Source organism: Cryptomeria japonica, chromosome 1, assembly GCF_030272615.1.
Source record: "Cryptomeria japonica chromosome 1, Sugi_1.0, whole genome shotgun sequence".
Lineage (NCBI taxonomy): Eukaryota > Viridiplantae > Streptophyta > Pinopsida > Cupressales > Cupressaceae > Cryptomeria > Cryptomeria japonica.
Genome location: NC_081405.1, coordinates 231,040,614 through 231,184,792, shown reverse-complemented (window position 1 = coordinate 231,184,792; position 144,179 = coordinate 231,040,614).

The window sequence follows — 144,179 nt, the reverse complement described above, 5'->3', positions numbered from 1 at the left end:
ATTATCCTAAAAGTTCCACCACCTTTGTCCTTACACTTATAATTGAAACACCATCAACTACCCCTTTCCAACCTCAATAGAGATTTATTTTTGTTCACTTGTGATTGTGTGAGATCAATTGACAAGGGTTTTGAAGAGTTTTTTAACTGGGGTTTAAATGATTCTAAACTACAACATGTCAAATATGTTTATTCATCTAATATTTCAATCATGTCATCTTCAAACACTTGAATTCTTGCAAGTTTTCTTGAACTACCTTCAAACCCTTTAAGAAAAAAACTATGCAACTCCCTAAAAAACTAAGATTTCTTTTCTTTACCCAATCAATCATACCATCATCATGTAGACTAGAACTTTAAATTTGGTGCTTTATACTAAACCCACTCAATGAAAGAGAATACTTGTTATTAAGACATAATTAAGCAAAAGGATAGTGCTTACAATAATGCATATACTATCTCTTTCATATTTGAGAATTCTAGTAATTAAAACCACCCTTCAAGACAATAATATAACAATTATCATAGGGTAAAATTGTAGAGAATCTTCATAGATGGAAAGAGAAAAAAATGACAAACTGTTTCAATGCTTCAAACAATGAACCTAACATCTACTAGCAACATTATACGATGAAGCTTCAAATAATGATTCAATCTCATATATTATGCACAAACAAGAAATGAAACTTGAGTAACATAAGAGATCCTATACTTTCTTTTAATTTTATAATTTTTCTACAACTATTATAAATGTATCTTGTCTAATAAATAGACAAAGATCATCCCCCGAAATGTATATAACATTAAAATCTATGAGCATCTCCTCTTAATAGTAATAGATTTTTAAAGATCAAATAGACCTGACACTCTATTTATCTTTCACATGCATGGTTCTTCCTAGGTAAGAAATGATGACCTTAAGGCCCCTTTCAATTATTTTCATAACCTAGTAGCCCTCAATGCTATGTCGTAAGTGTCTTAACGACCATAGCAGCCTACAAAAGCTATGCAGTGCAACACACATAATAGAAAATCTAAGAGCATTTACCTAGTCAATAAAACTTGGACTTTTCATCACCAACTGGCCTCCAAAGTAGGGACGTGACCTTTCAACACTTTGTCATGTTTAGAACTTTGACATATAATTAGACTTTAGTCAAAAGTGAAACAAAAAACCTGAATAGGCCAAAAATGCTTTGTACAACATGATCAACCTCTTAAAGACTGTAATTTGACCACATAGTAATTTTCCTACTCATGAAATTTATGTGAGAGTCTATGATAGATTCTAATGAAGTAACAAGGGTAGATTAATGTAAAAAATTTCAACTTTTCAATTAATTTGATTGAATTTCTCTTTTATTGTATTTAATTTTTAATAACAATATTTTTTGCATCTTAAGAGGATGTTGAAGAATCATTGGGTTTTTTTTCTAAGGTTGTTCTTCACCATGATTTGCATGAATTTGTAAACTAGGCTTTTCATGAGGGATTTTTAATTCCTAAAAATTAAGCAAAATTGAATTAAAAAAGTTCTTAAATTGTTACTTAATTCAATTTTCATTCTAAAAACTATGAAAACCTACCTCCTCAGCCCCACATATGTTAGGAAAACCTTTTGATAGTGACTTGATCAGTTCCATAATGTTTGTGCACTTTTATTTCTCTTGATTTGTTTGTGCACGAGTGAGAGACCAAGTTCAGATTAGTTTGGGATCTATGTAGTTTTTTTTTTCCTTATGTTTGAAATAAAGTGATCATGTTACAATGCACTTGCATTATATCCTAGATGGACCAAAAAGTGGCTGTAGACACATTAAAATCAATCATCTTTCTACACATGTACTCATAGCCATTATATAATTGAACTTAGATAAATAATTACTTTCTTATTGTTAAAAATAATAAAAAACAATAGATATTATTTTGATTTTATTCTTCTTGGATTATGTAATTATTTACTTTTTACTTCTTACTAAATTATCACATATAATTTACACTAATTATTTACATCTATTTTGATATCTTTTATGTGAAAAAGTAGTACCATGTGTTCTCATCCCTTTAAGAGCCTATAGATGTCCAAATAATTATAACCCATAATTTTAACTATGCTAAATGAGCACAATATAAATTATGTTTTGAAGGCTATGCATAGCAGTGATAATTTTGACAAATGGAATATAGTTGTGGTGGGTGTGTTTGAATGGAGTACAATATCTATTGTTCCAAGGAGGAAGATGTGGAATAATAGGCTTGTGCCTATGTACCATACATGTGGGTGTTACTATTTGTATTTTGTTTCTCTTTTTTCACTATTAAAATCATATATCCTTCAAGCTTGAACTTTTGTTTATATTTTCATTTGAACATCAAATTGACATAAACTTTATTTAGTATAAAAATGAAATAGATAACCCTACTTTAACCATCTTTTATGAACAATGGTTTATATCAAATTGTGTGCACTTCTTGAGTAAATATTATTTCTTTTTAAAAAAATTTACAATTTTTTTTTAATGCCTTAGTTTAAAGTTTCATATTTCAGGTCATGATAGTAAAATTCAAATATTTATGTATTTTTTTTAATCTTAGTAGAATTTTTCATATTATCTTTAGCAATAATTGTTTCTATCATTTCTAGAATTAGTCAAATAATAATTTGCTTTTATTTAATTTTTTTGATATTTAAAAATAGTCTTAGATTAAGGTGTAGTTGCTAACTTTCTCGGATGTTATATATTTGAGAAGGTTCCATTTTAGTTGAATGGTAGGAAAATAATTTAGTAAAGTAATTATCATCAAGATCTTAATAGGTAACCTTCAATAAGGAGTTTTATAAAGTGTGTAATTATTGTATAAGAATATATTTTAAACATGTGAAATATTTATTCTAGACTATGGTCACCAAATCATTATATGTTTTCTCTAATGTTTGATATAAACCAAATGATTGCATAAAATAATATCGAAGATATATTACAACTTACATTTAATCAACATAATGGTCCATCTCATTGTTTATAAAACTATAAGATCAATGGTAGGAACTTATTACATTAGTGAAGTTAATGGTGCTTAGAGCCATCTTCCAAGCTTAACAATTTAAGAGGTGTATTTGTATGAACATACACAGGAACACCATTTCATAGATCAGAAGAAGTGGATAATTATCCAACCAATTATGATCTAAAGGAATCTTCAAAGAACCACATATTTAATTATTTATCACAATAGCTTAAATATTTTCAATAAGATTAGAGTATGGTTTTTTCCCAAATAAAATTCTTAAGAATGACATTCTTTCTTTTTATACAAATGAAATTGATATTTCCATATAATTTGTCTTGCTTGTACCATCAACATCAATGTTCATATTATTTCTATAATCAATAGTCTTGAGAAATTTTGGGAGAAAAGGATTGTATTTTTATATGATGTTAATGTTTTATTTGTTTGGACAAACAAGTTGCATAGAATGTGTGATCTCAAACAATTCATTATGGTTACAAAAACATGATATTTTATTTAATAATATACTATTTAATATGTATGTACAATAAAATAGATGAACTTGTGTTTTATATGGAGGAGCCTTGGACTCCTATTATTTTAGTATGATTGTTCATATTTTTTATATTAATAATCTATGTCAAATCAAACTAAAACAAGAAACTAAATAATTAAAAATAACTTCATCATATATTTATTAATATTTTATTTTTAAACAATAATAACTCTACATTTTATATATAAATTATAATATAACAAATACTCTCACAACTATAGAATATACTTAATTGGACAAACAAACTGTATGGAATATGTAACCTTAAACTATTCATTTTGATGATAAAAACAAAATATTTTATTTAATATGTAATATTTATGTAGATTGACTCAACTTCTAATATTCATAATACATATTTGTATATTAATAACATATTAAATTATACTAAAACAACAAACTAATAATAATAAAAAAATATTTCATTATACTTCAGAAACTTTATTATATTAATATATATCAGGCTTAATGCCTTTTGCCTAAAAAAAAGAATATTTCATTATATATTTATTAATATCTTTTAAAATAATAATAACAATATATTCTCCTAATAAATTATAATATAAGCTTTTAACTCTTAAATCTTTTCCCTTATAGTTTAATAAAAATATATTAACTATTTTATAGATACGTCATTTTTCAACTATAAGATTCAGTCAAAACAATCTTTTAGGAGGCTTGAAATAAACAACTTCGACTCTTCTTGGGCCGCCACGTGGAAGTTTTGTGTCCATTCTTACAAGCGTGCATTTATTCTCCTTTGAAGTCAACAACATGCTCGAAAATTCCACACGAATACGTTCATATGACTGAAACTTGTCTCCACGGCCCCAACTTTGTGACGTAATATGACCGCCCGCCAACCACTTTTCCTTTTGTTTAGGTATTATGTGTTTAATTCTACATTTTATTTTATTTTTCTAGATTTTTTATTATTATATTATTTTAAGGCAAAATTTGTGTATTCATGTTTTGTTTTTTGGGTTGTGTTTGTATTTTGTGGAAGGTATTTTGATGTAAATATATTGACAAATGACTTTATTTTGTATAAAGCTAAGGTCAAATTTACCTATTCAATGGACACGTTCTTATATACTTGTCTCTTTGTATATATGTTTCCACATTTTTATACGTTTGCTTTATCCACTTAATTATTATGTCCACACACAAAATCCATTATGATTTGATCATTTTCATATATTGTGACTAGTTTGTGGTTGTAAGCATGTCATCATGCAACATAGACTTGTTCTTGTCTAAATTCAAATTTGGTACTCTCATCTTGTGCTTTCTTGCAGAATGTCAACAAAGGACAACTCTGTGTGATGTGTTGTTTTGTCCTTATATTTAGAAACATTCAATGTGTTCATTCTAATCACTAGAGAATTAAAAAACCATTTACATATTGTTCAAATTACACATTTTAATTTGAGCACTAAAAGTTATCTAAATCTCAGAAAGTATTTTTTGACATACATGCACAACTAAAGATTATTGATTTCAATCATCCATATCCATTTTTGTTGGTTGACCTAGGAGAAGATGTCTCCTTTATGTGAAATTACAATGGGGATTGCACTTGCAATCAGGCCAACTGCCTAGAGCTCACTGCTCATCACAAAAAGAAGTCTCATTGACTTACAAAACATCGGACTACAATTCGGAAAGAATGAACTATTAAAGTATCATCTCCTAATGCTTGATACAATTCCGGTTAAGCACAAATGTCTGCCCTACAATACAAAAACCTTCACCAAATGATATATCACTTGTTCGCACATAAACCTTCCTCTGATAATGCAGACATAACCATCGATCCCATCGATTGATCGATATCCAAATTACATGAATAAGTCACCTATTAATACAGATCATCAACCTTACTGAGAAGGTCAGCTAAACCCTAAACACATAAACCCATAATAACAAAAATTACATTACATGGTATCACCGGACCAATATTATGATTTACATTACATAGCATGGACCTAAATCAAGTAACCAAACAATTTCATCCGTTGAAAATTCCGCCAAGACCAAAATCCAACACGCTTCACCAACCGATAAAAACCCTTAGTGAAGTAACACAGAAAGTCTAATCGAATCCAAATAGGACCACCATAACAGCACACCAACCGATGCAAAGTCACCAAACACTCAGAATATGATCAAGAAGCACCTTCAGCATGATAGAAACTAATTCCATAAGCCAGACCAAAATCATCTGACCAAAACATCAAATATCACTTACCGGTAAAGCTAACTGGTACCAGGAAATACCAACCGGGAACATAAGCAATAGTTACCGAAGCACCAAAACATGAACCAACAGAATATGGCAAACAAATAGTCATCCAGAGTAAGCATCCAAAACCGATTCCAGAGATCTGATCATACCGGATTAGAATCATAGCCAAAACCAAGATGATCACCAAGACTAACCGAGATAGCCTCCAACTGGTATACAGTGTTGTCATCAATGACAACACTTAACCAAATCCAGCATATTGCCAACAAGTTTGACCCCCAAAAGACCCACCTAAAGTTTACCTATGGGTCAAACTTGATTTGACCATACCAAGGGCTCCCTAACCAAGTTACCTTTTGGGAAAACTAACTGAGGTTTGAAAAATGGATAGGTTTTCACATTTCCCTCTCAAGGAAATGTCACATGCCAACTCACAACACATTACAAGTGTCAAGTGACACCATAAAATACAACACATCAACATACACTGTACATGCCCTTTGAAGGTGAAATAAATTAAAATATAACAAATTGAACACACACACATGCATTCACTTATACGAAAATAAACACATTACAAATGAGGTATTGTCTCTCCAAATAGACAAATCTTGGCTTCACAATCGCACATACGTTTGGCCCTAGTTCTCCCATGTATTTCCATGGCCACATGGATTAATATCCTACACATCTCAATCCACACATCAGTAGGTCCAAAACAATATGCATACATATATGAAGGAAATACACTTTTAAACACGTAGCATCCAATTTCACATTATATCATGAATTGATCTCCTAATCAAAGAACAATAAAGATAGAATCCAATTACTTTTCCTAAATGGAAAATGGGGCCAAAATCTATGAGGAGACCGGCTCTGCAAAAACCATTGGATGTTAATGGAGGAGCAGAAGGTTTTGCAGGGAGTCTGAAAGGGAGGATTTTCACAGAAGAAGTCGAGATAGTGGTGGATCTCACGGATGAGATAGAGGAAGATAGTCAATTCTGGGAAAAACAAGTGGTGATCACAAGGATTATCAGCCTTAATTGGTCGAGGAAAAATATCAGACTATGGGTAGAAGAGAAGTGGGGTGATCGGGGCGTAATCAAATTCATCTCGAAAGGATTTTTCGTGGTGCTTTTTGAAAACCACTCGGAAAGAGAGCGCATCCTTAACCAGGAGAATTGGTTTGCAGATAAGCACACGGTTTATCTGCAACCTTGGACACCAAATTTTAATCCCATCCCTCTGGCAATTTATTCATGCCCAAAATGGGTCAACCTTTATAATCTGCCAATCGAATATTAGGGTGAGGTCTATCTAGAGAAGATTGGCAGGATGCTTGGGATGGTGCTGGAGATAGCCTTTGATGATGAGGACGATCTGTGTAAAATTGCTAGAATAAGGATAGTGCCAGTCAGGTGTATTCCAGAGTATATCACATTACATTCTTCAAATGGTGCATGGAGGCAACAGTTAGAAGTTGAAAAAGAGATCCATCTTTGTCCCAGATGTGGTAGCAATTTTCATGGAGCAGCGGATTGCAGAATGTTCGTTAGAAAGGCTAGGAATCCTTTCAGGATATCTGCGCAATTATGGAGGAAGAAGTTGGAGAAAATGGTTACGGATTCAGTTGTAGAGATTCAAGAAGTTAGATCTCCTCTACAACAACAAATGACAAGATCTTTATCATCAACGAAAGCCAGAGAAGATCCACAGTCAGAGACCAGGAATGCAGACGTTCCCATTTGCTTAGTAGAGGGAGGGGAGTCCTCCAAACAGGAAGCCTTGGGAACCAAGGAAGGAAATGATGATCAGTCTTCTCCTAGAATTAACAACTTTTCCAAAGGTTTATCAGATACGGAATTTGAATTGGATAAGGACTTTGAAGAGGAAATATATCAAGAGGATGTCTTGGAGAATGTAGACCCGAGATGTAAAAGTCAATCAACTAACATCCTTCTTGGTAAAGCTAAAGGATTCAGAGGTAGAAGAAGCAACCGTCAAAATAGGGAAGACAATGCTAAAGAGAAGGGCATTGTTAATGTATTTGATTTCATGAGGAAAGCTACGGGAGAAGGGCTCTCCCTTGGCAAGAAATGAAGATCATTACATGGAATGTCAGGGGTCTATCGGCTCCTGACAAAAGACGCTTGGTTAAATGACCGTTTTATAGATGTAATTGTGACATAATTGCCATTTAGGAAACAAAGCTTAATACAGAGAAGGCAAATAGTTTTATTAAGTCTTGCAAAGTTTGGGAAGGTGTCTTTCAAGAAGCCAATGGAGCCGCTGGCAGGTTGGGTGTTATTTGGAATCCTTCCTTGGTCAAAGTAACGCTAATAGAGAAAGTTGAACATTGGATGTTATGCATCATTTACAATTTGAAGGAGACTATGGAATTCCCTTTAATTAATGTTTATGGACCAGCCAAAACTCAAGAGAAGTCTCAGGTTTGGCATATCCTTAAAAAAAAAAAATTTGACATGGGGAATGACAAGATAGTAGTGGTTGGCAATTTTAATGCCTTGCTTGATTTAGATGAGAAAAAGGGAGGCTTGAGAATGTCAAACAAGGTCATGGAAGACTTTAATGAATTTGTCGCACAGAATCAATTGATGGATGTGGTCCCAAAGAATGGGCTCTTCACATGGACTAACTGAAGAGCAAATTTTGCACACATCTTAGAGAGATTGGACAGACATCTCATTGTAGAATCATGGCAGGAGTCGTCATTTCAGGTAAAGGTATCCATTCTTCCAATTTCTCTTCATATCATTTTCCTGTGGAGCTTAACTTGAGTGAGGCTCCAATCAAAGGAAGCATTAGCTTCAAATTCCTGAGCATGTGGTGGAGAGACGGTGAGCTCATTTCACATCTTGAGTAATGGTGGAAAGAAAGTAATATTTTCAAGGAAACCCCGAGCTATAGCTTTGTGAAAAGATTAAAAATTTTAAAAGATAAGATTAAAGTATGGAATAAAGATTCTTTCAAAAATATCTTTGCAGAAAGAAATAGAATAGAGGAGGAATTAACTCAATTAAACTTGGTCACTCTAATCTCTGGGATGTCTAATGATGTGTATCACAAAGAAGTATCTCTCAAGCAGGAATTGGTAGAAATTCTTCTTATAGAAGAATTTTTTTGGCGCAATAAATCCAGGGAGCTCTGGATCAAAGAGGGTGACGTGAATACCAAATTCTTCCACGCTTCGGTAAAATCTAATAGGAATAAGAATAGAATTGGTGCGATCACATATCAGGAAGGCAAGTGGCATTCTTCACCTGAAGCCTTTGAGGAGGTAGCGGTGAAATTTTTCAAGAACCTACTAGGTGATGTTAACGAGCACAAATCTTCTCAACCCCATTCGATGGCGGATATTATTACTAAAGTGATCTCAGAGGAGGACAACAAATTGCTTTACTATCCATTCACTTTAGAGGAAGCTAAAAAGGCAGTCTTCGATCTGCATCCAAACAAAGCTTTGAGCCCAAACGGGTTCATCATGGAGTTTTTCCAAAAATGCTAGGGGTTTATGGGGAATGACATTCTCTGAATTTTGGAAGATTTTAGAAAATAGGGGAAGTTTGTTAAGGAGATCAATCACACAAACATAGCTTTGATTCCTAAAAAGAAGGACTGCTCTTCCATTATGGATTTCAGGCCCATCTCTTTATGTAATTCTTTATATAAAATCCTTTCCAAGGCAATGGTAAACATGCTTAAACCGATCCTAATGAAAATAATTTCACCGGAACAGCACAAATTCACCCCGGGGCGCAAAATTATGGACAACATTATTATGGCAACAGAAACTATACATTCAATGCATTCCTCCAAATATTAAGGTATGATTATTAAATTAGATGTGGCTAAGGCATATGATCGAGTTATGTGGAGCTTCCTATCTGAGGTTCTTAGGAAATTTGGATTTGATAAAAGATGGTTGATATGTATAGAGCATTGTATTTCATCCATAAACTTTTCAATATTAGTTAATGGATCTGCATGCACCTTCTTCCAAGCTACTAATGGACTTCGGCAAGGAGACCCTTTGTCGCCCTTCTTGTTTGTTCTTATGGTAGAAGTGCTCGGTAGGCAGATTAAAAGAAAAGTCGATCAAGGTCTATGGAAAGGCTTCTCTATTCACGAAAGTTTGAAACCAATCTCCCATTCACAATTTGCGGATGACACTATTCTCTTCGGCTCAGCAACGGAAATAGAAGCTCAAGTCATCAAGAGTGTGCTAGAAGACTACGAAAAGGATTTGGGGCATTGTATGAATTGTTGGATATTGTTGGCATATGATAAACCGACATGTTGATATGATGATAATATATGTTGTCAATGATTTCAATAGGTTCAAGTGAACCAATATGAAGAGGTATGAGGAGATGTAGTGAACCGGTGTCAGGGTTTCACTAAGTGTGACTACTGGTTAGCAATCTCAGCTCTAGGGTTATCGGTTTGGTGATCCAGCTTGTGTGATGCAATTGGTGATACTCTGTGATGAGTTAGCTAAGAGATATGAGTGAGATCGAGGTGCCACATCAACCTTGTGCGCGTGAAGGATTTCCTTGAGGATCTTGCATGAGAAGATCGACTACGTTTGAAGTCTACCTCAGGAATGATCATTCTTCTTGGCGGTATAAGAAGAGAGCATGATGGGTTACTGATTCCCATGTGCGGTAAAGAATGAACGATGCAGATTGTCTTGTGATCTGTTTGAAATCGTAATACTCTATGCAATGTGTTTGGACGGTCAGGATTGGATCGCCTGTGTTGTAAACCTAAGATGCTTAGGGTTTAGGGTTTATGCTACCGACCTAACTGTTGTCTATAAGGTTGATGATGTTTGTTATTGTAAAGTTGTTGGAAAAAGTTGTGTGTGTGTATCCAAGTGATGAGATACTTTCCAGACCAGTAAGTGGAGAACTGCAGAGTGTGATTGCAGAGTAGAGGAACTAAAAAGGATCTGCCTTGGCATGTAGTGTTGTTATCAGATTAGAAGTTTTACCTGTTGTCTTCTAACCATTTCAACAGTTGGAAAATCCCTTTATCGGGTAGCTTTAACAGGTTTATTGTAAAACCTTTAACCAGGTGACTCAAGATCATTGAGTTCTTCAAATCCTCTAGCGAGGTAACCTTTAACAGGGTTTCAACATTTAACAAGGTATATAGCCATCCCTTAATCGGGTGATCTCTAACAGGATCAGTTCCTAACAGAACCTTATTGTAAAGTCTTTAACTGGACTAGGCTCCTAACAAAGCGAGCTTTAAAAGAGTTCAAAAACAAGCTTGTGGGTATTCATTCCCACCGTGGTTTTTCCCATTTGGGTTTCCACATGAAAAATTTATGTGTTATGTGTTATGCATTTTTCATGTGATGTGTATGTATTATTTGGTTGAAAGATTATGCATGCAGAGTTATTAGGTTATGATATTACTGGTATACCACATGCATATGTTTATGGGTGAAGTTGTTATCAAGTATTGAATGTAGTTGAAGTGTTCAGACTTATCAGTTTATGATGTCTAATGTCTTACTGTGTTTAACCGGTATTGCCATGGTTAAGTTCAGTAATGATGACAATCAGTTGGTATTGTTTTAACTTGATAAGTTGTGGAGAAAGTTTTTGTCTGTACTGATTCACACCCCCCCCCCTCTCAGTACCAGTTAGGGTATATGTTGTTCATCATTATTCATCATGAATAAGCAAAAATCAAGGATATATTTCCTCAATACTAACAAGAGGATTTAGGCAAAGATAGAAGGATTGTTGCAATTTGGACAAGGTAGTTTCCTAATTAAATACCTTGGGGTACCTTTGTTTGTAGGTAAATTGGATAACAGACTATGAGAAGAAGTGGTCAATAAGTGTAAAGACAAATCAGCTTTATGGAAGAACAAATGACTCTCGCAGGCAGGGCGGATTCAGATGATAAAATCAGTTTTATATGTAGTTCCTATCTACTACATGTCATGTTACAGAGCGTCTTGCAAGGCTTTGTCGGCATTGAATGGTATGCTTAAAAAGTTTATTTGGGAAGGATAGAAAGAGGAAAAAAATATCCTATTGATCAATTGGGAAACTGCTTGCATGCTTAAGGATGAAGGTGGGGTAGGTCTTAGGAAAATGAATTTACAGAACTTGGCTCTGGGTGCGAAACTTGCATGGAAGATGTATAATTTTCCCCAAAAAGGCTGGTGCAAGTTGATGGCTATTAAATACTTGGACTCGAATGAGCCAAAAAGAATATTCACTATGGCCAATTCAATTGGAGGATCACTGATTTGGAAGTTCATTTGGGAAAGCAAGAGGATCATAACGGATCATCTTACATGGAAGATAGGTGATGGGTGCAAAGCAAAGTTCTGGAGGGACTCTTGGAATGGAGAAAAAACACTGGTAGACGAGATTGACAATCAAGACTGGATAAATGAAATGGAGGCAAGTATGGGAGTTTTCGTGACAGATTATATCCAAGAGAATTATCGTCCAAATTCTCCAATAATTTGGAAAAGGGTTGGTGAAATGCAGAATGTAAATAGTGTAAAGGTGGCTAACATTCTCAATAGCAAAAAAAATTATTTTTTATTTGAAAAAGACTCCCTTATATGGAATGCTAGTAAGTCAAGTAATTATAAGGTTAGTTTGGGATATGAACTACAAAGAAAGAGACATAAGGACTACAATTGGCTTATCGTTCTAGGTTGGGACAAATGGGTGTTACCCAAAGTGGGGGCCTTCCTATGGATTGCATTGCATGGAAGAATCCTCTCAAGTGACAGACTGAAATCAATAGGCATAGCGGGGCCCAATAGATGTTGCCTTTGCAAAAATGAGGAAGAAACCGCAGAACATTTGTTGTACAATTGCACTTACTCAAGGAAGTGTTGGGATTGGCTGCAGATGAAGCTTCAAAACTATATGGTATACAACAATATGTTCAAAGACTTTATCTCTGCTTAGCCGACGGGGGGCAAGTTCTCAAAATGGGGAAGCTTGTGGGTTACTAGCCCATCTTTGGTTGTCTGGCACATGTGGAAAGAGAGAAACAAAATAATATTCAGGGAGGAAGAGATGGAGATCAATCTTCTTATTAATAAAATCCAAGTGGCAGTAGAAGAAACTATTAATGGTAAGATCTACAGAAGTAGATTTAAATATTATTCTAAATGGGATAAGGAGATGGAGAAAATATGGAAGCTTAAACAAAGAAGTAGTCATCTCCAAGGAGTGAAACTAGTGGAGCGAAAGAAGGTTAAGTGGACACCTCCCCCACCCAAGTGGAAAAAAAAGAATTTTGATGGAGCCAGTAAAGGAAATCAAGGATTATCTGGTTATGGCATGGTTTTTAGAGATGAGAAGGGTAGATTAGTAGGGGCAATATGTGATAAAGTGGGAATAGCCACTAATAACATTGTGTAAATCACTGCTCTAGAGGAAGGCTTGAATTGGGCAACTTCTAATGGAATTACGAAGGTGGTGATAGAGGGGGATTCAAAAGTCATATTAAGCGGGATAGTCAAAAAAGGATTCACAAATTGGCGATTAAACGCTTGGATTCAAAGGATATATAGTTTACTTCAAAAGTTAATGGACTACCATCTTCAACATACCTTTCGCGAAGGTAATCAAGTGGCGGATTTTCTTGCTAACCAAGGGATCGAAAAGACTTTGCCAATAGTCTTGTCGTCTACAAATGCAGGGAATAGAGATCTTCAGCATATCTTGTATGAGGACAGAGTTCATTTTTAAAAGGTGGGGATAGGGTGAAAACAATTCCAACTTTTTTTTTAGGATAAGAGAGATACGCTCTTATCAGCTTTATTCACGTGGGCGTGGCACTAGCTTCTACGGAGTTCCTAAACTGGTTTTGAAATCTGGTGGGAAAAAAGAGGACTAGATTGGAAAGGGGAATGGTTGATTCTATAAATCTTAGGTTTATTTATTGCAAAGCTAAGATAGAGCTTAGACAGAGCGGAGCAAACATCTTTGAGAAGAAATAATGGTGCACAGGTTTGGATTAAGTTGTCTCTGTCGTGAGGAGTCTTTGGAAGCCCAGTGCGAATGTCTATTTGATATTGACATTGAAGGCCAAAATGCCATCCAAGGATTGCTTGAGGACACATTTAGCGAAGAGAGGAACTAGTGCAATGGTTACATTTATGAAATTATTTCGTGCCTAATGGTTGATGTTCTGCCATCGAAGGAAGCATGCATGTAGAAATTGGTGGGATTTGTGAGGGAAGAAGATGTGGAAGCTATGGGGGGTGCGGTTTTGGAGGTAGAAGAGGAATGGGCCAGCATACTAGGCCCTTATTTCAACCCCGTAGCTATCCTATCAGAAGCAGAGTGTTTGGACCTAGAGGATGAAGCTCAGCTAGCTGCAGAAGCTCTCAAGCTCAGGAAGGAAGAGTTTCTGGTAAAAGCGTGGGAGGTCTTCAGGGCTGGGGTCATGAATGCCGATATGGGCCCGTTTAGGAGGATGATGCAGAAAGAAGACGAATGGCTCTCGGAAGGGAGCATTGATAAGGTGGTGACTATAGGCATGCGGGTGGCCACCATTTTAAGGCTAATGTAGTTTTCTTTTATGTAGTTTTTTTTTGTTCGATCAGTCGAATATTATATGTAAACCTCTCTTTTTTTGATAGATATAGGGCGCTATCCCCACCTTGATAGCACTTGATTAAAAAAAAAAATTGCTTTTCCTAACAATCCATATGTGACCATTTACTCAATTGCAACATCATTGAAATCATATAAAGCAATCATCAATTAGGCATGCATACATGAATCATAACATCATCAACATAACTACTGAAATCAAACATGATATGGGATATATCATATCCAATGATATCAAATCATCTGTCAAATAGTCTCTAAATCCATAGTGCATCAGAGTAATGTATCAAATGATAAGTCCATAGTGAAAATAAAGAAGTGTTATGATGGGCTCGGGGTAGGGCCTCACACCCTCCCCCCCTAGGGATGAAATTCCTCCTAGAGTTCATCCAAAAGATGGGGATACTGAGATCTCATATGTTCTACGTCCTCCCATGATGATGTAACCTCGTCATAACAATCCCACTGGACCCTAACATGGTCCAGCTCTCAGCCTCAAAGAGACATCGTCCAGCGAGCCAAAATGTGAATGGGCTCCAATGCTAGCTGCCTGTCTGACTCCACCTGCAAGGCATCCCAATCTAAATAATGAGAATCATCATAAATATATTTCATCAGTACAGACACATGAAACATATCATGGATGCGTGCAGGGTAGGTGGAAAACCTAGACGATAAGCAGCTTGTCCTATCCTCTCTAGGATCTCAAATGCTCCAATAAAGTAATGTGCGAGCTTAGAACCCTTTCCATGATGGATTGGACTCTTATGTGGTTGCACCCTCAAGAAAACTCTATCTTCAACCATGTAGCTATGATCTATCCTCCTCGCATATGCATACTTCTTTTGTCTATCCTGAGCCTCTCTAAGGCATTGTCTAATCAAATCCACTTGTTGATCCATATCTCAAACTAACTCTGGACCAATGGCTACTCTATCCTCAATACGGTCCCAACTCAAAGTTGTCCTGGACAGTCTATCATACAATGCCAGATATGGTGGCATCCCCAAGGAAGTGTGATTCCCATTCACTAGTACATTCGGGGCTGATTTTCGACGGTAGATCGTCGGAATTGCGACTACTTTTCATCGAACTGCTGACAAAAGGAGTCGTCGAAAACTCATCGTCTGATGAAGGTACTCCTCCTATCTAGTCTGATGATCCATGACATACATACAAAGCATATCCTCCAATACCCGGTTCACCCTCTTTGTCTATCCATCTATTTTCGGATGATAGGTTGTGTTAAAGTTGAGTTTGGTACCCAATGTTGCCTGTAATGCCTTCCAAAAGAAAGAATTAAAGAAGGAATCCCTATCTGAAATGATCCTATGTGGAATACCATGAAGTCTGACAATATCCTGCAAGAACACCTGTGCCACTGTTGGTGTTGTAAAAGTAGTTTGGACAGGTGAGAAGTGAGCCACTTTGGTCAACTTATCAACTGTAACCATGATGGCATGATGACAACGAGATTACATAGGAAGACCAATGATGAAATCCATTGAAATTGTCTCACTTCCACTCTGGTATCTCATGAGACTGGAGTAATCCACCTGGATGGTGGTGCTCCGCCTTAGCTCTTTGGAACTCAAAGCATTAGGCTACTAACTATGCAATGTGTTGTTGCATACCCAGCCAGTGATACAACTATCTCAAATCTGCATGCATCTTCTTAACCCTGAGATGTGCTACATAGGGTTCTCTATGAGCCTTAGTCGTAATGAAATCATGCAATTTCCCAAAAGAAGGTACATAAATGCACCCTCTATGATGTAGTATTCAATCAAACTCCACTGAATAATCTGCATATTTTCCTTCTAGGGTCCTCTAAGATTGCACTACCCAAAACACCTCTAAATACCACTCATCCTCAGGCAAGTGTTGCAATATGCGATCTCTCAAATCTGTATCTGTGGACATAGAGTATAACACATGGCGTCTCCTACTCAATGCATTTGCAACTACGTTCTCCTTCCCCTTGATGTAGTGAACATTCAAATCATACTCACAAGAACTCCATCCATCTCCTCTGACAAGCATTAAGGTTAGGATAAGTAAATATGTACTACAAGCTTTGATGATTAGAATGAAGCTCAAAGCAATGTCCTAAAAGAAAGTGTCTCCATTTCACTAGTGTGTGCACCACTGCTGCAAGCTCAAGGCCATGAGTAGGGTAGTTAAAATTGCGAGTCTTAAGTTTCCTAGACTCATATGCAATAGTTTGACCACCCTACATAAGTACTGCTCCTAAACCATCCAAGGAAGTATCTGTGCATACCACAAAATTAGTTGAGGGATCCAGCACAACAAGAATAGGTGGGCTCGTGAGTGCCTTTTTGAGTTCCTGAAAGGCCCTCTCGCACTTTTTTGTCAACTCAAACTTCTTTCCCTTTCACTAAAGGGATGTAATAGGGTGTGCAACCCTGGAGAACCCCTCAATGAAGCATCTATAATACCCTGCTAGGCCCATGAATCTCTTGACCTCTATCACTGGTTGGCACTGGCCAATCCATGATAGCTCTAATCTTTGATGGGTCAAATGAGATCCCATCACCTGATATGACATGTCCTAAATATTGGACCTCTATACGAAAGAAGGCACACTTAGACAAGTTGTCATACAACTGATTCTCTCTCAAACACTGCAATACCTGACGCAAGTGCTCCTCATGCTCTTCCTCATTCTGAGAATATATCAATATATCATCAAGGAACACAATCACAAATCTATCAAGGAAGGTGCGGAATACCCCATTCATGAGACTCATGAATACTGTTGGAGCATTCATAAGTCCAAAAGGTACTAATGTGAACTCATAGTGACCATATCTAGTTTGGAAAGCGGTTTTGTGAATATCACTTTCCACCATCCTCAACTGATGGTACCCTGACTTTAGATCTATCTTTGAAGATACTTTGGCACCCTGTAACTGATCAAATAAATCATCGATCCTAGGTAATGGATACCAGTTCTTAATGGTAACTTTGTTTAACTGTTGGTAGTCCATACATAACCGTAGGGATCCGTCGTTCGTTACGAAGATGACTAGTGCGCCCCAAGGGGAGACGCTAGGATGGATATGCCCTTTTTCTAAAAGTTCCTCAAGCTAAATCTTGAGCTCACTAAGATCATTAGTGGTAATCCTATATGGTTCTCTCGAGATTGGCTCAGCTCCTCGTACAAGATCTATTTGAAAATCAATCTCTCTACGAGGTGGCATACCAGGTAGCTCGAAAGGAAACACCTCTAAAAATTCCTTAAGAATAGGATGATCATCAAGTGAGGGTTCCTTCTCATCCTCTTCTTCCCTATCACTAATAGTGATGGCAAATAACTGACATCCCTTTTGCATGCTTTGTTTAAGCTGCATAGAGGAGATCATATGAAGGGATATGGGTCTCTGAACTCCTGAAATCACTGTGGAAGTATCATGATCATCTACACACTTGATCTTCTTCTGTCGACAATCCATCTTGGCTTTGTGGGCATATAGCCAATCCATGCCAAGAACAATTTCATAAGATCCTAGTGGTGTAACTCGAAGGTCTGCTATGGTGGTAACACTCCCAATCTGAAGCTAGCAATCCCTAACCATTGATTCAATGAACACTCTAGCTCCCGATGCTAACTCAACCTCCCAACTGACCTCCTTCCTAGTTGCCACTAGCCCATAATGCTCCACAACCAATGGAGAAATAAAATAATTAGTAGCTCCTTAATCAAATAAGATAGTATCACTTCTACCTCTGATCATTCTTGTGGCCTCTATAACTATGGCTTGATGCTCAGCTTGGCGGTTATCAACCGCTGCGAAAACTTTGTGGGACTTACCCATGTCCCCAACTGTAGGCTTTGAACTGTCATGCACTGAATACCTACCATATATCCCTGTAAGCACTCTCTTTCCATGTGCCCCATGGCTCCACAAGTAAAGAAAGAAGCACGTGCTTGAATCTGAACACCCTATGGCCTAGAATACTAATGTCCTCATGTGCTACTAGATCCATGAAAACCACCCCTCGTGGACTGCTGAGTCTATGTCAGAGGTGTGTATGGAACCTATGGTCGTTAATCACATCTAGGACCCTATGTATACCACTGTTTGGACTTAAATTCCTGATGTCCCTATGGATTCTTATGCCTTTGAGTCTGTTGAGACTATTGCTAAGGGTGAGGGGGTCTGTAGGACCCCAAAGAATGTCTATGATTGCCATTCCAATGGGGTTTCTGAAACCCTGATGACTTTGGTGAAGGGTTTTAATTGTTAAACTGATCTTGTGTATCCTATGGATTACCCTGAATCTCCTCTCCTAATAAATCCTTCTCCACGGCAACACAAAGGCTCCGTGGAGCTACCATACGTACGGGTCCTGCTATCCCAACATTCAGTCCTCTGATAAAATGATTAACTAGCAATTTCTCATCCTTCATGTAATCCACATAAGGTAGTAGCTCAAAGAACTTTCTCTCATATTGTGACACTATGAGTCCCTTCTGTTGAAGGTCATGGAACTCATCAATCTAGTGCTGCCTAAAGTACTCTAACAAGTATCTATCTCTAAACCTCTCCGAGAAGGTACTCCAAGTGAGTGTGTCAACTACTATGTCATTCTTATATTCATCTTGCCTCCACCATATGGAAGCTGACCCTCTCAGAAGATGTATAGCAGATCGTGCTTTCAGATTTCTCTCATAGGGATGCAATCCAAAGCACCTCTCTAAGCTCAAAATCCATGACTCAGCTTCTACCCCATCGGTATATCCTACAAATGAAGGTGGTTGTAGGCATAGTATCTCTCTGATCTAATCTCCCAGATCACGGGGTGCTCTCTCTACAACCATTGGTGCTATAATTGGTGGTGGCTCTAGTAGATGAACTGACTTTGGCTCATGCTCAGCCTGTCCCTCTACATGGCTAGGAGGTCTTGGACTCCTACTCCGTACTCTAGTTGTTGATCTATGACCCTCTAAAACCTGTTGTTCTACCTGGTGACCTGCTAGAGGTAGTCTATCTTGGACTATCCCTATCAGTGTAGTACCCCTCCTCAGTTGAACTTATTAGACTCATATTTTGTTGGGAAATGCACACTCCAATAAGACATTGTAGGTGATTGAAGGGTCTTGTCATTGATGGCAACCTTACAATCCTATGACATCGGCAAGGCAATCCACCGGCACTAGCAAAGTCAGATTCTACATCGACACACAGACCACCGACACCGACAATGAAAGGAAGCATACCGGCACAGAAGCCAACAGGAATTTTGTTTGTAATTTATTTTGTTTATTATTGTAAAATCATTGTAAGTCGACTTGGCAAATTGTAAAATGACTCATATATATAAGAGATCATTGTAGAACAATTAAGTAAGTATGGAGGAATGTAATTAGGCGAAATAAGGCAGACCTATTATGCGAATTATAGGTTAAGGTTTTATGTATGAAGCAGAGCTATAAATCGGTACTGGATCTGGCATAGTAGATGCTATTTTGAAGTAGTACAAGACATTGGATTTATATAATCCATTTTGTAAGTCAGTGAGACTTCCCATTTTGTAATTGAGCATTGAGCTCTAGGCACTTGGCCTTCCTACATGTGCAGGCCCCTCTTGTAGCAGTAATATTCTCTTGTTGGCCAGTAAGTGAATATTGTGGGTCACAAATCCCACCAAGGTTTTTCCCACTCTAGTTTTCCTCGTTAAACTACTGTGTTATGGTGTGTTTCTCATGTGGTTGTTGTTAGCTCTATTTATTGCATTATTTCTTGTTTACTAGCATACAGTATTAATAAGCTTTACATGTTTTAAGTCAAGAAAATATTATAACCGGTTAGATACCGATTCACCCCCCCCCCCCCTCTCAGCATCTATGGGAATCCTAACAATTGGTATCAGAGCTTGGTCCTCTATTTTCAGAAGCCTAACAACTTGAGGAAGATCTTGACACCGGTAGAGATGGAAAACTTGATGAAGCAATTAGAAGGAGCTCTCTCAAACTATGATGCAGAAAAATTGAAAAATATCAAACTTGAAGATGATCTAAAAGCTGCACAGGATATTATTCAAGCACTTCAATAAACAAGAGAAGAGAACTTTGTAAAAAGATGCAAAATGAGAATGATGAAAAGGAAACTCTTAGTGATCTAATGAATAAGTTGAAACAAGAAAACATGACAACAAAGAATGAGATGCAAGATATGACTATGAGATTTTGTAAATAAATTGAAGATAGAAAGAAGAATGAAGAAGACTTGACTAGAAGACTGAATGAAGCTGCAAATGAAAACACAAGACTTAGTTATGAAAATGATATGTTGAAGACAGATCTGATGCATGCACAGAATGACTCAAATGAACTCATGAGACAAAAAGGTATCTTGGAAGGAGAACTGGCTGCAGTAAATCAACATAAAGAAAAATTCAAGAAAAGCTCAGTAGAACTTGGTGACTTGTTGAATAATCAGAAACATAATGGTGACACTAATGGTCTTGGCTTTGAAACTGGTGAAAGCTCTGGTACTGCAAACACACAAGATCATGGCAAATCGGTAAGACAACCTACTACTTATAAATTTAATGGCAAATGCTTTAACTGTAACAAGTATGGTCATAGAGAAAATCAATGTAGATCTAGAAATTATCAGAATACCAATACACCCACTGGTCAATGTTCAAAATGCAACAAAGTTGGTCATAATTCTGAAAATTGCAGAATGAATGTAAGATGTTATGTTTGTGGAAGATCTGGACACTTATCTAATCAATGCAGAACACAAACCGGCATAGGTTATGGAAAAGCTATTCGGAAAAATAATGTGACTTGTTATGCCTGTAGCAAGATTGGACATATTGCAAAATTTTGTAGAAGCATGTCCTCACTGGTAAACAACAATGGTGCTAGTTTGAAAGGTAAAGAAAAGGTTGAAGAGGTAAAGCAAGAATTATCAAAACAATGGGTCAGGAAATCAGAACTAAATGTTGATAGGAATACTCCTCCACTGGCAGAACACAGTAACACTCCACTGACAGAACAGAGTAACATTCCACTGGCAGGAGAGTCTTCATCTAACTGAAGAAAATTTCTTTGAGGGTTTGGCAATCAAATGTGAAACATGCTATTATTCCCTCGGTTGATGGTGAGAAGTTGAAATTACTTCTATACCGGCAAATAAGTTAAGTGATTACTTAACCGACAAGCATTAAATGTGGTGGTTGGAAAAATTAACATTATAAATTAATGTTTTTGGCTCCATTCTACTTCACCGAGCATTCAAACATTTGAAGAGTGCAAAAATTACAAGCAAAGACATTTCAAGAAAAGTAGCAAAGCAATTCAACAATCAATCATTCCTAAGGCAGAGAAAGGTATTTATAATCATGGCATCTTCTTTTGTACCTGAATTCATAGCAAACCCTACTATAGTCAAAGTAATCAAACGCCCTAGGCCCGTATTTCAGTTAGTTCCTGAAATTGCCAAGAAGGATGATAATGTTGGTGCATTTTCTCAAATTCCCAAAGGAGTAGTTTTTGCAGAAGACCCTAGAATGTACATTCATTATCACATAGAAGAATTAGGTGATGAGGAAATTAAGAACATGTATAAGACTGTAATTTGTGATGATTCTGGTAATGTGAAACCTGAACACAAAATAGTCAAAACCCTAGGATTCACTGAAATCCTCAGTATTCCAGAATTCCCTAAGGATGTTATAAGGATAGTTTTAAGCAGGGTTTATAGTGAATTTTTTTGGTTAGACTCAGTTCACAAAATTACTAAAAAGGCAGTAAAAGATGTAACAAGGTTACCCTCCATCGGTAACAGACCCGATAAGACAAAGAAGGTCTCAAATAACCTAGTAATGAACCTAACAGGTGCAACATCTGACAAGAGATATTTAAGAGTAAATGATGTGACTGACATCAATGTCAGATTCATTAGCATGATTTTAGGGTATAAAACAACACATGCAAACAGGTTAAATTCAGTTTCTATCTTATGCATAAAGAGTGCTTATGATATGATCAAGGATAATGCAAAAATAGATGTGTGTGAATGGTTGAAGGATGAACTGATTGATAATCTTGGGAAGATCAAGAAAGACAAAAAGGGGACATTTAGATTTGGTAACCTACTTGTCTGTTTAATGCTGCACATAACAAAATAGGTGTCTGGTATTGGCAACAAAAATCTAGGTTTTGACATATTGGTAGGCAAACAATTATCTGATTTACTGTACAACATGGGTGAAAACAGAGAAAAGAATATAAATGAGTACTTTCGGGCATAAAAGGCTCAGATGAATACTAGAGTCAGACTTTCACAAGCAATTGTAGATAAGTATAAGGATGAAATATGCTTTGTTATTAAGAAGGATGAGATTTGGATGGAGGCAGTTGTCCCAAGAACCATTTGGGTTACTGAAATGGGTTATGAAATTGATGACAACATAATTCAAACATATGCAAAAGCCCTTCTGGAAGCAAATAAGGAACCAAAAGAAGAGGTATTTGGTAGTGTTGAGACTATTGAGAATCAAATTCAATCAAAGAAAAGACTAAAGAAGGTAGAAGCAACAATAAGAAGAGGATCTAGGCAAGCAAAGGCTATCAAATAATATGTACTTAAACAAACCGGTATCACTGAAGATGAGTTACAAGCACAACAGCCAGAAACTCGCCTTTCACCGGTAGCAACTTCTTCGAAAAGTGACATGCCAGCTACATTTAAAAGAGTTGTGAGGAAAAGAGAACCTTCACCGGTATCCACACCTTTGCCTAGAAGAACCAGACAAAAACAATAGGCAGTAAGGCCCCCGGCTAAGAAGACAACTCCAAAGAAGAAAAAGTTAACACCAAAGAAAAAGACTCAACAAAACATTGCTCCAATTGACAAACTACTAGATGAAATAACAGAGGATGGACAGCTGAAAAACATCAACAAATTATATGATACATTATCAATTGATGACAAGGAGAAAGTTGAAAACAGTGTAATTCTACACTTGGATATCTATAAGAAATTTTTGATGCAAGTTGTAGATGAATTACTGATAGAACTGTTTAAGAGACTTGAAGCTAGAAGGCAAGTTGTTGTAGAGCTTGACAAGAAAATAAAAATTGAGAAACTACTTGTTGTTTATCCTGTTAACTCACCAAAGGAGATAGATGATATGATCTCAGAGGCTAACCAGACAGTATTCTCAACTGCACACCAGCATGTAGCACTTATGGTTGGTAGAGTAAATGAGGTTGCAGAGGAAACTGCTAATGCATGGGACATATTCCTTGTTGAGAAAGAAAAGCAAGATGAGTATATAAATCCTAAACCTATCAAAGTATATCAGAAAGATAAGGATAAGGGTAAAGGCAAGGTTGGTGGACCTCCGAGCATAAAAATAAAAGACAACTTATCCCCACTGCCTTTGAATACTCCATCGGTAGTTACAACTCGAAGTCAACCGGCTAATGAGAGTATGGAGATACCACAAGAGGACACAAATCCAAACTCTGAGGTGTTATACACAGTTGACATTGATACTCAAAAAGTTAACATTGTGGTAGATAAGGACACAACTAGAAAGACAAATATGGCTAGTGAGGCACTGGTAACAGATAACACAGAAGGTAAACCGGTAGATGGTAACACAGAACAACAAGCAGAGCAAAAGGCTCCATCACAACAATGGGTTCACACAGAGTCAGTACCACTGACATCAGCTGAGCAATACAAACCTTTGCTTAAGGAAATGGTAACACAAACTGACCTACCAGAGGTCACCACAAGCAAGGATATTGCTCCCACAGGTGGGATATAGAGTGTTGGCACTTCAACTGTAGGATTCAAATCAACTAATGTAACAGAAGTTCTTTTGGACTCCTTAAAGAAAATAATAGATTGTAGCTCACAAGCATACAAGGCTATAGATGATACAATTCCAATTCTGAAGATGATAGCTCCAAAATATAATGTAGATAATAAAGATTCTTTGAGTCAACTTGACACTTTGTCTAAGTATATTACTGAAAACACTGTGATAGTTGAACAAATAAAAGAGGAAGCATTCAAGGAGAGATTAGAGAAGGAAAAATACAAATTCTTTGAGGAAGAAATAAAGAAGTGTACAAGGCAGTTTGACACACTTCTACCGGAATTATGTAGCACATTAAAGGAATTCAAAACTTTGTATAGAGATACTTGTAAGACTAACTTTTTGACAGTTGATATAGACAAGAAGATCAGCAAGATACAGGAGGAAATAAATCAACTAGCTGACAATTTCATTAACTCATCTGATTCATTATTAGTTTTTGAGCAGAAGATAACAAGTTTTGAGGAAGAACTATTAAAGCTGAAAAGAGAAAAGGAAAGAATAAAAGGTAAGTCTAAGGATCTTAAATGGAGACTAAGTCCACAACTGGACTACCTCGCCACCTTAAGGAAAGAAATATCTAATGCCCTGGTTCAAGGACATAAAACACTGGTACAACAAATGCAACACCTCACCAGTACATTTCAGAGGACAGAGGCCGCAATAAAAGACAACAAAAAGTTCATTGAGAGCTTGAATCTGGTTTTGGTAGATCTTTTTCAGATTGTAACCAACCGGTTACAAGGATGAAGTAGAAAACAAGACTCTATTGACACTTTGACAACCTTTGTCATTGATGCCAAAGGGTGAGTAGTGGTATGAGAAAAGTCCAATAACTTAGGGATCATCTACTCAAGGGGAGCACACATTTTTGGTAACAATTTTTGGACTTCAATTTTTGGATACACTTCTGAATTTTTCTCATGAGTGTTGCCATCAATGCCAAAGGGGGAGATTGTTGGCAAATGCACACTCCAATGAGACATTGTAGGTGATTGAAGGTTTTGTCATTGATGGAAACCTTACAATCCTATGACACCAGCAAGGCAATCCACCAGCACCAGCAAAGTCAGATTCTACACTGGCACATAGACCACCAGTACCGGCAGTGAAAGGAAGCATACCGACACAGAAGCCGATAGGAATTTCGTTTGTAATTTTATTTTTTATTATTGTAAAATCATTGCAAGTCGACTTGGCAAATTGTAAAATGACTCATATATATAAGAGATCATTGTAGAACAATTAAGTATGGAGGAATGTAATTAGGTGAAATAAGGCAGACCTATTATGCAAATTATAGGTTAAGGGTTTATGTATGAAGCAGAGCTATAAACCAGTACTAGATCTAACATAGTAGATGCTATTTTGAAGCAGTACAAGACATTGGATTTATATAATCCATTTTGTAAGTCAGTGAGACTTCCCATTTTGTAATTGAGTAGTGAGCTCTAGGCACTTGGCCTTCCTGCATGTGCAGGCCCCTCTTGTAGCAGTAATATTCTCTTATTGGCTAGTAAGTGAATATTGTGGGTCACAAATCCCACCAAGGTTTTTCCCACACCGAGTTTCCTCGTTAAACTATTGTGTTATGGTGTGTTTCTCATGTGGTTGTTGTTATCTTTGTTTATTGCATTATTTCTTGTTTACCGGTATATAGTATTAATATGCTTTATATGTTTTAAGTCAAGAAAATATTATAACCGGTTAGATACCGATTCACCCCCCCCCCCCCCCCCCCCCACCTCTCAGTATCTGTGGGAATCCTAACATATTTTATTATTGTTACTTTCAGTGGATACATTACCATTATGTGTTATTTAGACTTATATGACTTTATTTCATGCTTTATCTGAATATGAGATGCATACTTTATTTTCAGTATTTCAGTACTTGTGAATGGTGATAATTTATGGATTAGTGTTATGTACTGATATTTTACTGTATCTATGCAATGTGTAACTATATGTTGCATGTCTGCGAGTGTATTGGATGCAAGGGGACAATTTTCCTTCTCTCAATCCGGCGAGACAGGGAACGTCGCGATTCTCCTTCATCAGTGTGCATGCCTTGTTTTCTATATTGTATATATGCATGTGTGGTTCGGTGATGCAGGATATTGCAGGTACAAATATCGGGTAGGTACGGGGTATCGTCTCCACCTGGCTCCACAGGTCTGAGCGTGCCTTATATTTGTCCGATGGAAGTGGAGGAGGTAGTAGTTGACCCTATTTTACCCTATTACACTCTTGTGAGTGTCGTCAGTTGGTCATCCTGTCAGTTTGTTCGGCCTTCATATTTTGTCGTTTGACTTTTTTGAGTCTTTGCTTGGGGTTTGCTCAGTTTGTGTGTGTAGTGGATTTAATTAATTAATTAAATTTATGGAGTTATCTCATAGTTGGTATTTTTGAATTATGTATTTTATGCATTGAGATTTTAAATTTAATTGATTAAAAGAAATTATTAAATTAGGTTGCAAGTTGCATTGTATTAGAAATATATCTTATTTAAATTTTAGTGAAAAATAAATTAGATTAATTTCATTTATTGTTTCCTAGAATTTTAAATAATAAATGAATAAAAGAATAAATTAGAATTAAGTATTGCTTTATTTTCTTTTTTAGAGAATTAATTATTTAGCATGAGAAAAGAAAAACAAAAAAAAGCTAGGGATTATGATTTTTGCATATTCATTTTAATTATCTTTTTGGTGGGAGTTAGAAAATAAAATAAAATAATTTTTTTTTATTAATAATAAAATATTAGGTTTTCAAAAATAATGTGCAAACCTAAAAGTTTAGGTTAAATGGTTTTATATCTTTTTCTTTTTGGGAGTTCACGGGAAGGAGGCGGCTGTGCATGAAAGGAATTTTTGAAATTTTTTGGAGGCCTCTTCTGGTTGTTTTTAAAGAAAATATTTTATTTCTTCCCTCATTCGGAATGATGTGTGTTTTAGAAAAGAAAAATATCGATGTTTAGAATGCGTGCAGTAGTTTTGGAATGAAGATTATGAAAGTTATTGAAAAATTTCAGTCTCTCTGTGTTAAAATAAATTTTCAAATTTAAAACCCCTTTCTGGTTATTCCCTGTTTTGGGCTAAAATCCTTTCTTGAAAATTATTTTTAGTTTTTGGAAAGAAGCTATTTCCATGGGTGTTTATAGATTTAAAGATTTTGAGGAATTTGGAAAAGTTATTCTGGCAAAATTTTGCCAAGATTTTTACTGTGCATAAAAGTTGCAAGTTTTGGGAGAAATGGGATTTGCCAAAGAAAATGTCCTCTTGTTTTGGTATTTGTTTCGATATTTTGCACTGTATTGGGGTTTTTCTCTTCCTTGTACTATCTTAGAGATTTTTATCCAAAGATTTGATTAACTCTGTTATTGGCTATGGTTGTTCTTTAAATATTTGTGCATCTATGTGAAAATTGATTTTAGTCTCTATGGAAATTGTTTATTTTTAAACCTCTGTGAAAATTGATTTATACATTCTGTGGAAATTGGTTTTTATATTCTCTGTTGTAAAATTTTCTTTTTAAAAAAAAAAAAAAGAAGAGGGCTTTGTAAATTGGAGATCTAAGTGTTTTATTAAAATTTAATTTAAATTTTCAGAAAATATATATAAAAAAAAAAATTATCAAGAGGGGGGTTGGTAGTTGCTACCGATGGTAGCAATAGTACCGGTGGTAGCAGTACTACCTGTGGTGGTACCTGCTATCGTGTGGTAGTAGTGCTACCATGGGGTAGCATAAGTGCCATGCCAAAAAGTTAACTCACCCCTGTGTTTATGCATGCCTCCTGTACAATTCATGATTCGGTTTCTTTTATTTATTGAATATATATATATATATATATATATATATATATATATATATATATATATATATATATATATATATATATATATATATATATATATATATATGTTTTAGGAAAAGGCATCTTATTAATTGGGAATTATCAAATATTCTGCAAATAGTTATGTTTAATAAATAATTATTTCAGAAATTAGTTTATCTTTAGAAAAGCATATAATTAGATTCCTGATTAATCATGGCAATATGTTAGGGGTTTATTTCAATGTGATAAATTTAGCTTTTGTACAAATGGCAACTTGGAATTCCTTTATGATAGAGTGTATTATCTTATTTTCTGAAATAACTTAAATTGCAAGTTAATTATGCTTTTGGTTGTTTTATGAAAAGATTGCTTGTTTTAGAATCTTAATGTTAACGATATTTTCAGTCAAGCATTATTTCGTTGCAATTTTGATTAAGTTGTTGTCATGTCATATATGGATATACCCCTTGGTCAGATGTTGTTGTGTAAACCTGTCGATGTGAGCCATAGTGTGTTCTATTCCTTATGGTCAATCTTGGTTTATTGATAGTGTACCTTGCACTTGAAATTTGGTTAGGATTAGTTATGGCTGTCAGTTTTGCCATAGTGTTCTCATAGAAAGAGACCTTTCTTGTTAGTGTCCTATGAGAGAGAGTGGCTTTTGAGCGGGGGCCACACCCAAAGTGGATGGCAGGATAACCCCTTGAAAGTCAGTTAAGAAGAGATAACCTAATAATTGATTAGGGGGTGGGTAGCTAAAATATTAATTAAGATAATGTGCCTCACACATGGTTGAGTGCTTGTATAGGCTCAGGATGTGGTGAGAAGGCCTGGAATGGCAAACCTACCACCTTGTCTTCACAAAAGGATTGGTAGGGTCCACATGATGCTTAGATGGAGCCGGGGGTTCGGGAGAGGTTACCAGGATAACCCAGGATGGGGGCCGAGACCTATGGAGGCCTACCTAGGGTAACCACCTTAAGCCATGCGATGACACTCTCTCCTTAGAGTCACTAGTGTTTAGGAGTTGAGTCACATGGATGTTTGTGGATTCATGTAGTTATGTCATACTTGTCTTATTTTCCTTGCTTGAGGGTCTTCTACTATCTCCCAGCACGGTGGGGTGGTTCCCTTTCAGAATCACATGGTCGGGTGGTAGTGCCACTTCCCATCGGATGTTCTAGATTGTATCTTTAGGCGAGGAAAGGCTTCGCTGGTGTTTTGTGGTTCTTGGTTCATGTACCAGCTCTTGTTCATGATCATTGTTCAATTGAGACCATGTGGTCATTGTATCAAACAATTTTGTAATCTTGTAATCCGTGGTATTATTGGAAACCATGTATTTATGGATATTATAATATCTGATCATTGGAATGTATGTTAATTCAATTGGTTTAAATCTTATGTATAAATGAATTATGGGTAGATAAATGCATTTGATTACTTTAATTATTTCATTATGGAATTTAGATGTATGCGTAGGGTTTATCTTAAGCATTTGATTTTCCTAATTAGATGAATAATTGGATTAACTGTGGTGGTAATATAATTTGTGAAGTAATATTCATTGGTAACCCTTAGGAAATCTTATGTTAGACTTCCACTATGTTATTAAATGTGCTATTGTTATAATTAATGCACTTAAACTTAAATTATTTTTTTTAAATCACCCTTTAGTTGCCTAGTTGTGTTGTTTTCCTTAAGGGTTTTTGGCAGGGCATTACATTTGGTATCAGAGCCCAAGTTTCAACACTGGGTACTCTGGGTTTGTAGTGAGCCCATTCAACTTGACCTTTTTACTTAGGTCTTAATGTTTGTGTTTCCCTTGTTTTATTCCTTGTCGTAGATCTGAACCGTTTCTTCTTTTGTAGTGCTAGGTCATGGCTAGGGAAGCTAGGGGAGGTGGCCATACGGGTGGTCACAATAGAGGTAGAGGTGGAGGATGGGGCCATGGTTCTAACCATCATAGTCCTTCACCACTACCCACGCATGTGAGTGTCAAGCCAGAATAGTCAGCTCATCAAGATTCACAACATGCAGAAGAGCAGGTTCTCGAAAGGGAAGAGTTGAGACAGATGTTTCATGAGGTTCTTGGTAGGTTACGCCTTAGGCCTGAGGTTGATCCATCTATTCATGTTCAGGCTGAGGAGTCGCATCAGCCAATTTCAATGGAGAGAGAGAGGGAGAGATCACCTAGGAGGAGGGAGATCCCAGCTGACCGAGATCCATCTTCCTTGGGTCACATAAAGGACTTGATGAGGTCCAACCCTCCCTTATTTGATGGAAGGGTACAGGTCTCAAGGCAGAGACCTGACTTATCGGTCTAGATCAGTGTTTCACTATGTTCCCATACAGTAGCAACACCAAGGTGAGATGTGCTATTATGCATCTCAACAGTTTTTCTTCGATCTGGTGGAGGTTAGAGGAGGAGAAGATCGGTGTGTGAATTAACACCGTAACATGGGAGTTATTTCTGGAGAGATTCAGGGCATGATTTATCTCACCCCAGTGGAGGCAGACTCGGGATGATGAGTTCTACATTCTGCGTCAGTATGGTTTGTCAGTGGATCAGTTTGAGCACAGGTTCTATGAGCTCAAACAATATGTCAGAATTGGTAACGATGAGGCTATGCTTGTCCAACACTTCTTGAGGGGTTTGAATGACCGCATCAGTGGAGGAGTGAGGGTGTTTGAGCCAGCTATAGTTGAGATATCCATTGCAAAAGAAAGATTAGTTGAGCAGAACCTTAGCCGTACGCTAGGTGGTCAGACAGGTGTGCAGATAGGGAGTGCACCTTTCAGTGGAAACAAAGCTCGTGGGAATCAGTCCTAGTCAGTGACACCATTTAGGACTCTTTAGGGACTCGCTAAGGGTGGACAACAGTAGTAGCAACAACCATTGAGGCCAAAACAGTTCCAAGGCCAGCAGGGTGGCAACTCTCAGTATAGGAAGAACAGGAACTTGCAGAGGAGCAGACAGGGCCCTTTAGGGCAGTCCTCGCAGAGTGCATCTCACGCCCCTAGCCGAAGAAGTTTCCAGCAGTCTAGTGGGCCATCAGGTAGTAGAGGACCAAGTAGGGGAGCTTGCTTCTCTTGTGGATAGTTTGGTCACATAACCGCGCAGTGCCCTTAGTGTTCCCACCATACAAGTAGTCAAAGGCCAGCAGCATCAAAGCCTACAATGGGAGATGCAGGTAGATCCCATAGAGTTTTTGCAGCGGTGGATGACCGCCAGGCTGATCATCAGGGTACAGTTATTGAGGCAACAGGTGTGTTGTGTGTAATTCCTATCTCTATACTTTTGGATTCCGGTGCTTCAGATTCTTTCATGTCTTTGTCCATTGTGGAGAGGTACGGACTCGCATTTGCTAAGTAGGTGGATAGGTGGCAAGTAGAGTTGGTTACAGGTGTTCATGTTTTTGTAGATGCTTTTATTCCCAGTTGTGAGTTGGACCTAGGATCCCTTGTTACTTCAGTTGACCTTCGAGCCATTCCTTTGGGTTCTTATGGAGTTGTGTTGGGGATGTATTGGCTTTCATCTCATAGTGCTCGTGTGGACTGTCACAAGAAGACAGTGGAGTGTTTAGATGACCTTGGCAGGGAAGTGGAGATTGTGGGAGTTCAAAGACTGATATCCCTATGTATGATTTCTGCTATGCAACTTAAGCGGTGCATGCGTAGAGGGTGTCAGCTTTTTACAATTACTCTTGAGGATGTGGATGAAAAAGAGAGTCGAGAAATCACTCTAGATGGTCACCCTATTCTTCGAGAGTATGCTGATGTGTTTCCATTGGATATTCCTGGTATGCCTCCAAAGAAAGACATAGATTTTCACATAGACTTGGTTCCTGGTGCAGAACCTATTTCGAGAGATCCATATTAGATGACTACTCAGGAGTTGAGTGAGTTGAAGTTGCAGCTAGAAGAATTGTTGGCCAAGGGGTTCATTCGTCCTAGTGTTTCCCCTTGGGGTGCGCCTGTTATCTTTGTTAAGAAGAAGGATGGTTCTCTTCGGTTATGCATTGACTACTGACAACTGAATAAGGTAACCATTCAAAATCGATATCCATTGCCTCATATAGATGATCTTTTTTATTAGGTTAAGGGGGCCAAGGTGTTCTCTAAGATTGACCTGAAATTTGGATACCATCAGTTGTGCATTCATGATGCACATATTCATAAGATAGCGTTTCGTACTCGTTATGGGCACTATGAGTTCACAATGGTGCCATTTGGGTTGATGAATGCGCCTTCAGTTTTCATGAGCCTCGTGGATGGGGTTTTTTGCACCTACCTTGATCGTTTCTTCATTGTATTCTTGGATGACATTCCGATTTATTCTAGATCTATGGAAGAGCATGAGGGTCACTTACGTCAGGTAATGCAGTGCTTGAGGAAGAATCAACTTTATGCCAATTTGGCGAAGTGTGACTTCTTCCAGACTGAGGTGAACTATCTTGGTCATGTGGTTTCAGGAGAAGGTGTATTTATGGATCCTTCAAAGATCCAAGCCATTATTGATTGGCCAGTGCCAACCAATGTTTCAGAAGTTCGGAGCTTTATGGGTTTGGTCGGATACTACCATCACTTTGTTCAAGACTTTTCCCGAATAGGACACCCGATTACTTCTCTTCAGAGGAAAGGGAAGAAGTTTGTTTGGTCAGAGCAGTGTGAGTTAGATTTTCATACCTTGAAGGAACTCCTTGTCAGTGCTATGATTTTGGCAATTCCTGATCCATCTAGATATTTTATGGTATGCACAGATGCCTCTTTAGAAGGTATAGGTGGCGTGCTTATACAGGATGGACGTGTGGTTTCTTATAAGTCTTGCAAACTCAAGAACCACAAGTTGAACTATCCAGTTCATGATTTGGAGTTGGCAGCTGTAATGCATGCTTTGGTTAGATGGTGACATTTTCTGTTAAGACATCAGTTTGAGCTGCATAGTGATCACCGCAGTTTGCAGTATATCTTCATGTAGCCGAACTTGAATGCTCAACATCAGAGATGGATGGAATTCCTCTAAGAATATGATTTTGAGGTTCGTTATATTTAGGGGAAAGGGAACGTGGTGGCAGATTCTTTGAGTCGTAGATGGCATGAAGTTTCAACATTGTCCCTTGGAGTAGACTTGAGAGGGAGGATTCTTGGAGTTCTTCCTTAGGATTCTTGGTATCAAGATGTTAGAGCCATGATAGAATCCGAAAGGCCTTTAGAGGGTAGCTTTTCTGGATATAACCTTGAGGCAGATGGACTTCTTCGTCACCTTGGACGGATCTATGTACCTCCTTTGGAGGGTCTTCTCATTTTGATCATGAGTGAGGCCCATCGTGCACCTTATTCAGCACATCCAAGTGTTAAGAAGATGCATGCAGATCTTAGGTAGATTTATCATTGAGCTGGTATGAAACATGACATTGCTGATTGTGTGGAAAAGTGTTTAGAGTGTCAGTGGGTGAAGGTGGAGCATCACCACCCGGCAGGGCTTTTACAGCCTAATTTGGTACCGGATTGGAAATGGGATATCATTTACATAGATTTTATTGTTGGGTTGCCTGTCTCTTCACGTCGTCATGATGCTATCATGGTCATTGTTGACCGATTGACAAAGGTTTCTCACTTTGTTCCTATTCGAGCTTCTTATACGACAGAAGTGATGGCACGAGTCTTCTTAGAGGATGTGGTGAGATTGCATGGGATCCTAAGGCGGATCATTTCTGATAGAGATCCCATCTTTATGTCAACTTTGTGGACTTCACTTCAGCATGCATTGGCAATCCAGTTGAACTTTAGTTCATCTTATCACCTAGAGACAGATGGTCAGACAAAGCGAGTGAATCGGGTTTTAGAGGACATGCTTCACATGTATGTTATGGACCAACAGTCATGCTGGGAGGATTATATCTATCTAGTGGAGTTTTCTTATAACAATGGATATCACAGCTCCATAGGTATGTCCCCCTTCTAGGCATTGTATGGTCATCCTTGCCGTACTCCTTTGAGTTGGGATCGGCTAGAGGATAGGGTGCTTATAGGACCAGATATTCTTCGAGAGATGGAGCAGTAGGTTGAGCGGATTCATGAGCATTTGGTAGCTGCATAGGATAGGTAGAAGAAGTATGCAGATGCTCATAGGATAGATCGTCAGTTTTCAGTTGGTGACCATGTGTTCTTGAGAGTGCATCCACAGAAGAGTCTGATCCATTATGGAAAGGGTTCTAAGTTGGCACCTCGATTTGTTGGCCCTTTTGAGATCCTGGAGAGGATAGGACCTATTGCCTACTGTCTTACCTTGCCACCGAGTCTATCCCGCATCCATGATGTCTTTCATGTTTTAGTTCTTCAACCTTGTCATCCTGATGTGACACATGTTCTTGATTGGAACTCTTTGCAGGTCAAGGACGGGCATCTTTCTATGGAACCCGTCTACATTCTTTAGCATCAGGATTTGACCCTCAGGGGTCATACCATCAACTAGGTAAGGGTCCTATGGGACCCAAAAGATGAGACCTCGCCGACTTGGGAGGATGCGGCGAAGATGAGAGAGCTCTATTCTTATCTGTTTTAGGCTTCCAGGAGTAAGCCTAGTTTTGGGGGGAAGAATGTAGTACCCCTCCTCGGTTGAACTTATTAGACTCATATTTTACTATTGTTACTTTTAGTGGATACATTACGATTATGTGTTATTCAGACTTATATGACTTTAATTCATGCTTTATCTGAATATGAGATGCATACTTTATTTTCAGGATTTCAGTACTTGTGAATGGTGATAATTAATGAATTAGTGTTATGTACTGACACTTTACTTTATCTATGCAATATGTAATTATATGTTGCATCTTTGCGAGTGTATTAGATGCAAGGGGACGGTTTTCCTTCACTCACTCCAGTGAGATAGGGAACGTCATGATTCTCCTTTATTGGTGTGCATGCCATGTTTTCTATATTGTATATATGCATGTGCAGTTCGGTGATGCAGGATATTGCAGGTACAAGTACTAGGTAGGTACGGGGTATCGTCTCCAACTGGCTCCACAGGTCTGAGTGTGCCTTATATTTGTCTGATGGAAGTGGAGGAGGTAGTAGTTGAGCCTATTTTACCCTGTTACACTCTTGTGAGTGTCATCAGTTGGTCATCCTGTCAGTTTGTTCGGCCTTCGTATTTTATCGTTTGACTTTTCCGAGTCTTTGCTTGGGGTTTGCTTAGTTTGCGTGTGTAGTGGATTTAATTAATTAATTAATTAATTAAATATATGGAGTTATCTCATAGTTGGTATTTTTGAATTATATATTTTATGCATTGAGATTTTAAATTTAATTGATTAAAAGAAATTAGTAAATTAGGTTGCAAGTTGCATTGTATTAGAAATATATCTTATTTAAATTTTAGTGAAAAATAAATTAGATTAATTTCATTTATTGTTTCCTAGAATTTTAAATAATAAAAGAATAAATTAGAATTAAGTATTGCTTTATTTTCTTTTTTAGAAAATTAATTATTTAGCGTGAGAAAAGAAAAACAAAAAAAACCTAGGGATTATGATTTTTGCATATTCATTTTAATTATCTTTTTGGTGGGAGTTAGAAAATAAAATAAAATAAAATTTCTTTTATTAATAATAAAATATTAGGTTTTGAAAAATAATGTGCAAACCTAAAAGTTTAGGTTAAATGGTTTAATATCTTTTTCTTTTTGGGAGTTCACGGGAAGGAGGTGGCTGTGCATGAAAGGAATTTTAAAAAATTTATGGAGGCTTGTTCTTGAGAAGGTGAAGATTTTGGAGTTGTTGGGAAGGAGGCTTGAGTTTCAGAATTGGAAGCTTGTTGAAGGATAGGATCTCTCCAACAAAGTTCTTCCAGGAAAGTTATACAGGTTGGGTGACCTCTTCTAGTTGTTTTTAAAGAAAATATTTTATTTCTTCCCTCATTCTGAATGATGTGTTTTAGAAAAGAAAAATATTGATGTTTAGAATGCGTGCAGTAGTTTTGGAATGAAGATTATGAAAGTTATTGAAAAATTTCAGTCTCTGTGTGTGAAATTTTTTTTTTACATTTAAAACCCCTTTCTGGTTATTTCCTGTTTTGGGCTAAAATCCCTTCTTGAAAATTATTTTTAGTTTTTGGAAAGAAGTTATTTCCATGGGTGTTTATAGATTTAAAGATTTTGAGGAATTTGGAAAATTTATTCTGGCAAAATTTTGCCAAGATTTTTACTGTGCATAAAAGTTGCAAGTTTTGGGAGAAATAGGATTTTCCAAAGAAAATGTCCTCTTGTTTTGGTATTTGTTTCGATATTTTGCACTGTATTGGGGTTTTTCTCTTCCCTATACTATCTCAGAGATTTTTATCCAGAGATTTGATTATCTTTGTTATTGGCTATGGTTGTTCTTTAAATATTTGTGCATCTTTGTGAAAATTGATTTTAATCTCTATGCAAATTATTTTTTTTAAACCTCAGTGAAAATTGATTTATACATTCTGTGGAAATTGGTTTTTATATTCTCTGTTGTAAAATTTTCTTTTTTTTTTTAAAAAAAAAGGGGGCTTTGTAAATTGGAGATCTAAGTGTTTTATTAAAATTTGATTTAAATTTTCAAAAAAAAAATTAAAAAAAAAATAAAAAATATATATATATATATCAAGGGGGGGGGTCGGTAGTTGCTATTGACGGTAGCAAAGCTACCGAATGGTAGCAACACTACCAGCGGTAGTACCTACTACCGTGTGGTAGTAGTGCTACCATGGGGTAGCATAAGTGTCATGCCAAAAAGTTAACTCGTCCCTGTGTTTATGTGTGCCTCCTGTAATATATATATATATATATATATATATATATATATATATATATATATATATATATATATATATATATATATATATATATATATATATATATATATATATACATCTTATTAATTGAGAATTATCGAATATTTTGCAAATAGTTATGTTTAATATATAATTATTTCAGAAATTAGTTTATCTTCAGAAAAACATATAATTAGATTCCTGATTAATCATGGCAATATGTTAGGGGTTTATTTCAATGTGATAAATTTAGCTTTTGTACAAATGGCAACTTGGAATTCCTTTTTGATAGAGTGTATTATCTTATTTTTTGAAATAACTTAAATTGCAAGTTAATTATGCTTTTGGTTGTTTTATGAAAAGATTGCTTGTTTTAGAATCTTAATGTTAACGATATTTTCAGTCAAGCATTATTTCGTTGCAATTTTGATTAAGTTGTCGTCATGTCATATATGGATATACCCCTTGGTCAGATGTTGTTGTGTAAACCTGTCGATGTGAGCCATAGTGTGTTCTATTCCTTATGGTCAATCCTGGTTTATTGATAGTGTACCTTTCACTTGAAATTTGGTCAGGATAAGTTATGGCTGTCAATTTTGCCATAGTGTTCTCGTAGAGAGAGACCTTTCCTGTTAGTGTCCTATGAGAGAGAGTGGCTTTTGAGCTGGGACCGTGCCCAAAGTGGATGGCAGGATAACCCCTCGAAAGTTAGTTAAGAAGAGATAACCTAATAATTGATTAGGGGGTGGGTAGCTAAAATATTAATTAAGATAATGTGCCTCACACATGGTTGAGGGCTTGTATAGGCTCAGGATGTGGTGAGAAGGCCCTGAATGGAAAACCCACCACCTTGTCTTTGCGAAAGGATTGGTAGGGTCCACACGATGCTTAGATGGATCCAGGGGTTTGGGAGAGGTTACTAGGATAACCTAGGATGGGGGCCGGGACCTATGGAGGCCTACCTAGGGTAACCACCTTAAGCCATTCGATGATATTCTCTCCTTAGAGTCACTAGTGTTTAGGATTTGAGTCACATGGATGTTTGTGGAGTCATGTAGTTCTATCGTACTTGTCTTATTTTGTTTGCTTGAGTGTCTTCTACTATCTCCCACCATGGTGGGGTGGTTCCCTTTCAGAATCACATGGTCGGGTGGTAGTGCCACTTCCTATCGGATGTTATGGATTGTATCTTTAGGCGAGGAAAGGCTTCACTGGTGTTTCGTCGATCTTGGTTCATGTACCAACTCTTGTTCGTGATCATTGTACAGTTGAGACCATGTGGTCATTGTATCAAACAATTACATAACCTTGACATTGTAACCTTGTAATCCGTGGTATTATTAGAAACCATGTATTTATGGATATTGTAATATCTGATCATTGGAATGTATGTTAATTCAGTTGGTTTAAATCTTATGTATAAATGAATTATGGGTAAATAAATGCATTTGATTACTTTAATTCTTTCATTATGGAATTTAGATGTATGCGTAGGGTTTATCTTAAGCATTTGATTTTCCTAATTAGATGAACAATTGGATTAACCATGGTGTTAATATAATTTGTGAAGTAATCTTCGTTGGTAACCCTTAGGAAATCTTGTGTTAGACTTCTGATGTGTTATTAAATGTGCTATTGTTATAGTTAATGCACTTAAACTTTAAAAAAAATAAAAATATTTCATCCTTTTGTTGCCTAGTTGTGTTGTTTTCCTTAAGGGTTTCTGACGTGGCATTACAATCAGGTTCTACAGTGCACTCAATAAGTCTTGGTTTGGGTCTAGAGGTTGTTTAGGTTGAGCTTCTTGATTCCCTTCAGGAACCGACACTTTCTGCCCAACGCCCTCACGTGCCATGCAAGAATGTCTAGGACCCCTTCCGCATCTGCGAGCTTGTCGTGTAACCAGAGGCATCCTACATGTGCAATTAAAATTTTTAAGTGAAACGTAATGGAAAAGGGTTCCTAGTGTTGAAAACCCTACTCCGATACCAAAATGTAATGCCCAAACCTTAGGGCAAAAATAAAATATAATTTATTTATTTATTTAAAAAGGCTTAATTACTTGTGTTTACATAAAGTGAAGATGTGGTTGCTCACTTAGTTTCACTACCTTGATTATTCTAGTGTCAACTTAATGTGATCTTCAATGTGAACGACTAAATGCTTTATTGAAATTCTAATTAAAATGGCAATATGCAATGTACATTGAATATGGGGGGTAAATTTAACCCCTTAAGCCATTTCTCTACATTACACTCAATAGGGCATAGTTCTTTGAAATAAATTAAAGATACCATCCCTAGAGTTCACAATGATACTTTAATTTGGTCAATTAAATTATTTATTAATTCACAACTAAGTCATTGAAATAGCTCCATTCAATTAAAATATAACTTTCCAAAGCATTATAATCCAATTGCCTTGAAATAACTATTTAAGTCCATTTTCATTTAGAGTTAATTAAAATAACTCAAATAATACCATTATAACTTTATTGCTAAATGTATTCCTTAATTGCAAATTTTCCAACTTCATCATATTAATTTAATATAAATTATTTATATTAATATTAATTTATTAACCCAAGGTGTCCATTTATAACTGCTATCAAATGTCTGTGTGTGTGTGTGTGTGTGTGTATATATATATATATATACCCAAAGGGATGAATAGAATACATCCCTTTTATTCATTTTAAAAAAACTATATACAAATATATATTTATATATGTATTTATTTACATACCCCTTGTGTATGTAAATAAATACACATAAATATAATACCAAATAATTCACTTGAGAACCCCATTTTATAATATTATTAGGGCTCCTCTTTATTTTAAATAGAACCCCTTTTATTTCATTATGCCCTAACATATGTTAGGGTTTCTATTTTTTTTTGTAGGGGAGTTTGAAATTTTTCTTGAGGGCGAAATGGTGCCATTGTTACAGGGTCGATGGGGTTAACAATGCAATGCAGGGCGTTGGTGGGAGCGCCACCATGGTGGGTCACAGCCACCTGGGTGGGATGTGGCCCACGCAGGTAGGTCGTGGCCCACCTGTGTGGGTCGTGGCTCACACAGGTGGGTAGCAGCTCACGCAGGTGGGTCGCAGCCCACACGTCGCCCCCATGAACCCATTTTTCTTTATTGTTTATGTTTTTTTTTATTTGAAAAAATGGTTTATATATATATATATATATATATATGTAAGTATATATATGTTGAAATATATATATATATGTGTGTGTGTGTGTGTGTGTGTGTGTGTGTGTGTGCTGAAATATATAAACATGCTCAGATTTTTTTGATGGGGATATAAAACAGGTTTATATATATATATATATATATATATATATATATCTTCTTTATAACACATTCAAATATACATTTAGTGGAATATTCATTTCAATCTGGTTTCATTTCCAGACTAGCTAGTTGTGGCTTTATAAATGGAGAAATGTATTTATATGTGTGTGTGTGTGTGTGTGTTCTTTAGAACACATTCAAATAGTGGAATATTTATTTCAATCTGGTTTTATTTCCAGACTAGCTAGTTGCAGGTTTATTTGATGAGGTTATAAATCAGGTTTTCCAGCTTTGTTAAAATGTAGGGTTGGTATATCTATATATATATATATATATACATACATATATGTATATTTATGTATATGTATATATATGTATATGTACATATACATGTACATTATACATATATGTATGTATATGTATATGTATATGTATATATATGTATATGTATATGTGTATGTATACATATACACATATACATATACATATACATATATGTATGTATATGTATATATGTGTACATATATACATATACATACATATATGTATATATATATATATATATATATATTCTTTAGAACACATTCAAATATACATTTAGTGGAATATTCATTTCAATCTGGTTTTATTTCTAGACTAGCTAGTTGCAAGTTTATAAATGGAGAAATATATATATATATATATATATATATATATATATATTCTTATGTATATATGTATCTATGTCCATAAGGTATATAAAATGCTTATGTGACATTTAAATCTGAGTTCTTTTGGATATCACATAAGAAGATTTTAAATCATTTTGTTGGCATGATTGGCATAACTGATGCATATAGAGAGTGATGACTGAACCAGTAAAAGACTGTTTGTGATGACATTGTGATGAAGAGATTGAGATTGCATGATGGATGACTTTGATCAGTTATTTGTGTTGTCATTGATAGCAACTAATGTTTATTCATGTCTACTGATGATTACTTATGTCGCATTGTGTCATCTAAATCTTTTTGGTCTATCAGAAAGAGATTACCAGTAAAGAATTAAGAAACTGGGAATTAGGACTTTAACCGGTAAACGAGGAAATATTTTGTTTGTATCTGATGGTTGGTCATGATTGAGGCTTTATGGTTTTGAATGTGAGTTTTCATCATTGTAACATGTATCTGACTAGAACCGCATCATGTTGTGACAACCGGAAGTTATGTTTATAATTTATGTTGAGTTTTTGCCAAGGTTTAAGAAGGGTTTTAGGACTGGTAAAGAATTCTCTTAACTAGTAATGATTTTTGGTTTGTTGGTGATCTACATCAAGTTCACATGTTGGTGATGACATGGCACAACCCACATGAAGTGTTTGAATTATGCTTTGGCATGATCACGATGGAATTTATTAGGAATATGCAAAGTGCTTAGCAAAATGTGCTAAGGGTTTGACTTTGTATCGGATCAAGTTGTTGTGATGAGTTACGATCACTCAACGGTTGTTATTGATGTGTAATTGATTGCAATGATCCATATGGTGATCTGTAATGTTGTAAAGATCTGTGATGATCAATGTTGTAAGTCTTAGGGTTTTGTTGCTGACCTAGTTATAAAAGTTATTTATGTCAGTATAGTTGATGTTTGTTGTGTCGGTGATTTTGAGGAGTGTGTGAAGCCAAACCAAAGTGTGAGAAGATCTGCCAAATTTTTATAGATTTAGAGTTTAATTGGATTTGATCAAGAAAGAAGTTGAGTGTTATACACATATCATTCAATGTTGTTCCCTATCAGTTGCAGTAGATAAAATCCCTTAACCGAGTAGGTCCTGACATGCCTCACATTGTAAATCCCCTAACAGGGTGACTCAACATCTGAGTTCTAAATCCTCTTCCAAGGTTGATCCTAACAGATCAAAGCTCCTAACAGGTTTGAGGTAAATCCCTTAACCGGGTGACTCCTAATAGTGTCTGCTCCTAACAGGGCATATTTGTAATCTCTTAACCGGGCTAGGCTCCTAAGAGGGTGCATTCTGAAAGAGTGCAAAATTCTTGTGGGTACCAATTCCCATTGTGGTTTTTCCCTATTTGGGTTTCCACATGAAAATCATGGTGTTCATATAGTGAATGTTTTTGATGTGATGTTATGCTTTACTTTCAGTTTATGCATGGTTAATGAACACTTAATGTGCAACATTGATATATCAGTTTAGCAAATGTTTATCAGCAGATACCGGTACTAGTAAATGACTCTAGTGTTGGTCTATGTTTGATTTGGTGAAAGTTTTATGAGTCTAATTTTCTGATTTCAAATTATTGATAATACTGATTCAGCCCCCCCTCTCGGTATTAACTGGATCCTCTAAGATTAACAATTGGTATTAGAGAATTGGTCCTCTATGTGCAAAAAGCCTAACAGCTTGAGGGAAAGCCTATGAAAGATGATGAAGAAGGAGGGTCCCAAGTTTACCAAGGACAACTATCAGATATGGAGTGATCGGATGAATATCTACATTAAAGGAATGGGTTCACAATATTGGAATCATGTGGTAACCAAGTATGTTTCTCCTACTACCAGCCCCTTGACACTGGATGAACCTAAAGAACAACAAGAAAAGATTCAGGCCCTTGAAGCAATTGTAAGTACTTTTTTTTACTCTAAGTATATAGATGTTCATGGATTAGAGACTGCAAATGAGGTATGGAAGAAATTAAAATTAATTTATGGAGGAGATGAACATGTACAAAGGGAAAAGGAAGAAAGTTTAAGAGGCAAATTTGATGATATCAAAATGGTTGATGGTGATAACATAGCACAATATGGTCAAAGGATTAAGGAAGTTGTAGGTGGTATAAAGAGTGTCGGAGGTAAGATTGAAGGTGATGTTGTTGTTAGTAAAATGCTTAGAACTCTTTTACCACAATATTCTATCAGAGTTTCCACCATTCAAGAACTGAGATCTATTTCTAAAGATAAAGTCACTGTTGATTCTCTAATTGGAAAGTTAATTGCATTTGAGCTAAACAGTTTTGATAATAGTGTTTCTAAACCTTCTAAATCTGCTTTTAAGGCTTTTGTAACCGATACATCTGTGAGGAAAGGAAAGAACACTTGTCATAATCATGACTGCAGGTCTATTCATGGCACTAGCAGAGATGATGGCGATGAAGAAGATAATCTGATGGAACCAGGCCTGGAATTTGACGGTCACCCCTGTTTGTCATATGATTTTTTTATGATAGTTTAGTCATTCTAATGCCTTTGTTTTTACGTTTTTGAAAAAATGTTAAGTATCATTTTTTAAAAAAAATTGTGAATAGTTTAATATAAATTCTTTAAGCTTCACAGAATTGAAGTTTGAGTAAAATTCAATTGCGGTGAAAATAAATAATTCCATGCAAAAGAAATGTAAAAATTTAAAAAACAATGATAAATTAGTAATGCACTAAAAATATCTTAAATTTACTTGTAAGTTTCTGAATTTACACCAAAAAATCTTGTTTATTATAAAAATAGAAACTATTTTAGATTTTTTTGTTACAATATTTTAAAAAATTAGAAATGATTATATCTTATAATTTCAATTGTTATAAGTTTCTATATTGATATTTAAGACAATCTTATAAAAAATATTAAAAAATAAATTTACAAAGTTTCTAAATTTATATAAGAAAAAAATATACTAAAAATTCATATAAAAATAATATAAAATTAGAAACAATTATATCTTAATCCTACCATTTCTTAATATTTTAAATAAATTTATATATTTATAATAAATGTTGTAAAATAACATATATCAATATATATTACCTATTATATTTTTTTATGACTTATTAATAATTTTAAGTGTCATATATATGGTTTTTCAAAAAAATAGCATGTCGATACATACGGTCCACTAATTTTATTAGTTGTAATATATGGTCTAAAAGTGCAAAAACGGTCAGATAACCTGTCAAATTTCAGGCCTGGATGGAACTAGAGGCATTATTGGCTAAGAGATTCCCTAGAGGTACTGACAAGTATAAAGGTAAATTACCCTTGAAGTGTTTCTCTTATAGTAAAATTGGACACATAGCTGCTAACTGCCCTAACACTGATAAGAAAGAGAAGTTTAGGAAATTCAAAGGAAAAGCCAAGAAATATTGTTAAGTTGCAGTGTATGAAGGTGTGACCGATGATGAATAGGAAGAAGATGACAATGAGGAGATAGTGTTTGTTGCTGTGAAGGAGGATTTGACTGATGATGTAGTACCCCTCCTCGATCAGCCTCTTTTTATATGTTTTGATTTACTTCGGTGACTGTTCAGTGGAACATTATTGTATATTGATTCAGATTTTATGCAATGTTATTTCATGCCTTATCTAGATGTATGGTGTATGCTTTTATGTAGTATCTCAATGCTTATGTTTAATGTTATTTTATGGATCATTATTATGGACTGACACTTTTACCTTATATTGTGATGCGTTATTTATATGTTGTGTGGTTGCTAGTGTATTGGGATGTGAGGGGATGATTTTCCTTCACTCACTCCGGTGAGATAGGGAACGTCACGATTCTCCTTCATCGATGTGTGTGTTGTGTCTGTATATATATGAATATTTGTCTATATGCACGTATGGATTCTTTTGGTGCAGGACATTGCAGGTACTAGTACCGGGTAGGTACAGGGTATCAACTCCACCTGGTTTCACAAGTTTGAGCATGCCTTATATGTCCGATGGGAGTGGAGGAGATAGTTGTTGTACCTTAACTTGACCCGCAGTTACACTCGTGTGAGTGTTGTCAATTGGTTGTCTTTCCCGTCTGGCTGGTATGCGAGTCATAGTGTTTTGGTTTGGTCATTGGTGAGTCATGATTTGATCATCCTTTGTTTTGTGTGCTTCTGTTTATTTTAATGGTTATTTAATTAAATGGATGATGTTATCTTATGTTGGCATAATTAGTTAATTATCATGCCCTATGATTATTTATTTAATTTAATTAATGATTTGCTAGATTAAATGGTTAAATGGCTTATTTCATTGTGTAAAGTTGCATTAGTATATTTTGTGGAAGGAAATAAATAATTGCCTAGCCATTTAAATGATATATGCTTATGTTGAAAGAAAGTATTTTTGGAAAATAGAAAATAAAATAAAAAGCTTTTCTTTTTACCTTTCTATTTAACTTTTTCATTTTAATTGTTGGAAAAGAATGGTTTTTTGGATAAAGGTAAATCTGATTGTTTTTAATTTTTAAATATTTAAATCTGATTGGTTGGGAAAATTTTAACCTAGAAATTTTAGGTTAAAACATATTTTTCAATCTATTCCTAAATATCATAGGAAGGAGAAGAAGAGAATTGGTGGTGAGAAATTTTGGAAAACTTACTGGAGAAGCTAGAAATTCAACCTGGTTTGCAAGCTTGGAAATTCTTCATCTCTTTGCTTGCTATTGCTTCAAGGTTGGAGGATTTCTTCTTGTGTTGAAATTTGATTTTTGAATAGTTCAGTTTCTTCCTGTATGTTTAAAAATGCAAATCTGCCTATATATTCTTGTGGAATGTATGGATTGGAAGAAAGAATGCCTGATATTGTGGATTTTGTGAAGCTCTTATCATATGTTTGAATAAAAGAAAGAAATGGTTCATTTCCCTATTTTCCGGTTGTTATGTGTTCATGTAAATCAACTTCTGGAAATACCTCTTCTATTTGGAAAGAATGAACTAGATTTAGCTTGGTGTGTGCTTTCTAGTATCTTGTTGCCCAAGATTTGGGGTTCTTGTGGGGTTTTATTTCACAATTTGCCTTATTGGTAAATATCCATTTGAAATTTGGATTTGGCACTATGTATGTCTGTGCCCATGAAATGATCCGGGAATGAATTGTTTTCATGTTTCAATGATTTTGGGCATATGGATTTTTAATTTTTGGATGGCATGTATTTTATTTGCTTATTGTTGACTTTACCTTACCCTCGTGATGGGCTAGTCCCACCACATGGGTCAGTAGTGTCTATTGCCCGTAGGTAGTAGTACTACCGGTCAGTAGGACTGCTACTGGTCGGTAGCGGCTGCTACCAGCGGTAGCAGTACTACTAGTCAGTAGGACTACTACCGGTTGGTAGCAGTGCTACCAGATGGTAGCGTTTGCTACCAGTCGGCAGCAGCGCTACTGGTCAGTAGGCCTGCTACTGGATGGCAGCAGTACTACCAGATGGTAGTAGTACTATCGGTAGGTACTGCCTGTGGCCTCGACAGTGACACTGTTGCGGGTTGGTCTCGACCCCCGCGTAACCTTGTACCCTTACCAGTACAAACTGGTTTATGCATTGAAGTTAATTTTTATAAAATAGAATATATTTTAGAGTGGTTTTAGTGTTAAATGAAATGGTTATTTTTCATGTGATTTTTATTATGTGGTTTAATAAATTTATCTATGGAACTCAAGGCATGAATTAGGAATTCAAATTGGTTAATTTGGACATATTCTAGAAATGAATTAAGTGCTTGTTGGAGATTCATGTTTTTATTCAGATGAGTATTTGATGTGAATTTGATCCTTGATGGAATATTAATTTGGAAATTGAGTGAGGTGTGAATGTCATGAAAGGGTGTTTTATTTAATTTTCAATCAATGATGTTGCAAGTGCTTATGATGCTGATTTTCTCAAATATTGTCTAAGTGCAGACTTAGTGAATTAGTTGTCCTTACAAGTGTATATTTTGTTATTTCTGGTCTATGGTTTAGTCTTCCTATGGTGTCGTATTTGGTATCTTTGACCAAGTGATATATGTTGCCTTCGTTGTCTTAACCATGTAGTGTCCTCGCCTTATGGTTAGCCAAGAGTCAGTATGTCCTTGTTTGACCACTTGTTTCTGAAAGTAGTGTAATGGTTGTCTGCTTTTCCATAGGGTCCTTGGGTAGTGACCTTGTCTATTTAGTGTCATTTGATAGAGTGGCTTTCGAGCAAGGGTTGCACCCAAAGTGGTAGGCATTACGACCCAGCAAAAGTTAGATAATAAATGATAATCTAATTAATTGATTAGGTGTGTAGTTCATAACATTAATAAGATATTGTACCTTGCGCATAGGTTAGTGCTTGTATTGAGGCTCATAATGTAGTGAGAAGGATTGGAATGGAAAACAGACCACCTTGTCTTCACGAAAGGCTGGAAGGGTCCACATGAGACTTAGTTGGAGCCGAAGGTTTATGAGAGGTTACCAGGACAAAGAGCTAGAACCTATGAGGGCCTACCGAGGTAACCATCAAGCTATGTGATGACACTCTCTCTTTAGGTTCACTTGTGTGTGTACGATGTCGGTTCACTTGTGTTTGTGTTATCAAGTCACTTTTGTATTTGTGATGTTGAGTCACTTGGATTATTGTGGAGTCTCTTCATGTTGTCATGGATTTGTATTGTTTTATTGACCATGTCATGCTTTTGCTTGCTTGAGGGTCCTCATCTATCTCCTAGCACAGTGGGGTGATTCCATTTGAGGAATTACATGGTCTGGTGGTAGTGCCACTTCCCATTGGATGTTCTTGTTCATATCTTCATGCGAGGATTGGCTTTGCAGGTGCTTTTGTGGTTCGTGTCTCATGCATAATCTCATGTTGGAGATTATTATTCTTTGGAGACCTATGTGGTCATTGTATCATGATCTTTTCTAACCTTGTAATTGGTTAAGTTGTATCTTTATATGTATATTGAGAAGCTATGTATTGGAAGAGCAATGTAATCCTATGTATGGGACATTTTATCAATTTCCTTTATGATATGTGTAAATTCTTATTGAAGTGGAATTATATTGTATCCTTTCAATATTTCAATGGTGTAATCTATTATTGCATATGGCTTCTTTTGAGCATTGAGTTAATGATGAATTATTGGATTAACCTTAATTGTGGAATTTATCTTTTGGTTTTAATTCTTCATTGGTAACCCTTAAGGAATTCTTGTGTTAGTCTTCCGCTTGTGTTATCGTGCATGTTGTGTAAATGCACTTATGATGTATATACTTTAAAAAAAAAAATTGTTTCACCCTTGTTGTGGGTTTTCCTTCGAGGTTCCTGGCAAGGCATTACATTTGGTATCAGAGCCCATGTTTCAACACTGGGTACTTTGGGTTTGTAGTGAGCCCATTTGCCTTAACCTTTTGTGTAGGTCTTGTGGTGTGACTTCCTTGATTCTTTCCTTGCCTTGATCTGAACCTTTTTCTCTTGTGAAGTGTTAGGTCATGGCTAGGAAAGCCAAGGGAGGTGGTCATGTTGGTGGTCGTACCAGAGGCAGAGGAGGAGGATGGGGTCGAGGTTCCAACTGCCATAGTCCTTCCCCACCACCCACTCATGCGATTGTGGATAGAGATCCATTGATTCATTAGGAGGGACTGCGTTCAGGAGAGAAGGTTCTCGAAAGGGAAGAGCTTTGGCAGATGTTTCAAAAGGTGCTATCTAGACTAGGCCCCAAACCTGAGGTGGATCAGCCCATCCATGCCCAGGTAGTGGAGTCCCATCAACAGATTCCCGAGAGAGAGAGAGAGACAGATAGATAGACAGAGAGACAGAGACGGTGAGAGACAGAGATAGAGACAGATACAGAGACAGAGACAGAGACAGAGACAGAGACAAAGACAGAGAGAGAGAGAGAGAGAGAGAGAGAGAGAGAGAGAGAGAGAGAGAGAGAGAGAGAGAGAGATCTCCTATAAGGAAAGAGGTCCCAATGGACCAGGATCCAGCTATCATGGGGCACATGAGGGACTTGATGAGGTCCAACCCTCCTTTCTTTGACGATAAAGGTACCGGTCTCAAGGCAGAGACTTGGCTTATCAGTTTAGATTGGTGTTTCACCATGTATCCATATGGTAGAAACACCAAGGTGAGATGTGCTATCATGCATCTCGAGAGCTTTGCATCTATCTAGTGGAGGTTAGAGGAGGAGAGGATCGGTGCGAACATTAACACCGTATCTTGGGAGATATTTTTGGAGAGATTCAGGGCATGATTTCTCTCACCCCAGTTGAGGCAGTCGCGTGCAGACGAGTTCTATGCTCTGCACCAGTTTGGGTTGTTAGTAGATTAGTTTGAGCATAGGTTCTATGAGTTCAAATAGTATGTCAGGATCAGAAATGATGAGGCTATGCTTGTGCAACACTTCTTGAGGGGTCTTAATGACTGCATCAGTGGAGGACTAAGAGTTTTTGAGCCTGCTTTAGTAGAGGTAGTCATCACGAAAGCCAGGCTGGTGGAGCAAAACCTTAGTTGTGCTCATGGCGGCCAGTCTGGAGTTCAGATTGTGAGTGATCCTTTCAGTGGGTCTAGAGGGAGAGGGAATCAATCCCAGACTGCTGCACCTCATAGGGGTCCTCAAGCACCTGCTAAGGGTGGTTAGCAGTAGTAGCAACCACCGAGCCCGAAGCAGTCTCAGAGATAGCAAGGTGGCAACTCTCATGTTCAGAAGAGTGGGTTCTGGAAGAAGGGTAGACAGACCTTTCCAGGGCAGTCTTCTCAAGGAGCATCTCAGGCCCCTAGTGGGGAGAGCTTTCAGTAGTTCAATGGGTTGTCTGGAAGTAGAGGACCTGGTAGTGGAGCTTACTTCACTTGAGGTCAGTTTGGCCATAAGGCTACTCAGTGCCCTCAGCGTCCTCACTAGATGAGTAGCCACAAGCCAACCGCATCAGAGCCAATAGTGGGGGATGCAGGTAGATCCCATAGAGTATTTGCAGTGGTGGATGACCGCCAGGCTGAGCATCAGAGTACCGTGATTGAGACCACAGGTGTGTTGTGTGGTATTTCTATCTCTGTACTTTTTGATTTCGGTACTTCAAATTCTTTTATTTCTTCACCCATTGTGGAGCAGTGCGGGTTCATGTTTGCTAAGCAGGTGGATAGGTGGTAAGTAGAGTTGGCTACCGGTGTGCAAGTGTTTGTAGATGCCTACGTTCCCAGTTGTGAGTTGGACCTAGGACCCTTTGTCACTTCAGTTGACCTTCGAGTCATTCCTTTGGGGTCCTATGGAGTTGTGTTGGGGATGGATTGGTTATCATCTTACAGTGCTCGTGTAGACTATCGTCTGAAGATAGTAGAGTGTTTAGATGAACATGGTAGGAGAGTGGGGATCGTTGGAGTTTAGCGATCAATATCCTTACGTATGATTTCTACTATGCAACTTAGGCGGTGCATGCACCAAGGGTGTCAAGTTTTTGTAGTTTCTCTTGAGGATGTGGATGAAGAAGAGAGTAGATAAATCACTCTTGATGGTCACCCTATTCTTCAAGAGTATGCTAATGTGTTTCCTTTGGATATTCTCGGTATGCCTCCGAAGTGAGACATAGACTTTCACATTGACCTGGTTCCTGGTGCAGAACCTATTTCGAGAGCACCATATCGGATGACTACTCAGGAGTTGAGTGAGTTGAAGTTGTACGTTGAGGATTTGTTGGCCAAGGGGTTCATTCATCCTAGTGTTTCTCCTTGGGGTGTGTCGGTTATCTTCGTTAAGAAGAAGTATGGTTCTCTTTGGTTATGCATTGATTATCGACAGTTGAATAAGGTAACCATCTGGAATCGATATCCATTGCCTCAGATTGACGATCTTTTTGATCAAGTTAAGGGAGCTAAGGTGTTCTTGAAGATAGATCTGAAATATGGGTATCATCAGTTGTGCATTCATGATGTAGACATTCATAGGATGACATTTTGTACGTGTTATGGTCACTATGAGTTCACAGTGGTGCCATTTGGGTTGACGAATGCGCCTTCAGTATTCATGAGTCTTATGAATGGGGTTTTTTGCACCTACCTTGACTAATTTGTCCTTGTGGTCTTGGATGACATATTGATTTATTCTAGATCTATGGAAGAGCATGAGGGTCACTTGCGTCAGGTATTGCAATGCTTGAGGGAGAATCAACTTTTTGCGAATTTGGCGAAGTGTGATTTCTTCCAGTCAGAGGTGAGCTATCTTGGCCATATAGTTTTGGGAGAAGGTATATCCATGAATCCTTCTAAGATCCAAGCCATTGTTGATTGGCCAATGACAACCAATGTTTCTGAAGTTCAAAGTTTCATGGGTTTGGCCGGATATTACCGTCACTTTGTTCAGAGTTTTTGTTGGATAGGCCATCCGATTACTTCTCTTCAGAGGAAAGGGAAGAGGTTTGTTTGGTCAAAGCAATGTGAATTAGATTTTCGTACCTTGAAGGAACTTCTTGTTAGTGCTCTAATTTTGGTAGTTCCTGACCCATTCCAGAGATTTCATGGTATGCACAAATGCCTCTTTAGAAGGTATAGGTGCAGTGCTTATGCAGGATGAACGTGTGGTTGCCTATGAGTCTCGTAAAATAAAGGATCATGAGTTGAACTATCTAGTTCATGACTTGGAGTTGGCAGATATAGTGCATGCGTTGATTCATTGGAGACATTTCCTATTGGGGCGTCTGTTTGAGTTGCATAGTGATCACCTCAGTTTGCAGTATATTTTCACGCAGCCAAACTTGAATGCCCGACAGTGAAGATGGGTGGAATTCCTCTGCGAGTATGATTTTGAGGTTCGTTATATTTAGGGGAAAGAGAATGTAGTAGCAAATTCTTTGAGTCATAGGGGGCATGAAGTCGCAGCATTGTCCCTTGGTGTGGACTTGAGTGAGAGAAATCTTGGAGTTCTTCCTAAGGACACCTGATATCAGGATGTTAGAGTTGTGGCGGAGTCTGGAGGACCATTGGAGGGTATATATTCTGGATATACTCTTGAGTCAGGTGGTCTTCTTTGACATCTTGGATGAATCTATGTACCTCCTTTGGAGGGTCTTCACATTTTGATCATGAGTGAGGCCCATCGTGCACCTTATTCGACACACCCTGGTATCAAGAAGATGCACGCATATCTTAAATAGATATATCATTGGGCTGGTATGAAACATGACATTGTTGATTTTGTGTTGAAGTGCTTAGAATGTCAGTGGGTGAAGGCGGAGCATCAACACCCTGTAGGGCTTTTACAGCCTAATTTGATACCGGATTGGAAATGGGATATTATTTCCATGGATTTCACTGTGGGGTTTCCTGTTTCCTCACGTTGTCATGATGCCATCATGGTCATTGTTGATAGATTGACCAAAGTTGCTCATTTTGTTCCTATTCGATCTTCTTATACAACAACAGTGGTGGCACGAGTCTTCTTGGAAGATGTGGTGAGGTTGCATGGGATCCCAAGGCGGATCATTTTTGATAGAGACCCTGTCTTTACTTCAGCCTTGTGGACCTCACTTCAGCATTCTTTGGGAACCCAGTTGAACTTCAGTTCATCTTATCACCCAGAGACCGATGGTCAGACTGAGCATGTGAATCAGGTTTTGGAGGACATGCTTTGCATGTATGTTATGGACCAACAAATGCACTGGGAGGAATTTCTTTGCCTTGTGGAGTTTTCTTATAACAATGGATATCATAGCTCTATAGGTATGTCTCCCTTCCATGCTTTGTATGGTCGTCCTTGTCATACTCCTTTGAGTTGGGATCGGTTGGAGGATAGGGTGCGTTTAGGCCCAAATTTTCTTCATGATATGGAGTAGTAGGTTGAGCAGATTTGTGGGAATTTGGTTGCTACTCAGGATAACAAAAAGAATTGTGTCGATGCCCATAGAGTAGATCATCAGTTTTCTATTAGCAACCATGCTTTTTTGAGAGTGCATCCACGGAAGAGTCCAATTCGTTAAGGAAAGGGTTCTAAGTTGGTGCCTCATTTTGTAGGCCCTTTTGAGATCCTTGAGAGGATAGGACCTGTTGCCTACCATCTTGCTTTGTTGTCGAGTCTATCTCACATCCATGATGTCTTTCATGTTTCTGTTCTTCGACCTTATCATCCTGATGTGACACATGTTCTTTATTGGAACTCTTTGCAGGTCGAGGACGAGAAGCTTTCTACAGAACTCGTGCACATTCTTAAGCGTCGGGATTTGACCCTTAGGGTTCATACCATCGAGCAGGTAAGGGTCCTATGGGACCAAAGTGATGAGACCTCAGCAACTTGGGAAGTTGTAGTGAAGATGAGAGAGATGCATTCTTATCTATTTTAGGCTTCCAGGAGTAAGCCTAAGCTTGGGGGGGGAGGATGTAGTACCCCTCCTCAATCAACCTCTTTTTGTATATTTTGATTTACTTCAGTGACTGTTTAGTGGAACATTATTGTATATTGATTCATATTTTATGAGATGTTATTTCATGCTTTATCTGGATGTATGGTGTATGCTTTTATGCAATATCTTAGTGCTTATGTTTAATGTTATTTTATGGATCATTATCATGGACTGACACTTTTACCTTATATTGTGATGTGTTATTTATATGTTGCATGGTTGCTAGTGTATTGGGATGTGAGGGGATGATTTTCCTTCACTCACTCCAGTGAGACAAGGAACGTCACGATTCTCTTACATCGATGTGTGTGTCATTTCTGTATATATATATATATGAATATTTTTCTATATGTATGTATGGATTCTTTTGGTGTAGGACATTGCAGGTACTAGTACCATGTAAGTATGAGGTATCAACTCCACCTGGTTTCACAGGTCTGAGCATGCCCTATATGTCCGATGGGAGTGGAGGAGATGGTTTTTGTACCCTAACTTGACCCATAGTTACACTCGTGTCAGTGTTGTTAGTTGGTTGTCTTTCCCATCTAGCTGGTATGCGAGTCATAGTGCTTTGGTTTGGTCATTGGTGAGTCATGATTTGATCATCCTTTGTTTTGCATGCTTTCGTTTATTTAAATGGTTATTTAATTAAATGCATGATGCTATCCTATGTTGGTGTAATTAGTTCATTATTATGCCCTGTGATTATTGATTTAATTTAATTAATGATTTGCTAGATTAAATGGTTAAATGACTTATTGCATTGTGTAAAGTTGCATTAATATATTTTGTGGAAGGAAATGAATAATTGCCTAGCCATTTAAATGATACATGCTTATGTTGAAAGAAAGTACTTTTAGAAAATAGAAAATAAAATAAAAAGCTTTCTTTTTTACCTTTTCTATTTAACTTTTTCATTTTAATTGCTGGAAAAGAATGGTTTTTTGGATAAAGGTAAACCTGATTGTTTTTACTTTTTAAATATTTAAATCTGATTGGTTGGGAAACTTATAACCTAGAAAGTTTAGTTTAAAACATATTTTTCAATTTATTCCTAAAATTCACAGGAAGGAGAAGAAGAGAATTGGTGGTGAGAAATTATGGAAAAATTCCTGGAGGAGCTGGAAATTCGATCTGGTTTGTAAGACTGGAAATTCTTCATCTATTTGCTTTCTGTTGCTTCAAGGTTGGAGGATTTCTTTTTGTGTTGAAATTTGATTTTTGAATATTTTAGTTTCTTCCTGTGTGTTTAAAAATACAAATTTGCCTACAGATTCTTGTGGAACATATGGATTGGAAGAAAGAATGCTTGATATTGTTGATTTTGTGAAGCTCTTATCATATGTTTGCATAAAAGAAAGAAATGGTTCATTTCTCTATTTGTCGATTGTTATGTCTTCATGTAAATCAACTTCTGGAAATACCTCTTCTATTTGGAAAGAATAAACTAGATTTAGCTTGTTGTGTGCTTTCTAGTATCTTGTTGCCCAAGATTTGTGGTTCTTGTGGGGCTTTATTTCACCATTTGCCTTATTGATAAATATCCATTTGAAATTTGGATTTGGCACTGTGTATGTGTGTGCTCGTGAAATGATCCGGGAATGAATCATTTTCACATTTAAACAATTTTGGGCGTATGGATTTTTAATTTTTGGATGGCATGTATTTTATTTGCTTATCGTTGACTTTACCTTACCCCTGTGGCAGGCTAGTCCCACCACGCAAGTCGGTAGTGTCTGCTGCCCGCAGGTAGCAGTACTACTGGTCAGTAGGATTGTTACCATTCAGTAGCAGTACTACCAATCAGTAGAACTACTACCGGTTGGTAGCAGTGCTATTGGTCGATAGCGGCTGCTACTAGCAGTAACAGCACTACCGATCGGTAGGACTGCTACCGGTTGGTAGCAGTGCTACCGGACAATAGCATCTGCTACCGGTTGGTAGGCCTACTACCAGATGGCAGTAGTACTACTAGCAGGTAGTGCCTGCGGCCTCGGTAGCGGCACTGCTGCGGGTTGGTCTTGACCTCCACATAACCTTGTACCCTTACCGGTACAAACCGATTTATGCAATTAAGTTAATTTTTATAAAATGGAATATATTTTAGAGTGGTTTCAGTGTTAAATGGAATGGTGATTTTTCATGTGATTTTTATTATGTGGTTTAATAAATTTATCTATGGAAATCAAGGCATGAATTAGGAATTCAAATTGGTTAATTTGGATATATTTTGGAAATGAATTAAGTGCTTGTTGGAGATTCATATTTTTATTTAGATGAGTATTTGATGTGAATTTGATCCTTTATGGAATATTGATTTGGAAATTGAATGAGGTGTTTTATTTAATTTTCAATCAATGATGTTGCAAATACTTATGATTTTGATTTTCTCAAATATTGTCTGAGTGCGGACTTAGTGAATTAGTTGTCCTTGCAAGTGTATATTGTGTTATTTTTGGTCTATGGTTCAATTGTCTTGTGGTGGCGTATTTGGTACCTTTGAACAAGTGATATATGTTGGCTTCGTTGTCTTAACCATGTAGTCTCCTCGCCTTATGGTTAGCCAAGAGTTAGTATGTCCTTGTTTGACCACTTGTTTCTGAAAGTGGTGTAATGGCTGTCTACTTTACCATAGGGTCCTCGGGGAGTGACCTTGTCTGTTTAGTGTCCTTTGAGAGAGTGGCTTTCGAGCAAGGGTTGCACCCAAAGTGGTAGGCATTATGACCCATTGAAAGTCAGATTATAAGTGATAATATAATTAATTGATTAGGTAGGTAGTTCATAACATTAATAAGATATTGTACCTCGTGCATAGGTGAGTGCTTGTATTGAGGCTCATAATGTAGTGAGAAGGCCTGGAATGGAAAACATTAATAAGACTTAGTTGGAGCCAGAGCTTCGGGAGAGGTTACCAGGACAGAGAGCCGGGACCTATGAGGGTCTACTGAGGTAACCATCAAGCTATGTGATGACACTCTCTCTTTAGGTTCACCGGTGTGTGTGCGATGTTGGTTCACTTGTGTTTGTGTTATCGAGTCACTTGTGTATTTGTGATGTTGAGTCACCTAGATTATTGTGGAGTCTCTTTGTGTTGTCATGGAGTCGTATTGTTTTATCGACCATGTCATTCTTTCTCTTTCTTGAGGGTCCTCATCTATCTCCTAGCATGATGGGGTGATTCCATTTTGGTAATTACATGGTCGGGTGGTAGTGCCACTTCCCATCGGATGTCCTTGTTCGTATCTTCATGCGAGGATTATCTTTGCAGGTGCTTTTGTGGTTCGTGGCTCATGCATAATCTCATGTTGGATATTATTATTCTTTGGAGACCTATGTGGTCATTGTATCATGATCTCTTCTAACCTTGTAATTGGTTAAGTTGTATCTTTATATGTATATTGAGAAGCTATGTATTGGAAGAGCATTGTAATCCTATGTACGGGACATTTTTATTAGTTTCCTTTATGATGTGTAAATGCTTATTGAAGTGGAATTATATTTGTATGTAGGAAAAGCGGTTCGATGAAATCCAAAATGTGAAAATATTTCAAGGACTTGCCCACACACCCACGGGAATCTTGGTGCAAGTTATGGAGTCATGAGGAATGACTCAACTTCCCAAGGAGTGCTCCATGGTTCTCTATCTCACAAGGTCCCTCAAGCCAATGCCTTTGCTCTCAGATCATTGAGCAAAGTAACTTAGGGATGCTTTGATTGAATTTAGTATGAATGCATCCTATTTATGCATGATTTTAGTGAATGAACTAAACTAGATGATAAGATGACAAGGTTAGTAAAAATACTTTCCTAACATGATATACTAGCTATATGATTTAATCTAATGATGATAGAAATACTCTAAAATGCTTATTATATTAATTTATATTACAAAGAGAGGCTAAAATGCTTGTTAAAATTAAGTATAAGTATGATGCTAAAGACTTGGATTCTGAAATGGAGGAATAAGAGCTCTATTTATAGGGAAAATAGGGCAATGGATGGTCAGGATTGAAGAATCTAATCAAGGGTCGGGATTGAAAGCTATAAATCCATGTTTGCAATTATCACCAATGAAATGGTGACAATTGTCAACATAAGACTGCTTGAGAGGGGAGGTTAGAAGCATTAAATTCTTGAGAAGACATGAAGGTTACCTTAGAAGGTAAAGGTTATCCATTGGATAAAGCTTTTACCCAAAGGATAAACTATTGTGCAAAGGTTAAGGGGATAACCATGGTCAAAGCAATGAATGCTTGATGAGACCCTTGGGTTAGATGAGGGTTAAGTTAGGCAAAAAGTCTCTACCCATGCCACTAAGGGTTAGTTAACCATTAATGGTTTGAAGACTTTGGGGACAAATTTGTAAGAGTCCTTCCAAATTTGGGGGTTTTCAACAAGTTAGCTTGTTGAAGGCATAAAGGCTTTAATGCCTTTGGAAAACTTTACTCCAAATTTGAGAAGTGACCTCCTTAAATTTAGGGAAAGGGGATAATTGATGAGTTTAGGTTAATTGATTAGGATTAGAGGTATTCTAGAAGAATTTAGGAAGAGGGTTAGGAGGCAAGTGGATGAGGGATAATGGGATTTAATTAAAATAAATTGATTTATTTTAATTTGGTTGCAAGTTGGGGATTTAAATAAATTAGATTTATTTAATTGGGGTGAACTATTTAATTAAGTGTAAATTTAATGAAAAAGTAGAGAGAAGGTATTTAATTAAATACAATGATTTATTCAATTAAATGATATAAAGGGCTTAAGTGATTTTAAATAAATAAATTGAATAATTTATTTAATTAAATAGAAGAATGTGGTTGATTTAATTAAATTAGATATAACTAAATAGAGGAATGAGAATAAAATGAACATTAAATATTCATTTAGGAATATGGTCATTTTTATACATCTACATTTTGCCCCTCTTTGAAGTGACGTGTGTGCACATGTTGATTCAAAGAAAAATGATAGGTCATCATGATTTGGTTATGATCAGTGTGATGTCATGTTGAGATGTTCATGTTGTGCCCCAGATTTGGTAAATGATGTTTCTCGGGAGATGAATCAAAATTTTGAAACTTTGATTTGGGTTGATAAATTTGATTGCATTTTAAAATTTTGTCTATGTTGAATGCGTTAATTTTATTCATCTCCCTATAATTATGTTTGTTGGTGTTAGAAGAGAGCTCACGAGCAATTTACGTTCTCGACCATGCAACCCTAATTTCCGTTTAACCTATAAAAAGGTAAAAAGTGATTTATTTTGTCTCATTTGTGCTTGTTGACTTTGGATAAAGTGACACTTGGAGAAAAAGACAAAATGTCGATTCCCTTTGCTTCTCATCGATTTGAGCACATTCAAAGGTATCGGAAGCCCGCCACGTATGGACCACCGATAAGTCATCATTTTTTACCCCTTTTTGATTTTGGTTTTGCCATTTTTAGTTGGGTATTTTATTTTTTGTCGCAGAATTTCACGGTTTAGCACGTCTGGTAGAAACCATAGCGCATACGAAACAAAATGTAGCGCGTAGCGTCCTAGGAACTATGGTAGCGTCCAGGTAGGTTAGGTTGGCGCAGAGGGGGTTAGGATGGCGCATAGACATAGTTTAGTGTAGCGGGTGCACAGGGTAATGCATAGGGGGAAGTGGGTAGTGCATCACTTAGACCTGGCACTTAGGATTAGCCGGGGGTCGCATGGGTAGGTTAGGGTAGTGCATAGATATGACCTAGTGCATCGGGGTAGGTTTGCGGCGCAACTCCAGATTAGGATAGCGCATAGGGGGTTTTAGCACTTAGGGTGTGTTGGGTGGTGCACCGATAGATCAAGGTAGCACGTAGGTTCATTTTAGCACTTAGGGTGCATTTGGTAGCGCATGGAGATTGTTGGATAGCGCACGTAGAGCAGTATAACGCATGGATAAAAAAATTTAGCGCATGGGCAAAAAAATTTGGGGAAAGTAGGATTTTGGTGAGGGTTATGAGATGAAGAAAGATAGGTAGGTAATTGCCATTTTTGTTGGGATGGGTGTGATAGTTAGTCTGCGTGTCTGTTGTCATTTGTTTTGATACTTTGTCTGATATGAGTTCTGATATGGTGTTTTTGATATGGATTTTTGGAGATAACTTGATTTGATTTGCAATGTTTCAAATTCATGTTGATCTTATGTTGATATTGATATGATATGATGTGAATTTGATATGAATTTGTGATGTGATATGAACTTGATTTAATATGTATTGTTTCAAGTTGATATAAATGTAGGACTTGAGTTGTTTTTCAAGTTGATATGGTTGTGGAACTTGAGTTGTGTTACAAGTTGATATGTTTGTGGAACGTGAGTTGTGTTACAAGTTGATATGATTGTGGAACTTGAGTTGTGTTACAAGTTGATATGATTGTGAAACTTGAGTTGTGTTACAAGTTGATATGATTGTAAAACTTGAGTTGTGTTACAAGTTGATATGATTGTGAAACTTGAGTTGTGTTACAAGTTGATGGATATAATATGGATATGGATTTGATATGATGTGGAACTTGATTAGATTTTCAATGTTTCAAGTTGATATGAATTGGATTTTGATATGAATTGATATGATGAGGAAACTGATATTGGACATGTTTTGTTTGTGACAGGAGCAACTTGGGGTTGTTCAATCACGAGAGCGATTTCTGAGACCGTGGTCGTTGATACCATGATTGACATAGGTAGACAGGGATGTTATTGAGAGGTCTGGACTATCCTCTTTGTTAGAGATGCCCCGATATATTATTAATCGGGGTTTATTGATAGCTTTGGCTAAGAGGTGGCATGGTGACACCAACACCTTCCATTTGGTGAGAGGTCAGATCACAGTGACACCTAAGGATTGCTACTGGATTCTACAGATTCCCATGGTAGGTGCACTTTTACCCTATGAGTAGACTGAGGAGGGCGGGACAGAGGTACTTCATCAAATTTTGCATGATGATCATATTTGCGGGTATGAGATCCCATGGCAGGAGTTTATTGATTTGGATTATGCTCCTCTACCATCATTGTTGGCAGGATTCATAGGTGGCTTTTTATGTCCCAACCGTAGGTCAAAGGGACTGGTAGTAGGATGGGGGTTGGTTTTGGAGGACATGGTGACACAGGGTTGCCGATTTGCATGGGGGTCGGCTATGTTGGCCCACCTATATAGGGATCTGCATTAGGTGGTTTACTTGGGATACAACAGTCTATCAGCGAGCTCACGCTGCTACAGGTATGGGCATGGGAGCATATTCCCTCCATGAGGCCACTGGTAGATAGAGATAGGCCTGCTGGATGTGCCTATGCCTATGGATATAGAGGGATAGTTGTCCAACATAAGCTAGGAAAAATAGAACATTGGAGGCGAGTACTAGATGATATTGATATGGTTGTCTAGAGACTGTATATAGATTGCAAGGTGTGGGCCGAGGATGGGATGAAGATGTCATATGTCTACATGTCCCGATTTTTGATAGGGCGGATGCCCTTTGTTATTGAGAGATTCTTGCACAGCTGAGTGTTGCGGCAGTATGGTCGACAATAGGGGATACCATAGGGAGCATGCTTGTATGCTCGACAGAGGTAGGATGTACCAGAGTGGGGACCCACTATTGATAGCGCAATGGAAGTTGAGGAGTTCTTTCACCTAGCTAGCCAGATATGGGACTATGCTTACGGGATAGTGGATGCAGGGATGACCGATGAGTTCGCAACACTCTTTGCGGCTCATGCAGTTGCCAGGATATTGGATCTAGTGGAGATGATTCTCGCTTTTGATGATGAGGAGGATGAGCAGCCCGAGAGGCTAGGGAGATGGGGAGAGGAAGGAGAGGATCTGGATGAGGGAGGTGGGGATGGTGGAGGTGATGATAGTGGAGATGGTGGAGGAGGTGGCTGAGGTCGGTGTGGGGATAGGGGGAGAGTTGATCGGGGGAGGAGAGAGGATAGAGGGAGAGTTGGTGGAGGAGGTAGGATACGGGTGGAGAGAGTAGTGCGGCGGGCTACGGAGGATATAGGGAAAGGAGGTTTGGATATTGGAGCTGGGGGTGAGGAGCGGATAGGAGAGGTGATAGCAGTGGTGGGAGGGACAGATGAGTTTAGACGGCCAACCCAAAGGAGGAGGTCAGATGTTTTACCCCCACCAACGTTGAGGATAGGGAGAGGGATGGAGGGTCCCACTACACAAGTACCCCTCCAGATTCGGATTCTGACTCACCGAGAGGACACTCAGAATAGGTCCTTACAATTATCAGTATAGCATCTTCAGACACAGCTACTGGTGCATCAGCGGTAGATTACACAACTGACCACTGAGTGGGATATAATTTTTGAGCGGTTGGGTCGAGTTGAGGCTCGAGTAGAGACTTTTAACAAAGCGGTTGCAGGTGGCTCGATGAGAGATACCCTGAGGGAGTTGTCTTATATAGCCAAGGAGGCTGAGTATTATTAGAGGCATTAACAGGATGTGGTGCCCCAGGAGCACAAAGTTCCAAGTTTCACAGCAACGAGATCTAGTCAATCTAGGTAGACGAGATTGAGAAGAGAGAGCAGAGGCATGACAGGGCCTACTCGTCAGGATCCACTTGGGGATCCTTGTGCTGGGACATCTATTGTGAGACCGTCACCCTCAGAAGATAGTCATATCTAAGAGATGTTGTCTCCTTTGTATTTTGATCATTTTGTTGTATTATGGGACAGACATGACATATTTTGTATATTTGATCATTTTTGAGATATATATATATATATATATATATATATATATATATATATGACATCATTTTCCTCGATCCTCATGTGATGTTTTATGGATGATGCTTTTTATATGATTTTGATGTTTCTATGATAATGATGCAATGCTTAGATGCATGTGATTTAATATGTGATAATGCATGATGTTGTGAGATGTATCTTGAAAATGAGATGTATGATATGATGTGTTGTGAGATGTATCTTGAAAATGAGATGTATGATATGATGTGTTGTGAGATGTATCTTGAAAATGAGATGTATGATAATGATATGTTGTGAGATGTATCTTGAAAATGAGATGTATGATAATAATATGCTATGAGATGTATCTTGAAAATGAGATGTATGATAATGATATGATGTGAGATGTATCTTGAAAATGAGATGTATGATAATGATATGTTGTGTGCAACTAATTGTGAAATGATATGCAACTAATTGTGAAATGATATGCAACTAATTATGAAATGATATGCAAATAATTGTAAAATGATATGCAATTGATTGAGCATCCTCATTTTTCTGTTTGTCATTCCTGTATAGTCACATATTTTTGTTTTCTTTGTAGTTATCATCATTGAGCATTGATTTGTTGGGATATGTTGAAAATTTATACAAGCATAATGTTATAATTGAACCATAATGACCTGAGAAAAATTTACATGATTTTTGATTTTGCAAGATAGCACAAGTGTCAAGGTATAATTGAACCAGGACGACCTAAGTGCAACTTGCATATAAATGGACAAGATTAAACCATTTGTATGCACAAAGTGGAATCATGTCTTCAGTGATATGCTTTGAATCACATCTCAAGACAAGTATTTGCACAGTACAAGTGATCGCCTCACAGATAGAAAACTAAAAAAATATTGGAGTTCCCATGACTTTCTCTAGCTTGATGCATCGTTGAGAAAATTTAGAGGATCCAATAGTGTCAAAAAGTTCAAGTGTAAAACTAGTCAAAACTTCATGCCAGATGCAAACATTTGATACTTTAGAAAATCATCCATCATGTGTTGTGAATCTTTTTAAGTGATCAATGTTTGTTCTCGTGATTGTTGATTTGTTGTTGGACAGGATGCTCTGAGTTTGCTGGAATTTTGATCAATGTTGCCCCTAGCTTATTTTACCTCCTGTTGTGGATATGGACAGTGATTACCAAGCCATGGTAGATGACAAAATGGTATTTGGATTGACAATGACAGTGACTATGCTAAGTATGTCCTGAAGAAATGGTATTTTGATAGAGTGTCAGGCGATGGCCGATATTGCGTGACTGTGGATATAAAAGTTCGAGACTATAGATAGACAGAGGAGCCATCCTCTCACAATAGAGCCTATTGTCAGGTTTTCACTAGTTGTTTTTATTGTACCTTTTTATTTGCTTTTTCCTGATTTTTGATTGGTTTTTATATTTTTTATTTTTTTCGACTTGTTCATGCATTAGACTGCTCAAGTGTAGTATTTTTTCAAATGGATGTTGTTAGGTGGTTCGTCAAGCACATCTCCTTCTGAAGTTGTTAGCTGATAAGTGCCTGCTCCATAGGATGATATGATAACATAGGGACCTAACCAGTTAGGTTCAAATTTCCCCTTCATTTCCCGATCCTGTTGATTTTTGGGATTTTCTTTGAGGACTAGGTCACCAATTTTAAAAATCCTAGGGATGACTTTGTGATTATAGCTTCGACACATGCGTTGTTGATATGCTTTGAGGTGAGTATAGGCATTTTGGCATTTTTCATCTAGAAGTTATAGCTCTTATAGTCGGTTTACTCGATACTCTTCATCTGAAATAAGGCCTTTCAAAGATACTCTAAGAGATGGAATCTCTACCTCCAGGGGTAAAATTGCTTATGATCCATACACCAATGAATATGGCATAGCTCCCATAGGTGTGCGGATGCTAGTTTTTTATGCCCAAAGTGTTGGATTGAGTTACACGTGCCAATCTTTTCCTGCATCATTTACTGTTTTCTTTAGGATTTTCAATATTGTTTTGTTGGATGCTTTGGCCTGACCATTCCCCTGTGGGTAGTAATGTGTAGAGAAAAGATGTTGGATTTTGAATTTTTCACATAGTTCTCGCACATCTTGGTTCTTGAAAGGTCATCCATTATCTATGATGATGAAACTTGGAATGACATTTCTGCAGATTAGATAATTAAGAATAAAAGAGGCAATTTGTTTACCAGTCACTATAGTCATGGGGACTTCTTCAATCCATTTGGTAAAATATTTTGTTGCAGTAATAATGAACTTGTGTCCATTTGAAGATGAAGGATGAATTTTTTTGACTAAGTCCAGTCCCCACTGGCAAAAGGGCCAGGATGTTGTGAATGGCTGTGGTTCCTGTGTTGGTGCATGTATAAGATTGCCATGGATTTGGCATTTAGGACACTTCTTTGCAAAATGGTAAGAATATTTTTCTATTGTCGGCCAGTAATATCTCATTCTTAGAAGTTTTTTAGCAAGAGTAGGACCACTTAAATGTGTGCCACAGATACCTTCGTGAAGCTCTTGTAAAGCAGAGTCAAATTCATTATGATCAAGGTAACAAAGAAGAGTAACATCTAGACCTCAACGGTACAGAGTATCAACATTGAGCGTATAATAGGAGGCTTGCCGGATAAAGTTGCATTTTTGGTTTTGAGATAGGTCAATAGGTAGGGTATTGTTTTTAAGATAGTCGTATATTATTCCATATAACGGAGAGTCAAAACTAGTCAAGGCATAGATAACATGGGATTCAGAATGATCATAGGCTAGGGAGAATAGTTGCTCTACTAGAAACTCGTAATGACGTTGTTGCTCTGGAATCTGTAGCAGTGAAGCGATAGTAGCCATGGCATCAGCTGCTCTGTTGTCTAACCTTGGTATTTTCTCAAAGGTGATGTGTACAAAATTTTGCTTGAAATCATCCACCATTCGTTTGTATGGTAGCATCTTGTCATCTTTCGTCTGATGGTTATTGTTGATCTTATTGATGACTAGTTGTGAATCTCCACTTTTAATTCTATGATTCTCCATTATACGACCATTTTGATCCCTGTAACCAGTGCCTCATATTCAGCAATGTTATTTGTGCATGGAAACATGAACCTATATGATCTTGGTATGGTGTGCCCATCAGGAGTGATGAACAAAATTCCAACACATGAGCCATGTTGAGTATAGGAACCATCAAAGTAGAGGGTCCATTTCTTTGTGTTTATAGTAAGAACATCCCTATCTGGAAACTCAATCTCCATCGGTTGTTTATCTGGTAATGGTGCATTTGCCAACTGATCGGTGATCACTTTTCCTTTGATAGTTCGTCGCTCTTTGTAGTGGATATCAAATTCAATAAGAATCATTACCCATTTAGCCAATCTACCAGTGAGAGCTGCTTTGCTGAGTAAGTATTTTAGAGGATCAATTTTTGCTACAAGCTTGATTGTATGCGCTAGCATGTAGTATCAAAACTTTTGAGAAGAAAATACCACTGTTAGGAAAGCCTTCTCAATGAATGTATAATTGAGCTCATATCCATTCAAAGTTCTACTAATGTAATAGATAGTGCGTTCCTTTCCTTCTTGATTTTCTTGTGCTAACAGTGCCCCCAATGATATGTTTGTTGTTGATATGTAGAGAATAAGTGGATTGCCTACTATCGATGGTACTAGAACTGGCGAGTTCATTAGATATTGCTTGATTTGGTAGAATGATTCTATGTATTTAGCCTCCCATCTGAATGGTACATTCTTATGTAGCAAATGATTGAATGGTAGACTTTTATCTGCTAGTTGAGCGATGAAATGCCTGATTGACTGGAGTCATCCTTGCAAGGATCTGAGTTGACTGATATTCTTAGGTGGTGGCATCTCCATGATGGCTTGTACCTTTGTTGGATCAACTTTAATGCCCTTTTCTGAGACTATGTAGCCTAGTAACTTGCCTGATGTAGCCTTGAAGACACACTTCTTAGGGTTGAGCCTGACTTAAAAATTTTCCAATTTGTCAAAAATATTTTCTAAGATGCTTAGATGTTCTGCGTGGGTAAATGATTTAGCTAGTAAATCATCCACATAGTCCTCCATGAAGGAATGCATCATGTCATGAAAGATTGTTGTCATTGCCCGTTATTAAGTTGCCCCAGCATTCTTTAAGCCAAATGGCATGACATTCCAACAGTATGTTCCCCAAGGATAGGTAAATGTTGTTCTATCTTGATCCTCTAGGGCTATCTTGATTTGATTATAGCCCGAAAAACCGTCCATTAGTGATAGTATTGCATGGCCTACTATGAGGTCTACAATTATGTTGATATTGGGAAAAGGAAAGTCATCCTTTGGACAAGCGTTGTTGACATCTCTAAAATCAGTGCATATCCTGATACTACCATCTGGTTTTGAAACTGGCATGATGTTGGAAATCCATTCAACATAGTCGATAGATCGAATAAATCTGACGTCTAATAGTTTATTTAGCTCAGCTTTGACCATGAGTGCTACATGTGGATTCATCTTTCTCAATTTTTGCTTGACTGGCTTAGCTCCTGGAGCAATGGACAAGTGATGCATGATTAACTATGGATCAATCCTGGGCATATCTGCATATGACCAAGCAAAGTTGATCTGCTTTTATTTGAAAAATTGGACAAACTCTGATCTTTCTTCTTCTGTCAAAGATTTTGCTAGATGTATGTTTTTGGCTACTATTGTTGTACCAATGTTGATTGATTGAGTAGGCTCAATCAATATGGGTGATCGCTCCTGATAGTGTTCAGGTAGAGTGTCAAGTCTCCCATCTTTAGGTGCCTTAAAAAGGTTTTCACGTGCAGATGCATCCTTTATTTTTACTTTTTTGTGATCTATTGCTGCCATTGACTGGTTTTCAGCAATAGATCCTTTATTTCCATCATTTTTATGACTGAGAGACTTGGCACTCCCCTGATTGCAGATGTCGTTACTTTGTTCATTGGTAGAGTCTATTTCTGGGTTGACGGTACACAAGTAATGGATAATGAAATCATCATTTGGGAAAATTGGTATGTCATGATTTTCAGGTTCATCCCAGTCTATGAGGTTAGGAAAGATAAGTGGTAAAGAGTCATTGGGTGGGTCAAGTTCAGCTACTGTAAGTGTTAGGATGGAGGTATCATCGTGGTTGGCTGGGATTTTAAATAAGTTAATGATTTTGTTGAGGTCTTAATGGTATCATCTTCTATGTAGTTTTGCTCATAATGTCGTTGCTCATTTTCCTTGGCATCATAGATATTCTGTGGACCAAATTCAAGTAGTCTAGGTTTTGTGCCTTGTTCTTCTTGAGAAATGGGTGTATGACTGTCAATTGTAGTAGTATCTTCAGTAACATTGGAACAGCTGCCCCATTCATATTCATTTGAATCAGTCTCAAAGGTATTATCCCAGATTCTGGCAGTGTTGTGGACTGGTATGTTGTAGGGTGAAAACAGGTCTTTGATGATTGATACGAGTCTGATAGTTTTCTCTGATTCTGTATCAGATCCTACTTCTACTCTTTGCATTTGCTCATATACTGTCTCTCCTTGGGGAGGAATGATGTTATCAGGAGGTGATTCTTCTTTGTTTGACATTTTTTCTTGAACATGATGAACTTCTGCAGTAGGTGCTTCCTTCTTTTGATTGATGGACTTCTCTTTATGTTCCTTTCTTTCTTGGTATTCATGTTCCTTGCATTTTATCTCTGTTGATTCAATTAGTGCCTCCTACCATGACTCCTCCTTGTATTTCTTCTTTGCCTTCCACTGAGGTTTTTGGTATTTGCTTGGTGTCTTCTTTGGTGGTAGAGTGTGTTCATAGCCCAATCCTGTTTTTTCCTTACAAAATTGTGAAGGAGGATCTAATGGTTCTGTGACGCCTTCCCGACACTTGCCAATAGGTCCTTTGCCATTGTATCCCATTTGTTGCATGATCAAGTAGCTTTTTCCATACAATTGTGTTGGTATAGCTACTTCCATATTAGTTTCTTTGTCTTCTTCCTCATCCTTGTATAGCCAACTAAGGATGTCATTTTCTTCTAATTCATGTGCTAGTGTGCCGAGTTGGATAAATTTGCCATCAAACTTGGTGATGGGTTGTGTTGGTTGATGTGTTGATTTTGTAGGTAATCCATGAGATTTAGGTGATGCTGGTAATTTGGCTAAACACAAAGGTTCCAAAGAGTATTCTCCCATGCCTTGCTCTTTGATTTTCATTTTCTGCTTGAAATCCATAGATAGTGATTTAGAATTTTCTTGTTGAAGATCTGGTGCTGAGGAACTTTATTTTTCTCTATTATGTGGACCCAAACTATCTTGGGCTCCCCCCATAGCATTAGAATGTTGAAACGGGTTATGATTGGCTGATATAGAAATCTCTTGTCCATTGTAGGGGAACTTAACACACTGGTGATAAGTAGAAGGTATTACTTGCATTTCATGTATCCAAGGTCGACCCAATAAGATGTTATATGTGAGGTCTATGTCTAAGACTTGGCACATAGTATCCCTTTGTATTGGTCCTACTTGAATTGGCAACATTACTATTCCTTTGGATGATCTTTCTTCATAATCATATGCTTTGATAGTGATCTTTTTGCGTGGACCAATAGATTGCTCAGAGAAGCCTAATGCATGGATAAGTTTCAAGGTACAGATATTGAGTCCAGCTCCCCCATCTATTAATACTCTTTTGACTCAATGTTTGTAGACCAAGACTTCAATGTGGAGTGGAGTATTGTGTGGATGGCTCAATGGGATATTATCATGCTCAGAAAAGGTAAGGTTATGAGGCCCTATCATGTGAGCCACCATGGCTTGGAATTTGTCAGCATCCAGATCTTGAGGTACATTTGTTTCCAATAGTGCTTGTTCCAAGATGTCTTTGTGTTTTGGTGAAAGTTTCAGCAACTCCAGTATAGATATTTGAGCAGGAGTTTTGCACAGCTGACTAACTAGATCATATTGAATTTTGGGTATGATGTTTGTTGTTGACGTATGTCCCTTCAAGACATATTTGTGAGCTCTAGTGGTTACATTGACGGATTCATGTTCACGCTTGGCTTTGATTGTAATGATGTTTACTTGATTGTCCTCAACTGATATATGATTGATGGTGTTATTGTATATGTGATTGATACGAGCTCCATGTGTATCGTTTGAGGTTGAAGCTCCATCCTTGTTGTAGTTTGGAAGAGGATTCTTAAAGGCTCTATGGTCACCATTTATCTTGAGACCATCGACTGTTAAATCGCCTCTATCAATCATGTCTTGAACAATGTTCTTTAGTCTCATGCAATAATTTGTTTGATGTCCTTTGTTGTGATGAAAATCACAAAAGTGTGAGTCATTCCACCAGGGTGGTTTGATTTATGGTTCAAAGTTGTTGATTGCAGGTAAGGAGATAATTTTGTTTGCCAGGTGTTCTCTGAATGCTAACTCCAATGATTGCCCTAATGGTGTGTAGATGCGTTTTGGAAAGTTGTTGGTGTTACCTTGTGAGTTTGTATTAGGTCCTCGATTGGTGTTATTGTCTTGGGTATTGTTGGTATTGTGAAGATGATCTTGATTGGTAGCTGGTGCATAAGTGTTAGTACCATGGTTAGCACCTTTTTTATTTTTGGTCGCTTGAGGATTACCTGATAAAGCTAACACTGGTTGTTTGGACTTCGTATCATTTGGATCGTTTCCTCCATTTCCAGTGTTTTGTTTCGGGTCCAGAACCTGGATTTGTCTAAGTTGTTGTTGCTTTGGTTATTGTAATTAGAGTTGGATGAATTCATCCCTTCTTTGAATAATTTCAATGTTCCTTTCTTGACACAGGCCTCTTCTACTTGGATTCCATTCTCAATCAATTTAGCAAAAGATGGTATGCATTGGAGTTTGAGTATGTATCTCATCTCGCTATTTAAATTGTCAATGAAAATTTCCATCTTTTCCTTCTCAGGCACATCTCGAGGATACCTTGAGACCATTCATCTCCAACGTTGAAGGAACACCATGAATGTTTCATTGTTCTTTTGTTTGGTATTGCAGACATCTAGCATGCTGATGGCATGTTGAATGTTGTAGGAATATTGCATAATGAATTTGTTGACTAACTCATCAAAGGATCTGACATGAGGTGTGATTTTGGATAACCATTCCATTGTTTTCCCTCCCAAGCTTCTTGGGAATAATCTCATTAAATAAGTGTCATCATGGGAAAATTATAGGCTCATGGTGCAGAATTCCCAGACATGATCGCGGGGATCTCTTTTTCCATTGTATTTGTCAAATTTGGGAATGTCTGAATTTGGGGGAAAAGGTATCATGTTTGACCTCCTGTCAAAAGGATAAGGACAAATTTCATTCAAGAAATACCGTACTGTTGATCCTTGTTGCATGTCTTGAATCTATTTTTGCAGCATTTGTATTTGTTGTGTAAGAGCAACCAAGGGTGCATTTGTTTTCCGAGAGAAGAGTTCTTCCCTCGCATTGTTCCTACTTTGGAATGGTGTGTGTAGAGCTATGTTTTGCTTAGGTAAATTTTGCTCAGGTAAGTTTTTCTTAGGTGTGTTTTGCTCAGGTATGTTTTGTTCATGGTCACATGCTTCCTCCTTTCTTTGTCATTCTTTATAAGCATAATGTTGAGACCTTGTTCTAAATATGGCAGTATCGAAGTCTTCAGGGAGTTTAACTCCTTTTCTTGTGAGCATGAGAAGGTAGTTTTCTTTGTCGGTTTCCATGAGTTTTTCCACAATTTTTTGAAATGAAGCGCTTTCTTGACACTCTTGGAGGAGTTTCTCGGAAATTTATGTGTCTTCTAGATTTGGATATTCGAAAGGATTTGATAATATTTGATCCATGCATCTAGTAGAAACTGTGGTTGTGTTTTGTTTTGTTTGTTTCGTTGAGAGCGAGTAACAGTGGGCATCTAGTAGAAACTTTCTGTGACAAAGGGAACAAACTCCTCTTTGATTTTTTACTCAAGGGTTGGTGGTTCAAATCGCAATATATTGTAAGTGATGCACACTTCGGGGAAGAAAGCCGAATTGATCTTTCCTCCTTGATTTAGGCGTTGACTGAATGCTGATTTTTGATAGAATGCTCTACTCCTCAATGGTTCCTTGTCAAATTCATTTGTTTTGTCTTGAAGATACAAGCGCATATGATAGAGGAATGTTCAATGAGATTTGAAGAGTTGGCGATTGATGTATAAAAATTTATTCCTTTTGACAAGTTTCAGAGAATTGGGTTGTTGTTTCCTCAACTTAGTGTTATGATAAATACTCTTTCTTATCAGAATATGAGGATTAGTCATGCACAAGCGATCAATGGTTTCCTTTCATTTGTTTCGGATTCAAGATATCTTGTTTGGAAACTTAAGTTTTACTTTATCAAATGAAGGTTTAGATTCCCCCTCATGACAAAGTGTGTCAAATGATATGGAATAAGAGCTTTCCCAATATGGAAACTCGATTTGACAACTTGGAGTTTAAAACAAGTATGTTTTTAGATAAAATTCCGTTTGATTGAAGGACCTTTTGATACGTGTGATGGTGTTTTATGATTTTGATAGGAGAGATGTGTTTTATCCCTTGACTAGTTTTTGGATTTGGACAACCTTTGTTTTACGGAAAACTTGCTTTTGGAGTAGTTTTGATACCTTGATTTGATTTTCTGTTTGATGGAGTTCAAGATGAGGAAAGAAGGCTTCCTAAACTATTTAGAAACCAAATGCGCTACTGAATTTCCGCAATGTGCTAGAGAATAAAATCCATGCATTAAGCTGCCCTCTTGACGTGCTAACAGGATTTTTTGAGTTTGTTTTATTTTGAAAGGTTTATGCGCTAATATGGGCTTCTAAAGCGCTAACTATTGACTTTAATGCGCTAATGTTTGGTCTCAACGCGCTAAGTTGTTGCTTCAACGTGCTAGAATGTTTTCAGAAAGCACAGAGTTTCAATCTGTTAATGTTTTGGATTGATTATACACTAAAGTTAAGAAGAAATGCGCTATTTTGAAGTTTGTAAGCGCTAAAATGTGGTTCCAAAGTGCTAAGATGTTGCTCTTACATGCTACACTACCCTGATATGTTTGACTTGGTGGTTTTCTTGTGATTTTTGAATTTTTCCTCAACTATGGTAGATGATTTTCTGAAGTAAAAAATGAATGCATAGCACAAAAGAGATAACCATTTTGCCTAGTCTAAATAATGAATGTATGTTCTACGAGGATGTGTTCAAATCCCTAGTGTTTCAACAGGTTTGGATATAGAAAATATAAATCAATTAGACTCTTTATTCAAAGGTCAACGACAATACCATAGCTCACTAGTCTCAATACTCCATCAGCTCAAATAGCCTTGTCACCCCCTAGGGGACGCCCATTTTTTTGCCTTTTGCCAGAAATTAACCCAAAGTAAATTGCTTCACAATTGAGTAGTTATCTTGGGAGATATATGGTGAGTAATCTTGGGGGCGGACTCTTCCCCACCCTTGCACTATGATACTGCAAATGTTTGGATACTGACTCGGCTCAAGGTTTCTATCTCTAAGGTTCGTAATCAGGCTTCCTATTCGGTTGTGAGTGATAAACTCCCTCAGGAGGCTTCCCAACCTTTAGAACAAAGGCTTTACATATCGTAAAGATACTGGGAGAAGGCTAATCATTGCATGCAACCATTGAAAAGGACTTTCGTCACCACAGTGGGCACCAGAAATGTATGTGGGAAAAGCGGTTTGATGAAATCCAAAATGTGAAAATATTTCAAGGACTTTCCCACACATCCACGGGACTCTTGGTGCAAGTTATGGAGTCATGAGGAATGACTCAACTTCCCAATGAGTGTTCTATGGTTCTCTATCTCACAAGGTCCCTCAAGCCAATGCCTTTTCTCTCAGATCATTGAGCAAAGTGACTTAGGGATGACGAATGCAAGAATGAGGGATGCTTTGATTGAATTTAGTATGAATGCATCCTATTTATGCATGATTTTAGTGAATGAACTAAACTAGATGATAAGATGACAAGGTTAGTAAAAATACTATCCTAACATGATATACTAGCTATATGATTTAATCTAATGATGATAGAAATACTCTAAAATGCTTATTAGATTAATTTCTATTACAAAGAGAGGCTAAAATTCTTGTTAAAATTAAGTATAAGTATGATGCTAAAGACTTGGATTCTGAAATGGAGGAATGAGAGCTCTATTTATAGGGAAAATAGGGCAATGGATGGTAAAGATTGAAGAATCTAATCAAGGGTCAGGAGTGAAAGCTATCAATCCATGTTTGAAATTCTCACCAATGAAATGGTGACAATTGTCAACATAAGACTGCTTTAGAGGAGAGGTAAGAAGAATTAAATTCTTGAGAAGACATGAAGGTTACCTTAGAAAGTAAAGGTTAAGGTTAGGTTAAGGTTATCCATTGGATAAAGCTTTTACCCAAAGGATAAACTCTTGTGCAAAGGTTAAGGGGATATCCATGGTCAAAGCAATGAATGCTTGATGAGACCCTTGGGTTAGATGAGGGTTAAGTTAGGCAAAAAGTCTCTAATCATGCCACTAAGGGTTAGTTAACCATTAATGGTTTGAAGACTTTGGGGACAAATTTGAAAGAGTCCTTCCAAATTTGGGGGTTTTCAACAAGTTAGCTTGTTGAAGGCATAAAGGCTTTAATGCCTTTGGAAGACTTTACTCCAAATTTGAGAAGTGGCCTCCTCAAATTTAGGGAAAGGGGATAATTGATGAGTTTGGGTTGATTGATTAGGATTAGAGGTATTCTAGAAGAATTTAGGAAGAGGATTAGGAGCAAGTGGGAGATGTAGGAAAATGCAAGTGGATGAGGGATAATGGGATTTAATTAAAATAAATTGATTTATTTTAATTTGGTTGCAAGTTGGGGATTTAAATAAATTAGATTTATTTAATTGGGGTGAACTATTTAATTAAATGTAAATTTAATTTAAAAGTAGAGAGAAGGGATTTAATTAAATACAATGATTTATTCAATTAAATGATATAAAGGCCTTAAGTGATTTTAAATAAATAAATTGAATAATTTATTTAATTAAATAGAAGAATGTGGGTGATTTAATTAAATTAGATTTAACTAAATAGAGGAATGAGAATAAAATGAACATTAAATATTCATTTAGGAATATGGTCATTTTTATACGTCTACAATATTATATCCTTTCAATGGTGTAATCTGTTATTGCATATGGCTTCTTGTGAACATTGAGTTAATGATGAATTATTGGATTAACCTTAATTGTGGAATTTATCTTTTGGTTTCAATTCTTCGTTGGTAACCCTTAAGGAATTTTGGTGTTAGTCTTTCACTTGTGTTATCATGCATGTTGTGTAAATGCACTTATGATGTTTATACTTTAAAAAAAAATGTTTCATCCTTGTTGTGGGTTTTCCTTCAGGGTTCCTGGTGGGGCATTATAGATGAGAAGGCATTGGTGTCTCACATGGATAGAAGTGATGAATGGATAATAGATAATGGTTGCTCACACCATATGACCGGTGACAAAAGTAAGTTCTTATCCCTTGAAGAGTTTGATGGAAGTGTTGTAAGGTTTGGTAATAATTCTCCCTGCACTGTTAAAGGTAAAGGATCAATTTCATTAAATGGGAAGAGTAATGTATATGATGTCTTTTGGGTTGATGGACTAAAACATAACCTCTTGAGTGTTGGATAGCTTAATGATAAGGGATATCTACTTGAATTCAAAAGTGGAGTGTGCAAGATTCTTGGAAATAATGGAGAATTGATTGCTACTGGAAAGTAGACTAGAGGTAATCTATTTCATCTGAATACTAATGTGAATGATTGTTTGGTGGAAAAGATTGAAGATAGTTGGTTGTGGCACAAGAGATTTTGTCATGTGAATTTTAAAAATTTGATTAAAGTTAGTAATTCAAGTATTGTGAGAGGTTTGCCCCATCTTGTGAAACCGGACAATGTGTTATGCAAGGACTCTCAAATGGGTAAGATGACCTTTGTATCTTTTAAGAGTAAGTCTTTCTCTTCAGAGAATATTCTTGATTTGGTTCATACTGATATTTGTGGTCCTATGAGGACTAAGAGCTATTTTGGTGATAAGTATTTTATGATCTTTACTGATGATTTTTCCAAGATGATGTGGGTAACTTTTATGAGAGAAAAGTTTGAGGCATTCAGTAAATTTAAAAAATTTAAAGCTTTAGTTGAGAAAGATATCGGGAAGAATCTAAAATGCTCTAACCGGGGAGGTGAATTTACTTCTAATTAGTTTGTGAAGTTTTGTGATAAACAGGTAATTAAGAGGCAGATGTCAGCTCTAAGAACTCCACAACAGAATGGGATAGCAGAGAGAATGAATAGAATAGTTATTGAAGCTGCTAGAACCATGATCATTCAAGGTGAAGCACCAAAGATGTTTTGGAGAGAAGCAGTTATCATCGTTGTTTATACTTTGAACCAAGTTCTTGTCAAAAAAGGTAACAACAAAACACAATATGAATTATGGCATGGAAGGACTCCTAGTGTAAGTTATTTCAAAAAAATTGGGAGTAAATGTTTTATTAAGAGAGATGATTACACTGAAAAGTTTGATGCTAAGTGTGATGAAGGTATTTTTCTTGGTTACTCTACAAAGAGTAAGGCATTTAGATGTTATAACAAGAGAAATAAGAAGATCATTAAGAGTGCCAATGTGAAGATAAATGAACTCTCTGAGAAAACTAGTGATACCACCAGATCTAAGCCTGAGAAAGATGAAGAAAGACTTGTGTTTATAGAACTGGAGGTGTTGAATGATGATGAGCAAAATATTGCAGAAATAGGTGCTCAACCGGTAAATGTAGAGAGAGATGAAGAACATGAAGAAGGAAGCACAACACCGAAACCGGTTATTCCAAGGTATGTCAGGCTAAATCACTCCAAAGAACAAATAATTGGAGATAAAAATGTTGGTGAACAAATAAGAAGGAAAATCAGAGAAAATTCATGTCTGATTTCTTGTATTGAGCCTAAAACAGTAAGGGAGGCATTAACGGATGATGATTGGATTAATGCAATGAATGAGGAATTGGATCAAATAGAGAAGAACAAAACATGGACACTTGTCCCTAGACTAGAAGACAAGAATGTGATTGGCACTAAATGGGTCTTCAGAAATAAGTTAAATGAAGAAGGCAAGGTTGTGAGAAATAAAGCAAGGTTGGTTTGCAAAGGCTATGCACAAGAAGAAGGAGAAGATTATTGTGAAACCTTTGCACCGGTGGCAATATTGGAAGGAGTAAGAATGTCACTTTCTTATGTTGCATTTAAAGGATTTAAAGTCTATCAGATGGATGTTAAATCAACTTTTCTTAATGGCATCCTTGAGGAAGAAGTGTACATAAAATAACCAAATGGATTTTCTTTGTCTAAGGATAAAGATATGGCTTGCAAATTACATAAGGCATTGTATGGATTGAAGCAGGCACCAAAAGCATGGTTTGAAAGATTGCATGCACACCTAATCAAGATAGGATTCTAGTGTACCAGTGAGGACAATAACATATATCTAAAGACTGTCATAACCCTCTTTTTTAATCTTGATTGGACTTCTTGTTGTTGTTGTTGTTGTTGTTGTTGTTGTTGTTGTTATCATCATCTTTATTATTATTAATCTTATGAGTAATGTTAGTTAGAGATGAAAAAATGAATAAGTATGGAATTATTTTAAATAGAAGAATTAATAAGTGGTGACTCGCATGTGAGGTCATAAATTGTTTGGGAATTTATTTATTCTCTCAATATTCTAAATTGAGCACATGGTGTAGGAGAAATAAGAACATTCTAGAAGGGAATTTCAAATTCAAAATGCATGGTCAAATGTAACCGCCACTATGACAAGTTGTAAGGAATATGTCTTGCATGAAATAGTTTCAAATTCAAAATTTAATATGCATGTAACCCCCACTTTTGCATGGAAAAAAAGAATATGTTAATCAATTAATTCCTTCAGTAGTGGGAAAATGACTCCCTTTCTATATAATGGATTTTAATTTTCAAAATAGTAGTTCATGGTTTCTAGATGAAAAGTATTATGGAATTCTTCATGTTAGTAGTAGGATTTTGAAAACACTTTGTAAAGTAGAAGATAGGATTTTTTTAAGTCTCTCGGAGGAGATTCTATCAAGCCACAAGGAAGTGTAGAAAAGGATTAGTTGAGAGATTGAAGTTGATTCCTACAACAAGTTCTTCGTCCAATCCAGGTTCCCCCTTTTCCATTCACTTGTTGCATGTATGATTCTTGTAATCTTAAAAAGAAATCTCTTTTTAATCTCTTTTAGTTTATTTATTTATTTATTATTTGAAATCTTCCTTTTTAAAATAAATTATCTCTCAATTATTTCGATAGAATAATAAGAGAAATCATTTTTCCTATCCTTTTTAGTTTCCATGTAGGAAAATATTTGATATTAGTTTTTTTTCTAAATATGCAAATCTCATTTAAATCTTTTTCAAACAGAAAATAAATGATCTAATTTTTAGAAATAAAATAATATAAGTAAATCCCTTTGTTTTATTAAAAATAAATCAAGATAGAAAGAGGAAAAAAAATCATGTGCTTTTTCCCCTGTGTGAAATCTTTCCTCAAAATATGCTTTGTATAATTTATCTTCTGAGAAATCTTACTCTAGGTGAAAACTTTACCTAACTGTAAACTATTTGTTTGAGAAATATTTTCTCATTATGAAAACTTTATCTCTTTATCTCAATATTTAGTCTCAGGATAAATTATCTCTCTGTGCATTTCATTGGTCAGAGTAATTTATTTTCCTGTGTTTATTCATCTCCTCCCAGAATAATTTACCTTAGTCTTTTTTTCTCTTATGAATTTATTTATATCTAGGGGGATAAATTATTTCTCTGTGCTTTTCATTTCTCTAAATATTTTTTATTCATGTGTTTATTCTCCTCCCAGAATAATTTACTCCATATGTTTGCTTGACTCTCAGCATATTATTCTCCTCTGTTAAATTACCTCTTAGATTTATTTAACCTCTACATTTAAACAAAATGAATTAAATAGTAGATTATTTATATATATATTTGTCTCTGTGTTTATTTCTTTGGAAAATTTGTCTTCGAAAGGTATAATTTGTGAAAAGCTATCTCTCTGTGAAATTTTTGAAATTTTTTTATTCCCAAAGCATATCCTATTCTTATGAATAGATGCCTACTTTGTTTGGGTAGATGCCTATCCCGGATTGGATAGATGAAACTTCCTATCTCGTATGGACAGATCCCTAGCCCGTATGGTTAGATGTCTAACCCGTGTGGTTAGATGCCTAGTCCCATATGGATAGATGCCCGTCTCAGTTGGATGGATGCCTATCTCGTTTGGATAGATGTACCTGAGTATGTGATTGAATCAAAAATAAATAAGAATAAGAAATCAATATTTTTATATATTAGAAAAAAAAAATCAGTTGAGTTTTTGGATTAAGTTCAAGTGGGTTATTACATGTGGTATCAGAGCGAAGGTTCAAGTCTAGGCCTTGAGCTCACTTCAACTTATGCAATCTTGAAGAGTATCTTGGAAGTAGTTGGAAGTAATAGAGGTGAATCGATTGAATAATAAATTTGAATTTTAAGGAAGACCTAGATGGTAAGGAAAATGGAAGAGGAAATCCTACCACCAAAAGGAGTCAAAGAGAAGTTAGCAATGATGGAAATGATCCACAAATAGGATAACTTATCTAGCAAGGATTAATGAAGCAATGAATGATCCTCCTATGAATCGAGGAAATAACAGTGGAGCTATTCAGAGTTTTCGAAAGATGCCAGTACCAATTGCGCAACAAAGAGATTGATCAATGTGAAGTATAATGGAATCAATATGATGCTACATGGGAAGATATGAATGAGATGCAATAGATGTTTTAATTAAAATTCTTTTAAAGTTATATTTACTGCATCGGAACGATGCATAATTTAAGGGGGGAAGTATGTCATAACCCTCTTTTTTTATCTTGATTGGACTTCTTGTTGTTGTTGTTGTTGTTGTTGTTGTTGTTGTTGTTGTTGTTGTTGTTGTTATCATCTTTATTATTATTAATCCTATGAGTAATGTTAGTTAGAGATGAAAAATTGAAGTATAGAATTATTTTAAATAGAAGAATTAATAAGTGGTGACTTGCATGTGAGGTCATAAATTGTTTGGGAAATTATTTATTCTCTCAATATTCTAAATTGAGCACATGGTGTAGGAGAAATAAGAACATTCTAGAAGGGAATTTCAAATTCAAAATGCATGGTCAAATGTAACCGCCACTATGACAAGTTGTAAGGAATATGTCTTGCATGAAATAGTTTCAAATTCAAAATTTAATATGCATGTAACCCCCACTTTTGCATGGAAAAAAAGAATATAAGAATCAATTAATTCCTTCAGTAGTGGGAAAATGACTCCCTTTGTATATAATGGATTTCAATTTTCAAAATAGTACTTCATGGTTTTTGGATGAAAAGTATTATGGAATTCTTCATGTTAGTAGTAGGATTTTGAGAACACTTTGTAAGGTAGAAGGTAGGATTTTTTTAAAGTCTCTCAGAGGAGATTCTATCAAGCCACAAGGAAGTGTAGAAAAGGATTAGCTAAGAGATTGAAGTCGATTCCTACAACAAGTTCTTCGTCCAATCCAGGTTCCCCCTTTTCCATTCACTTGTTGCATGTACGAATCTTGTAATCTTCAAAAGAAATCTCTTTTTAATCTCTTTTAGTTTATTTATTTATTTATTATTTGAAATCTTCCTTTTTAAAATAAATTATCTCTCAATTATTTCGATAGAATAATAAGAGAAATCATTTTTCCTATCCTTTTTAGTTTCCATGTAGGAAAATATTTGATATTAGTTTTTTTTCTAAATATGCAAATCTCATTTAAATCTTTTTCAAACAGAAAATAAATGATCTAATTTTTAGGAATAAAATAATATAAGTAAATCCCTTTGTTTTATTAAAAAGAAATCAAGATAGAAAAAGGGAAAAAAATCAAGTGCTTTTTCCCCTGTGTGAAATCTTTCCTCAAAATATGCTTTGTATAATTTATCTTCTGAGAAATCTTTCTCTAGGTGAAAACTTTACCTACCTATAAACTATTTGTTTGAGAAATATTTTCTCATTATGAAAACTTTATCTCTTTATCTCAAATGGATTTTTCTGAGAAATATTTAGTCTCAAGATAAAGTATCTCTCTATGCATTTCATTGGTCAGAGTAATTTATTTTCCTGTGTTTATTCATCTCCTCCTAGAATAATTTACCTTAGTCTTTTTTGCTCTTATAAATTTATTTATATCTAGGGGGATAAATTATTTCTCTGTGCTTTTCATTTCTCTGAATGTTTTTTATTCATGTGTTTATTCTCCTCCCAGAATAATTTACTTCATATGTTTGCTTGACTCTCAGCATATTATTCTCCTCTGTTAAATTACCTCTCAGATTTATTTAACCTCTACATTTAAACAAAATGAATTAAATAGAAGATTATTTATATATATATTTGTCTCTGTGTTTATTTCTCTGGAAAATTTATCTTCAAAAAGTATAATTTGTGAAAAGCTATCTCTCTGTGAAATTTTTGAAATTTTTTTATTCCCAGAGCATATCCTATTCTTATGAATAGATGCCTACTTTGTTTGGGTAGATGCCTATCCCAGATTGGATTGATGAAACCTCATATCCCGTATGGTTAGATGCCTAACCCATATGGTTAGATGCCTAACCCGTTTGGTTAGATGCCTAGTCTCGTATGGATAGATGCCTAACCCATATGGTTAGATGCCCATCTCGGTTGGATGGATTCCTATCTCGTTTGGATAGATGTACCTGAGTATGTGATTGAATAAAAAATAAATAAGAATAAGAAATCTATATTTTTATATATTAGAAATAAAAAATCAATTGAGTTTTTGGATTAAGTTCAAGTGGGTTATTACAAAGACTGATGGAGACAAAGTATTGATAGCTGAAGTATTTGTGGATGACATAATTTTTTGTGGTAATGATGATTTATGCATGGATTTTTTTGAGGAGATGAAGAAAGAATTTGAGATGTCTCTTATTGGTGAAATCAATTTTTTCATTGGGTTGCAGGTCCAGCAATTGGATGGTGGAATATTTATCTGTCAGAGTAAGTATGTTAAAGAGGTGTTGAAAATATTTGGCATGGAGGATCTTAAACCAGTTTGTACTCCAATGGTGACAGGCTGCAAGTTGTCTAAACAAGATGATTCACCATTTGTTGATGAGAAAGAATACAGGTCTATGATTGGTAAGTTGCATTATGTATTTTATAGAAGACCTGATATTGCACATGTTGTTCGATTGGTTGCTAGATTTCAAAAGGATCCCAAGGAGACTCACTTGGTACTAGTGAAAGGATATTCTGGTACCTAAAAGGCACAATAGATTATGGCTTATGGTGTCCTTATAAAGGAGGTTTTTCTTTGAATGTGTTTACTGATGCTGATTGATTGGGTAGGCAATGTTGATGACCAGAAAAAGAACTACCGGTGGAGCTTTTATTCTTGGAGGCAGATTGGTTGCTTGGACAAGTAAGAAGAAAACCTGTGTTTCTCGGTCAACAGTAGAGGTAGAGTATGTTGCAGCATCAATGAGTTGCACACAGGCAATCTAGATGAGACATGTGCTTGAAGGATTCAAATTTGATATGTCTGAACCGGTAACTATTTACTGTGACAATACTAGTGCAAGTAATGTTTCAAAAAATCTTGTGTTACATGCAAGAACAAAGCACATAGAATTTAAATATTATTTTCTAACGGAAAGAGTATAGGAAAAACAAGTCAGAATGGAGTATGCGACAAGCAAAGAGAAGCTAGCAGATATTTTCACTAAACCATTGCCAAATAAAACCTTTGAGTATCTCAGAGGTAAATTAGGGGTCGGACCCCTACATAAGAAGAACTAGGATGCAAGAGATGCGTCAATCCAGTAGGATTAATGACTATTTTTCACTTTGGATTGATGAGATGCAGGCTACTCCGCAGGGGGGAGCAACGTAGATGAGTTTGTAGACATGTTGAAGTCAGCAGAAACAGGTTTGATGAAAGGTGATTCTTATGCACCTTTGACATTTTTGTGAAAGGGGGAGAAGAAATATGATCATTCATGGGAGAAGGAATGAAGGTAAAGTGTAATCGATAGATGCCCGATAGATGAGGTACAATAGAGAAGAGAAGAGTTGCAAAGAAGGTCCAAAATAGAGTAGAGCAACATGAGTTGAGTACGCTGATGTTTAGTGTTGCCATAAATGCCAAAGGGGGATATTGTTGGCATGATAGGCATAACTGATGCAGATGGAGAATGATGACTAAACCGGTAAAAGATTGTTTGTGATGACAATGTGATGAAGAGATTTAGATTGCATGATGGATGACTTTGATCAGTTATTTGTGTTGTCATTGATGGAAACTAATGTTTATTCATGTCTACTGATGATTACTTATGTTGTATTGTGTCATATAAATCTTTTTGGTTTATCAGAAAGAGCTTACTGGTAAAAAATTAATAAACTGGGAATTAGGACCTTAACCGATAAACGGGGAAATATTTTGATTGTATATGGTGGTTGGTGATGATTGAGGCTTTGTGGTTTTGAATGTGAGTTTTAATCATTGTAGCATGTTTTTGATCGAAACTGCATCATGTTGTGACAACTGGAAGTTATGTTTATAATTTATGTTGAGTTTTTGCCAAGGTTTAAGAAGGGTTTAAGGACCGGTACATAATTCTCTTAACCAGTAACGATTTTTGGTTTGGTGGTGATCTACATCATGTTCACATGTTGGTGATGGTGTGGCACAACCCATGTGAAATGTTTGAATTATGTTTGGCTCGATCAAGATGGAATTTCTTAGGAATATGCAAAGTGCTTAGCGAAATGTGCTAAGGGTTTGACTTTGTATCAGATCGAGTTGTTGTGATGAGTTATGATCACTCAATGATTGATATTGATTTTTAATTGATTGCAATGATCCATATGACAATTTGTAATGAGTTATAGAGATCTGTGATTATCTATATTGTAAGTCTTAGGGTTTTTTTGTCAACCTAGTTGTAATAGTTATTTATGTCGGTATAGTTGATATTTGTTGTACTGGTGATTTTGAGGAGTGTGTGAAGCCGAACCAGAGTGTGAGAAGATCTACAAGAGTGTTTCAGACTTAGAGCTTAATTGGATCTAATAAATCAAAGCAGTTGAGTGCTATACACAGATCATTCAATGTTCTTTCCTAACAGTGGCAATAGATAAAATCCCTTAACCGGGCAGGTCCTGACATACCTCACATTGTAAATCCCCTAACAGGGTGACTCAACATCTGAGTTCTAAATCCTCTTGCAAGGTTGATCCTAATAGATCAAAACTCCTAACAAGGCTAAGATAAATCCCTTAATCGAGTGACTTCTAACAGGGTCTGCTCCTAACATGGCATATTTGTAAGCTCTTAACTAGGCTAGGCTCCTAACAGGGCACTTTCTGAAAGAGTGCAGAATTCTTCTGGGTACCAATTCCCACCATGGTTTTTACCTATTTGGGTTTCCACGTGAAAATAATGGTGTTCATAAGGTGAATGTTTTTGATGTGATGTTATGCTTTACTTTTAGTTTATGCATGGTTAATGAACACTTAATGTGCAACATTGATATATCAATTTAGCAGATGTTTATCAGCAAATACCACTACTAGTAAATGACTCTAGTGTTGGTCTATGTTTGATTTGGTAAAAAATTTATGAGTCTAAGTTTCTAATTTCAAATTATTGATAATACTAATTCACCCCCCTCTCAGTATTATCCGGATCCTCTAAGATTAACACATTTACAGTTGTATAAGAGAGTAGATTTAAATTCATTTCTTTTACTAGTTTAAGGTCCATTAGATCTTTTTGATGTTGGTACAAAGTGTAAAATAAAGAGATATGAAAGGAGAATGGGAAAGAGAGGAGGACTTCCTACTATGGAGATCCTTCCTCCTTTCAAGCCCCCCCAAAAATAAAATAGAGATCTTGAATACTAAGTTCTCACATAATTTCCTTTTGTTCCTAATGTTTTGTTTAAAACTAATATTCTTTTATTTCAATTTCTGACTAAGTATCATGGAATGTAAAACATGAAATTATAAAGAATCTTTTCCTGTTATTGTAATATCATTTCTCTTAATCTTGGATTAAATCTAACTACTATATCATTTTCCAAAGCAAGCTGTTTTTTGACATTGTTACAAATGTAAAAGCAGAAAATAGAAGGAAACTCCTTTATTTTTCTTTGTAAGAATAATCTTTATAGGAATGAAAACTAACTATAAGTTTATAACACAATGTAAATAATGCAATACTAGTTTAGGAAATTGCATAGTTTCATTGATTTCCACATTAACCTAAATATAAAAATTAACAACTCAATACCATTTAAAAAGGTAAATCTGTTTCCAGCTTTGTATTCTTATCAAATAAATATTACAACAAACTTAACTGCACATTTATTGTCTCTCTTTCTTTGCTACTAAGTAAATAAAATTAATGGAACAAATACATTCTCTTCACATAATTCTTTTTTTGAAACCTCAATAGTAGGAAAATGAAATACATAGGTTTCTTTTCCTTTTACAAACTTTTTTCATATTTCACTAATCACAAAAAAAGAAGCATAATCTGAAACAACCATGAAGATGCAACTTGATAACACTCTTCAATCAACCACATAGGTAAATCTTTTTCTTCCATCTTCTACAACCAATATGCAGACCTACAAATAAAAGAACTCTTTTGGTTGTGACCATGGAGGCTCACCTCCCAACCTAGGCCTACAAGAGGCCACCCCCGAGCTTGGGAGAACTATGTACCAAATAGGTTACAAACAAACTTTAACAAACATACAATTTTCAGGATACATAGAGGAAACATTCAACACAAAAACTCCCAACCCAAGCTTAACACATAGTCATAAAATGACATTTTCAAAGAGGGGTGAAGGTGGACTAGGCATGGGGAGATCTGCAAGTATATTACAAAAATTGTAGCCATCACAAGGCCAAAAACCTCCTTCCAAACTTGGTCTCTCATGACCAAAAAAATTCTTTATGACCCCCCTAAGGCTTTCAAGCCCAATCCTTCCCTTATGACCCCCAATTAAAAAAAAAAAAAATGCAGCAAGGATCCCAAATTTTTGTTTCCCTCTCTTTCCAGAAGAGAGACTCTACACCATATGATTGTCATATTTTCTTCACCCCAAGACTACTCTTCCCTCTCAAGGGTGAGTTTGGTCTTGACTCCCATAACAACATTCATATGAAAGCATACTACAATATGCAACAACTCAACCAAAAATATCAATAACACAAAAACTCAAGTCACAAACAAATGCATTTAAAACATGCAGATTTTCAAATAAAGCACCAAGAATATGCATTTAAATCCTAAGGGTGACAATACACCAACCTCAACTCATGCAAATGGAATGTGCTATGCATATTTGATGAAGAGCTTCCAACCCAAGCCAACAAGATTCCAACCAGCTACAAGTTTTTTCCTTTCAAATTTAAAATCTTTCAACAACTCTTGATCTCCAAGATTGAAGAGTGGGTGATGAATTCTAAGTTTGAATTTTTCTCCTAAGTAGACTCTTCTCACACTTTCCATCTTCCTTGGAAAAGGATGGTGAGAGCTCATAGGCTGGTCTTCCCAACCCTCTTACAAGGTTTCTAAAAGAGGAAACTGAAAAGGTAGGTGTAAGGTAGGGAAGTGCATTCCAACACAAGAATAGAAGGTTGTCTTACCAAAACTCAATCTTCTAAAAGCTGATTTTCATCCATCTATAAAAGGTCACTTTTGAAGTGACTTGGCAATCACATGTGAGTGGTTCTATGCCCAAAAGTTCTCTTACCCATATGTGTATCAAATGGGCCTTCAAAAAATGACTTAACCTCAACTATAGGAATAAGTTTGACCCCCCAAAAACCCACCTAAAGTTTACCTACGGGTCAAATTTGATTTGACCATACCAAGGGCTCCCTAACCAAGTTGCCTTTTGGGAAAACTAAATGAGGTTTGAAAAATGCATAGGTTTTCACATTTCCCTCTCAAGGACATGTCACATGCCAACTCACAACACATTACAAGTGTCAAGTGACACCATAAAATATAACACATCAACATACATTGTACATGTCCTTTGAAGGTGAAATAAATTAAAATGTAACAAATTGAACACACACACATGTATTCACTTATACGCAAATAAACACATTACAAATGAGGTATTGTCTCTCCAAATAGACAAACCTTGGCTTCACAATCACACATAGGTTTTGCCCTAGTTAGCCCGTGTATTTACATGGCCACATGGATTAATATCCTGCACATCTCAATCCACACATCAGTAGGTCCAAATATGCATACATATATAAAGGAAATACACATTTAAACACATAGCATCCAATTTCACATCATATAATGAATTGATCTCCTAATCAAAGAACAATTAAGATAGAATCCAATTACTTTTCCTAACAATCCATATGTGACCATTTATTCAATTGCAACATCATTGAAATCATATAAAGAAATCATCAATTAGGCATGCATACATGAATCATAGCATCATCAACATAAGTACTAAAATCAAACATAATATGGGATATATCATATCCAATGATATCAAATCATCTGTCAAATAGTCTCTAAATCTGTAGTGCATCAAAGTAATGTATCAAATCATAAGTCCATAGTGAAAATAAAGAAGTGCTATGACGGGCTCGGGGTAGGGCCTCACATGTGGATTAAGGATACCACTTTATCCTCTCTTAATGATCTCCTGCGTATAAAAAAAGCCCTAACCAAATGTAATGGTAAATTTATGTTTCATTATATTGACTTGAACAATGATTAGCCTAGAAAGAAAGTAAATGGAGTGTAGTTAAACAACATCCCTCCCAATGAGGTGCCTTGCAGGAATTATAATGATAATGTTGTGGTTACTCTTTACCATCATCTAAGATATTGGTCCTTTATCACTCTAGGGAGAAATGATGAAATAATCTTGAAGGCCATTCCCTCTGGTACTTACTTTGTGAAATTGGCCTACAATTTAATAGAAAATATCTTAGAATCCATTCAATTGGCAACTAGTTTGGATTTTTAAGTTAATCCCTAAAATCAATTGTTTCTAGTGGATTAGTATCCATCATAACATCTTAACTATTGATAACTTCAATAGGAGGGGGTTCATGTTTGTTAATAGATGCTCTCTCTACTATGAGGATGTTGAAAGTATTGAACATATTCTTTTTCACTACCCCTTTGCCTAGGATCTATGTGTTTATGGTAAAAATGGAAACAAAAATATTGAAAGACTAAATGAATTCAACCACAAAAACCCTAGCCTAACAAAAAAAAATATCCACCATAACATATGAAGATTACCTAAGACAATGTAAATCAACAAAATCACAAAGATTATACTATCACATGTCCAATAGGGTTTGAATCTCCATTCTTCCTATCTCCATTGATCTTGCTTGATATATTTGCTCTCAGATTTTATGTGCACACAAGAGCTCAACAAAGAATGGAAATGTGGTTGATAACTAGATCACATATGAAAGTTCGAATGCTAGAATGCTTGGGAGAAATTTATAATGAAAGAAGCATCCTCTTATATAGAAGACACTTTAGGAAATAGAGGGATAAGATTGAGAGGATTAAAGGGTAGGTAGAGGAAATAAGAAAATAATGAGAGGGTAGGTAGTGTACGAATTAAGAGATGAATGACATGTGTCATAGGTAGAAAAGGTTAATGAATTAATTAAATAAATAAAGATTTATTTAATTAATATAAGAAGTGAGATCAATTAAATAAATAAAAGTATTTATTTAATTTAGGAAAAAGGCAATTTAAATAAATAAATGTATTTATTTAAATAAGGAAAGGCTAGAAGAGGAAACATGAATTAATTAAATAAATAAAGATTTATTTAATTAATAGAAGAATTAGGCTTAAAATAATTAAATAAATAAAATATTTATTTAATTAAACAGGACAATTTTAGGTGTCTGCATTTTGCCCCTCTTTGAGACAATGCAACTTGTCACGTTGTTTTAAAGAAGATAAGATGAACTGATACAAAGTTGCCCCAAGATGAGAATGATATGCCCCCTTGAGAGATTGCATGAAAATGTCTAAAAAGATCGCAGACAATCTCTCGATAAGAAAGAAAGGCTAGAAATGAGTGACAAGATAGGATAGAGTGACAGAGTCATGGGGTAAAGAAGACTGACGTGGGAGACTAGAGCTAGGGTAGTCTATAAGATAGACTATAAGGGAAAACATCCTCATTGTCATCCACACATCTAAGAGATCCGAGTGCAGAAAGAGCAGAGAGCAGTCAGCAGTGTAGCGTCGTAAATTGTACGCACTTGCTAAAGCAGTACAATTTCACACCTAGTTTAGCACCCGCCTTGGTGCAGTTTGCATTTTGCATTGCATTTCTCCTTTAGCACTTAATTAATCAAATTTATTAAGTCTAAGGTCCTATTTCATCGTCCTCCACATCATAAAGGTGGGCCCTTTCATTAAAGTGTGCCCCTTTCATTTTATTCCTCCAATACATCATTTAATCAAAAACCCTAATTAGGCCCTATTTTGAACTTGGGGGCTTGATTTTGGGGGTCAAAACATCTCAAAATCACCTGTAACTTTGGGATTCTCTCTAAAATCATCATATCTAATGCCCCTGAAAATTTGCTGAAAAGTTGCTGGGACCATGGCGCCCGGAGTGCACACGGTCCCGGACATTTTTCTCGAAATTTTAGGAGCACGATCCAATCATAAAATAAAGCTTAACCCCAAGAAATTGGCTGGATATTCAATCTCTAGGTCGGCCAAAAGTTGGAATTAAGACCTAGGGTTTCGTATATAAGACCTCTCTTTCTTCATTTGAAGGGATCCAAATTTGGTTTTCAGGAACCTTCTATGCAACGAAAGAGCAGATCTTTGAAGACTTCAACAACATTCAACATCCACCCATCAAGCATCCATCAATTTCATTCATCTATTTAGGGCTTTGAAGGCATTGAAGAGCAATAAGGGATCACCGACTAAAGATTGGCTTGTACCCCTCCCTTGGGGTTGGGTATGATTTCATGTTGTTTTCATGTCTTTGCATAAGTCTCATTATATCACTTGTATTCATGCTTTAGATCTCTTTACATCTTGATTTGGAGCATTTACATTATCATTTACAAGCAATTAGGGTTTACTTTCTAGGTTGCTCTAGTTTGCTTACTTGCATTTTAGATCTTGCACACACACAAGGTCTGCACACACACTACTTTTACAATACAACTTGGCTATTCGTGGAGGTGGAAATCACCAAAGTGGGGGTTTGACTAAGGCAAAACCCTATATAGTCACCCAAACACCTTTTCAGATATAAGTGCAGATTTTGGGATTCAGACGACGCCGCAAGTTGCAGATCCGAAAGAAGCAGACGGAGACTGAACCATACACCAAGTTTCAGAGCAGAAGACCAGGACAGGGGCGTGGGGCACCCTGGTCCTGCCAGGACAGGGGCGCTGGGTGCCTTGGTCCTCCTGACAGACAACAATTTTTAGCATTTTCGACAGTTTTCCAGGTTGCAAAGTGGCAGTTTCAGGTGCAGTTTCAGGAACAGAATTAGGACAGTGGCGCCCACACCCCCATCCCGAACATTTTCACTTAGATTTTGACTCTGGGTATGCATTTGCATTCTTGTCTTGTCCTTGCATTTGCAGCTTTCCATTGTTTAAGTTCAATTCTGCAATCTTGTTATTAGTTCATACTTGCATTTTGGGGTTAGGAATTGAACTTGCATAATCTTACCTTTCAATTACAACAAAGGAATAGAAACCCTAATAGGTAGCCCATGGCTCTCTCTTTCACCAAAAAGAAGTAGCCAATTGTGTGATATCTCTAGGCTCTTTCGTATTCCGCAATGTGTGTCAAAAGGTAGGATTAGGACATGTTGGCCTAGTCTCGCTTTTTCCCCTACACATTTTGGTGAACCCGACGTGAATCGAATTATTTCTTTCTCTCGCATTGCATTTGTTAGATCTAGATCTAGATTTAGTGTGTTTCATTTAAGTTTCATTTTCAAAAAAAAAAGAAGAGATAAAAAAAAACAGAGTGTGTTTCTTTGTTTCTTTGCATTGTGTGTCTAAGTTTTATGCAACTTTCATTTCAAAATGTCGGATTTTTATTTGCAAGATGTTCATATTTATGATGATGTATGCAATTATGCCGATTATGACTATAGCCAAGATGAATTAGATGAAGCTTTAGATGAGTTTTTGAATCCTAAAGAGGCCAAACCTTCATTTTACCAAAAACTCATAAACCTTGTTACTATGCCATTTCGTTGTGATGAGAAAGATAAGTTGAATGATTCCTCTCAAGGGTACATTCCTATCAACTCTTCCACTAAATCTAGTAACATGGTTGTTTTCAATAATCCCCTCTATGAGGAGATGTCTCCTTTTGAATCAAAAGATAAACCTTTTAATAGATATGATCATGCTTTGTTGGATGATGCTCTTGATGACTTTGTGGCTTTATCGAAATCTCTAAACAAGAACAAAACTTCTAAATTAGTTAACATGATAAACCTGAATGAGCATAATAAGCCTCTCTTTGAAGTTCAAGGTGCTTGTCCTTCTCCCACCTTTCAAGTTCCTAAATCACCTCTCCTTATTGTCCAAGGGGGGTATGATTCCTTTCTTACTCCGAATAAACCTATCATCACTGTGCAAGGAAGAAAGTGTAATGCCCCTACCCTAGTCGGACTTGTAATACCCATTTGACCTTTGTTGACTTCCTATGTGGCATTCTTGAATGGTAGGTTAACCGTGATGCAATGTGTAGTTTAGATAATATAAATAATTGTGCATACTTATTATTGTGCTTTTGCATCGATTCTTGTGTAAATGTAATTGTTTCCTAACTCTTGTGATAAATCTCGAGCTAACGCCTTCATTGAAAATGTATATGTATATGTATGCTTGCTTGAATTCATGGGTGCAGGAGATTGTAGGTACAACACTGCCTAGGGCGAGGTTCATCTCCTTTGGGATTTGCAAGGTTGAGTATGCTTCCTTCATCCTTAGAATTCAGATTTGGTGGTCATTAAACTCTCGTCTTGCCTTAGCCATGGTCAAGTGAGCATCGTGTGTGGATTCATGGGGCTTTCTTTTCATTGGATTGCGTGTCGTGTGATTTGGTGGACTTCCTCGATTTGTGTGCCTTGCGCGGGGTAAGTGGAGTTTGTTACCCTAAGTATTTAATTCAATTTAATGAGTAGAAGTACGCACTAGTATTTTGGAAATTTAAAATAGGTAGTTCTTTTATATGAATAATCGTTAATTTAAAAAGAGATCGCTTTAATTATAATTGTAGCAAGCTTAAAGCATTTTAATTGAAATAATGTGTTCATTTATGCATTAAAAGTTGAGAAATTAGAATAAATAAGACTCTTGCATTATATTAGTCATTTATTTAAAAAGGTCGTTTTATTATGTTATAGCGAGTTAATTTAATAGCTAATTTTAAAATAACGAATTTAATGAGTTATGCGTTTTAGAAAGGAAAGATTTAAAGTCATTTGGGAAATAGAAATAAATTCATCATTTTCACATTTTGGAATAGAAAGGATAAATTTTATTATTAAAATTATTATTCTTTTTACTTGCAAAATTGATATAGTATAAAGGATTGACTTTTGAAGTTTAAATTAATTTAAATATCTCACCCTTGCTAACAGTTCAAAATATAAATGTAGGCCTAAATTGATATTGAGAGATTAAAATTAGAATTAAATAAGAAATAGAGGCATTTTAATTTTAATTAGAATAAAACAAGTTAGATTTATTGAGCAGTGGAAAATAATGGTTTCCATTTTCATGTTTCTTTTATTTTAAAAATAAAAATGCCTAAATTCGAAATTGAAAATTAGGGCAAAAATAGGGTTTCTCATTTAACCTAGTTTTGAAATGTTTTGGGGGGGTTCTTTGTTTTTGGGGGGAACTTTTTGGAAATGGAGGGGGAAAAATGTTGGAGAAAATGGAGTTCTCTTGCTTGGAGTTGCAGGTGGAGCTCTTCATCAAAACTCTTCCCGGAATGCGTTTAAAGGTAGGATTCGAATGCACCGTTTTTGTTCCTTTTAAAATTGTGGGTATATCTCCGAAATTTGTCTTGAAGATTTCTTGCTCCAAAACCTCCATGATTGTTGTTTAAACCTAGGATTCAGTTTTGAAAACATGGGTAGTTCTTGGATCAAATTCTTGTTTGTTAATAGATTTTGTGGTTTTAAACTTGATGAGGAAATAATCTTCCCATAATGAAGATTTTGGAAAAATCTGGAAAATGAATGGGTCTGTAAAAAAAAAAAAAAATGATGGGAGATTTCGTTATTTATATATATATATATATATATATCTTTTTTTTTTTTGAAGATTTTTAATGATTAAATCCGACTGTAAGTCGGATCATATATTAACCAAAAAAATAAAAAATAAAAAAAATTAGGGTTTCGGGGGGGGAGCCGAAGCTCAACCTGCCCCTCCCCCGCGGCGCTGTTGTGGCTCGCAGTCTACCTGCGACCATGGGCCGCAGGGAACCCCACGTCCACAATGTGGGCCATAGGGAACCCCGCGTCCACACTGTGGGCCACAGGGAGACCTGTGACCACAGTGTGGCTCACAGGGACCTACGTCCACGCTGTGGGCCGCAGGGAACCTGCGTCCACAGTGTGGCTTCGCAGGAACCTGCGTCCACGCTGTGGGCCGCAGGGACCTGCATGCAGGTTCCACCCACTCCCGAGATGGGAGGTGGGGCCCGTAGGTAGGTTTAGAATAAAATAAAATAAAAATTGTTTTATGATATTTTTTTTTATATATAATTTGTTTTAAACAAAACAAAAATATATTATAATATATGCCATGGGGTATGTATAAAAGGATTTTGTAGTATATTTGTAGAAAGGTTTTTTTTATTTGAAATTAGTTTTTAATTCGCTAAATATTGTTTATATATATATATATATATATATATATATATTAAACACGAAGTCTGTGTATATATGAATTTGTTGATTTATTTAAGAAAATAAAAATTCATTAGTCATGTATTGTTAAATTTATATTGGTTACATTTAATTTTGGAACCAAATCTAATAGGGAAGTATCCTTGGAGAAGAGATCAAATATTGTCTGTATTTGAGTCCTTTGAAATAAAACACCATTGCTAAGGTTATGAAATATATTTTAATAAGATGTTGTATTTCTTTTAAATAAGCTTGTCTTTCGATTTGAATGATTAGGATCTTCCGAGAATTTTAGAAATGGAAACTAAAGTATAGGAGAGTATGAAATTTGAATCTAAATTATCTCTGTATATTTTGTTATTACTTCATCGACATGCTAGTAGAATGAATGGAATTTTGACAATGTATCAATTTGGAAAGTTATAAGTTTAAGTTTTGTATTTGCTTTGTTAAAGTGATGGCAAACCTTGATGTATTTGTTTGGACCCTGTCGTGTTGTCATTGGGACACCTGTTAAGTCTTAGGTCTCTAAATAGGGTACTGTTGGGCAATGGACATTGTACTTCCTTTTTGCATGCTCTGTTGGTTCTGCCTCTACGTGGAAGTCAATTAGGATTTGGGGATCAAAGTGATCATTTGTAAATTGGTTGTGTTCACCTAAGAGGCAAGGATGTAAAAGACTTATAAATTATGTATTCCTAACGATATAATACCAAAGGGGTCTTGCAGTTGAGCAGACCCGGAGATGTAGCCCTTTAGGGGTGAACTCCGAGATCATATCTGTGTTATGCGATGTTTTAGCTTCCTATGTTTCATGCTTTAAATTATCATGGATGGTTGTTATCTTGTATAAGTGTATGATGGAAAAAACTAACGAATTTAATTCTAAGTGCATAAAATTATTCATCTTGGCAAATGTAGTAATCAGGTTCATGGAAGATTGTAATTAAGATTATGGAAAAAGTATTTTGATAATGTTAATTAAAAGTAGTATTAGTGGAAAGAATCTTGTTGGGTTACATTATTGGATTAACTTGTTATTAAGCATATAAATTGATCGAATGTGAATGGAAACCAAGTTGGAATTAATGTTTTAAATTCTAAGTTGAAATTTAAAGGATGAACCTCATATTGATATTTACCTTTTTATCTTAGTAATGCCATGTTAATTATGATTCACTATATTGGATAAAGTTGTTTAGTTATTTATGCTTTAATCTTAACAAATAATCCTACCATAAACAACTTGGAAATTGGGTTAACTCAACTATTTATCCATAATTGTAACCTTAATAAAGGAATCTCTTATGATTGTTAATATTGAACTAAAAGGGAAGTATTTGTATAGTTGTTTATATCTCCATCTTAGTAAATGTATCTTTCATATTAACTTCATTTAACTAAAAGGAGTGACATGCAATAAGATGGTTATATTCTAATCCTAAAGAAAGAATGTCACTATGAACTTATATTTTAATCCTGTAATGATGAATATCATCTTGCTAACTATATTTTAATTTAAAGGATGAACTCATGTGTCCTAATACATTTCCACTTTAATAAGTTGAGCTCCTTCTATTTGCATTATTAAAACTTCAATGAATGAACTCTATGGCTACTTGCATTCTATCCTCCATAAAGAACTACAACTCATTAGTTGGCTATGCATGAAATCAAATGAAGGGACCTCACTCTATTAATGGGAGTTTAATCCTTAATGAACGAATTCTTCTTATTAACCATACTTTTAATATTCAAGAAAGACATCAATGTGGGTGATTATCTTAAAACCAAATGAATGAACTTCGTTATTTAAATCGCATTAAACCTTAAGGGAGGCCTCTTAAATTAATTAGGTGTTAATGTGCATTGAGTAAATAACCTCACGATGACCTCCTAACCACCCAAAGTAAATGAATGCTTTCTAAAATTATAAGATGTCAAATCATTGAACATATATATAATCATGTCATATGCATTATCTCGTAATTAAGATATCCAGCTTAATTGGATCATTTGCCGCAAGTTGAGTTAGGTGATTGGTTATGTAATCACGTTGGGAAACTCCTTAGGTTCAGTTAGTCTTCCGCTGTGTTATCTAAGTTTTTAGATAACTCCAAATTATCTTAATGTTGTAACTTTTCATTAACGCTCTTAATTATTATTTTAAAAAAAAATATTTACACTCTATTCGAGTGTTTTTAACTTAAACCCTTAGGGGTTTCCTAGCGGGGCATTACAGAAAGCCTATAAGTCCTTATAGTTATGCCAAGAAATTAACTAGAGAGAGTTATCATGCGGTTGCCCATACTTATCATACTAGAAATAATAGGCAGCCTAATCCTCCTCCTGTTACTCCAGTTTCTCTTCCTAATCCTCAACCAATGCTTCCGCAAGCTCCACATATTTCACAAGTTCTTAGTAAGGAATATGATCTCATAGAACAACTTAAAGCTACCCCTGCTAAGATATCCCTTTGGGATTTGATTCAAACTTCTTCTGCTCATCACAGAATGTTACAAGATGCTTTGAAAGATTTGAATGTTCCTCCACCGAATACATCTAGTAATATAGTGTCTTTGGTTAACTCTGTGATGAATCCTAAAGCTCATATTGTGTTTACTCAAGATGAGTTGCCTACTAGTGAAATTCAACATCAATATGATCCCTTGATGATTGTGGTTATCATAAATGATACTGCTATAAGATGAACACTAGTAGATAATGGCTCTGGTCTTAATGTGTGTAGCATTAATCTCTTGCATAAGATGAATGTGGACACATCCCTAATTGAGCTTGACTCTCGTCCTATTCGAGGCTTTGATAATGTGGCTAAGACTTCATTAGGTATTATCACCTTACCCCTCACAGTGGGGCCTGTTACTTTGCCTACTCCTATCCATGTTATGTCGGGAAATCTAACATACAACTTGCTATTGGGGAGACCTTGGATTCATAGTATGCAAGCTATCCCCTCTACATTGCATAGACAAGTTAAATTTATTTATAACAATAAGACATATACCTTGATAGGTGATACTAACTTCCAAGCTTGTTTACAGACATCTACTTCCAAAGGGGGTTCTTCTAAGCCTTCCTCGTCTAGTGATGACTCTTTAAACAAGATACCTATCGATGAATCCTCGCTCTCTGATGATCAAAATTCTTTGGATGAGTCTGGAGCTCCTGCAGAAGATTCTTCTCGACTTGAATCTACACATAAGAAGGATTTTGATCCTGAGAAGGTTCTCGCAGAAGACGATTGGGGATCTCTTGATTTTAATCCCACCTTTGTAGGTGAATATAAGGTTCCTTCTAGAGAGCTTAAAGCTAAAAAGAAGGAAGAAGCTAAAAATCAATCAACGCTACCTGAGCCTATGAGCAATAACTTCGTGGCTGCTTCTCAGACTTCTTCTCCTCACACTTCTAATTCTGAAGGGTTTGATTCTTTGTCTTATGAAAAACCACCTTCTCTTTCTGAAATGGCTGATCGTTATGATCGTGGTTTTCGTATTCTAGCTAAGCATGGGTATAATGGAAATGGCTGTGGCGCTCACGAACAAGGAATAAAGGTTCCTCTAGAGAATAATCTTTATGATTATGCCTTTGGACTTGGTTATAATCCCTGCAAGTGCACTAAAGCTTCTAAAAGACCATGTATTAGTGTTAATGTTATTTCTACATCTCTACCAATGAGTAACCCTGAGTATATTGATCCTTCGTGTGCCTGTGCTTTGGATGTTTTTCCTACAGATGATGCTTTAGCTGAGTTTTTAGGAGCATATGATACTCTTCCTCGTTATCATCACAATAGGGGATTCCCTTATTGTTTGAACACTGAAGCCTATTTTGGAAAAGAGACTGATAACGATGAGATTGTGAAAGAATTTCCTCAGTTAAAGGATACTCCTCAACAAAGTAATCTTCTTATAAGCGACACCATTGATGTTAAGATGGATTCTGGCAATGAAAAAAAAGTTATTAAAATTGGAAAATGTTTGGACGAAGAGGAACAAAAACAATATGAAGATTTATTGCGTGAATTCCCTGAGATCTTTGCTTGGACATATTCTGACAAGCCTGGTATAGATCCTAAGATTGTCACTCATAATATTGTCTTAAATCCTGATGCTAAGCCTGTGAAACAAAAGATTCAAAAAATGAATCCTAAGGTAGCTTTGCTTGTTAAGGCTGAGATTGAAAAATTATTGGAGGCTGGATTTATCCGCCCTATTGATTATTCCCCATGGATTTCAAATATTATCATTGTGGCTAAATCAGATAATAAAATAAGAATGTGTACTGACTTTTGAGATTTAAATAAAGCTTCTTTTAAAGATGATTTTCCCCTCCCAAACATTGACATGATAGTTGATTCTACAGCAGGACATGCTCTGCTATCCTTCATGGATGGTTTTTCAGGATACAATCAAATTTTCATTAATCCTCAAGATCAATTCAAAACTGCTTTCACCACTCCTTGGGGTACGTTTTGTTGGGTAATGATGCCTTTCGGACTTAAAAATGTCGGCACAACTTATCAGCGAGCGATGACCCTTATCTTTCATGATTACATGCATAAGATTTTAGAAGATTATGTTGATGATATTTTAGCCAAATCCATTCTCCGTATAGATCATATTAAGATCCTTCGTCAAATATTTGAAAGGATTCGTAAATATCACATGCGCTTGAATCCCCGAAAATGTGTTTTTGGTGTGGATAGTGGAAAACTCTTAGGATTCATAGTTTTGCATCATGGGATTGAGGTGGATACTAAGAAAATAGATGCTATTGTCAACATGCCACCTCCTAGAAATGTGTCTCAACTCAAAAGCTTACAAGGAAAGATTCAAGCTATTCGTAGGTTTGTATCTCAACTTGCAGATCGTACTTTTCCTTTTACTCAACTTCTCAAAAAGAATATCACCTTTCAATGGAATGAAGATTGTCAGCAAGCATTTGAAGATTTAAAAGTGTATTTGGCTAATCCTCCTATCCTTCAACCTGTCGAACCTTCTAAACCCTTTCTTCTTTATACAGCTGCTTCCTCTCATGCTCTCGCAGCATTATTGGCACAACATGATAAAGATGGTAAGGAGTGTCCGGTTTATTATATAAGTCATACCTTACTCGATTATGAGACCCGATATTCTGCGATAGAAAGACAATGCTTGGCCTTGGTGTTTGAGACTCAGAAATTGAGACATTATCTTTTAAATTCAGAAGTCCACGTCATGGTAAAGTTTGATCTGTTGAAGCATCTTTTCTCTAAAACTGATTTATCAGGACACCTAGCTAAGTGGGTTATGATGTTAACTGAATTTGACCTTAAATTTGTTTCACAAAGAGCAATTAAAGGGCAAGCGTTGACCGATCACCTAGTGGAGGCCCCTTCACCTTTCTCCTTCCCTAACCCTGAGTCTTTTCCTGACGACTTCATTCTTTGTACAGAGAAAGATGAAACTTGGGAGTTATACTTTGATGGCTCTAAGTGTCATACGGGATCGGGGGCAGGTGTTGTTCTGATTTCTCCTACAAAGAAGTCCATTCCCTTATCTTATCGTCTCAATTTCCTATGTACCAATAACATTGCTGAGTATGAGGCTCTTATAGCAGAAATAAAGGCAGCCTTGGCTTTGAATGTAAAACACGTACATATTTTTGGAGATTCTCAACTGATTATAAGACAAGTAACAGGACTGTATCAAGCAAAACAAGACAAATTATCACAATATAAAGACCTTGCTATCTCTTTGTTACAAAAATTTGATTCTTACACCATGGAACCTGTTCCTCGAAAAGATAATCGACATGCGGACGCAATGGAATGTGTGGCTTCTCTGGTATCTTTAGAGGACCCTGTGGTTGATCTTAAATTTGTTATTCACAACCTTATTTCTCCAGCTATTGTAGATGATTCTAGCTTGGTGACATGTTGTGACTTTATAGACTCAGATGAATGGTATTCGCATATCGTAAGATACTTGACCGATGGTACCTTTCCTGATTCCGCCAATAGGAACACTAGGGCTAGAATTCGCAAGCTGTCCGCTAGATATATCATTCTTTCTAATGTTCTTTACCGAAGGGGTTATAACGGTCTTCTCCTTCGTTGGCTTAACAAATCGGAAATCCCTATTGCTCTTGAAGAGGCGCATTCAGGTGCCTGTGGGGGGCATTTTGGAGGCAAATCCTTGGTTCAAAGGTTGCTTTGTATGGGATATTATTGGCAAACTATGCAGCCGGATTCTTTTTCATTTGTTAAGAAATGTCATCAATGTCAACAACACAATAATTTGATTCATGCTCCTGCCCAAGAACTTCGTTCTCATGTAGCTTCTTGGCCTTTCTCTGCATGGGGGCTGGATCTTATCGGTAAAATATCTCCTCCTTCATCTCAAGGACATACTTTCATTATAACCGCAACAGATTACTTTACAAAATGGGTAGAAGCTATTCCCCTTCGCTCTACTACTGCTGAAGTGATTTGTCGATTTCTTCTAGAAAACATTATTTCTCGATTTGGGATACCTTCCACTATAATCTCCGATAATGGGACATCATTTAAGAACAAGGAAGTGAAGAAATTCCTCGAGAAGTATCATATCAAACATCGATTTTCTACACCATACTACCCTCAATCAAATGGTCAAGCCGAATCATCCAATAAGATAATTGAACAAATTCTTCGTAAAACTGTGAATAAGCATGGTAAGGATTGGAGTACTCAGCTAATCTATGCTCTTTGGGTCTACCGGATGAGTGTATGAATTGCTACAGGAACCACCCCTTATAATCTTGTTTATGGTGCTGATGCTATTATGCCTTTAGAATTAGAGATTCCATCACTTAGAGTTTCTCTCAAAGGTATAGTAGATGATGACGCTTATAGAGAACAAAGACTTCAACAGCTTGAGATGCTTGATGAACAGCGTATAAATGTTCTTGAGCATATTCAAGCGTATCACAAAACTCTACAACGAAGCTATAATGATAAGGTTATTCAACGTTCCTTCTCAGTGGGTGACTTAGTTCTCTATGAGAATCAGTGCAATGTGAATGCCTTACCTGAAGAAAAGGGAAAATTTAGTCCTAATTGGCTTGGACCGTATATCGTTATTGAAGATTATGGATCAGGTGCTTATAAAATAGTAGGTGTAGACGATACGCCCCTTAAAGAACCTATAAATGCTATGCACTTGCGTAGATACTATGCTTAATTCCTCATTCCTTATCTTTTATTTCATGTATCTTCTTTTCACTTCTTCAAAATTGGATAATATGTTAGCATATCTGTGTTAGAGCAAATAGAATTAAATGATGTTTTGTTTAATCTATATTGCTTCGTTCCTGACAAGTGTGTTTCTTTACTTTATGGTTTGTCCTGAATTCATTTATGTAAATTGTAAAAGATTTACATTTTCATTATGATGGCATATTATACAATGTCTTTATGTGTTAAGTAGAGTTGTATCATGTTACTTATATGATTCTTAGGCTTAACACATATTTCTTCTCTATCATCAATGTAGTACTTGATTAAATATTTTATTTTTTCAGTCACACATGTATCAATTTAATCATGGAGCATTGAGAAATCAATCACATGGAAATTAAATTCAAAACATACATATACATCTACCAAATCTATTAACTTTAATCAAAATACACATTGTTTTAGGCATTAAAGATAACACGTTTGAGACAAAGAAGCATATATATATATATATATGTGTGTGTGTGTGTGTGTGTGTGTGTGTGTGTGGGTGTGGATCAATATACAAAGGTAGGTCACTATACATCCAAAATGTGACCTACCCTACATCATAAGATCATCTCCTCTCCCTAGGGCTGGTGGCTGGAGAGTGATGACTAGATGCTCCCTCCTGATCCGGCCGTGCAGGTGGACCCATAGGTGTATAGCGTGATATAGATCATGAGTGACTCCGAGAGGAACTCCTATGATCCCTATCCATAAGGATCACGCGATACGAGGTAGCCTCGGCCTGAGCTGCTGCTATATCACGCTGTGCCCACTGAAGGTCCTCTGATAGAGCTCGCTCTCTCTCCCTCCATATATCCACCTATACTCAAAATGGGGAAAACAAGTCATCATGCCGACCTGCATTCCCTTGAGGTCTATAGGCAACCTGTGAGGAGCTAGGGATCTGTGCTGTCATGGAAATATCTGTCACTTCTTGCTGGATCAGAGAGCGCCACTCCTGCACATTAGCTGTAGCAGTAGAATAGATTGTGTATTAGTACCATTTTATATCATCAAAACATTAATCAATCAATATAAACCTACTATACCTGGATCTCCCTCGTGCCAGTAGGGATCGTGATATGGTAGCATCTGTGACTGGGAACTACTAGGCTCCCCACGCTTGACTGATCTATGCACGATGGGTACAAGTCTCCGTATCGCCTCGTGTTCCCCCTTTTGGGGAATAAGAGGAGGATCCAAGGCTATGGTATCATCTCCTGAATGGTGGGGAGCTGCATCTGACTCCTCCTCATCATCTCTATCCTCCTCCTCCTCGTCATCCTCATCCTCATCTGCATCCTCGTTCTCCTCATCATCATCTCTATCTGTGTCATCCTCCTCTCCTTCCTCCTCCTCCTCCTCGGCACTAGGCTGATCTCTTATGGGTGGATCAGGATCTCCTGCCTCCTCATGACCCTCTCCCTCCTTTGGCTCCTCCGATCTGGATCCCTAATCCTCATCTCGGTCTCCATGTCTCCATGGACCTGGATGGCCTGTCGGGTGATCTGGTGGAAAGATAGGCCCCGGGTATGTCCTCACAAACCATGAGAGATACTTGCGCTGTGCTCCAGGATCTGCAGCATAATCAGTGATCGCATCCTGGTCAGACCCCTCTATATCTGTGATCTCGATATCATCTATCGTAGGTCTCACTACTACTCTGGGTCTGGGAAGGACTCGTGAGTGTCGAGTGTAGATGGGTACATCGGCTGGAACACACTGCTCTAGCCCAAACTGCCTCCGTACTCGGTCAAAGTAGAATGGTACTATGATATGTGGATATCGTCCTCTTAGTAGGCAGTTCCTCTGTAAGCATGCTAACTGTCTCTCCATCCCATCCCATCTGTGCATCCGCAGATATGGTCTCCATACAGTCACCTCAGTTGTCAATCTGTCAAATGTCACTCTCCAATACAGTAGATCCCCAAATCTCCACTCGCTGGTAAGTGGATAAGAAAATACCCTAGGTCGCTCACTAGCCACACTCATCGGATAGCCGATAGGCCTGGTGCATGTAAAGTGCTCAAATATCCACACTTGCAGAAGTGTGCATGTCATCAAGCTGCAACCCTGTCCGAAAACATACTCCTCGAGGTCGTGATAGAGATGTGCAAGCATACTCCGACCCCAGGCGTATACTCTCCTATGTCTCTCCATAGCCCTGATGCACCATGTGAGACCCCCATGCATGTGTGTACCTCACCCATTAGGGCAGACGGCTAGTGCAATGATGGCAATCATAAGACGTCTCATGAGGGGCACCTCTCCTATAGGATGTAAGAGCCAGCTGACCATGATGCGACCTCTCGTCTCACTCGGCATGACTCTCCCTATGCAGTATACCTGCTCCCTCTGATGATCCTCTGCTGACCGATCGGTCGCATATGTCACAGTAGCTCCTTTGATCAGTAGGCGAAGTATGCGGTACACATCCTCAAGTGTCACTGTCATCTCCCCTACTGGAAGCTGGAATGTGCATGTGTCAGGATCCCATCACTCCATGAGTGCCATCAGCATCGCAGGATGAAATCGAATGGCCGACATAAGAATCATAGACCACAAACCTACTATAGACAATGTATCTCTCTCTGCTTGAGGCAGCCGGGGAATCTGATCTCGCAAACTACAAAGAATCTACCCTGCCGTATGCTCTCTCATGTATGGGAGACCCTGCAATACAAAAACATCAGTGTAATCAGTAATCAATCATCAAAATCATCTATGCCAAATACACAAACTGACGAACATCGAAAGTTGACCCTTGCCAAGTCCTGATTGGGACCATGGCGCCTTTAGGGGACCATGGCGCCCTGAGGGGACCATGGCGCCCTGAAAGGACCATGGCGCCCCACAGGGACCATGGCACCCTGAAAGGACCATGGCACCCTGGGTGGGACCCAGGGTCAGATTCCAGGGCTCGCATTCGATCACAGAAAATCAAAGTCAACAGAAATGCAGAAAGTCAAAGTTCAGTCAACTCACCTCGTCCAGTGGCTCGTCGTCGATCACGGCCTGTCGCATGATCTCAATCCTCGTGGGATGCTCCGGTCATCGTGAAGGCATGATGATGGCTATGTGGGCTCCACTACAATGAACAATACTCATAATCAACAAAGTGACAAATGCAATAGTCACTTTCAAGGTATATACTTTCATTCCTTTACCTTTACTTTCAAAACCCTAATTTTCCTCTATCACTCATTTCATCATAACTTGAGTTTGGGAGAAGCGATTTTCGAACCGTTTGTTGCGTAGGAATCATATTTTCATTCCCTTACTCCCTGGATGTTCCAAAATGTGCTCTGATGAAGCCTTTGTAGTGAACATCTCTCATCAATAATCGCTCACACAATTTGTTGTAAGTAAACATGCTACCCTGTTTCACCTCCCTAATAAGCAAGCTGAAACAGGGGGGGCGTATAGCTACTCACAAATTTCATCACTTTCTTAGTAAGTATTAGGTGATTTTGTGATCTAACATGTGTTTTGTAGGGTGTGGTTCCTAACTGTGTACTGCAGATACCGCTGGGGGCTTTGTTTGACGAACTTATGGATATATCCTTTTTCAAATAATGTTTACTTTCCTATACTTTAGCTTGCATATGCACGTAGTACTCATATGACCGCTAAAGTGGGGGCTAAATGCAGCGTCATAAATTGTACGCACTTGCTAAAGCAGTACAATTTCACACCTAGTTTAGCACCCGCCTTGGCGTAGTTTGCATTTTGCATTGCATTTCTCCTTTAGCACTTAATTAATCAAATTTATTAAGTCTAAGGTCCTATTTCATCATCCTCCACATCATAAAGGTGGGCCCTTTCATTAAAGTGTGCCCCTTTCATTTTATTCCTCCAATACATCATTTAATCAAAAACCCTAATTAGGCCCTATTTTGAACTTGGGGGCTTGATTTTGGGGGTCAAAACATCTCGAAATCACCTGTAACTTCGGGATTCTCTCTAAAATCATCATATCTGACGGCCCTAAAAATTTGGTGAAAAGTTGCCAAGACCATGGCACCCGGAGTGCACACGGTCCCGAACATTTTTCTCAAAATTTTAGGAGCGCGGTCCAATCATAAAATAAAGCTTAACCCCAAGAAATTGGCGGGATATTCAATCTCTAGGTCGGCCAAAAGTTGGAATTAAGACCTAGGGTTTCATATATAAGACCTCTCTTTCTTCATTTGAAGGGATCCGAATTTGGTTTTCAGGAACCTTCTATGCAACGAAAGAGAAGATCTTTGAAGACTTCAACAACATTCAACATCCATCCATCAAGCATCCATCAATTTCATTCATCCATTTAGGGCTTTGAAGGCATTGAAGAGCAATAAGGGATCACCGACTGAAGATTGGCTTGTACCCCTCCCTTGGGGTTGGGTATGATTTCATGTTGTTTTCATGTCTTTGCATAAGTCTCATTATATCACTTGTATTCATGCTTTAGATCTCTTTACATCTTGATTTGGAGCATTTACATTATCATTTACAAGCAATTAGGGTTTACTTTCTAGGTTGCTCTAGTTTGCTTACTTGCATTTTAGATCTTGCACACACACAAGGTCTGCACACACACTACTTTTACAATACAACTTGGCTATTCATGGAGGTGGAAATCACCAAAGCGAGGGTTTGACTAAGGCAAAACCCTATATAGTCGCCCAAACACCTTTTCAGATATAAGTGCAGATTTCAGGATTTAGACGACGCCACAAGTTGCAGATCTGAAAGAAGTAGACGGAGACTGAACCATACACCAAGTTTCAGAGCAGAAGACCAGGACAGGGGCATGGGGCGCCCTGGTCCTGCCAGGACAGGGGCGCTAGGCACCCTGGTCCTGCCAGGACAGGGGCGCTAGGCACCCTGGTCCTTGGGACAGGGGCGCTGGGTGCCCTGGTCCTCCTGACAGACAACAATTTTTAGCATTTCCGACAGTTTTCCAGGTTGCAAAGTGGTAGTTTCAGGTGCAGTTTCAGGAACAGAATTAGGACAGTGGCGCCCGCGCCCCCGTCCCGAACATTTTCACTCAGATTTTGACTCTGGGTACGCATCTGCATTCTTGTCTTGTCCTTGCGTTTACAGCTTTCCATTGTTTAAGTTCAATTCTGCAATCTTGTTATTAGTTCATACTTGCATTTTGGGGTTAGGAATTGAACTTGCATAATCTTACCTTTCAATTACAACAAAGGAATAGAAACCCTAATAGGTAGCCCGTGGCTCTCTCTTTCACCAAAAAGAAGTAGCCAATTGTGCGATACCTCTAGGCTCTTTCGTATTCCGCAATGTGTGTCAAAAGGTAGGATTAGGACATGTTGGCCTAGTCTCGCTTTTTCCCCTACACAAGCAGCAATGACATTGGTGCATAGATTCGATTGTGTTTGCCGATATTAGAGGCTAGTGGATGCAGGAGAGCTAGTAAGTCCACAAAACCTCCTTGTACCTTATTGCATTAAATTGTTGTCATAAATGCATGTCAGGTAGGGTAATAAATGCACATTAGGTATGTTGCAAAAATGTCAAGTGGGTCAAAAGATGAGAATGCGTGTTTGGGTAGCTTAGGCGTGTCTATGTTGAGTGTAACCATGTTTATGATTGTAATAGCGTCTATGTCCAATTCGAGTGCGTCTGTGAAATACAAGCGCATTTATGCAGGGTAGGCACATCTGTGCAAAATAGAGGCACGTCTGTGTGATTCAGTCACGTCTGTGTAGGGTAGGCACGTCTGTGAAGTATGCAAGCGTGTTTGTGTCTTGAATGTGTGTTTATGTCTTCAAGGTCAAATCGGCAGTTCTGTGATAAACATACCATGTCGATTGGATAAGCTGCTGAGAGGATAGACTCAAGTAGGTCCTCTAGGGAAGACTAGGACTGACAATTCTATGATAGAACATACGTTTCCAATCAGGAAACTACTCAAGAGGATACTCAAGCAGAGGCCCTAGGATAGGATAGAATGAGGCACTTTGTGATGAACAAGGAGTACCAAAAAATTGACAATTTTGTAATAGAACATATGTTGTCAATTGGATAAGCTACTCAAGAGGATACACTCAAGTATGTGCCTTAAAAGATAAGATAAAAGCAGCACTTTGTGATGAACAGGGAGTACTACTAGGATAGAGTTCTATATGATAGTTATAAGCACTAGGATAAAAATGCAGCGCTTTGTGACTAGGATAGAGTGTCATATGATAGATATAAGCACTTAGGATTAAAAGAAGCACTTTGTGATGAACATGGAGTACCACTAGAATTGACACAGTTGATTGGCTTGACTATAGGAGGACCTACTGATGCTAGAGTCATAGGAGAGATTCCCTTTGACTCAGAGTTTGTGAGTAGAGCTGACATTTGAGGATAGAGGCACAGTTGAGGCTATGGGGTTGTGATACATTATGTATGTGCCTGAGTTTCAGGTGAACATGGGATTGTTGAATGCATTAGTTGAGAGATGGCACTCAGAGACATGCACTTTTCATTTGCCAATGGGTGAAATAAAAGTCACCTTAGAGGATGTGTACAGGATACTGAGGATACTGATCATTGGGGAGTTAGTTCCTTATGATCGAGAGGGAGATCAAGATGCACTGAGATGAGTGTTTCAGGATCCAGGACTGGAGATAAGGGTAGGACATGTGGCTTGGGACACCATGACAGTGACAGGATTGGCGCTATCAGCGGTGCAGGCAGGAGTGATCAGTGGGTTCCTCTGTTCGGATAGGGTGACACAAGGGTTGGTTGTGGGATGGGGGAGGACTCTGGACACATTGGTGACTAAGCACACTAGGTTTGCATGGGGCCCATGTCTGCTGGCATACTTGTATTATGAGTTGCATCAATTTGTGTATCATGGATCAACAAGATTGGGGTGCGAAGTGACAAAACTATAGGTATGGGCATATGAGCATCTTTCAGTTACATGACCGATACACTTTAGAGGCAAGGGACATGGGTGCAGTTATGTGCATTTGTATGATATGATTACTTTCCAGCCACATATTAGGAGGCTATAGTATTGGCATCAGGTTATTGATGAGATAGACAATGTGATATGGAGGCCTTAACGAGAGTGTGACGAGTGGGAGGATGATGCAGTGGAGCTTCCATATATGTTCAAGAGTAGGTATCTGATCAATCGAACACCATATATTATTGAGTGGCAATTGATTGATAGGGCATGCAGGTAGTTTGGCAGGATACAACAGATGCCATGAGGGTCAGGGATGTATGCACAGATGGTCAGGGATCAGGTACATTTGGGTCCATTATTGTCTTATGATCAGGCAGTGACACAGATGCTAGAGATGGTTCCCATGCCTTGGGACATATGGGCATATGTAGAGGATGCATGGATGGATGCAGAGTACACTGCATATTGGGCAGAGCATCCATTTCCATGGTTGATAGATCCAGCGAGACGATAGAGGGTGATGGTGGAGGTGATGGAGATGATAGTGGAGATGGTGGAGGTAGGGCGCAGTGGCAGAGAGGAGAGTGGCTTAGAGGAGAGAGGGTGGAGAGGAGAGACAGGTTCATGTAGTGAGGGGTAGAGGTGGATTATCATTACAAGTTCCATCAGCATAGGTTCCCAGACAGGTATAGGGACAAGGACAGGCATGGGGACAGGGTGAGGAGAGAGGAGAGGAGGAGGATGAGCTACTATCCTTGAGAGATATCTGCCAGGGACAGGTAGATGAGATTCAGGATCTAGAGAGGGATGGGACTAGGCTTAGGAGACAGCTGAGAGACACTGAGCAGGATAGAGATCAGGCTATTCAGCACTATATGGAGGCTGAGATAGCACTGAGGGTAGGCAGGTAGGCAGAAGAGGACATAGGGGTCAGATACGCCTATGTTCTACGAGTAGGGGAGGAGATAGCCTACTAGAGAGACATATATTATGGAGTTGTGCCACCTGATCAGCGAGCTAGGAGCTTTCAGAGACCATCACGAACTATGATGACCACTAGAGGGAGAAACAAGAGATAGGCGTCTAGTGGTGGGGTCATGGGTCCTCCACCACCACCAGATAGAGGGGGCAAGAGAGATGATCCTGGGGTGCAGACTTCCAGGTCTCAAACTTTGTTGAGGTCGGCTGGCTCTAAGGGAGAGAGTTCATCATAGCCTTAGAGGGCTCCCTATGTATCAGTTTGTACCATTTTGTATGATGACACCTTTGGGTCGTTGTAGCCATATGTATTTGACATCATTGTATCATGAAACTTATAATTTTTAAGATATATATATATATAATGATTCATCTTTGTGGAATTTGTATGCATGTGTACCTATGTGATATTTCTTCTATGTGATTCTTGTGATATGGATGCAAATATGTACATGATGAAATGCAATATATTTTTTGGTCTTTTATGTTTTATATATGTTATGCAAATGTGAATGTATGAAATGCAGATGAATATGATAATGCAAATGATTATTTACATGATGAAAATGTAAAATGTGCTAACATGTGTTGTGTGCAGGATATGGTGCAATTGTGATATCTATATGTATGAAATGCTCATATGTGGTAATGCAGGTGCAAACTACATGAAATGCAGATATTTTTGGCCTATCATTATACTCAGTCATGTGATAACAGGCTACACAGACTCAAGAAGGACAATGGAGGTCAATCAAGAAAGAGGGATGAAAGATAAAAGATATGGAAGTGAAAGAGCTTCTTGTGCTATTATCATCATTGAGCTTTATTATGGCAAATAGGTTATGACAATCCAGGTATATGTTCGACCCAGAAAGTCATTATACCTATTTGCATGGAGATCAAACAGTTGCAAACAAAGAATGCCCCAATTCACACTAGACTCACAGTGTCCTCATATCCTTGGACAAGTCATAGCATTATTAAGAGACAATCAACAAACAACAAAGAAAAATAGGTGACGATACCCCATCCTTGCCTTTCTAGTCAAAAACATCTTGGAGATAAAATCTCTAGTCAAAGACATCCTAGAAAAGATAAAAGACATGTCACCAAAAATATAAAATCAAAAGAAAACCAAGACTCAACACCAACATCCATTGTAGTCCTCAAGTTTAGTGTCTCTTGTCACTTGTATAATTCAATTTGATTGTGGTCACAATGTTTTCTTTCACAAAAGGATAGATAACACTGAACCATAATGTTGTCTAAGTTTGTTAAAAGATTTGATTTGTTGAAGCCCATTGTCGTTGATGTCTCATCTGAAATTGATTGAATCCATGAAATTGATACTTTATTGCAGATAAAACGGAACTTTATTGCGGATTGGCGATGCAAGTGTTGCTTTATTATGGATTGTGCACCGATAGACTAAAGAAAGTTGGAAGGAACTATACTCCTCAGAATGTGTGATGCTCTCAGTTCCACGCCCATTCCTAGACTTAGGATTTTGCCTTAGCCACAGATAGGAGCTGATTTATTATGGATGGAAAGGGGTGGAAAAGAGGGATTATTATGAATGACTAACCAATCTTAGGTAGATCAATAACAAGCCATGATGGGAATGGGTAAGTTTATTATGGATGGATAGGTTGTGAGTGTGTGCAAAGTGAAGGATGAGATCGAATCCTGAAGGAGGGAGGAGCAATGTCTCTACACATGGCACCGGTGACCCGGCTTTCCCCATGGTACTTGCCCAGGGCGCCACCGAAGTGGTTTTCACTGTTGGACAAATTTATTTCTCTTTACTTTTTTTGATTTTTTTTTTTTTTTTTGTGTCACAAGGTGCCTGTTTGTCAGGTTTTCACCAAGTAATGATTTTTTATTTTTATGATTTTTTTGTATTTTTGATATTTTGATTTTTTTTGTATTTTTTGAATTTTTTTATTTTTTTTGTAGTTTTGAATTAGGATACTCTGAAGATCTATGTGTAAAACCTACAAAGGTGCATGTTATTGATAGGATCCTCCAAAGGTTTTCCCTCTGGGGTTGAGAGCTGATATGCACCAGATCCATAGACTGCTATAATGACATAAGGACCAAGCCAATTGGGCTCAAATTTTCCTTTCTTTTCTCAATCCTGTTGATTTCTTGGATTCTCCTTGAGAACTAAGTCACCCACCTCAAATGTGTGAGGCTTAACCTTATGATTGTAGATGCATTGTTCCTTGACTGAACGATGTGTATCTTGAGTGACTGTCTTCCTTGATAAAGGAACTAAGATAGAATTACTAGTGTGTGGACTACACAGTCCCATATGTGTGTCACCTAAAGAAGTTCGGGCATCCTTGATAACAAATTCCTTCGAGGAAGTTCCAGTAAAGGTCCATGATGTATCGCCAGAAGGGAAAGGATGTGTGGAACAAGTGGATGAGGAATGAAGGCTTATGATTGTGAAAAGAAGTGAAAGTATCATGACATGATGGAGACTTAGGATCAACAAGTATGCTTTTTGACTTAAAATTGTAAAAATTTTGCCCCCAGTTATTTTGGTATTAGGGAAGATCATCTCTTGCTCTTTTTCTTTCATAGGATTTTTATCTTTGACCTTGATTTTTTCAGAGTCCAATAGCTTTTGATTTTGATTTGGACTAAAGGACTTTTCTTTATATTTGACTTTTAGATTTTTCTTTTCAAATCTTGATTTGTGATCCCCAATCAGTAACACCATAACATATGAAGATTACCTAAAACAATGTAAATCAAGAAAATCACAAAGATTATACTATCACATGTCTAATAGGGTTTTAATATTCGTTCTTCCTATCTCCATTGATCTTGCTTGATATATTTGCTCTTAGATTTCATGTGTGCACAAGACCTCAACAAAGAACAGAAATGTGGTTGATAGCTAGATCGCATATGAAAGTTTGAATGCTAGAATGCTTGGGAGGAATTTATAATGAAAGAAGCATCCTCTTATATAGAAGACACTTTAGTAAATAGAGGGATAAGATTGAGAGGTGTAAAAGATAAATGGTCGGCTAGGATTAAAGGGTAGGTAGAGGAAATAAGAAAATAATGAGAGGGTAGGTAGTGTAGGAATTAAGAGATGAATGACATGTGTCATAGGTAGAAAAGGTCAATGAATTAATTAAATAAAAAAAGATTTATTTAATTAATAGAAGTCAGATCAATTTAATAAATAAAAGTATTTATTTAATTTAGGAAAAAGACAATTTAAATAAATAAATGTATTTATTTAAATAAGGAAAGGCTAGAAGAGGATAAATGAATTAATTAAATAAATATTTATTTAATTAATTAACAGAAGAATTAGGCTTAAAATATTTATTTAATTAGACAGGACAATTTTAGGTGTCTACACTATGATCTGTTGTTATGTCTAATTTGGTTGTGTTGGATTGTCCTTGGAAGCATAAAATAGTTCTTGAATACCTAGATCTTTTTCCCCTTTTTTCCACCTAGTTATTGTTGACCCCTAGAGACAAATCCCCTCCTTTATTTGTTGGGGGTTATGGAAAGAAATAAATAATCACATTTTCAAGGACCAATCTAAATCTATAATAGACTTGTTTCAAATCATAAAATAGAAAAACAAAGAAAATATCAATGTTCTTTCTTATGGTTTTTCCAAATCTTTGCCATGTTACTCAGAGATGAGAAAGAAACAAGTGTGGGAGATCGAACAAGATCTCACAAATATTAATTGGCACAAAATATTCCTAAGGAAAATGAGCAAATGACATCCCCCTTAGGAAGGGTAGGTCAAATGTAATTTTGATGGGCACTCCAAAGGCAATCTAGAAGTCTTTGGTATGGGGTGTGCCATAAGAGATAATAAAGGAATAATTATATAATGTTATGGAAAAAACTTAGGAGTGGGTACTAGCAACAAAACAAAGACCTTAACTGCTTGGTGGGGGTTGAAAATATTGAAGGAACTCAACTATCTAAAAGTTGTTCTAGAAGGAAACTTATAATTAATTGTGGATATTCTTAATGGAGAGGCTAATTGTCGATGGAGAATTAGAAAAATCATAGAGGATAGTAAAATCATTCTTAGTTTCTTTCTTCAATCCAAAGTTATGTATGTGTACAAAGAATCTAATAAATCTATGGATAAAGTCTCTAATTGGGCTCTTGGCTTTAATGAATGGAGAAATATACAATTATCTCATTGCTCTGCTAAGGTGAAGGAACTTTTGGCTAATGATAAAGGGAGCTTTAGAATTGATGAGTTTTCAAATTAATTTTTTTTTTTTTGTGTATATGGATAATAATTACAATAATTTTATGTTGTGGTCATCCACCTTTCTCAGAAGTATTTTGAACATGAGAAACCAAGTTTCTCATTGATTGCGAAAAAGGAATGCTTTCGTTCCCAAGACATACTCCATCTTAGTTCTTTAAATATTAGTAGGTTGTGTAATTATGGTGAGATGTAGAGTTACGCCTTGGGAAAAGGACTATGCGATAAAAAGATATTTTATCTATGTGATTATGACAACATATAGTGATTTTATATCTCCTCAAAAATATTCTAGAATCCAACCTCTATATATAATGTTCATTTATAAATTGCATCCGCTCAATACTAGTTGTGTTTCTAGGGCTTTTTCAAATAGTGACAAAAAATTATAATGAGGGGTCTGCTAAAGCACTTGGAGCCTAGACATCATGATGAATTGAAGAAAAATGAGTATCTATAATATAAGTTGGAGGATGGCTTAACTCCATTAATTGAAGCTATGAGACGATATTACCGAAGCCTCACTACCAAATTTTGCAAATCTTGGAAGAAGGTGAAAGTGGCGATCAGAAGCATTAAATTTCAAGTTACTCTAGAGCTAATTGCTAAAGTGACGGGTTTTATTTGAGAAGGATTGTGATTTCTCAAGAGAATTTGTGGATATTATAAGCTCTTTATGAATAAATTCTTCAAAGAAGGTGAGAATATTGTTCTTCTGCAAAATGGGTTTGACAGGTCATTTCTTCCTCCCCCTTATGCCCTTGTAAGCTATCATGTTATGTGTTAATTTACCTTAGAGGTTAGATACACTACCATACATGGGTACCATTTTCCCATTCTTAATCATATCAAACACAATGATTTATTAATATTTTGTTCTTCCTTTTCACTTATCCATGTGCTAATATAGAAGATAAAGGTGTTAATCTGCCATTACACCAAGGCCTTATCTTTGCCTTGTATATTAATGTGTCTAGCCTTATGCCAAAGAGTAATAGGCTTCTTACTAAAGGTGAAATATCAAAATCGAGTTGATTGAAAGTAAGGTGCATTCCCTTGAGAAGCTTAGTTCATCGAGGAAGAAAAAAGGCAAGAAAGTGGCTAACCCTAGCACAATTCTAGAGGATGACGAACTCCTTAAGCCAAAAATTAGAAAAATAAATAAGCCTAATAAATCAAAAAATGTCACCATTGACCTAGATGATATGGATATGGTACCTATTGCTGAAGAGGTTCACAAATAAGATGTTGATAAATAAGACATTAGCTAGGGAGATCGAAGATATGCTTGACTTAAAGGAAAGGAAATAAATATTAAAGAGAAACCTAAGGTGGAAGAGGTTTTAGAGCCCATATCTAAAGAAGAATTTATCCTAGAGAATGATGCTAATAGTGAGGAGTTAGATGATAGTGATTATAAAATAGACATGGAGGAATTTAATGAAGATATTGTCATTTAGAACGATGAAGATGAAATGAAGGAAGATTTTAGGATGTAGGATATAGAAATTATGGAGAAATAGGGGATAGATGAGAATACCCAATATATGGATAATACCTCTACTGATAACAATGAAATGTTGGCTAACCTTAAAATTCAAATAGCTAATTTGTAGGTGTAATGGATGGAAAATTAGGTTTAGGGTTAAATTAAGATAATAAAACTACTAAATGACCTAATTAATTATAACATTTGGAAGGAGAAGGAATCTAATATATCTAGCCTTAGAAGATTGGGATTCTAATCGAATTCTAGCTATCCTATAGGGTTTTTATCCTTCCTAAAATTGAATTAATTTTAGTGTTGATGATTATGGAAAAATGGGTGATAATTAAAGTATTCTGATAGAAACAGTAAGCTACAAATGTACCACAAACAAATGACCTAGATCTATGCAAAATAAGCTATCTAGAATCTTCTCTCAGAGGTTCGGCTTGATTTTTTGAGACCAGGTAGTATCAATTTTCCATGGTCCTCTGAATTTTCCATCATCAAAAGATGAACTTGTTTATCATTGTGAACCCTATCAATCCTCTCAAGTACAACTTTGTACCTATTATTTCACACTCTGAGAAAGGGAAATATGTTAGGAATGGGAGTTTTCCTTAGATCAAACCCCAGTTTTGTTTATTAACCATGAAATTGATTTGATAAATATAATGGAAGGTAGTAAAATACTTGAAGGTTAAAAATAATTGAAACACTAATGATATACCTCAATGAAGTTTTGTTTGACCTTCACAAAGGAATTATGGTTTCATGTAGTTTGTCTTCATAAAACATACATCATGGATGTCATCTTCAGTGTCTGAAACTTGATTTCACTTCTTCTCCAATGCTTGATGAAAGACTAATTTCTTTCTCACTTGAATTTTGTTAGAGTGTAGATATTAATTTAAATTTGTTAGGTTTTAAAATGAGAGGTGTAGACCTCCTTTTATACTAGCTTGTCAAAAAACAAATTGAATTTTTGACATGGGCAGACATGGGATCTAGGTCCCTATCCAAATTATGTGACCATTATGAGGTTCCAAATTGGACCCCTTTTGAGAGTACCATGGCATTGGGCACCACAGTCCTAATTTAGGTCCAGGGCACCCCATTTCATGGTCTTAGAAATCATGAATCCAAGTTTGTGGGGAGACTATGGAGATAGTGAAAGAGAATGTTTGATAGGTTAAATGAACATAATCAAAACTTTAGTTAGGCCTCAAAAGCCAAAGCATGAAAGTGAGCTCCAAGTGAGGAAAAAAATATAGGAAAGTATAATTTAGGATGCTACATTTAGCCCCTGCTTTAGCAGAAGTGTGAGACTAATCATACTCACGATAAAGTTCAAAGGTTTGCATTGAAAACTTTCATCAAGATATGAAAGAGACAAGATGCACCGAGCCCCCAGGGACTTTAGGATCTTGCTAGTCTAGTATCAAGATAAATGGAACATCATAAGAAAAGGAGGTGGAGAGAGAGAGAGAAAGAGAGAGAGAGAGAGAGAGAGAGAGAGAGAGAGAGAGAGAGAGAGAGAAAATGACTACTAGCCTAGTAATATTTTCTTACTATGACTCATGAAAAAGAAAAAATACCAAATTACAAATAAAAAGGCTTAGTTTGCAAAGTAACTTGAGTATTGAAACATGTCATGGTGTGTGCATAAAGTGTAACATTGAGTGGAGTGTACGCTCCCATGTTAAAGTGATTGCATACTCCTTATTGAGAGAAATTTATTTAAGGTAGCATGCATCCAAAAGCATGTTACCAAAATGAGATTCCTCCCAGAAAGTACAAATAAAAGGATAATGGTCACAAAACATAAAAGCACATAAGGGATCCACTAACTTTGGAGTCGGTATGCTCTTATGATAAATAATGTATATCATCAATATTTGTATTGAATTGACCTCATCTCCCAAAGATAGTGGAACTACAAACATAATGGAAGAAGAGAACTTGTGTCCTTTGAGTCAACATGGAAGAGACCAAAAGAGATCTCAATGATTTGCATCATCCCCAAGTAGACAACATAAAGGACAATATATAGAATAATTGAGATAAAATATAAGAATGTCACAAGAGATTTAGTCTCTTTATTACCTTGCACTAACGGAGTAACAAGGATCATCTAAAGAGAACCTAACATAACACAAAAAGCATCATGGAGGAAACACATCACGAACAAGTAAACACATAAGAGAGGATCTACAACATGAGTGAAGCTAATCAAGAAAATCACTTACCTCCCACTATCATTGAGCATTGTTTTGGGAAGGTGGAAAAGATGCAAGATGAGCTACTACAAGCATGGTAGATGGATCTACTACAAGTTCCAAACCAGGACCATGCTTTAATGATGAGTCACTTTGTTTGTCACTCGGAGCTAGGGTTAATGCTTTTGAAAAATGTGAAGATAGATTGTGATTAACATCAACATGCTTATACATATCATCGGAATCATTAGAATCAACATTGTTATCATGAACAACATCATCATCTAGATTAATGAAAATAAGATATCTAGCAAAAAAAGAGCATGAACCATCATTTTTCTTAAGAATTTTTAATCTTGGTGATTTAGGTTGAACTTCCTCCCAACGGGGTAGGAAAAGGTTGGACAAATGGGACTGACTAAACATTTGGTGCCTTAAAGGAGGAAATGGTTCGGGAATAAATTTCATGAGCCTTGGCATGATGTCTTCATCAATGTTCTCTCACATAATGATTCATTTTAGTTTTAGCCAAGGGTTGTGAAGGTTGAGTATCAATGCACATAGGCTTCTTTTCTTCCTTTTTAGGAGGAGGAATAGGAGAATCCCTACAAGATTGATAAATAGGAGATGCCAAGTGCTTTCCTTTGTAACACAAGGGAGGGGGGACTACAACATATATGGGAGAAATAGAAGGTGTAGGAAGGATACTAGGTCCATCATGAGGAGGAGGAATAGGTCTAGGGTCTCTAGGCTTTGATGCAGATGTTAAGGGTTCACTCAACTCGAAATGGACATATTTCACAACAATGGGCTCATTTCTTCCTAACACTCTCCTCAATCTCCAAAATACCTTCACAAGGTCACCATGCTACAACAAAAAACTAGCACCAACATTGGTCAACATATACTTTAAGGAAATCAAAGATTACACTGATTGTCCTAACTAGTTATTCATCAACTAGACACCCTTGAAAAACCACTTGACATAGGGTTTGAACATTCTCTAGAATTTGGTCCAACATAATAGGGTATTCTTCATACATAGACTTAGATAGTAACACCATAACAAAAAGGGTCTCTTGAAGACCAACTTCAATAACACACCCTCACCATTTTGTTTTAGAGTTGCTTCCTTGATGATCTAGGGAAGATCACTACCTTAACACCTTCAACTTTCCCACTATCCTTGGCACTTTATAAAATCCCTTTAGACACTCTTGAAGACTCACACTTCATTAACCCTCCATGTAACCCCCATTTTCAACAAACATGCTTAGCATTGTGACTGTATTAAGACTGAAAATTTGGACTGTGACAATGAGAAAGATTAGGATGGTCAACATTATTAGATAAAAATCTCAACAATACCTTCAACGCTTCAATCCCTATGGTTTATAGGTGTTAGGGATCATTCCTAAAGGTATAAGACTCTTTCACTAGACATTTTCCATCCATTACTCACCCCACTTCATTCAACAAGTGTTTTCACTGGTTTCTCAAGACTATCACTGTCAATAGACCCAAGGACATTCATTGCCATTTGTCATTTTCCTCTTGCATTTGGTTTTCCCACTCTTGTAACAATTTTGTAACATATTCCCTAACCTCTCAAGACCTTCCTTTACTCCCTCAAGTCCACTTTTGCAGTTACTCCTCCCATACACCATTCATTTCATTGTCCCATCAGACTGAGACATGGTAAGGAAATCCTTTCAACTCTTTCTGCAAGTGCAAAGTTCTACATGGGACATTGTAAGAATCAAAATAATAAAGGAGACAATAAAATACAACTTCTCACCCATTTAGGGGTTTCTCTAACAATTGAAAGTGAAGGTTTACATTTTTCTATGTTACTAGATACCCTAGATCAAGGTTAGATAGTTTTCACAAAAACGTTTGTAACTTTTTCAAAAGATAATGAAATCAAATGAAACCATAAGGAAATTAAAGAAGATTCATGTCCCTTTCATAACCAATAGATTTTTAGTGGGGAATAATAAGATTTCACAATTAAAAAGGTAAATGATCGGACTGTAATGCCAGGGAAGAACAATGAAAATGCAGAAGAATTTCAAGTTTATTAATTTTCTTCTTCAATGCACACCAACCAGCCTCAATTCGACCTTCGTCACACACATATATGCTAAATACACAAAAAAAAACCCTCAAACCAAATTCAACCACTTTTAAACTGATTTGACTATTGGGTTTACACCTTTTTGCAAATTCTACAATTTTGATTTGTGACAACTTTGCAACTTTTTGTCAAACTTGACAACATGACTCCAAAACTTGTCCTACTCACTCCAAATCATTTAAATACCCTCTATAAATTCCTAAATGACCTTATTACATCATCTCAACCCATATTGGGAATTTTCACTTGCTTTTACCATCTTTGACCTTATTAGGACCTCATAGGTCACCAAGAGCTTAATGGCTTTAATAGACTTACAAAATGATTTGAAATGACTCCAAATAGTCCTTAGGACCTTACATAGCTTTGAAAAAACATTAAAAACAAAAACAAATGCAAAATAATTCATGAGGCATATAGATGAGTAGGTACTCCTGCACCATACAACCCCCCTAAAAGAATTCTGAGTCCCTTGGAATAGAGTTGTAATTGATCTTCCATCAACTCTAAAATCTCCAAATGCTTCTTCATCGAGATGTCCCTTCCTTTCAGATAGGTACTTGAAACATGTATCCTTTCTTGAATTTGCATCACCTCTATGCTTCATCTTCACCTTGAGTCTTCCCAACCTCTTTCTTAAATATATGAACCTGGTAAGAAAAAAATTATGCCCTTTCCAACCTATTATTCTTGATTCTTGCAGTGAAATGAACATGATAAAAAAATTCATTGACAAAATCAGATTGATTAGTATCAATTTCAAACATAAAATCTGCATATTGTTCCTCAAGTCTTCTTGGTAACTCCTTTCATGTATCATTAACTTCATCATTCAACTGATCTTTCTCTACCCTTTGTCTATCAGCAACATTGATTTTATTAGCCTCATCCACAATATCACCTTGCATACATTCCTCTTCTTCTACTATCACCCTCTCTACCTACCCACAAATCTAATTCCTTTTCATTGACTGTTGTAACTATATCCTCTTCTGTGTCCTCCTCTATTTGTTCTTCACCCTTATCCATCAAGGGTGCTCCTGTCTTCACATCTGGTTCAACTTATTTCCTTTTCCTTCTCTTTTTCCTTAGCCTTTAAATAGGCCACACAACCTTCTTCCTAACTGTCAAATGCCAACCACTTACTTGTTTTTCTCTCTCAAGTAATGGTTGGATCTCAAGTTCATGTCTTTTTCTCATTTCTTCCATGTCTTGCCTCAACTCTCTAATCTCTCTCTCTACCTCTTTTTGCCTCATCTTTTCCTCTTTTCTCTTCTTCTCTTCTTCTTCTCTCCCCTTTTCTTGTGTCTTCTTTCATGAACCCTCACCTTGCAAATGCCTCTTCAACAAATACATTTCTTCAAACAAGTCTTTCTCACCTTGCTTCATTTTATCCTTGCCTCACCTAGGGGTGAACCCACAATAGTGGGATACACTTTTTTGTCAACTTTGCCACTACAATATTCATTTTCAGAAAAAAAAAAAAAAAAAAAACTTCCAGATTCAGACACCTATTACTTCTAAACCGTAAGGAATTTTTAGATGATGTGAACTAGTAATTTGTATCATTTTGTATGTAGATTATAAAAATATGTTTTTGATAACTTTTGGAATCAATTTGCTTTCATTTTTCTATCTCCCTCGAAAACTAATTTTTTTCAAAAAACAACATTTTTAAAGAGTGATACTCACTATGTATAGCATAACTTTTTTTATATAATAGATATGAATGTGATTCTTTTGAATTTGGTTTTTTAACATCCATACCTAGTGTTTTCAATTGGTTTTGTAACATTATCTTCAATATTTCATAATTTATTAAGATTTGAAATCAAGTTAACTGTAATTTAAACATATGTCCATTTGATATTATATAACTTGTTGTGTATGTAACAAAAATCATTTTATTTTTTGTTGTTGGAAAGAGGACTTAAATACCTAGTGCATGAATATTTTTAAGAATTTTTTGGGTGACGTTTATTATTTTTCCATAAGCATTGAACAAAGAAGTTCATGTTCAGTGAAAACCCTACATTCATAAGAAATAAAATAAAAATATATTAATGAAATTAAATATATTAAAAAAATTATATTTGAAAAGCTTATAATAGGGGCTAAATACTAAAATAAAACAAAAAAACTTTTAAATGAATTCATTTGACCCCCCAAAAGCTAATGTAAAATTGGTTTTTTATCAGCATTTGATAGATGAAAAGGAGACTTCATTGCAAGTATGATTTAGAAGTAGAGAGGTTTTATCCAATAAATTATGATCTAAGAATCTTTGATCTAACTCTCTTCAATTAATTACTTCAAATGGGACCTCTTAAAGCTTAAATTATTATATTTTCTAAAAAATGTATGATTTTAGCAAAAATCGGGATGTACGAAAAAGTGGGAACCAACATTGTGAGTTCACCCTTCGGTGTCTCCTCTTTTCTCTCCCTGATATCTTGGCTACCACCAACCAAGTTATCCTCTCAACCTTAACCAACACACACACTCAACTACCACTACATAACCACCTTTCCCAGAGTCTTCTATCTTTGATACCACTTTGATGCAGAGGTTAAGGGTTCACTCAACTCAATGTGGACATATTTCATAACAACGAGCTCATTTCTTCCTAACACTCTTCTCAATCTCCAAAATACCTTCACATGGTCACCATGCTACAACACACCACTAGCACCAACATTGTTCAACATATACTTTGAGAAAAATTAAAGATGACACTGACTATCCTAACTAGTTCTTCATCAACTAGACACCCTTGAAACACCACTTGACACTTAGGGTTTGAACATTATATAGACTTTGGTCCAACATCATAGGGTATTCTTCATACATAGGCTTGGATAGTAACACCATAACAGAAAGGTTCTCTTGAAGACCAACCTCAATAACACACCCTCACCCTTTTGTTTTAGAGTTGCTTGAGCTTCCTTGATGATCTAGGGATGATCACTACCTTAACACCTTCAAATTTCCCACTAGCCTTGGCACTTTACAAAATCCCTTTGGACACTCTTGAAGATTCACACTTCATTAACCCCCATTTGCAACAAACATGTTTAGCATTGTGACTGCATTAAGACTAAAATTTGGATTATGACAATGGGAAAGATTAGGACAGTTGACATCATTAGACAAAAATCTCAAAAATATCTTATAGGCTTCAATACCTATGGTTTATAGGTGTGAGGGATCGTTACTAAATGTCTAAGACTCCTTCACTAGACATTTTTCATCCAATACTCACCCCACTTCATTCAACAAGTGTTGTCACTAGTTTCTTGAGACTGTCACCGTCAATTCACCCAAGGGTAGTCATTACCATTTATCATTTGCCTCTTGCCTTTGGTTTTCCCACTCTTGGAATAAGTTTGTAACATCTTCCCTAACTACTCCCTCAAGTCCACTTTTGCAGTTACTCCTCCCATACATCATTCATTTCACTATCCCATCAGACTGAGACATAGTAGGTCAGTCCTTTCAATTATTTTTACACATGAAAAGTTCTACATGGGACCCTATAAGAATCAAAATAAGAAAGGATAAAATAAAATACAACTTATCACCCATTTAGGGGTTTCTCTAATAATGGAAAGTGAATTTTTACATTTTTCTATGCTACTGGATACCTTAGATCAGGGTTAGATAGTTTTCACAAAAAATGTTTTTAACTTTTTCAAAAGAGAATGAAATCAAATGAAACCATAAGGAAATTAAAGAAGATTCATTTCCCTTTCATAATCAATAGATTTTCAATGGGGACTAATAATATTTCACAATGAAAAGGTAAATGATCAAACTATAACGCCAAGGAAGAACAATGAAAATGCAGAAGAATTTCAAGTTTTATTAATTTTCTTCTTCAGTGCACACCAACCAACCTTAATTCGACCTCCCTCACATATATATATGATAACTACACCAAAAACAACCCTCAAATTGACTCCAACCACTTGTAAACTAATTTGATTGTTGGGTTTACACCTTTTTTGCAAATTTTGCAATTTTGCTTTGTGACAACTTTGCAACTTTTTGTCGAACTTGATAACATGACTCCAAAACTTGTCCTACTGACTCCAAATCATCTAATTAGCCTCTAGAAATTCTTAAATGACCTTATTACATTATATCAACCCATATTGGGGATTTTCACATTCTTTGACCATCTTTGACCTTATCAGGACCTCATAGGTCACCAAGAGCTTAATGGCTTTAATAGCCTTACAAAATAATTTGAATTGACTCCAAATGGTCCTTAAGACCTTACATAGCTTTGAAAAAATATTATAAACAAAAAAAAATGGAAAAGCCTTCATGAGGCATCTAGATGAGTAGCTGCTCCTGCACCAAGCTTACGTAAAGATGTGATCATCTCATTTTTCCACTTTTGATAAGATAGAAAAAGGGTATCACTTCAATGCTTAAGAGGCTCAATTTGTTTAGGCTAAAAGTAATCAAGGGTAAAATTTCCACGCTTTGTCGTGGTTTGGTAGAGGATATGATCAATTACTATGATAGTGCCATTATGAGGTAATTTTAAATATTTATGAATGGTAGGAGGGATACCTTTCATGGAAGAGAGCCAAGGATTTCCCAACTTCACACAAAATTGACTTGATGTAGGAATAATAGAAAAAATCACATCCAAGCACTTAGTACCAACCTCAATGGGAAGGGTAATAGAACCCAAAATAGGGAAAGGGAAAACATCATACACCTTGACCATAACATTAGATTTATCATATGTTACATCATGCAATTGTAAAATGTAAAGATATTCTTTATTTATCACATTCACCATACACAATGGATCAATGAGGACTCCTCATGAGAGTTTGTCTTTGATGTTCGTAGTGATATACAATGGGCCATCAAGTGCAATAATAGTCTCACTAGGATCAAAGGTAATGCATAGATATTTAGGAGGTATAGGTTTATCCACAAGATACTTTGACTCAACATTAGTAGAGTGAGAAGGAAAAGGATTGGTGAAGATTTAGAGATTTTGATTAGTAGGAGCTATGTATTTGTATCCTTTGTCATTCAAACTAGCTACATATATAGTATTGTTATCAATGAATTTTGTAATCTTACTCCTCAAAGTACAACACTTCTCATTATCATGACCAAGTTGACGATGATATTGACAAAAGGATTTGGGATCATGATAGGGTGGAAATAGTTTAGAAGAGTCAATTGGTATAATGGGAGAATATTTCAACACGTTATTATTTATTAACCTTGACATTATACTATGCAAATACTCAATAAGAGGAGTTAATTCTTTTCTAAACTATTTGGATAAAAAGGCCACACCTAATGTTGTGGCTACCACTTGAGTATTGATGTTGTTAATTATCTCGCTGTATCCTTTGTTAAGTTTAACCTTTGCAAAAAATTGTTGAGCACTCTCATTCTTATCAACTAGATCTATTGAAGGAGACGATTTGAATTGACTCACTTGAAGTTGATAGTTATGAAGCACTATACAAAATCACGTAAAGGAAGTAAGATCAAAATATAGAATCTTATCTCTAATGTATTTTTGTAAATTAACAATAAAATCTCTTTCAACATCATGATCAACCGTGGGATAAGAAATTTAAGAATAGAAATGTTTATATCTGCCAATAAAAACAGTCACTTTTTCTTTAACTCCTTACTTACAATGAATCAATCAATCAAAGTAATCTTAGGAACAATATTGTTTCATATGTTTTGAATAAAAGAATTATCCAATTATCGAAAAGAAGTGATAGAATAAGGAGACAAAGAATAATACCATTGCAAAGCTTTATCCCTAAGGGTTCTAGTATACTATTTAGCCATAAGTCATTGGTCATGAGAAAAATAACTACACAAAATTTGAAATGTTTTCAAATGAGTCAAATGGTCACCTATTATATTGTATAAATCCAATTGAGGGACTTACATATGCTTAGGAGGGAAAGCATGGACAATGCCATTAGATAATGGGCTTGCTACATCAAACATAGGGACATTGAACTTGGATTGAGTAATAGAAGCCAATTGATGTTGGAGAGATGTAATAGTTTGGGCTCATTTATTGATGCTTGATTCAGTAGAAGAATTTAAATTGGACATATTGGATTGTGATGGAGGAGTGATATTATTATATGTGGGTGGAGGTTGAGAATAAGGAGGTGGAACATTATGATTGTGGGTATGGGAGATGGTTGGGATACAAATGGAAGACTCACGGAAGGAGAGATGTAAGAATATTGATTAATAGGATTTCCCCCATGACTAACATGTGTAGGATTAACATTTTGTGTGGAATTAGTCATGATAGAAGATGTAAATGTAGGCACACTAGGCAAGGATGTAGGCATAGGAATGGAATGATTATCTTGACTAGTGGGTTGAGAGTACCCAAGGACTTTGGCACATCTTTTAATTAGCATAATATTAGTGTCAACAATATGAGAAAGGCCATGCAATAAATCAATACCAATTTTATCACTTTGCACCATTCTGTTTAATCCTTCAATCAATGGGATCGCCTCACTTTTTGGCTATTGTTGACTCATCCATTGTTGAAAATTTTCAAATTCATTGTCAATCTTCTCAAATTGGTCAATGATAACCATAGTTAGTGATTTCCACATCATGAGAATTATGAGGAGAATGGGGATAAATGATATCCTTTGTTGGGTTAAAGGAAGCACAAACATTCTCATGAAATAAGCTATCCAAATAAGGTTCCATATCCTTAGAAGTTAAACCTTGGGAAGTCTTAATTCTACAACTTCTTCTCACAAGAATATTATATGTAGGACTAATGGTAACAAAACTCATGCACAAAGGAGGGAAATTTGAATGCATAAATTGTAAGTTATGATTAGGCAATGAAATTTGTTGGAACAATGATTTATTGACCAATTAATTTAGAAATTCAAATTGTGACTTTGAATGATAAATGTCACTAAATCATAGCATAACATGTCATAAAGATCAGATTTGAAAATAGACTTGAAAAATTATGCAACCCACAAGTTAATTTTAGAATTATAAATTAGGGTGAATTTAACCTCTAATTTTATGTAATTCAATTGAAAATGAGATGTATAAGTGCAAATTTGAATTTTAAAATGCATACAAATCAAATTTGAGATCACAAGTTAGAAATTAGGGTGCAAGAATTCAGGTTCACCTAAAATGTAATGGATAGAAAATTAGGGCTAGGGTTAAATTAAGATAATAAAACCACTAAATGTTCTAATTAACCATTACATTTGGAAGGAGAAGGAATCTAATAGATCTAGCCTTAGAATATTGAGATTTTGATTAGATTCCAACTCTCTTGTGGGGTCTTTCTCCTTCCTAAAACTGAATTGATTTGATTGTTAATGATTAGGAAAAAATAGGTGATAATTGAAGTATTCTGACATAAACATTAAGCTATAGATGTCCCATAGAGCCACTAACCTGGATCTGGGGAAAATAACCTATGTAGAATTTTCTCTCAGAAGTTTGGCTTGATTTTTTTGAACTAGGTAATATCAATTCACCACGGTCCTTTGAATTTTCAATCATCAAAATTTGAACTTGTTCATCACTATGAACTTTGTCGTTCCTCCCAAGTACAACTCTAAACATATTCCTGCACACATAGAGATAAAGGAAAATATGTTGAGAATAGGGGTTTGCCTTAGGTTAAACCCCAATTTCGGAATTAACCATGAAATTGAATTGATAAATATAATGAAAGACTATAGTAAAATACTTTCCTTTTGAGGGAAAGGTTGAAAATGAATGAAACACTAATGATATGCCTCAATGAAGTTTTGTTTGACCTTCACAAAGGACTTAAGGTTTCATGTAGGTTATCTTCATAAAACATAGATCATGGATGTCATCTTCAATGTCTAAAACTTGAATTCACTTTTGCTCCAATGCTTGATGAAATTTTGATTGTTTCTCACTTGAATTTTGCTAGAGTGTAAATATTGATTCCAATTTATTACATTTTGAAATGAGAGGGGTAGACCTCCTTTTATACTTGCAAATTAAATTTCCGACATAGGCCAACATAGGATCTATGTCCTTGCCCAAATTATGTGAGCATTATGAGATTTCAAATTGGGCCCATTTTTAGAGGACCATGGTGTTGGGTGCCATGATCCTGATTTAGGACTAGGGTGCCCAACACCATGGTCTTGGAAATCAAGGCTCCAAGTTTAGAGTGATATTATGGAGATAGTGAAAAGGTATGTTTGGCAGGTTATGTGAGCATAATCAACACTTCAGTTAGGCCTTAGAAGATAAAGCACCAAAGTGAGGTCCAAGTGAGGACAAAATTGTAGGCAAGTACAATTTAGGATGCTACAATGGGTTAGATTGAAGGACCCTGAATCTAGAGCTGGGGGCCTTAGAGCTAACAAAATGTACCTAATGCATATGGTTTATTCCCTAACTTTGATCACTAACAAGATCATGTGAATTGTAGTAATGGGGGTGGTCTCTACCCAAATAAAATTGAAGAAGTAGCATGAGAAGAATGCAAGTTTGAGCACTCTGAAAGGGGAGGATCTTAAATAATGCAACCCTAATGATGAAGACTAGAAGAAGAACCACTAGATCTTGGAAAATAATTGGGATCTCATTAAAATTCAAAAGAAGTAGTTTGTGCATTTGGGATATTTTGGTTTTTTGGGAGGGATTTGTTATAGGTTTAACTATCTCTATATGGTTTTAGTAAGACTCTCTATTATGAACTTTAATGGTTTGTGTGCTCATCATATGCTTAGTTGGTTGGCTATTGTCTTTAGTAGTTTAGTTTGGATGTTATTTCTCTGCTGCACATTTTGTTTATGTTTTTTATTATATTTTTTTGATGGTTAGTCTATTGTGTGCTTCTAGATGTTAAGTGTTAGTGGTTTTTTTCTAATGGGTTTGTTGTGTTGTTAACTCTATGGGATTAGGATCCTTCCTCGCATACTTAATGAAAAACAAACATAGGGTTTTAAGTAACTTTCAATGTCAAATTTATCCCCACGCTTAATCTAAACTCGTGCTTGGTCACCCATAGTAAGTACATTTCTTCAACAAAAAACCATTCTAATATAATAAATTTATTATCTATATATTTAGATGTATTGGATTCATTAGGGTGTGTGCAAATGAAAGTGACATTTTAGTTTTTACTCCCTTTGTCAAAAATATATAAAACCATGTAGTTTTCAAACTATGCATCATATAACATCCATTTATGATCTTGTGTAGTCATATTCATGACTATATTAATTATTCATAATGCTACTCGAATCATATATTCATCAAATATTTTTTCATCTATTATGAATTTCTTGCAACCATTCTTCTTACACAAATGCCACCTTTTGTAACCTATGACATATCTGGAGGACCAAATTGATCTATGACACTTATCTCTACATATTGACATATATTAGGGTAATAAATGTGATAATTTATCACTAATTTTATCATTTTATACCATGCAACCATGAATATTTTTTCAATATCCTTCTTGGACCTTGAAACAAACTCTTGATAAATAGAGAAATGCTTTTGCATGTGTTCTCACAATTATCTATTGACATGATTCACATTGTTAGTTGTCACATGGTATCTATTAGGATACCTAAGGCTATGTTATTACATTATTAAACTTTGATTATGAGCTTATATTAATAAATATTTTAATCTACATCATGGGGCATGATTCCATTCCCCTTTACATTTGAACCATTATTTGCATATAATTAAACATGGGGGAAATTAGGCATTCTTAATAAATAGTTTTGTGCCTTTTTGCATTATCTTACCCATCAATGTCTTATTCATTGATATAATATTTAACACTTACGTTATATTATATTATTATCATGATATTTATTCACATCCTAAGTTAGCACTTTATCACATCAAGGGCATTGTGGTTTCTCTTTACATTTTGTTTATCTTCATGTTTTTCTTTTTGTTGCATGTTTTTTAGAGATTTTTTCCCTTTTTATAGCTCCATGGATTTATTCAACCTTCATTTGTTTATTTTAGCTTCATGTTTTTGTTTGATTTCATGCCCTAGTTCTTATGCACTTCCATGGGTTTTCTTCACCACATAGAAGCAATTTATCATACCTTGTCTATGTTATTGAATATCTGAGAAACTAAGAGGGGAGGGGGAGTGAATCTATTGATAACTTCAATCAATTTCTTAAATCCTTTTACACATCTGGAATAACCAATAGAATTAATTAAAGTAGATATAACATGAAGAACACATACACATCACACAATCAACACCATATATGACATGCAAAACCCAAGAAGGGAAAACCCATACAGAATGTTGGTTCTCCATATAAAACACCAATTAAGGTGATTTTTACAAAGGGCGGCTCAGTACAATTGGGCTCACAACCAAAAAAAAGGCTCATTGTTGAAGAAAAAAATAAAGAAAGAAAGAAAGGTAATCCACCACTATAACATAATCGACAAATCCAGACTGCTTCTGGTGCCTCAATACCAACACACTTCACACAACATGAACAATCAAATCCTTCCTTATAAATCTCATATATCTTCAATAGTAATGTCAAACTTTTTCATGCTTAACACAATTAGATCATCCTCATATAAATATTGTCTTCCAAGAAGCATAATCTTCCAAGTTAGCCAAGACAAGGATCTAAGATAGGTCAACACTAAATATTTTCGGTGATGGGAAGTAAATGATAAGTAGACCATACCACAACACACATCAATAGTCAGATCAACTCATTACAAATCCTGGGTCCAAATCATGACACACACACTACACCAAAGTTTCTACACATCCTCAAATACTAGACTTAATCCAGGCCCAAAGATCATTTCCCAATACACCAAAAAGAAGAATGGGATCAAGATTTACATGAATACAACCAATCAACACCATATCTGATAAATTATAATATCTGAATCACAATCAACTCAAGTAATTTATACTGAAACATATCTTATGGAACACCAAAGATTCTGAGGACACATCTTTCGGATCACCAACACCAAGAACACATATTGACACTAATGACAACCAATATGTTGACATCAATGAAAACCAATCATAATAATTATCATCACATTTGCAACAATCTCCTCCTTTGGCATTGATGATAACATCCATTAACAACAAACACATAACAGTCTCTGCATTATTCTGAATATCTCTTTGAATCTCTCCCCCTTTGACAATAATGAAAAAGGTAGACAAATCTTCCCCTTATGAAACTCACTCTTTCTCCCTCTAAGGGGAAGCACCCAAGCATTAGTCCAAATGAAGATATACAAGCAGTTCAATGAACTAATGCACATCCGAATGTACATCAGTTCAAACTAGGAAGGGGTAATACCCCTAACTTCTGCCAGGGATACTCAAAAGTATCTTTACAAAATGCCTTCATGAAGATATTTTCAATCTACTCTTTTTTTAGATACATAATCAATCTTCACTTTATTATCCAACACCTTTCTCTCTCCAGAAGTGATACAAAATAGATAAATTCTTTATTCTGGAAAGCTATACTAGATTCTTATAAATGTTTATTGCACTAGTGCTATCATACATAATAGAGATAGGTTCATTTAACATTGCACCAATATCCTTCAAAGTCTTCTTCGTCCATAGAATTTGTGTGCAACATGAAGATGCTGCAATAAATTCTTCTTTAGCTATATAAAAAGAGACAAAATCCTTCTTCTTACTTGACCAAGCAACTAACCAAGAGCCAAGAAAGAATGCTCCATCACTTGTACTTTTCTTATCATCAACACTTCCTACCCAATATGCACCAGTGTAAGCTGTCAAAATTTCCAAGATTATCTTCATCTCTTTGGATATAGAACTTGCTTCCAAGTACCTTGAAATATTTCACTATCATATTTCTACCATGCAATAGCTCATAAGATGTTTTTTCATTTCTTTTCTAGCATAAAATTATGTTAAGAGTGTAGACTGCAATATGAATTTCTTCTCTCCAATAGACTTCCGGGAGTTTTGCGCCTTTGACCATTGATCTAGTTGCCTCTTGAATAGTTCAGTTCATTCTTTCCACTACACCAATCTGCTGAGGTGTTCTAGGGGTAGACAGTTGTCTTCTAATGCCATGTTTCTCACAAAATTTGTTAAACTCATCAGAAGTAAATTCTCCTCCTCTATCAAACCTCAAACACTTAATATTTCTATCAACTTTATTTTCAACTTTAGCCTTAAATATCTTGAATTTCTCTAATTCTTCTTACTTCTCTCTCAAAAATGCAACCCATGACATTCTAGAATAAACATCAATCAACAACATTAATTACTTCTCACCTTGTATACTTCTTGTTCTAGTCAGACTGCATAATCTGTGTGCACTAAATCCAACAATCTAATGGACGAATGCTCCTTTCCTCTATATATTCCTTTTGTCTACTTTCCAACTTGACATTCTTAGCAAATGTTGTTATTTGATTTGATCAACCTCGATAAATCTCTAATTACACTTGATGAGATAATCTTCACCAAGTTGTCAAAAAAAATATATTACAGATCCTCTGTAGCCACAACCAACTATCATTGATCTATGATAACAAACAATGGTGTGTATCTCCTTCTAGCATATACATATTTTCAATATTCCTTTTCCCTACTGCAATAACAATTTTTAATCCTTTCTGGATCTCACGACCATAATCCTGAAAGACAACATTGTAACCATTTTCACACATCTATCCAACACTCAAAATATTACGATGCAAACCCTTTATATAGTAAACATTGTCAGTATTATGTATTCTATCAAACAAAATAGAACCAATTCCCATAATTTGTGTTGTTTGATCATCTCTGAACCTAACAAAACCACCATCATATTTTTCAAGTTTTACAAACTTACTTTTGTCACTAGTCATACGATTTGAACATCCATTATCAATCAGCCATTCATTTCTATATGTTCTAGCATGTAAAGCAGCAGTAATAATTTTAGGAGTATCAATCTTAGGTACATCTCTTTCAAATCAAAATAATGACTCACACGCTACGCCAAAGTTGCTACACATCCTCGAATGCTGGACTTAATCTGGACCCAAATATCATTGCCCAATACACAAAAAATAAGAATGGGATCAAGATATACATGAATACAACCGATCAACACCATATACGATAAACAAAAATATCTTGATCACCATCAACTCAACTAATTCATATTGAAACACATCTTCCAAAGCACCAAAGATTTTTGGGACACATCTTTCGGGTCACCAACACCAAGAGCACATGTTGACACTAATGACAACTATTATGTTGGCATCAATGACAACCGATCATAATCATTATCATCACATTTGCAACACATGCTACCTAGGAAACATGATTATTTTGTGATACCATCTCCAACTTATTAGTGATCCACATTTTTCCCTATGATTATAAAGGATTAGTACTGAAAATATAATCATAGAGATACAAGTCTAAAATAAAATAATGCATGGGTCTTATAGTCAACTCATAATTAATTTGGGTTAGTTGAAAAGAATAGGTACAATATTATCTACACTTAAAGCTCTATGAAAATTAATCATAAATTGCATAAAAAATATGTAAGTGGGGATCAAACCTTAAATAACATAGAATAAATCTATTTTAGTTTGTCACTAATTTTCTTCTATGTTAACTTTTATGATTTTATAGCCAAATACCTTGTAAATAAATTTATCCTACAACTAATTGGGTATAAAATTAATAATTTTAAATAATGGTTCCTATAATGATTATTTATACCCTTAAGAATAATATGCAAATTAAGAAACCATAAATTATACTAAAGAATGTAACAAGAACAATAATAATTGATGAGTCACTAAATCCTAATACATTCATTCCTAATTGACATTTTAAATTTTAAATGTTAATGCAAAATAAAATGTAATTCCTTATATCCAAAAATGATAGATGCAAATCAAAGTAATATTTAAGATATTTTCCTCTGAATGAGATTCCTAAAACTTTCCATATTGATTCTTCATAATGCATTATTAATCCACAAAATCTTATATATTATATTATTTTTTATATCTACTGTGTCTTAATGATAATTAATCACAATACCAAAACAAAAAAATATAAATGCAAAGACATGCCAAATCTCCTAAAATGACATGTAAATAGAATGAAAAACAATCTATCATGTAGTCCAGCTTGATGGTGTCTAGAGTCTCGCCAAAGGTTTTTTTTGTTTCACTTTTCAAACCCTACTCATGTTGAGTGTGTCCTCAAGCATGGTCCTTGGTTTGTGCAGTCATCTTTGTTGGGTTTTCAACCGCGGTCTCAAGAATTTATAGTCTGATGAAAAAAAGCTCAAGGTCCATGTTTGCGTTGAATTTCCCAGTCTCCCTCTTCCTTGTTGGTTGTTCTTGCAAATGATTTCCCAATCTCTTGACAAGATTGTTTGCATGGAGTCAGACCTTTTTTTTCATGCTCGCACTCAAAAGAGGGTTTGTATTGAAGTGGATTTATCCTAGGATCTCAAGGAAACCATTGACATTCAAGTTGGTGGTCATAGCTTCTCTCACATGTGCTATATTTAAATTTGCCTAACACCTATTATCGATGCCAGTCCTCTAATCACAAGATTAAGGGTTACCCTCTTGCTACTCCTCAGACTAAGTCATCTTCTAAAGATGTTGGTGTTAGCAATAACCAAGAGGGAAGACTGAGAGGGGGGTGAATCAGTCTTCATCGGAATAAAAAACTTAACCACAAAACACAGATCTGATAAACTACAACAATAAGACAGATAAGAAAATTAACAGCACAACACACAACACCAAGATTTTGATGTGGAAAACTCGGTTAAGGGAAAAACCACGGTGGGAACCTACCCATAGTAAGATGATACTCTACATTAGTATGTGAAAATATTACAGTGGGGAATGCACATGCATTCAGGCACACTTCCTAGAGCTCACTATTTAAATAAAATTTTCCTGGAAGGCTACAACCCTCAAGGAAGTCTCACTGACTTACAATAAGATTTGGACTACAATCCAAAAGAAATGAACTGAAAGAATAACATCTCCAAATGCCTAATTACAGTTCCGGTTAAGCAAAGATTTCTGCCCTGCAACACAAATCTCACCACAAACTCAACACCAAAGGATAAATCTCTTGTTCATACACAAATATCTCACTGATAATGCAGACACAACATAGACACCCAAACTACATGACTATATCATCTATATATACAATTCATCAACCTTGACAACAAGGTTGACTAAACCCTCAACCCTCAATTATAAAATTACATCACATGATATAAATATCAACCATCAGACCAATATAATGGTTTACATAGCATAGCATGGTCCTAAATCAAATTCCCAAATGCACAACTCCATCGAAAATCATGCCAAGATCAACTGCAACACGCTACACTACTAGAAATATGACATAACACACAAATCATCACCGATTGATAGAAACCACCAAAAAATTGCACAATGATCAATGGGGATTACCAAGACAAATATGGCATGATTAAGAAATGCCAACAAGCACGTTAGAATCATCCAGAATAGCTACACCAACACCACTTTTCAAATCTTCATCGGTCAATGTCTGAAAGCTCAAGAACACAACCAATCAGCAACTGTCATGAAGAAAGATAACTTGCGGAGCACCAAATAATGATCCAACTGAAAAAAAGATACATGAGATCATTCAAAATGATATCCCAAAATCTCAGCACCGAATTTGATCACACCGGAATATATCAGAAGATATACCAAACTCTACAAAACAGTGATCAACAAATCAACACTACAAGCCGGATCAAAAAATCTTCCCAATCCGCAATCACTGGAGTAAATCACCAGAATATGTTGATATCAATGACAACAAAATATCCTAGTAGCATTAATGACCAACAATATCCAACAATATCTCCCTTTGGCATTGATGACAACATATGAATGTGAAAAACAATTAATGCAAAGAAAAGAAGATATCTCCAGTAAACTCCCCCTAAGATCAAGACTTAGAAATAATTTTTTCATATGATCTCTCTCCCCCTTTGACAACAATGCCAAATTTCACAAAATAGAAAACCAAACTCTCCAAAATAGAAACATGAATCTTTCTCCCAAGATACAAACTACTCCAACAGAGGAGCAACACCAACTCACCAATCCAGATAAAAAGATAAAGCTCTAAAATCCACCAGATTGATGCAACTTAATACAACCAGTTCTCATCGGAAGGGGCAGCTACCCCTAACTTGTCTCTCAAGTAGACAAATGTATCTGCAGACAAAGGTTTAGTGAAAATATCAGCTATTTGTTCCTTTGTAGATACATACTCCAACTTCACCTTCTCTTCATTGACTTTCTCTCTAAGGTAATGATATTTAATTGACACATGTTTAGTATTTGAATTTTGCACCAGATTCTTTGACATGTTGATAGCACTATAATTATCATAGTATATAATAGTAGGGTCATCATAAATAATTCTGATATCCTTCATCATTCACTTCATCCAAACTACTTGAGTACAATTACTAGCAGCGGCAATATACTCAGCTTCAGCAGTAGATAAGGACATTGAATCTTGTTTCTTGCTATCCCATGAAACCAACTTATTACCCAAAAATAATGCTCCACCAGTAGTTCTCTTCCGGTCATCAACATCACCAACCCAATCAACATTAGTATAGGCATAAAGCATGAAATCATCATTCCTAGGATACCATAATCCATAGTTCATATTTCCCTTTAGGTATTTGAATATTCTCTTCACAACAGTGACATGACTCTATTTTGGATCAGCTTGATATCTAGCAGCCATGCACACAACATCCATAATGTCCGACCTAGTCTGAGTAAGATTGTACAAACTCTGATTAGCTTTAGGAGATTCATCATTCTTGGATAATTTGCAACCAATCACCATAGGAGTTCCAACCAGTTTGGAATCATCTAATCCAAACTTCTTCAGCAATTCCTTCACATACTTAGTTTGAGATATGAATATACCTTTTCCAGTCTGGGCAATCTGCAAACCTAAGAAAAATTTCATTTCATCAATCATAGACATCTCAAATTCTTTCTGCATATCACCAACAAACTTTAGGCTCAAGTTATCATCACCACCAAATCTTATATCATCAACAAAGACTTCAACAATTGGGATGTTATCATTTTCTATCTTAAAGTACAAATTGCTATCAGCAACACCTTTACTAAATCCTAATTTCAACAAGTATTTATCTAGTCTAGCATACCAGGCTCTAGGAACTTGTTTCAGTCCATAAAGAGATTTCTTCAATTTACATACCATGTCTCCATCATCTAACAGTGAGAATCCATAAGGTTTTTCAATGTAAACTAATTCCTCAAAATGACCATTCAAAAAGGCAGATTTGGCATCCATCTAATATACCTTGAAATATTTATAAGCGGCATAAGCAAGCAACAATCTAACAGCTTCAAGTCTGGCAACCAGAGAAAACATCTCCTCATAATTAATTCCTTCTTGTTGTGAATACCCTTTGAAAACTAGTCTAGCTTTATTTCTGACAACTTCACCAACCTCATTCAATTTGTTTCTGAATACCCATTTAGTACCAATAACATTCTTATCCTTAGGTCTAAGCACAAGTTCCCAAGTATTATTCTTTTCAATCTAATCTAGTTCTTCTTCCATAGCTCTTATCCAACTTTCATCTTTACAGGCTTCAACAACATCTTTAGATTCAACTTTGGAAATCAAACATACTTCTTCAATAACTAACCTTCTTCTAGTCATCACACCTTTATTTTTATCACAAATAATTTGATTTTTAAAATGATTCAATCTTACATACCTTGGAGTCTTCTGATTGTTCTGGTTTTTAGGTTCTTGCACTCCTTCACCAGCAACATTCAGATTCACAATCTCTATCGGATCATTCTGCTTAGGTTCTTCGAGCTGAATAGGGGCTAAAACAATGTGTTAACCATCATCATAACCACATGCTCTAATCTCTTTCCCAAGGTTATCATCCACCTTCACATTTGCACTTTCTACTATCTTTCTCAGTCTCTTATTGTAGCACTGGTAGGCCATGCTCTTTGTTGAATATCCCAAGAAAATACCTTCATCACTTATAGCATCAAACTTTCCTATGTCCTCATCTCTTTTGATATAAAATTTGCTACCAAATACTCTAAAATATCTCATAGTAGGAACATGACCAAACCAAAGCTCATAAGGGGTCTTACCGGTATCTCCTTTGATGTGAACTCTGTTGAATGTGTAAACAACAGTACTAATAGCTTCTCTCCGGTAGATCTTCAGAACATTCCCTTCAATCAACATATTCCTTGCAACATCCAAAATAGTTATGTTCTTTCTCTCAACGACTCCATTCTGCTAAGGGGTTCTAGGAGCAAATAATTGTCTTCTAATCCCATGCTTCTCATAGAATGAATTGAACTCACTGAAACATAATTCTCCACTTCTATCAGATCTCAGGCACTTCACCTTCAATCTAGACGCGGTCTCAACCTTAGCTTTGAATATCTTGAATTTATCAAATGCTTTTGATTTCTCCTTCAAAAAGACAACCCACATCATCCTAGAATAATCATCAATTAGCAACATGAAATATCTATCACCCTACACACTTCTAACATTTGTAGGTCCACATACGTCAGTATGCACAAGATCTAGAAATCCATCAGATGTATATTGTTTTCTTACCCAAATGGCATTCCTAACATACCAGATTAGCAGGCTTAACAATCTTAGGCAGATCTCTAACAACATGTGTAGAACAGATCTTAATTATTGAATCAAAACTTACATGACAAGTTCTCCCATACCATAGCCAACTCTCATCAATATGAGGAATCAAACAACTTTTCTCACTAGCATTCAAATGAAAAATGTTACCTTCAGTCTTAGTTCCAGATGCAATCTCTATACCGGAGGCATTTAAGATCTTGCATTTACCATCCTTGAATTGTAGATCATAACCCTTATCAACCATCTATCCAACACTTAAAAGATTATGATTCAAACCTTCATCATACAGGACATTATCAGTGTTATTCTTACCATCAAAAGAAATAGAATTTCTCCCATGGATCACACAGGCTTTCTCATCTCCAAATCTGACTATTTCACCATCATATCTTTACATGCTTACAAATTTTATTTTATCACCAGTCATATGATGTGAACGACCACTGTCAATCACCCATTTGTCTTTCTCTTTAACTTTAGTAGCTAAAGCTTTATCCTTAATAGTATAGCTAGTGGAATCAATAGGTGCAGGTCCATCTTCCTTAATGGCAAGGAATACAACTTCATCTCCTTCAGACTTGTCATTTGTAATACCTTCATCATCAACATAATAAAAGTTCTTCTGATTTCTAAACTTCTAGTTAGGCTTGTAAGACTTGTCATACTTCTCATGCTTGTCATATCTATCATGCTTATCAAACTTATCATGTATGTCATAGTTAGCCATTCTCTCTGGGCATCTAGAAGCAAAATGTCCTATCTTGGTACAAGAGAAACATTTCAAAGGCAACTTTCCATCATACTTTCTAGCACCTTTAGGCAATCTCCAAGCAATCATTGCTTCAAGTTCATCCACCTCCCTTTCTTTATCTTCCATCTCTCTTCTCTCTCTTTCATATCTAGATATCCTACACTCATTAGGATCATATTTCTGATTTCTAGATACAAATGCAGATGCTCTGAATGTTGTCTCATACTTTCCATGTGATTCTCAAAATTCACTCAGCTCAAATGCAGCAATTTTTCCAACCAACATATCTCGTCATAGTAGTCACACTTTGGATCTCATCAATAGCAGCAACCTTATGCTTACAGGAAAGAGGCAAAGATCTCAACACCTTAGCAACAATTTTACCTTCCTCAATGGTTCCACTAGAACATATAATACCTAGGACAAGATCATTCACCTTAACCATAAAAGAGTGTACGTTCTCATCATCTCCCTCTTCAATGTCTCATATTTCCCCTTTAAACTCTACAACTTAGCAACCTTCACTTGTTTATCACCTTCATACAATACCTCAAGCTTCACCTAGATCTCATGTGCAGTCTGAAGTCCCATTACATTTATCATCTTAGAATCAGTCAGGGCACTAAGCAATGTTTCCTTCACTCTAATATTATGTTCTACTTGCTTAACCTCATCAGGAGTAGATGGTCCATTCTGAGGAACAACATAGATATTCTTTGTAATCTTCCAATAATCTTCACCAAGACATTTCAAGTGCACTTCCATCCGGTCCTTTCATATAGAATAATTAATTCCATCAAATCTCAGACTATCCTTCTTAAATATTACACCTTGAGCTTCCATCCTGGATCTCCTCAAGCGGTTAATCTTCTACCAGAGGATCTAGCTCTGATACCAATTATTAGCAGCAACCAAGAGGGAGACTGAGAGGGGGGTGAATTAGTCTTCATAGAAATAACAAACTTAACCACAAAACACATATCTGATAAACTACAACAATAAGACAAATAAGCAAATTAATATCACAACACACAACACCAAGATTTTGACGTGGAAAACCCAGTTAAGGAGAAAACCATGGTGGGAACCTGCCCACAGTAAGATGATACTCTGGAGTAGTATGTGAAAATATTACAATGGGGAATGCACATGCATTCAGGCACACTACCTAGAGCTCACTAGTCAAATAATATTTGCCCAGAAGGCTACAACCCTCAAGGAAGTCTCACTAACTTACAATAAGATTTGTACTACAATCCAAAAGAAATGAACTGAAAGAATAACATCTCCAAATGTCTGATTACACTTCCGATTAAGAAAAGATGTTTTCCCTGCAACACCAATCTCACCACAAACTCAACACCGAAGGATAAACCACTTGTTCTCACACAAACCTCTCACTGATAATGCAAGCACAACATCAACACCCAAACTACATGACTATATCACCTATATATACAATTCATCAACCTTGACAACAAGGTTAGCTAAACCCTCAATCCTCAATTACAAAATTACATCACACGATACAAAGATCCACCACCTAACCAATATAACGGTTTACATAGCATAGCATGGTCCTAAATCAAATTCCCAAACACACAACTCCACCGGAAATCATGCCCTGAGATCAACCACAACACGCTAGACCACCAGAAATACCGCATAACATGCAAATCATCACCGATTGATAGAAACCACCAAAAACTTGCACAATGATCAATGCATATGACCAAGACAAATAGGACATGATTAAGACACACCAACAAACATGTTAGAATCATCCAGAATAGTTGCACCGACACCACTTTTCAAATCTTCATTGGTCAATGCCTGAAAGCTCAAGAACACAACCAATTAGAAATTGTCACAAAGAAAGATAACTTGTGGAGCACCAAAACAGTGATCAGCAAACCAACACTACAAGCCAGATCATAAAATCTTCTCAATATGTAATCACCAGAGAAAATCACTAGAATATGCTGACATCAATGACAACAACATATCCTAGAAGTAGAAATGACCAACAATATCCGATAGTTAGTTCTTCATGTTCTTCTAAAACTCGTCGGAAGAAGGCTAGACCACTATGGGTTGCAAGAATAAACCTAAGCAAGATGCTTCTATTCTAGTGTTTCCCTCTTCCCAACCTGTGGCTTCTGTGAATCCAGCTCCTACTACGGTGAAAGCTACTATGCAACTGGAGGTTTCAAACCCTGATGACAAGGGGAAGAGTTCTATTGAGAATAGTTCTCGCTCTGCATTGGTGCATACTTCTCATGCAGCTTCAACTATTGCATCTCAACATACCTATTTGTTGTGCCACTCTCGCAGCCCTTCTCGGTGGGGTGGTAGTGAAGATGAAGTTTGTGATAAGTGTAAGGTTCTTTCAAGGGATTATTTCCCTAGTTTTCAACTTGCTTTAGATTTTTTATAGAATAGTTTCTCCTCTCTTGAGGATGAAGAAGGCATGCACTATTTTGAATGATGAACTTCCTCTCAAGGAATGTTTGGGGCCTTACTAACCCCGCCAGAAAATATTCTATGTGGAATATTAGACAAGATCATTCTGATATTAATGATCTTTTCCTTTAAGAGGTTAAAATTACAAATTTCTTATTGGCTGCTACATGTCATGTGATATAGCCAGATGACCTGGTTTTTGCTTCAAAACACAAAATTGGTAGAGGAGGTGTAGTCACTCTTCTCTCGCCACATTGGCACTCTGCTATTGTCGATCATGGGCTAGATCCCACTTAGTGGGTAGTGTGGGTCCTCATTTTAGTCAACAATCATTCTTTTGGGATCATTAATATGTATGCTTCCAATGATGTTGTGGAGCAATCTTTCTTGTGGTGGTGGATTGTTGATACCTTGCCACCTGCCACTTGGGTGATGTGTGGGGATTTTAATATGGTTGAAGTGGCTTTCGATAAAGACATTATTTTACCTTTCAAGTGGAAAATTGGTGAACGAGAAGCGTGGTTTTATATGTGCAATAAATTGGGGCTCTTTGATGCCAATATCTCTAGCCATCCTTCTTAGGGAGTCCGGCATACTTGGTGTAACTACAGAGATAGACCTGACAAAGTCTTTAAACGTCTTGATTGTGCCATGATCTCGACGCAATATTTTTTTTCTTTTGGGGAAAATCAATCTCTGTTGATTTTTCCTCTTACTGTAGTCACCTTGTCAGATCACATTCCCATCAAATTTAGCATTGAATGGCTGTCAGGTTGTAGGGGCACTCTAAAAATGTAATTTTTTCTCAATACTTCCTTGTTGAGTCATCCACCCATGTTGGTCCATGTGCAGTAGGTTTGGAATCTTGAGAGTCATCCTACTTAGCTCACTGGTTGGATTACATGGTGGAATGATGCTATCCAATGCACCACTCATTTCCTCCACATCTATGGCCGATCGTTGGTCATGTACTGCAAACTATGAGGCCACAACCCAAGATTTGAAGTCTATTACTGAAGCTTTGATGGCTAACCGCTTCAGCACTAAATATCAAGTCCGGGTGGATCAACTTAGGCACCAAAAGCAAATAGTTGATTCTCATGCTACCAACAGAGCTCACATCAAGGCCAGATTGCATTGGCTTAAGGTTGGTGATCATGCTTCTAACGAATTCTTTCTAGCTCTCAGAACACACCATTCCTCTCCAAAGATCAGAAGAATTAAAGAAGGCCAATCGGTGCTTTCTAATTTGTTGGATATCCTTCAAGCTTTTTTCAGACATTATGAGAAGGTGTTCATAGTGTAGGAAAATTCCCCTAACCATGATGTTGTTTTGTAAAGATGCTTGGCAGTGGTTCCCTCTCGGCTCTTTGATGCTCTAAAAAAATTTTGTGATCAAATTATCACTCTTGAGGATCTTAAGGAGGCCATTTTTTCTATGGAAAATGATAAAGCTCCTGGTTGTGATGACTTCCCCTGCAAGTTTTACAAGGCTTTATAGCCATGTATTAGCGTAGATCTGTATAAGGTCTACTTGGAGGCCTTTCATTCCTATTATTTGGGGTCAATTATTAATAAGGAGAATATCAAATTCATTCCTGAAAGTAGTGATGCTAAGGACATTTGTACTTGGTGGAAAATTACCTTGTTGAATGTCTCCTACAAGATAATTGCAAAAGCCTTGGCGCTTAAAATCAGATATCTTCTTCTATAGATTGTGCACCCAAAGCAAACTAGTTTTATCAAATATAGGTTTATTCTGGATAATATTATTGCAATCTGGGAAGGCATGGAATGGGCCTGACGCTCCTTACAGAAAGCCCTCCTTCTTAAAATTGATTTTGCTAAAAGTTTATGATCGCATAGAATGGCCTTTTATTCTTACTATGATTAAAGTCTTATGGTTTGGTCCCTTTTTCATTTAGTCTGTGCAAATGCTTTTTGGGGATGCTTCTTCTTGCATTACCATTAATGGTCGCCAATCTTTGGCTTTTGGTCTTTTCAGATCCATTCACCAAGGTTGTCCTCTAGCACCTTCTTTATACATGCTTGCTACTGAATGATTTGGAAATTTTCCTGCCTCAGCCATTTCTATCGAGCGTGTCAGGGGGATTTCCCTTCGTAATTCACCTTCTCAGCTTGTTAATGACCATTTTGTTGATGATTCTTTTCTCACTCTCATCGAAGAGGAGGATAATGTCAAGGAAGCTCTTCATTGTCTTGACATTTTTTTCTTAGCTTTTGGGTCGTCTATTCAATGGCACAAAACCTAGTGTTATAGACAATCTTTCCTTCCAGCTCCACCTTGGATGCTCTAGTTTGGTTGGAAATGGATCCAACATGGGGAGATTTTTCACTTTCTGAGCATTCCCAAGGGTTTGTTGTTACTCTTTGGAATGCAGTTCTTGCAAGAATTGAAAAGAAACTTTCTTACTAGATTACCAAGCCTCTCTCTCTCACTGTAAATTCTAGATTTGTTCTAAAATCCTTGCGGCTACTCATGTCTACTACTCTTCATGTTGGGATCCTTTTAGAGCTTCTTATTGTAAGTAGGAGAAGCTCTTGAGAGATTTTTTTGGGGCTAATTGCATAGATAATCATGGCTTTCACAGAGTTGCTTGGGATTTTTTTTTGTCTCCCTCGTGACTCTAGAGGACTTGGCCTCTTATCCACTCAAAAACAAGGTTTATCCCTCTGTGCCAAATGGGTTCTTTGGGCTATTTTGGGAAATTAACTTGGAAGGTGTTGCTTTGAAATTGCATTTCTTTAGGACACCCTATTAATAGGCTAACCTAGAAGGGGATTGGATTTCAAACCCTTCTTATTATGAAAGATGTTGTGTGCATTTAATCCACTTTTATTGCTAAAAGCATTTGGTGTGCCTGGGAAGTTGTGAAGCCCTATCTTCACTGGGATGGTTCAGGATTTTGTGATGGTCTTTCTTTTAACGAGCACAATATTTAGTGGTTGCCTCTCATTCAAGCCTAGGGGCTCCTATTGGCCCATGTCCCTGGAGTTCATGCTCTGTGTTTTCACAAATGTGGCATCTGGACTCCTCATGACATCTTTTCTCATGCCACTATGAGTCTTCGCCCTTGGGAATATTTACAGACTCGCTTTCACCTCATTCAACCAAATTGACAGACGTTTGAGCTAGTTCTCTCCACTTTGCTTCTAAATATGCTACACAAAATTGGTATTCGTTCTATGAGACCTTGGTGGAAAGATTGGCGTTGGTTTCCCAACACTTCTTTTTGTAATTACAAACCCAATATGGGTTACCACTAGCTTGTGTCTCACTTTCCTATGGTTCCATGTTGAATCTCAAATGGTACTTGTAGTCCTCATAGCACACTTGGCATCACAGAATTCAGACTCTTTGGTCTGCCATTGCAGAGCCTAAGGTGGCTCATTTTGCCTAGTGTATTCTTTTCCAAGGCTTGCCAGTGGGTTCTTATCTTAGGCATCTAGGGATGCTTGGCCCTTGTTGTCCCTTTTGTGGGTTTTCTGAGACCTTGATCCATCTCTTTTGGTTTTTTAGAAGAGCCTAGCACTTGTGGGTTTGGATTCATGATCTTTTAAGACTTTTTGG